The 144,179-nt window shown below is 38.6% G+C and overlaps 3 protein-coding genes across 12 annotated transcripts in view; all 3 read right to left on the bottom strand.

The window, feature by feature from the left end:
* Window positions 1-45,567: 45,567 nt before the first annotated feature.
* On the bottom strand, window positions 45,568-84,785 carry LOC133652576 (E1A-binding protein p400-like). Of its 7 annotated transcripts, XM_062051490.1 has the most exons (53): window positions 84,599-84,785; window positions 78,347-79,682; window positions 78,125-78,232; window positions 77,959-78,043; window positions 75,726-76,120; window positions 75,360-75,650; window positions 74,990-75,175; window positions 74,740-74,880; window positions 74,230-74,308; window positions 74,124-74,155; window positions 73,984-74,041; window positions 73,481-73,564; window positions 71,781-71,885; window positions 71,488-71,678; window positions 71,226-71,403; window positions 70,993-71,129; window positions 70,726-70,895; window positions 70,453-70,627; window positions 70,239-70,375; window positions 68,775-68,961; window positions 68,507-68,676; window positions 67,779-67,966; window positions 67,375-67,539; window positions 65,653-65,805; window positions 65,485-65,540; window positions 65,082-65,371; window positions 64,612-64,811; window positions 64,298-64,467; window positions 62,611-62,807; window positions 62,432-62,543; window positions 60,010-60,303; window positions 59,847-59,921; window positions 59,562-59,696; window positions 59,439-59,483; window positions 59,172-59,325; window positions 58,745-58,980; window positions 58,436-58,609; window positions 58,322-58,369; window positions 58,104-58,240; window positions 57,105-57,161; window positions 56,939-57,017; window positions 55,714-55,884; window positions 55,592-55,637; window positions 55,405-55,511; window positions 55,060-55,264; window positions 54,858-54,985; window positions 52,313-52,525; window positions 52,025-52,175; window positions 51,741-51,898; window positions 46,877-47,038; window positions 46,731-46,808; window positions 46,539-46,598; window positions 45,568-46,445 (listed from the first exon to the last, which is right to left on the bottom strand). In XM_062051490.1, the coding sequence occupies exons 2-53, from the start codon at window positions 79,646-79,648 to the stop codon at window positions 46,278-46,280; spliced, it is 8,823 nt and encodes a 2,940-aa protein (XP_061907474.1). In that variant the 5' UTR covers window positions 79,649-79,682; window positions 84,599-84,785; the 3' UTR covers window positions 45,568-46,277. The 7 variants fall into 7 exon arrangements, with proteins under 7 accessions (XP_061907474.1, XP_061907467.1, XP_061907470.1 ...); XM_062051483.1 differs by having other exon boundaries at window positions 45,568-46,598; XM_062051486.1 differs by having other exon boundaries at window positions 45,568-46,598; window positions 51,747-51,898.
* Window positions 84,786-86,300: 1,515 nt separating this feature from the next.
* Window positions 86,301-119,675, bottom strand: LOC133652575 (serine/threonine-protein kinase ULK1-like). 3 transcript variants are annotated; one of them, XM_062051480.1, is made up of 28 exons: window positions 119,599-119,675; window positions 119,148-119,379; window positions 115,245-115,337; window positions 114,780-114,821; window positions 113,876-113,908; window positions 113,760-113,796; window positions 108,966-109,139; window positions 108,782-108,855; window positions 108,601-108,702; window positions 103,812-103,870; window positions 101,381-101,463; window positions 101,030-101,080; window positions 100,857-100,945; window positions 100,602-100,761; window positions 100,452-100,512; window positions 97,571-97,663; window positions 95,705-95,821; window positions 95,457-95,593; window positions 95,236-95,336; window positions 92,776-92,867; window positions 92,545-92,660; window positions 92,286-92,411; window positions 91,896-92,050; window positions 90,497-90,672; window positions 90,276-90,394; window positions 87,747-87,904; window positions 87,523-87,658; window positions 86,302-87,434 (listed from the first exon to the last, which is right to left on the bottom strand). In XM_062051480.1, exons 2-28 carry the CDS (start codon window positions 119,235-119,237, stop codon window positions 87,391-87,393), a joined length of 2,718 nt encoding a protein of 905 aa, XP_061907464.1. In that variant the 5' UTR covers window positions 119,238-119,379; window positions 119,599-119,675; the 3' UTR covers window positions 86,302-87,390. The 3 variants fall into 3 exon arrangements, with proteins under 3 accessions (XP_061907466.1, XP_061907464.1, XP_061907465.1); XM_062051482.1 differs by lacking the exon at window positions 119,599-119,675 and having other exon boundaries at window positions 86,301-87,434; window positions 119,148-119,314; XM_062051481.1 differs by lacking the exon at window positions 119,599-119,675 and having other exon boundaries at window positions 97,571-97,660; window positions 119,148-119,592.
* A 6,538-nt stretch (window positions 119,676-126,213) lies between these two features.
* LOC133652579 (adhesion G-protein coupled receptor D1-like) overlaps window positions 126,214-144,179 on the bottom strand; it is a 105,248-nt gene continuing 87,282 nt past the window's right edge. For both annotated transcript variants that reach the window (XM_062051497.1, XM_062051498.1), the window contains exons 16-25: window positions 143,632-143,735; window positions 141,101-141,212; window positions 140,874-141,027; window positions 135,926-135,992; window positions 135,668-135,734; window positions 135,453-135,544; window positions 135,249-135,375; window positions 130,466-130,507; window positions 127,291-127,383; window positions 126,214-127,222 (exon numbers count right to left, since the gene is read on the bottom strand). In XM_062051497.1, coding sequence (XP_061907481.1) covers window positions 127,127-127,222; window positions 127,291-127,383; window positions 130,466-130,507; window positions 135,249-135,375; window positions 135,453-135,544; window positions 135,668-135,734; window positions 135,926-135,992; window positions 140,874-141,027; window positions 141,101-141,212; window positions 143,632-143,735 — 954 coding nt within the window. In that variant the 3' untranslated portion in view covers window positions 126,214-127,126. The remainder of the gene's footprint in view (window positions 127,223-127,290; window positions 127,384-130,465; window positions 130,508-135,248; window positions 135,376-135,452; window positions 135,545-135,667; window positions 135,735-135,925; window positions 135,993-140,873; window positions 141,028-141,100; window positions 141,213-143,631; window positions 143,736-144,179) is intronic.

The raw sequence follows: 144,179 nt of genomic DNA, 5'->3' as shown, positions 1-144,179 counted from the left end.
TTCTGATTCTAATTCTGATTCTGGAACACCTTTGGGATGAATTAGAACGGAGACTGAGAGCCAGGCCTTCTCGACCAACGTCAGCGTGTGACCTCACCAATGCACTTTTGGAAGAATGGTGGAAAACTCCTATAAACACACTCTGCAACCTTGTGGACAGCCTTCCCAGAAGAGTTGAAGCTGTAAAAGCTGCAAAAGGTGGACCGACATTATATTGAACCCTATGGGTTAGGAATGGGATGGCACTTGAAGTTCATATGTGAGTCAAGGCAGGTGGCCAAATACTTTCGGCAATATAGTGTATTTAGTAAAAGAAGGTGAAGGGAGCAGTGAGCAGCAGTGGTGGCTGCGCCCGGGAATCATTTTTTGTGATTTAACCCCCAATTCCAACCCTTGATGCTGAGTGCCAAGCAGGGAGGTAATGGGTCCCATTTTTTATCGTCTTTGGTATGACTCGGCCGGGGTTTGAACTCACAACCTACCGATCTCAGGGCGGACACTCTAACCACTAGGCCACTGAGCAGGTTGCCAGGAGAACGCTACATTTTGGACTGCATTGTGCCGAGTGTGAAATTTGGTGGAGGAGGAATTATGGTGTGGGGTTGTTTTTCCAGGAGTTGGGCTTGGCCCCTTAGTTCCAGTGAAAGGAACTTTGATTGCTCCACGATACCAAAACATGTTGGACAATTCCATGCTCCCAACCTTGTGGGAACAGTTTGGAGCGGGGCCCCTTCCTCTTCCAACATGACTGTGGACCAGTGCACAAAGCAAGGTCCATTGATTGAGACGTTTATTAGTAGATTGCACAGTACAGTACATATTCCGTACAACTGACCCACTAAATGGTAACACCCGAATACGTTTTTCAACTCGTTTAAGTCGGGGTCCACGTTTATCAATTCATGGTAAACATGGACGACAGAGTCTGGTGTGGATGAACTTGACTGGCCTGCACAGAGTCCTGACCTGAACCCGATCATTATGTAGCGGCTTACTTGGATTAATGAGACAAGATGCAGAGAGCTTCGACTTGTGCAAATTTGATTCTCTCCTCCTTTTCTCCTCACAATTTCATGAAAATGCATATACCTGTATGGGTGAGGGCCGACATCCGGGCAACTGAGCTACATACGGGTTCTTCGAGCCATAGCAACCAGACTGGCGTTGAAAACAAACCGTTGTCATTACTCTTTAACCTGTCGACCTACGCTGGTTAAACCCGTCATTCTGCCTCCAGAATGCCGAAAAACTGTGTTGTTTTTGGTTGTGCTAACCACACAACTGGAAACAGGGAAAACAAAGGTTGTATTTTGTTCTGCCAAAGCGTGATAAAAGCCCACAGAGACGAGACAAATGGCTCGCAGCTTTACACTGGGAAAACGAGGACGGTTCTCACTGGAGTCCCCCAAAGTCCCGGGTCGTGTGTTCGGATCACTTCGTTTCTGGTAAATATAAGGAACAAAAATCCACCTTCTTAACCACAACTTGGCTATACGTCCGTGCTAATGATGTACTTGTTGAATTTGTACCTTATAACGTTCGACAGCTGAAGTTGTTGTACAAAAATAATATGCGGTATATACTATATAGTCTATAGCCTAGCTAGCTATTTTCGAAAACCGGACAACGAGAGGATACCAAAGGCAGCGTTAAGATGGACACCACCGGGAAAACGTAAGCCAGGGCGGCCAAAGAACACCTGGCGAAGAACAGTTGAAGGGGAGCTGAAAGAGATGAAGCTTACATGGGGCGAGGCACAGAGACGAGCACAGCAGCGAGATGAATGGCGTCGAGTCGTCGAAGCCTTATTTCCCATCCGGGAAGAAGAGGATTAAGTTAAGTAAGTAATATACTATATAGTCTATAGCCTAGCTAGCTATTTTCGAAAACCGGTTTCGTTTAAATTTGCACTTAACAGTTGGGTTTTTAAAAACCAATAAACCCTATAATTTTCATGTTGCCATTCAATACATGTAGCCCTTAAATCTCTCAATATTTTATACACTAACACTTGATCTTGTTGTTGATAACTTCCACGTCTCTTTCTTAGTAGCGCGCAGGCTAAGCTAACTAGTAAGCTAAGCTAAGCCTGAGAAGCTTTAAAGTTCACTGAGACGAGTCTGACGCAAATCATACATTTTCGTTTTTTCACCCGATATGCGAATAAGTAAAATGCGTAAATGAAGGATTTAACGCCGACTTCCAAGCCACAACGCTCGTTAAATGCTTTTTCTGTCAATGCTGTGTTCGCTGTGAGCTGGTTTGTTTTCAACGAATTCCCGGTTGCTAGGGGATTGGTAGGCGGAAGTGACGTAGGTCCGCCCTCACCCATACTATGAAAATGGACAGAAAATACAAATGCCATCGTACCATATTACCACAAACAATGCATAAATCATGTTTACATTTTTAAACTTATAAACAAATCTTTTTTATTAGATAAAATAATGACATTTTCCCGTTTGTTTGAAATGAAATGAACCATTAGTTTTACAATAAATAAACAATTAGTCTCCTCCTACCTTCTTCCGCTTCCAAGGGCGCTAAGTTTTGCTCAGCTTGTTAGCCTAGCTTCCACACACAGCTCGTAGTGACGCTCCTTAAATGTGACATATAAACAACACCAACACAAGTCACAATAAAATAACCTCTCACAAATGTTCACACAGAATATGAGAAATATATCTTTGTCAGCATGTTTTACCAGTCCTGGAGTAACTTGAGTATGCTGTTGAAGTCAGACGGAACGGCAGCAGGAAGTCAAGCATCAGCAATAAAGGAAGTAACAGAATAAGAGTAGGCTCTTCAAAATAAAGGCACAAAAAAAAAAAAACGTAACATGACAGAACTGCATTTTTCTCATGAACAAAATTTGCTGCCATTTACACATTATTGAGTAAAAGTAGCGGTTCGCATAGGCACTACAGTACTTTCTGCTGTTTTTGCAGGTGCTTTTAAATAGCAATTGTTTTGACTATGTACCGTATTTTTCGGACTATAAGTCGCAGGTTTTTTCATAGTTTGGCCGGGGGTGCGACTTATGTCACATTACCGTAAAATATCAAATAATATTATTTAGCTAATTCACGTAAGAGACTAGACGTATAAGATTTCATCGAATTTAGCGATTAGGAGTGACAGATTGTTTGGTAAACGTATAGCATGTTCTATATGTTATAGTTATTTGAATGACTCTTACCATAATATGTTACACTGTAAAAAAAAAAAATTCTGTAAAAAAAATGGTCAAAACCATAAAATTAAAGTAAAAAATTGTAAACCAAATAATGTTCAAAAACATTATAATTACAGAAATTTTCATGAAACGTTTTACGGAAAAAATATCGTAATATTACATGAATTTGAAAGTAATTTAAGAAAACAGAAAATGCTATGTATAATTAATTTGGTATTTTTCTGTAAAAAAAATTTGAAATATACATAGTTTGTCATTAATGGCATATTACTTAAAATAACAGGCGGATTGTTTATTTGCAGAAAATGTCTTCAATTCTACAGTTTTATAAACTATTTAAAAAAAATAGAAAAATTACAGTAGTAATTTAGAGTAAATTAACCATTTTATATTTTTTAACAGTGTACGTTAACATACCAGGCACGTTCTCAGTTGGTGATTTATGCGTCATATAACGTACACTTATTCAGCCTGTTGTTCACTATTCTTTATTTATTTTAAATTGCCTTTCAAATGTCTATTCTTGGTGTTGGGTTTTATCAAATAAATGTCCCCAAAAAATGCGACTTATACTCCAGTGCGACTTATATATGTTTTTTTCCTTCTTTATTATGCATTTTCGGCAGGTGCGACTTATAGTCTGAAAAATACGGTAGTCATCCACTTAAAAAACTTTTACGGAAACGTTGTCTTCTGATGTAAGATGAGCAATGACTAAACACACACACACACATGCACACACACACACACGTACACACCATCATTACTGTAGTTCTTCTGGAGCCAATCTCACACATTTATCCGAGCCAGACTAGTTGCACGGCTGCAATCCTCCAAGACATCTCATGTTGCGTATCAACACTTCCATGTGGGCAGAGTGAGCCTTAAGTAGGTTGGAGGAATGGCCTGCACTCTTCACTTTGGTCTCCAAGCCCTCCAGGCGGGAAAGGCATGTGTCAGAGAGGCCGCTGCTCGTTATCGACGTGCTCGCAGGCACGAAGTCGCGAGCCGGCCCGGTAACTCGGCAGCCGCATCGCAACAGCCGTGTGTGTGATGGAGGATGGTATGGCTCAGCCGTCACAGCAACACAGTGTGCAGCACGATGCATCACTTTGCATTGATCCCAGCACACGGGGCCATTTACATGTTGTTTCATGTGGTGCGCTGTAATGAACGCTTGCAGATTAAACACGGCTGTCACTCAAGATTACTGCCGTGCTGCAATATATTGAATAATATTGGCATCTAATCATTTCATTTGATCATGTGTGTGGGGGCAGGACGGTGGTACAGGGGTTAGTGCATGTGCCTCACAATACGAAGGTCCTGAGTAGTCTTGGTTCAATCCCGAGTTTGCATGTTCTCCCCCGTGACTGCGTGGGTACTCCGGCTTCCTCCCACCTCCAAAGACATGCACCTGGGGATAGGCCCCTCCCACTTCCAAAGACATGCACCTGGGGATAGGCCCCTCCCATCCCCAAAGACATGCACCTGGGGATAGGCCCCTCCCATCCCCAAAGACATGCACCTGGGGATAGGCCCCTCCCACCCCCAAAGACATGCACCTGGGGATAGGCCCCTCCCACCCCCAAAGACATGCACCTGGGGATAGGCCCCTCCCACCCCCAAAGACATGCACCTGGGGATAGGTTGATTGGCAACACTAAAATGGTCCCGAGTGTGTGAATGTGAGTGTGAATGTTGTCTGTCTATCCGTGTTGGCCCTGCGATGAGGTGGCGACTTGTCCAGGGTGCACACCGCCTTCCGCCCGAATGCAGCTGAGATAGACTCCAGCACCCCCCGCGACCCCAAAAGGGACAAGCGGTAGAAAATGGATGAACGGATGGATGATCATGTGTGCAGATGTGTGTAAAGTGACAATGCTGTCACTTTATTGCTTCAATGGAAAGTAAGCGTGTGGAGGACTCGCTCTTCCGGGTTCCTCGGACCACCAATGACGGACATGACAGGCTTGACGGTTTGGAGATTTTGTCACTTTTCAGCACTCGCCTCTTCTCCCCGTCTCGCTCTTCCGGTCGCTTTTCAGCCTTCCGCGTCTTCGTCTGCGTCTCGCTCTCGCTTCCGCTCGGGTTCGTTCTCGGCCCATCCACTCCGACTTTCACCAACACCCTCCTTCCCGGCTGCTGCCCCTTTTATACAGTGACAGGTGATGAGACAACTGCGCTCGGGTGGGCCATCGACGCACCTGTCGCCCATCTCGGAGCCGGCCCCCGGCGTGCCCCGCCTCGCTGCAGGTCCGCAGGCCACGCCTCCTCACAAAGCGTTAACATGATTTTTCCTTTCTTTAATAAGGAATTGTGTGTCGAGGAGTGAGGCACGGAGGGGGATGTGTTTGCACAGAGGAAATACCGTATTTTTCGGACTATAAGTCGCAGTTTTTTTCATAGTTTGGCCGGGGGTGCGACTTATACTCAGGAGCGACTTATGTATAGTAAGTATAAATGTATAATGTAATATATGACAATATATTTATCTGTACAGTAACCTATTTATTTATTTATATATGCACCTTATTGCTTTTTTATCCTGCACTACCATGAGCTAATGTAACAACATTTCGTTCTTATCTGTACTGTAAAGTTGAATTTTGAATGACAATAAAAAGGAAGTCTAAGTCTAAAGTGTGAAATTATTAACACATTAGCGTAAAATATCAAATAATATTATTTAGCTCATTCACGTAAGAGACTAGATGTATAAGATTTCATGGGATTTAGTGATTAGGAGTGACAGATTGTTTGGTAAACGTATAGCATGTTCTATATGTTATAGTTATTTGAATGACTCTTACCATAATATGTTACGTTAACATACCAGGCACGTTCTCAGTTGGTTATTTATGCGTCATATAACATACACTTATTCAGCCTGTTGTTCACTATTCTTTATTTATTTTAAATTGCCTTTCAAATGTCTATTCTTGGTGTTGGGTTTTAGCAAATAAATTTCCCCCAAAAATGCGACTTATATATGTTTTTTTCCTTCTTTATTATGCATTTTCGGCAGGTGCGACTTATACTCCGGAGCGACTTATACTCCGAAAAATACGGTACTTGTTGGAATTGGACCCGTTGTTAGCATGAAATTGGCAATAAAAAATAAAAAGAGAGTCAGACTTTGTGTGTCTTCTTTTGGACGCTACAATACATTATATTACTTAGTTTTTTTTAAGGTGTGGCGGTAAATATATTGCTGTGGCTCACCGCCACAGTCAAACACATTAAGGGGACCCCCTGTGCAGCAGGGAAGTGCCCTGGAAGCATGAGGAAAGCGATGCATGTTTAGGTACAAATAGGGTTGTACGGTATACCGGTACTAGTATATTACTGCGATACTAATTAATCATATTCGGTACTATACCGCCTCTAAAAAGTACCGGTCTCCACCCCCCCTTTTTTTTTTTAAACGTACATGACGGCGCGTCATTGTTGCGTCGTGGCATTGCTGGTTTATGAGCAGACGAGCATGTTCGGCAGCGCACAATCCCGGAGTACTTACAAGCAGACACAGTGTGTAGACAGAAAAGGGAGAACGGACGCATTTTGGTGTAAAAACTAAAGATAAAGGTGAAGTTATAACACTGAAACGCCCTCAGGAAGAGGTGCTTTAAGACATGGCTAGCGTCCAGGCGCAGTCGGCAGTGTTGTAGCTACTTCTAAATCACTAATCCTCGTCTCCATGGCGACAAATAAAAATAATTTTCTTACAAGTAACAGTATCACTGCAGGACGAGGAATAGCTAAACATGCTTCACTACACACCGTAGCTCACCGGCATCACAATGTAAACAAACGCCATGGGTGGATCTACAGCTGACATCCACTGTAATGATACTAAGTACAGGAGCGTATCTAGTCGATACTACTATAATTACATCGATATTTTTTATCGTCACACAATCTTTTTTCCTTTTTAAAATTCTTATTATGTTTATAAACTCAGGGATTTACGTCCCTGGACACATGAGGACTTTGAATATGACCATTTATGATTGATACCTAAATTGGTGGTATCATCCAAAACTAATGTAAAGTATCAAACAACAGAAGAATAAGTGATTATTACATTTTAACAGAAGTGTAAATAGAACATGTTAAAAGAGAAAATAAGCAGATATTAACAAGCATTTTTTACAGTTTGTCCCTCATAATTTTGACAAAATAATAGAATGATAAATGACACAATATGTTACTGCATATGTCAGCAGACTAAATTAGGAGCCTTTGTTTGTTTACTTACTACTAAAAGACAAGTTGTCTTGTATGTTCACTATTTTATTTCAGGACAAACTTGCAATAATAAACATATGTTTCATGTTGTTCAAATAAAGCCAATAATGCCATTTTTTTGTGGTCCCCTTTATTTAGAAAAGTACCGAAAAGTATCGAAATACATTTTGGTACCAGTACCAAAATATTGGTACCGGGACAACCCTAGGTACAAAGCAAAGCAACAAAAAGTGTGGGGAATGCAATGCAACATAGACAGGTGGCGGAGGCAAACAGGAAGTGGAAAGCAAAAATAACTCAGGACGGGAAATAATACAGAAACTAATAATAACATTCAAACTGTTATGTGAAATCATGACAGCTGTGGTGTTTGTATTGATAGTTATCATCTTTATATTGTGCCTTTTTGCTTAATGTTTCCCTATTTTTGGAGTTTCGAACAGCCTTGGTGTGGCATTTAAATGTTGTAAGCAACATGACACATATACAGGTCATGAAGGTCATTTGTTGGATAAGTCCACCATATTTGTTGTTATTTGTGTTATCCTAATATAGCGGTGTTGTACTGTCGTAGGGTTTTTAATCTCGAATTTGTCTGCGCTAGGGTTGTACGATATACCGGTATTAGTATAGTACAGTGATACTAATGAATCATATTCGGTACTATACCGCCTCTAAAAAGTACCGGTCCCCCACCCCACCCCCGCACCCCTGTTGTCGTCACGTTGTGTCATTGATGGTTTTACAAGCAGACGAGCATGTTCGGCAGCACACAATCACAGAGTACTTACAAGCAGACACAGTGAGTAGACAGAAAAGGGAGAACGGACGCATTTTGGTGTAAAAACTAAAGAGAAAGGTGAAGATTTTACACTGAAACGCCCTCAGGAAGAGGTGCTGTGTGAGTCTGCAGTGTTTTAGCTACTTCTAAATCACTAATCCTCGCCTCCATGACGACAAATAAAGTAAGTTTCTTACAAGTATCATTATCACTGCAGGACGAGGAATAGCTAAACATGTTTCACTACACACCGTAGCTCACCGGCGTCAAAATGTAAACAAACGCCATGGGTGGATCTACACCTAACATCCACTGTAATGATATCAAGTACAACAGCATATCAAGTCGATACTACTATGATTACAGCGATATTTTTCAGCAACACAAAATCTTTTTTTATTTTTTTAATTCATATTATGTTTATAAAGTCAGGAAATATGTCCCTGGACACATGAGGACTTTGAATATGACCAATGTATGATCCTCTAACTACTTGGTATCGGATTGATGCCCAAATTTGTGGTATTATTCAAAACTAATGTAAAGTATCAAACAACAGAAGAAAAAGTGATTATTACATTTTAACAGAAGTGTAGATAGAACATGTTAAAAGACAAAATGAGCAGATATAAACAATAAATAAACAAGTAGATTAATAAGCATTTTTTACAGTTTGTCCCTCATAATTTTGACAAAATAATAAAATGGAAAATGACACAATATGTTACTGGATATGTCAGCAGACTAAATTAGGAGCCTTTGTTTGTTTAATTACTACTAAAAGACAATGTGGAAGGGGGGCGTGGCCTGCGGACCTGCAGCGAAACGGGGTGTGCCAGGACCGGCTTTGAGATCAGCGATACGTGCGTAGATGGCCCACCTGGGCCTGGTTATTTAATCACCTGTCGCTCTGTTAAAAGGCAGCAGCCGGGGGAGGAGAGAGGTGGTGGAGCTGGAGCGGAGCTAGAGCGAGACAGAGACACTTGCATCACAGTGTTGTAACCCTGATCCGGGCTCGCGTGGAAGATGTTTGGGGGAAACCTACACAGACAAGTTCAAGTAGTATGTTCACTATTTTATTTAAGGACAATCTTGCAATAAGAAACATATGTTTAATGTACCCTAAGATTTTTTGTTAAATCAAAGCCCTTTGTGGTCTCCTTTATTTAGAAAAGTACCTAAATAATTTTGGTGCCGGTACCAAAATATTGGTATCGGGACAACACTAGTCTGCACATACATTTATTAATATAAATGCCTGGTTCATGTATCAACACAAACGTGTGGGAATCATGCTTCAAATAAGAAATCTTGTGCACTGCAAAAACTGAAATCTAAGTAAGATGAAATATGATATTTGCTTATTTTCTGTCCAATAAGATAATTCTTCTCACTAAGCAGATTTTATGATAGAGTGTTTTACTTGTTTTAAGGGTTTTGGTCCTAAATGATCTCAGTAAGATATTACAGCTTGTTGCTGAGATTTGATGACCTATATTGAGTAAAACATGCTTGAAACTAGAATATCAACTGTTGCAAAGCTGTGTCATCAACACTCACAAGTATAAAACTACTTTTTTAAAGTAATATTTTTTTATTTCAAGCCAAGCATGAAAAAAAAAATCATGATTTTGACACAATTGTATCTCATAATTAAAACAGATGACAGCCAAATGGACTTTGCTGTTTTATTTTCAATGAAACAATAGAAAATACGTACTCTTATAGTAGTACAGTTGGCACAGTACAGTAAACTGACAGTTAATATTTAAACATTTAACATTTCAAACTATTTTGAACAGAAATAGTTCATGCACATTCAGATAAATTCTTCAAAATTACACTTAAAGATTTTTTGGCCCTGGGCCGGGCTGTATATATGCGCACTAATTGACTGAAAGAGCACGCACTTGGCGCGATGATGTCATGTTATCCATGGAAAAATGCATCTTTAGACAATATGATTTGCCTGAGCGGCTAGGAGACCCCGAGAGTAAGCCTTGTTGCCTTTCCATTAAGAACAATAAATTAGTTTTTAGTATAAGTTTGCCGGTTTCAAGAAATGTAATGCCGAGCGCATATCATTATGTCAAGATAATGGCACTAGCATTTACTTAATTTAAAAATATTTTTCAACATATTGAGCAAAAAGGTCTCATTTTTTTTCTACCAAGAAAAGTGCACTTGTTATTAGTGAGAATATACTTATTTTAAGCTATTTTTGGGTTCATTGAGGTTAGTTCATTTTGTTTGTTTTGGAAAGTCTTGACAAGCCGAATTTTCTTGTTCTATTGGCAGATAATTTTACTTAGTTCAAATAAAATACCCCTCATTTTTGTATTTTTTTTTTCTTGTTTTTGAACACTGACTTTTTGCAGTGTAGCTGCAGAGCACCCACAGAAAAGACCCTGGGGAGCCAGAAATCCAGCCTGGCTAGACCCATAAAAGAATAAGTGATTCTTAACGGTGCAGCAGTAAAACGTGCACCTCCTACCTAACCCGGAGCATTTTTTTCACTGTGACCGCATGCCTTTTTTTTGTTGCAACGTGCAGCAGGTAAAGGCCATTAGATGGTCGGTCTGCACGTCGGACCCCACAGCTATTTAGAAAGGTCGGGTGGGATTTTGGAGGATGAGATTCGACCTTGAATAACAACGGTGAAGAATGAGGTCCTGCGTGCAACACACAGTTGAGGAGAAAGTATGCACGCCGCATCAGGGAAGGTGTAAGTGAGCACCCCTCACATACCAAGTGATATTTACACAGAGGGGATGGGTGAGCATGTGCAAAGCGACAACACATGCTCCATGTTGCATGCACCTGAGTCGTCCGACTGGAGGTCGCCCACGTTGTGACACTGCGATCCACTATCTCGCGCAGGTCCAGCTCCTCGTCCGACACGTGTCTTCCATTACGCTCGCACCGTTCCAGGCGTTGCCCGGAATTCTGTGAGAAAAAGGAAAATAAATAAAAAACCCCAGCTATCACGTACCAGGCGCACAGAGAAAATGAACCGAGTAAGTCGACTGCACCGACGCATCCGACCGGGATGTTTGTGTGCGGCAAATACGGCAAATGGACCAATGAGGAATGCACAGCTGTTTCATGTCAAGGTCGTTTGTCAAGTGAACGCATGTAAAAATGTCAACAATGCTCAGGAGAGGAGCTTTGACTTGAGTTTGGGTTGATTTGGAACATGCATGCATGCAACATGTTGCATCACACGTGCACCCATGCAACATGATGCATCACACGTGCATGCGTGCAACATGATGCATCACACGTGCATGCGTGCAACATGATGCATCACACGTGCATGTGTGCAACATGATGCATCACACGTGCATGCGTGCAACATGATGCATCACACGTGCATGCATACAACATGATGCAGCACACGTGCATGCGTGCAACATGATGCAGCACAAGTGCATGCGTGCAACATGATGCATCACACATGCATGCATACAACATGATGCATCACACGTGCATGCGTGCAACATGATGCATCACACGTGCATGCGTGCAACATGATGCATCACACATGCATGCGTGCAACATGATGCATCACACATGCATGCATACAACATGATGCATCACACGTGCATGCGTGCAACATGATGCAGCACACGTGCATGCGTGCAACATGATGCATCACACATGCATGCGTGCAACATGATGCATCACACGTGCATGCGTGCAACATGATGCATCACACGTGCATGCGTGCAACATGATGCATCACACGTGCATGCGTGAAACATGATGCATCACACGTGCATGCATGCAACATGATGCATCACACGTGCATGCGTGCAACATGATGCATCACACGTGCATGCGTGCAACATGATGCATCACACGTGCATGCATGCAACATGATGCATCACATGTGCATGCGTGCAACATGATGCATCACACGTGCATGCGTGCAACATGATGCATCACACATGCATGCAACATGTTGCATCACACATGCATGCATGCAACATGATGCATCACACATGCATGCAACATGTTGCATCACACGTGCATGCAACATGTTGCATCACACGTGCATGCATGCAACATGATGCATCACACATGCATGCAACATGTTGCATCACACGTGCATGCATGTGTGATGCAACATGATGCATCACACATGCATGCATGCAACATGTTGCATCACACATACATGCACGTGTGATGCAACATGTTGCATCACATGTGCATGCATGCAACATGATGCATCACACGTGCATGCATGCAACATGATGCATCACACGTGCATGCGTGCAACATGATGCATCACATGTGCATGCATGCAACATGATGCATCACATGTGCATGCATGCAACATGATGCATCACACGTGCATGCATGCAACATGTTGCATCACATGTGCATGCATGCAACATGATGCATCACACGTGCATGCATGCAACATGATGCATCACACGTGCATGCATGCAACATGATGCATCACACGTGCATGCATGCAACATGATGCATCACACATGCATGCATGCAACATTATGCATCACACGTGCATGCATGCAACATGATGCATCACACATGCATGCATGCAACATGATGCATCACACGTGCATGCGTGCAACATGATGCATCACATGTGCATGCGTGCAACATGATGCATCACACGTGCATGCATACAACATGATGCATCACATTTTCCAGTTTCTCTATTCAACAGGTTCGAAAATGAGTAGGAAGAAGCCGAGCTTACATTTTATTGCGTGTATATATATGTGTGTATATATGTATATATGCGTGTACACGTGTATATATGTGTGTATATATGTATATATGTGTGTTTTTTGAACTGGGAAAATTCCCGGTTTTCGCGAAATTCCAGGAATTGGTAATACCATTTTTCAATTTAACATGTTACTACTTTAACATTTCTCAACCGATTTGAAAAATTTCAACACCAACCATTTCAACTCATTCAGACCATTCAAGTTTTTTCTTACCATTTTCAAAAAAAATCCCACTTTTCCCGAAATTTCCCGAAGTCAGATGGAAGCGTGAGAAGAAAACTGTAGCTGTTGTCTGCTTTGTCATTTCTGTGTTCGAGGACCGGTACCGGTCGGTGACGCATTTGCCACCAGGCCGCACAAAAACATTTAATCATTTATAAACTACGACATTTTCTCTGACTTAACTTTCACCTGTCCTACTAGACACGCCAATTAGCTTGTTTATAGGTGTATGATAAAACTCCTGATGTGAAGTCGCTATTTGTTATATGTGTTATGTTGTTTATGTCACATGGGACAATGCACAATAATAAACAAATAAAATGTAAATGTACAAGATTGTAGGCAAAGGCTAATTTCCATCCACAGTCCCAGACAGGTTTATAGTACAGAGTATAAACCAGAAGTTCTTAACCTTTTTGACCTAGGGCCTAACTTTTCCATTGCAGAGGGGCCCACTTAAATATTAACACTGAGTAAGTCATTTTACTCTTGATTTTGATCGTATTTATTAATTATTTCTAAACGACTTACAGCCTTCTCAAATGATATGAAACCCTTGGTTAATCACCAAGATTATTATCAAGGCTTAGGTCAGGCTGATTACGGCAATAAATACAAATATATTGAAAAAGAAGGGACACATAAAAACGGATGAAAAATAAATGTACATACATGAGGAGGGGGGGCGTGGTCTGCGGGCCTGCCACGGAGCGGGGTGTGTAAGGACCGGCCTCAAAAGCCAGCGGCAGGTGAGTAGATTGCCCAGCTGGGGTGAGTTATGTAATCACCTGTCGCCCTTATTAGCAGCAGCCGGACCGAGACAGGTGGTTGGAGTTGGAGAGAGAGAGACACACGCTGGAGAGTAGAACAGGGCAGCAAGAGAGACTGAAGCTGAAAAGTCGAGTGCGTTTGCCGCAGAGTGGACTTAATAAAACATTATTGAATCCAGAATACCGGGCTCTCGTGCCAGTGTGTGGTGGTCAGGAGAACCCACTAGAGGGCAAACTCTACAATACATTTAAAAGACATACATTCTAATTACATTAATAATAAATATTAATAGTGTATATGTTACTTAAATAAACTGTGTGCAAATTAAATGACAGCTTTGCCACTTTAGTCATAATTTTTGCGCTTAAGACATGTCTCTATGCTTCTTCTGTTTGTTTAATATTTTTCATTACCGCCACAAGTGGTGGAAAAGTGCACTACAACCGAGTACCGCTGCAGCATGTACGGACCACAGCTGAGGAACTTATACTTTTCGGCAGCCTCTATAGTTACGAAACACTAATATAAACTATCAACCTTCCATCTCATCGCAAAGAAACAGGCCCAGAGCTCCCTCTTGTCAGGACGTGGACTGTGAGGGCTTCGTTTTCCCGAGATGCGAGTAAAGCTGGAACGGACATGGCTTGGAGGTGAATACATGATTTATTAAAACACTAACAAACTACAAAAAAAAGGAAGCAAACAAAAGGCGCGCACAATGGCGGACAACAAACTTGACTAATGAAACAAAACTTGCACAAAGGCAGAAACTATGAACAATAAACAAAAAGTTACTTGGCATGGAACTATGGTAGCAGGAATATCATGGGTAGCGTGGATGGATAGACAGATAATGTCACCAGGACGAACAACAGAAACAGACAGGCTTAAATAGTGACATGATCAGTGAAAACAGGTGCGTGACTCAAAACGTGAAACAGGTGCGTGACACGACAGGTGAAAAAAAACTAATGGGTTGCTATGGTGACAAAACAAACAAAAGTGCACAAAGAGTCGAAAAACAAAACCGAACATGACTAAAACAAAACATGATCACACAGACATGACACCTCTAATTCAGCATTATGGAGAGTTGTATTTTTCATGCACTTATTTTTGTCGTATTTTTCTGACACACGTTGGAAGGCCAATACTAAAACGGTCCCTGGTGCAAACCCCTGCTTTACAGGGCCAGGGCCTGTTATTTTACCTATTTGGCAATTGTTGGCACAATCGCAACGATGCATCACATGGACAAAGATGAGACCTTCTGGAGTAAAGTTCTGTGGTCAGATGAAACAAAAATTAAGTTGTTTGGCCACAATACCCAGCAATATGTTTGGAGGAGAAAAGGTGAGGCCTTTAATCCCAGGAACACCATGCCTACCGCCAAGCATGGTGGTGGTAGTATTATGCTCTGGTCCTGTTTTGCTGCCAATGGAACTGCTGCTTTACAGCGAGTAAATGGGACAATGAAAAAGGAGGATTACCTCCAAATTCTTCAGGACAACCTAAAATCATCACCCCGGAGGTTGGGTCTTGGGCGCAGTTGGGTGTTCCAACAGGACAATGACCCCAAACACACGTCAAAAGTGGTAAAGGAATGGCTAAATCAGGCTAGAATGAAGGTTTTAGAATGGCCTTCCCAAAGTCCTGACTTAAACGTGTGGACAATGCTGAAGAAACAAGTCCATGTCATAAAACCAACACATTTAGCTGAACTGCACAAGTTTTTGTTAAGAGGAGCGGTCAAAAATTCAAGCAGAAGCTTGTGGATGGCTACCAAAAGTGCCTTATTGCAGTGAAACTTGCCAAGGGACATGTAAGCAAATATTAACATTGCTGTATGTATACTTTTGACCCTGCAGATTTGCTCACATTTTCAGTAGACCCATAATAAATTCATAAAATAAATAAATAATAACCAAACTTCATGAATGTTTTTTGTGACAGACAAGTATGTGCTCCAATCACTCTATCACAAAAAAATCAGAGTTGTAGAAATGATTGGAAACTCAAAACCTCATCTTTTTCCATTTCCATACATTTTAAAAAAAGCTCTAAGGAGCCACTAGGGCGGAGCTAAAGAGCCACTTGTGGCTCGAGAGCCGCGCGTTGCCGACCCCCCGCTTTAGTTGAATGTCTGTTCTGCGGTCTCAGTATGAAGCGGGAGGAAGAAGAGAAGGTCAGGGTGCAGCCCCGTCGTAGGGGGCGGACCAGGACAAGATCAATGGGTGTGACCAGGAGTGCAGGAGCCTCCAAGTAGGCCAATAAATAACATCCAAGTGAGACAGGCGCCGCCTCCCCCTTCGCCTCCCTTGCCCCCCCCCCCCCCCCGCCCCCCCCTCTCAAACCCCAAGGCCCCGTCAACTGGGCCCCTTTAGATGGCCGGCCTGCAAGTGTGGACACACACTCACGCACACACACACACACACACAAACACACACACACACACACTCTTGTATTTCTTACCTTCTTGAGACCTCCGAAAAATGCCTACCTCTTTAGAACCACCCTTTCTAGATATATAAAGATTTGTATTTACAACGTTAATAATATATACATACTATGCCAATATAAAAAAGCTTGTTGTGAAAAATGAGTTGGAATTTCACAAGAAAAAGGTCACAATTTCACAAGAAAAACTTAGAATTTTGGCAGCGTTATAATAAAAGTCGTCATTTTACTCAACGCAAGTCAAAATTTTACAAGAAAAAATGAACATGTGTGCAATATTATGATAAAAGTTGGAATTTTACTCAATAACAGTCGGGATTTTACAAGAAAAGCTTCAAATTTGGGCAATTTTATGAAAATTTTAATTTTACTCGACAAAAGTCACAATTTCATAAGAAAACTTTAAAATGTTTGCAACATTATAATAATAATCAGAATTTTACTTGGCAAAATTATAACAAAAATTCACAATTTTACTCAAAAAATGTCACTGTTTTACAAGAACAAAAACATTGGCAATATGGTGATAAAAGTCAGAATTGTATTTGACAAAGGTCACCATTTTGCATGAAGAAAAATAATTTTACATAAAAAAGTAATGCTTTTACGAGAAAATGTTGCAATATTACAGAAACAGAAAGAATATGAGAAATTGTTCCCAATTTTATATTAAAAAAAAAAGTCGACACATTGTGAGAAATTATTTAGTTATTTATTTATTTTTAATTTTTTGTTGGTAATAGGTTTTTAATCTTCCTTATTTACTTCAAGTTATTACAGTATGTCTCTATATAAATATATATTTTTTTTTTTTGCTCTGACTTTGGAGCAATGTTCACAGACTCTAGCATTTGGCTCTCTATTAGATGCAATGGTTTTCCTTATTGGGACCACGATTTCGGTCCTAACTTGTTCACCGGTCCTCATATGGACGGTACTTTTCCTTGGTGATGTCTCAAGAAGGGTAGAAATACAAGAACACACACACACACACACACACACACACACACACACACACACACACACACACACACACACACACACACACACACACACAGACACACACACAAACACACACACAAACACACTCTTGTATTTCTTACCTTCTTGAGACCTCCGAAAAATGCCTACCTCTACCCTTTCTAGATATATAAAGATTTGTGTTTACAACGTTAATAATATACACATACTATGCCAATATAAAAAAGCTTGTTGTGAAAAATGAGTTGGAATTTCACAAGAAAAAGGTCACAATTTCACAAGAAAAACTTAGAATTTTGGCAGCGTTATAATAAAAGTCGTCATTTTACTCAACGCAAGTCAAAATTTTACAAGAAAAAATGAACATGTGTGCAATATTATGATAAAAGTTGGAATTTTACTCAATAACAGTCGGGATTTTACAAGAAAAGCTTCAAATTTGGGCAATTTTATGAAAATTGTAATTTTACTCGACAAAAGTCACAATTTCATGAGAAAACTTTAAAATGTTTGCAACATTATAATAATAATCAGAATTTTACTTGGCAAAATTATGACAAAAATTCACAATTTTACTGAAAAAATTTCACTGTTTTACAAGAACAAAAACATTGGCGATATTGTGATAAAAGTCAGAATTTTATATGACAAATGTCACCATTTTGCATTAAAAAATTTTTTTTACATAATAAAGTAATACTTTTACGAGAAAATCTTGCAATATTACAGAAACAGAAAGAATATGAGAAATTGTTCCCAATTTTGTAAAAAAAAAAAAAAAAGTCGACACATTGTGAGAAAAAGACTGCTTTTAGTTATTTATTTATTTTGAATTTTTTGTTGGTAATAGGTTTTTAATCTTCATTATTTACTTCAAGTTATAACAGTATGTCTCTATATAAGTTTTTTATTTTTTTTTCTCTCTGACTTTGGAGCAATGTTCACGGACTCTAGCATTTGGCTCTCTATCAGATGCAATGGTTTTCTGTATTGAGACCACGATTTCGGTCCTAACTTGTTCACCGGTCCTCATATGGACGGTACTTTTCCTTGGTGATGTCTCAAGAAGGGTAGAAATACAAGAACACACACACACACACACACACACACACACACACTCACTCTTGTATTTGTTACCTTCTTGAGACCTCAGAAAAATACCTACCTCTTTAGAACCACCCTTTCTAGATATATAAAGATTTGTATTTACAACATTAATAATATATACATACTATGTAAATATAAAAAAGCTTGTTGTGAAAAATTAGTTGGACTTTCACAAGAAAAAGGTCACAATTTCACAAGAAAAACTTAGAATTTTGGCAGTATTATAATAAAAGTCGTCATTTTACTCAACGCAAGTCAAAATTTTACAAGAAAAACTGAACATGTGTGCAATATTATGATAAAAGTTGGAATTTTACTCAATAACAGTCGCGATTTTACAAGAAAAGCTTAAAATTTGGGCAATTTTATGAAAAGAGTCGTAATTTTACTCGACAAAAGTCACAATTTCATTAGAAAACTTTAAAATGTTTGCAACATTATAATAATAATCAGAATTTTACTTGGCAAAATTATGACAAAATTCACAATTTTACTCAAAAAATTTCACTGTTTTACAAGAACAAAAACATTCCAATATTGTGATAAAAGTCAGAATTTTATATGACAAATGTCACCATTTTGCATGAAAAAAAAAAGTTTTACATAAAAAAGTAATGCTTTTACGAGAAAATGTTGCAATATTACAGAAACAGAAAGAATATGAGAAATTGTTCCCAATTTTGCACAAAAAAAAAGTCGACACATTGTGAGAAATTATTTAGTTATTTATTTATTTTTATTTTTTTGTTGGTAATAGGTTTTTAATCTTCCTTATTTACTTCAAGTTATTACAGTATGTCTCTATATAAATATATAATTTTTTTTTTGCTCTGACTTTGGAGCAATGTTCACAGACTCTAGCATTTGGCTCTCTATTAGATGCAATGGTTTTCCTTATTGGGACCACGATTTCGGTCCTAACTTGTTCACCGGTCCTCATATGGACGGTACTTTTCCTTGGTGATGTCTCAAGAAGGGTAGAAATACAAGAACACACACACACACACACACACACACACACACACACACACACACACACACACACACACACACACACACACACACACACACACACTCTTGTATTTGTTACCTTCTTGAGACCCCCGAAAAATACCTACCTCTTTAGAACCACCCCTTCTACATATATAAAGATTTGTATTTACAACATTAATAATATATACATACAATGTAAATATAAAAAAGCTTGTTGTGAAAAATTAGTTGGACTTTCACAAGAAAAAGGTCACAATTTCACAAGAAAAACTTAGAATTTTGGCAGTGTTATAATAAAAGTCATCATTTTACTCAACGCAAGTCAAAATTTTACAAGAAAAACTGAACATGTGTGCATTATTATGATAAAAGTTGGAATTTTACTCAATAACAGTCGCGAATTTACAAGAAAAGCTTAAAATTTGGGCAATTTTATGAAAAGAGTCGTAATTTTACTCGACAAAAGTCACAATTTCATTAGAAAACTTTAAAATGTTTGCAACATTATAATAATAATCAGAATTTTACTTGGTAAAATTATGACAAAATTCACAATTTTACTCAAAAAATGTCACTGTTTTACAAGAACAAAAACATTGCAATATTGTGATAAAAGTCAGAATTTTATGACAAATGTCACCATTTTGCATGAAAAAAATAATTTTACATAAAAAAGTAATGCTTTTACGAGAAAATGTTGCAATATTACAGAAACAGAAAGAATATGAGAAATTGTTCCCAATTTTGTAAAAAAAAAAAAAGTCGACACATTGTGAGAAATTATTTATTTATTTTTAATTTTTTGTTCGTAATAGGTTTTTAATCTTTCTTATTTACTTGAAGTTATTACAGTATGTCTCTATATAAATATATATTTTTTTTTTGCTCTGACTTTGGAGCAATGTTCACAGACTCTAGCATTTGGCTCTCTATTAGATGCAATGGTTTTCCTTATTGGGACCACGATTTCGGTCCTAACTTGTTCACCGGTCCTCATATGGACGGTACTTTTCCTTGGTGATGTCTCAAGAAGGGTAGAAATACAAGAACACACACACACACACACACACACACACACTCTTGTATTTGTTACCTTCTTGAGACCTCCGAAAAATACCTACCTCTTTAGAACCACCCTTTCTAGATATATAAAGATTTGTATTTACAACATTAATAATATATACATACTATGTAAATATAAAAAAGCTTGTTGTGAAAAATTAGTTGGACTTTCACAAGAAAAAGGTCACAATTTCACAAGAAAAACTTAGAATTTTGGCAGTATTATAATAAAAGTCATCATTTTACTCAACGCAAGTCAAAATTTTACAAGAAAAACTGAACATGTGTACAATGTTATGATAAAAGTTGGAATTTTACTCAATAACAGTCGGGATTTTCCAAGAAAAGCTTACAATTTGGGCAATTTTATGAAAAGAGTCGTAATTTTACTCGACAAAAGTCACAATTTCATAAGAAAACTTTAAAATGTTTGCAACACTATAATAATAATAATCAGAATTTTTACTTGGCAAAATTATGACAAAAGTCATAATTTTACTCAAAAAATGTCACTCTTTTACAAGAACAACAAAAACATTGTGATAACGGTCAGAATTTGATATGACAAATGTCACCATTTTGCATGAAAAAAAATAATTTTACATAAAAAAGTAATGCTTTTACGAGAAAATGTTGCAATATTACAGAAACAGAAAGAATATGAGAAATTGTTCCCAATTTTGTAAAAAAAAAAAAAAAGTCGACACATTGTGAGAAATTATTTAGTTATTTATTTTTAATTTTTTGTTGGTAATAGATTTTTAATCTTCCTTATTTACTTCAAGTTATTACAGTATGTCTCTATATAAATATATAATTATTTTTTTTGCTTTGACTTTGGAGCAATGTTCACAGACTCTAGCATTTGGCTCTCTATTAGATGCAATGGTTTTCCTTATTGGGACCACGATTTCGGTCCTAACTTGTTCACCGGTCCTCATATGGACGGTACTTTTCCTTGGTGATGTCTCAAGAAGGGTATACATACAAGAACACACACACACACACACACACACACACACACACACACACACACACACACACAAACACACACCCTGGTGCACAATACCCCTCTCATACGGGATCCTCTCTCACCTCCTGCCTCCATTTGTTGGACATTCATCTTTCAACATGTGTGTGAGTTTATTTAGGGGGTGTGGGGGCGCCGCGTATGTGGGGGTAGCACGGACTTGCAAAAAGAGAATGAGTGTGTCTGCCATGGATCCTCTGTGGAGTTTTTTTTATTTTATTTTATTTATATCCTCACCCTTTGAAACACTACTTTATATTCTGTCAGGCCACTAAGCTGCCGGCTTAAACATTAGCCACTTTGGCTTTGACGCCACGGCTGCTTCAGAAGAAGAAAACATTCTTTCTTCCAGTCTGTGGCAACAACAGCTCTCTGCCTTAACACTGTCTGCCTACGCATCGCGTCAGCTGTGATGTTTATTAGCATATATGAATGATGCACGCTCACATCTCTTCCCTCTGCAGAGTAACAGCAGTCAGTGCAAGGAATGGTACTACTATTAAAAAGATGTTGCTGACATTGCTTCTTTTCCACCGTATGGTGCATTGTCTACAAAACCCAAAACCAGTGAAGTTGGCACGTCGTGTAAATGGTAAATAAAAACAGAATACAATGATTTGCTAATCCTTTTCCAACCTATATTCAATTGAATAGACCGCAAAGACAAGATATTTAATGTTCGAACTGGAAAACGTTGTTATTTTTGGCAAATATTAGCTCATTTGGAATTTGATGCCTGCAACATGTTTGAAAAAAGTTGGCACAAGTGGCAAAAAAAGACAAGAGAAAGTCGAGGAATGCTCATCAAAACCCTCATTTGGAACATCCCAAAGGTGAACAGGCTAATTGGGAACAGGTGGGTGCCATGATTGGGTATAAATGTCACGCATTCATCTGTGCGCGCGCCAGACCGGCGGCAGCAAGCAGCCGCAATCGATCGCCGGCAATCAGCGCACCTGGAGCTGATGATCAGACCCGCCTTGATAAGCCTGCTCAACCTGCTATCCCGGGCCGGAACGTAATTATCTGTTACCGTAGTAAGCATCCTGTCATTTATTTTTATCATGTTTTTGTTTGGCCATGTGCTGTTTGGTTTTTGGACTCTTTTTGGGTCCTGCTTTTTCACTCCCTTGTTTTGTCACCATAGCAACCATTAGTTTCACCTGTTCCACGGTTGGACTCCAGTGTTTCCCACACATTCATTCATTTGTGGTGGCCCGCCAGGAAAGAATTACGTCCGCCACAAATAAAAAAATAAAAATAAAAAAATAAATACAATTTTTTGTTGTTTTTTTGTTGTTGTTTTTTGTCCTGTCCAGCTTCTCAGGCAAATCATATAGTTGATGTAGATGCCCATATAGGCTGTTCAGATTTACTTTACAAAAGAAAAGTGTTGGATACTTCTCTTGTTGCCTTTTTTTTTCACTCAACACCCACGGTAAAACACAACAGTTAATTCTACACATAGTCTCACACCATACACACTCTTGAATAGGGATGATGTTTGATAAGAAATTATCGAGTTCGAGCCCATTATCGAATCCTCTTATCGAACCGATTCCTTATCGATTCTCCTATCGAATCCAGATAGTTTGTTGTATATGGAAAAAAACACAATACTTGGTTTAACAAAAGCTCACTTTTATTTATGAGAAAAAACCAAAATAAAATAAATAAATAAATATTACTGTTACCCCCCTAAAAAAATAAAATAAATAAATATTGACTGTTGTTACCCAAAGTATATTAAGTGGGATTTTTCAGAAAAACAAATATATACAGTAACACAAAAACAACCTGTCTCTGTGATCCCTATAGGTGTATAAATAATAATATAGTGTTAAATAAAATCAGTCCATTGGGCACAAAACTGAAAATAATACAGCTCTCCAAAAAGTGCACTTCTGTTGCTATTGGAACATACTAACTACACACACAGGCAGACAGAAGTGTCCAAACTATTGACGCATAGTATTTTCATATCGCCACAAGGTGTCAGTAAGAGTCTACAATCAAATGGGCATAACATTGCCCATTTGGGATTCGTTCCCAGGGATTCGAATAAAGAAGCAATTCTTTTTCTTTACTTTAGTGGCCTCGATAACGGGAACCGGTTCTCAAAAAGGGATTTGAGTCCATGGAATCTGTTCTTTCCTTATCGAACAACCGGGAGAATCGGTTTCGAACATCATCCCTACTCTTGAATTTAGTCACACTCCATACCTTTGTTGATTAATATTATTATTGTTTGATTATCATATATATAATAAATCATAGAGATTTACTGCCCCCTTGTGTCTGTGTCATCCCATTCCCCCTGCAAACATAACAATAATAGCAGCTTCCACTAAATGCTCAGTCATTCACAAACAAGGATGAGGCGAGCGTCACCACTTTGTGAACAAATGCGTGAGCAAATTGTTGAACAGTTTAAGAACAACATTTCTCAACCAGCCATTGCAAGGAATTTAGGGATTTCACAATCTACGGTCTGTAATATCATCAAAAGGTTCGGAGAATCTGGAGAAATCACCATAAACCAACATTGAATGCCCATGACCTTGAATCTCTCAGGTGGTACTGCATCAATAAGTGACATCAGTGTGTAAAGGATATCACCACATGGACTCAGAAACTACAGTTGGTCGCTACATCTGCAAGTGCAAGTTAAAACTCTACCAATGATTAAAAAACAAACATTAAATAACAAACTGGACAATTTCATACCCAAATATAAAAATACTCACAGAACAATATGGGTACAGAGCTAATATTTCAACATCGATGGCTTTAATCAAAATAAAAGAGGAAACTACCAACACAATAGATAATAAACAGTGTGCAAGAGCAGCGTTTCAGGATCTAACTTAATAAAGCCTTTGACACAATTATTTATAACATTTTAATCCAAAAATTACGACGACATAGCATCAGAGGGTTGGTCTTAAACTGGATTAGAAGTTACTTAACCAGCAGGAAGCGAGGCAAACACATGTCTACATCGCTAAATATATCCTCAATACTCAGGTTAATAATGGGACCAAAATTGTTCAATCTTTATATAAATGACATTGGTAAAGTTACAAAGGACTTAAAGTTAGTATTATTTGCAGATGATGCAACTTATTTCTGTTCAGGAGAGAACACACAGAAGCGAATACAAATAATAACAGAAGAAATGAACAAATTATTGCCTACCTTCGCAAACATGTGACCAGAACATGATATTACTTTGACACATACAGTCGTGGTCAAAAGTTTACATACACTTGTAAAGAACATAATGTCATGGCTGTCTTGAGTTTACAGCTACATTTTTGTTTCATCTGACCACAGAAATGTCCTCCAGAAGGTCGTATCTTTGTCCATGTCAAATAAACAAAAATGTAGCTGTTTGGCCACGATACCCAGTAATATGTTTGGAGGAGAAAGGGTGAGGCCTTTAATCCCAGGAACACCATTCCTACCGTCAAACATGGTGGTGGTAGTATTATGCTCTGGGCCTGTTTTACTGCCAATGGAACTGGTGCTTTACAGAGAGTAAATGGGACAATGAAAAAGGAGGATTACCTCCAAATTCTTCAGGACAACCTAAAATCATCAGCCTGGAGGTTGGGTCTTGGGCGCAGTTGGGTGTTCCGACAGGAAAATGACCCCAAACACACGTCAAAAGTGGTGTAGGAGCCTAAATGCTGTTTAAGTTAATTTACATTTTATTGAAGGTGCTTTATGTTTATTCAGCCAAACGGGGAAATAATACGAAAATTTATATATTGCATGCTTAGAATAATTATAAGGTACACTTTATTTGTAATTATTACATTTGTCTGAATAATTTGATGACGTACTATTTTATACTGCTTTAATACAGTGAAGATTACGTAACTGTTTAATTGCATATATGGCGAAAGGATAATAATAATAATAATAATAGATTTTATTTGTAAAAAGCACTTTACATGGAGTAAACAACCTCAAAGTGCTACAGTGTATTAAATAAATAAATAAATAAAAAGCTAATAAAAAAATTTAAAAAATAAATACTAGAACAGCCTAATAGCTATAACTAGTATGCATATATCTAAAAAAAGGCTTTTTTAAAAAAAAAATTTTAAGAAGGGTTTTTAAGCCTTTTTTAAAAGCATCCACAGTCTGTGGTCCCCTCAGGTGGTCAGGGATAGCGTTCGACAGACTGGGAGAGGCGGAGCAGAAAGCCCGGTTTCCCATTTTTCGTAGGTTTGTCCTCGGAGGCTGGAGGAGGTTAGCCTGTCCGGAGGGGAGGCGTCGTGTGGAGGATTTGGGGGTGAGTAGTTCTTTGAGGTAGAGTGGGGGCATTTTCATGGAGGCACATCTGTGTGGTAATATAGTTTGGACACAATGTATTATGGGTAATGGCAGTCAGGTACGGTGGAATCGAGCCACACAGTTTTGTTGACCTTACTCTTACTTTTTCTAACTCTTTGTCACTGTAACAAACTAGCTTTATTTTGACATTCATTTGTTCCCACGTCGTTATTGTTTTACGTTTTTTTGAAGGATTAAGTTGACAAGTAAACGACACAAAACGAAGAGGAGCGTCTGGAGTTTTGTTTGTTGTTGCCGCAGCAAGCGAGAGCAGGAGAAAGTAGAGGAGCGTCAAGCTAAGGCTTCATTAGGAAACTACAAGTGGTAAAGGAATGGCTAAATCAGGCTAGAACAGTGGTTCTTAACCTGGGTTCGATCGAACCCTTGGGGTTCGGTGAGTCGGCCTCAGGGGTTCGGCGGAGGTGAAGACACACGCGACCCATCGTGTGAATAAAAAGCGGATTATGGATACCCCCCAAATAATGTTCTTACAGTGACAATAACAAAAAATATTGTTTTTCATGAGCTGTGTACTAGTATTGTATGTCTGGGTGGGGTATTTGCTTTGGAAATAATTTGTACCCCTTTCAGATATCGCATTTAGTTCCCACTAAAACATTCACATGTTGCACAATGAGATGTAAACATGGGATCATGTGTACATTCCTGTAACTTTCTGCTTGTGAAATATATCTTTATTAGTATTTACTTAATATACCGTAATAACATAATTTCATGATTAATATCTATAAATTAAGATTAAATGAAGAAAAAAATATTTTATTTTTCACTAAAGAAGGGTTCGGTGAATGCGCATATAAAACTGGTGTGGTTCGGTACCTCCAACAAGGTTAAGAACCACTAGGCTAGAGTGAAGGTTTTAGAATGGCCTTCCCAAAGTCTTGACTTAAACGTGTGGACAATGCTGAAGAAACAAGTCCATGTCAGAAAACCAAAACATTTAGCTGAACTGCATCAATTTTGTCAAGAGGAGTGGTCAAAAATTCAACCGGAAGCTTGTGGATGGCTACCAAAAGTGCCTTATTGCAGTGAAAGCTTCTCAAAGCACTCAAAACCCTTTCACCCTCTTCATGTATGCTACATGTAGTGCCAAAGTAAATATGAACGTGACCTCTGGCAGGTTGCTGAGATGCTATCTGGTGAGTCCGTGGCGTACAAATGACTGGCAGGTGTTGATGTGTGATCAGACTGGACTTTGCCAGCCATAACTGCATCAAGTTGTGACCTGCATGGCCAGAAGCCAGCAAGAGTGTCCACACGTGTCTTGCAGGCGTCATCAGTAGTTTGATCATGAAAGAAGTAACTTGGCATTACATTCTATGGGTGTGGATGAGTGGCTGCAGTTTTTTTTGTGTAAATGAAGAACACATCTGCTGACAAGGACCACTGGTGTAGGTTCACTTCATGACACGAGCACATGGAGGAAAAAAGTAAAAAAAATTACTCAAATCTCACCTTTTTGACACATTTTGCATGTTGTGCCAACTAGGGTTATACGGTATACTGCAAAAACTGAAATCTAAGTAAGATGAAATATCTCAAATAAGGGTGATATTTGCTTATTTTCTGTCTGATAAGATAATTCTTCTCACTAAGCAGATTTTATGTTAGAGTGTTTTACGGGTTTTGGTCCTAAATGATCTCAGATTTGATGACCTATATTGAGTAAAACATGCTTGAAACTAGAATATCAAGTGTTGCAAAGCGGTGTCATCAACACTCACAAGTATAAAACTACTTTTTTAAAGTAATCATTTCAATCATGAAAAAAAAAAAAAAATCATGATTTTGACACAATTGTGTCTCATATTTAAAACGGATGACAGCCAAATGGACTTTGCTGTTTTATTTTCAATGAAAATGCGTACTCATATAGTAGTACAGTTGGCACAGTACAGTAAACTGACAGTTAATATTTAAACATTTGACATTTCTAACAGAAATAGTTCATGCACATTCAGATAAATTCTTCAAAATTACACTTAAAAATTTTTTGGCCCGGGGCCAGGCTGTATATATGCACACTAATTGACTGAAAGAGCACGCACTTGGCGCGATGATGTCATGTTATCGATGGAAAAATGCATTTTTAGACAATATGATTTGCCTGAGCGGCTAGGAGACCCCGAGAGTAACAAGCGGTTGCCTTGTTGCCTTTCCATTAAGAACAATAAATTACTTTTTAGTGTAAGTTCGCTGGTTTCAAGAAATGTAATGCCGAGCGCATATCATTATGTCAAGATAATGGCACTAGCATTTATTTAATTTAAGAATATTTTTCAACATATTGAGCAAAAAGGTCTCTTTTTTTTTTTTCTACCCAGAAAAGTGCACTTGTTATTAGTGAGAATATACTTATTTTAAGGTATTTTTGGGTTCATTGAAGTTAGCTAATTTTACTTGTTTTGGAAAGTCTTGACAAGCCAAATTTTCTCGTTCTATTGGCAGAGAATTTTGCTTAGTTCAAATTAGGGATGTCCGATAATATCGGCCTGCCGATATTATCGGCCAATAAATGCGTTAAAATGTAATATCGGAAATTATCGGTATCGGTTTTTTATTATCTGTATCGTTTTTTTAATTTAATTTTATTTATTTTTTATTAAATCAACATAAAAAACACAAGATACACTTACAATTAGTGCACCAACCCAAAAAACCTCCCTCCCCCCATTTCTTTCTGTTATCAATATTCTGGTTCCTACATTATATATCAATATATATCAATACAGTCTGCAAGGGATACAGTCCGTAAGCACACATTATTGTGCGTGCTGCTGGTCCACTAATAGTACTAACCTTTAACAGTTAATTCTACTCATTTTCATTAATTACTAGTTTCTATGTAACTGTTTTTATATTGTTTTACTTTCTTTTTTATTCAAGAAAATGTTTTTAATTTAGTTATCTTATTTTATTATTATTTTTAAAAAGTACCTTATCTTCACCATACATGGTTGTCCAAATTAGGCATAATAATGTGTTAATTCCACGACTACATATATCGGTTGATATCGGTACCGGTTGATATCGGTATCGGTAATTAAAGAGTTGGACAATATCGGAATATCGGATATCGGTAAAAAGCCATTATCGGACATCCCTAGTTCAAATAAAATACTTCTAATTTTTGTATTTTTTTTTTTTCTTGTTTTTGAACACTGACTTTTTGCAGTGTATTAGTATAGTACCACGATACTAATGAATCATATTCGGTACTATACCGCCTCTAAAAAGTACCGGTTCACCACCCTCTGCCCCTCTGTTGTCGTCACGTCATGACATTGCTGGTTTACGAGCAGACGAGCATGTTCGGCGGCACACAATCACTGAGTACTTACAAGCAGACACAGTGTGTAGACAGTAAAGGGAAAACGGGCGGATTTTGGCTTGAAAACTAAAAATAAAGGTGAAGCTATAACACTGAAGAGGTACTTTAGGACATGGCTAGCTAGCGGCTAACGTCCATCCCCGGCCGGCAGTGTTTTAGCTACTTCTAAATCACTAATCCTCGCCTCCATGGCGACAAATATAGTGAGTTTCTTACAAGTATCATCCCTGCAGGATGAGGAATAGCTAAACATGCTTCACTGTGACAATGTAAACAAACACCATTGGTGGATCTACACCTGACATCCACTGTAATGATACCAAGTACAAGAGCGTATAGTCAATACTACTATGATTACATCGATATTTTTTAGCATCACAAAATCTTATTTTATCTTTTTAAAATGTATGTTATGTTTATAAACTCAGGAAATATGTCCTGAGGAAAAAATAATAATTAAAAAAAAAAAAAAAGGTTAAAAAAAAAAAAAAAAAAAATTTTAAAAAAAAGGAAATATTTCCCTGGGCAGGCGATACAGGTGCATCAGAGCCAGAACAAACAGGCTCAGAGACAGCTTCTTTCCCAGAGCTGTCACCATCTTGAACTCAGACTTGTAATAAATAATTCACCCCTATACAACATCCTAATACCCTACTGTGCAATATTACCCTTCGAGTGCAATACGTCCGACACTGATTGCTATTACTTTATTACTCTGGTACTCTTGTTTTGTTCTGTATATTGGACAGTATTTTATATATTGTTTTGTATATTATACAGGATTGCTTATTGTTTTTATTGGATAGTAGTCTGTTTATTTCAATTCTTATTTTTTATCTTTATTACTACTTGTGTGATTTATTTTTATTCCATATTGGAGTCCTTAATCTCGTTATATGCAAATATAATGACAATAAAGTCCATTCTATTCTATTCTATTCTATTCTATTCTATTCTATTCTATGTATGATCCTGTAACTACTTGGTGTCGGATTGATACCTACATTTGTGGTATCATCCAAAACTAAGTTAAAGTATCCAACAACAGAAGAATAAGTGATTATTGCATTTTAACAGAAGTGTAGATAGAACATGTTAAAAGAGAAAGTAAGCAGATATTAACAGTAAATGAACAAGTGGATTAATCAATTTTTACAGTTTGTCCCTCATAATTTTTTACAAAATAATAGAATGATAAATGACACAATATGTTACTGCATAAGTCAGCAGCTAAATTAGGAGCCTTTGTTTGTTTACTTACTAATAAAAGACAAGTTGTCTTGTATGTTCACTATTTTATTTAAGGACTAACTTGCAATAATAAACATATGTTTAATGTACCCTAAGATTTTTTTGTTAAAATAAGGCCAATAATGCAATTTTTTGTGGTCCCCTTTATTTAGAAAAGTACCGAAAAGTACCGATAAATATCGAAATACATTTTGGTACCTGTACCTGTACCAAAATATTGGTATCGGGACAACTCTAGTGCCAACTAAGACAAGTCTACTTTTTCACAAGACTCACAGCCGTGCAAGTTTTAACATCCTCATGACAGCACGTCAAATATTTTCTCTGTATTGTCCACAGAAAAAACTGTATTTCTCCACCAGCCACCAAGAAATACAGTAACATATAATTAAAATACTGCTCTCGTGCGACAAAATACTACGGGTGGGCAATTGAGAAAAATTGTTGCACGGCAGCTAAATGAACACTTAGCGACTAACAACCTCTGTGAACCCTTTCAGTCTGGTTTCAGGGCAAATTACTCCACGGAGACAAGCCCTGGCAAAAGTGACTAATGATCTGTTGCCAACAATGGATGCTGATGCGTCATCCGTGTTGCTGCTACTTGATCTCAGCACGGCTTTCGATACCGTCGATCATAAACTTCTATTAGAACGTACCAAAACACGTATTATTGGTATGTCAGAGTTACCTTTTCTTGGTTTAACTCCTATCTTACTGACAGGATGCATAACTACGTGACCTCGGACTATGTTAAGGTAATGTGCGGAGTTCCACAGGGTTAAGTTCTTGGGCCTGCACCTGTCTGAACATACAATTGTATTAATTGGTGTATTTAGTGGTATTTGTAGCTTCAATTGCACCCTTTCCATATGCATATGTTGTTTTATCCACTAGCGATGTGCTAGATACTACTGAATTTTCTTGCCGATCCGATACCGGGTAAAATTCAGGTAGGTATTGGTGATACCGATCCGATACTGATACTTTGTGCAAATGTACCTAATGTCTGCTATTATTTGAAAAAGTTGTGTATTTCAAATACTAACATGTCTCGTAGCATAAAGAATACAAGACCGACTTAGTTATTTATTTCAAACTGAAGTATATTGCGGTAGTGGCGTGAATAACAACATGGCCAAGCTAGTACAAAAGTAAAAACAGGACAAAATTCTACAAAGTACACTAATATGTGTAAATTGTCACGGCCATCATCTTTGCGTCATGACGAGCGCACCGTGTGCCACGCCCACAGGCGCTGTCTTGCCGCTGTGGGCGTGCCTCCTCACGCCTGCAGACAATCTACAATCTGCACACCTGTCCGTGATGAGCGAGCTGCCTTCATAAGCCGGCACAACCTGCCATCCCGGGCCAGAATATAGTCTTCTGTAAGCTTTATGCTCCATTTTGCTCCCTCCGTCTTTCTTCCCCGTGCTTGATTTGTCCCCTGTCTTCTCCCTTGTGCCTACAGTGTTTTCCTTCCGTTGCCTTGGTTTCGAGCTGTGCGTCTCGCTCCCTTGCCCCCCCCCCCCCCCGGATCGCGACTGCCTTCCCGGATCTCGACCCCCCCTCGCTCTCATCAACACTTGGTAACACACCTCAGCTAATCTACACACATAGTCACACACATACGCTCTTGGATTTTGTCATACACCATTCTATAGTTTATTATTATATATATATATATATATATATATATATATATATATATATATTAACTATATATATATATATAATAAATTATTGTACATACCTCTCCCTGGTGTCTGTTGCCGTCATCTCCTTTAGTCAAATCATAACAGAAATGAGAAAAATAAATTATTAATCAATTCACAATTCAGTTACATGAACGTGTTATGGTGAAAATACTGAACATGTAAATAACACTCAACCAAAGCATCCAACATTGACACATGGCCTCATTCACACGTTAAGTTACTTTTTTACAGTGTTCCTGTTAATGATATACATTTTTTAAATAACTTATTTATCAAAAAGTATCGCTATTTTGATTTGAGAATTGATATCCCAGCACAAATATCTGGTATGGGCGGTATCAATATTTCAATATCGAGCCGCACTTCACCACCATCACCTCCATGTGAGCAGTATGGAGGATACTGGTATCTATAACATGATCCAACAAACATATCCTCGCCTGATGAACAGAATTAAATATAAATAAATGTCCCCCCTCATCCTTGGGGCGCCCCTAGAGAATGCCTGTAGAGAATAAGCTGAAAACCGCCTTTGATTGTTTCATGCAGTGACAAAATATGCCTGATTAACACTCCACACGTCAATAACATCAATAAAGCTCAGCTTTGTGCATTCCCGCACAGCATAAAAAGTTTGGTGGACAAAATGAGACAAAAAAAGGAGTGGCATAGAACGCGTCTTAGAAAGTCGGAGAAAGTTGTACAAGTAAACAAACTACGGTGAGTTCAAGGATTGCCAAAATTAGTAGGACAAAACGGCGCTCGCCAAATAGTCTCTAATCACGGACGCATGTTTAATATAATCAGTGGGATTTTTTACAATTAGGAAGGTTTGTGTCCTCCTATAGAAGCCATATTAAAACAAAACATTTATTTTTTCCCTCATTTTTTTCCATTTTTCATACATTTTTTAAAAAGCTCAGAGAGCCACTAGTCCGGCGCTAAAGAGCCGCAGGTTGCCGACCCCCAACCTATCCAGACGACATGATTTACTACGCAATGTATCGAGGAGTGTTGGGAAAAAAATTGATCAAATTTCACTTTCCTCCACCACTGGTTCACTTCCAGTGGTGAATGGAAATGTGCTTGAAAGAATCCCAATAAGAGAAATGCAGTCAGAGAAATCCCTGCAGTGCGTTTGCTCTCAAACAACCTTTAAGAAGCAGCTGCTGCTTATTCTCACACTTGTTATTTCTGCAAGCACACGTGCAAAAGGTCCATTTTCATGATGGAAAACACAGATGAAGTTTGGATCTGTATATTTATCCGTCCCTCGGAAAAAAAAAGAAGTGTGTTTCTAAAAGGAAAAGATGTGTCACACAACACAGTGCAGATGTTTGAAGCGCCCCCCCCCCCCCCCCCCCCCTTCAAACGTGACGCACTGGAAATCATTTGTTTATCTTCCTGCACAATTACATGCCGTCTTCTTGCTGAAGATGACGCTTTCTACCGATGAAAATGAGCTTGGAGCTACATCTGCTCTCAGCAATATCTGTATTGTGCAATGTCCCTATCAAAGGAACATATAGCCAAAAAACTCGGAATTTTTTCTAAGTGTCACAAAGTCTGGATTTTTTCTAAGTGTCTAAAGTCTGGATTTTTTCTAAGTGTCAAAAAGTTTGGATTTTTTCGGTCAAAAAGGCTTGATTTTTTTCGGTCAAAAAGTGAATTTTTTCTAAGTGTCAAAAAGTAGATTTTTTCTAAATGTCAAAAAGTCTGGATTTTTTCTAAATGTCAAAAAGTCTGGATTTTTTCTAAATGTCAAAAAGTCTGGATTATTTTCGGTCAAAAAGTCTGCATTTTTTCTAAGTGTGAAAAAGTCTGGATTTTTTCTAAATGTCAAAATGTCTGGATTTTTTTCGGTCAAAAAGTCTGGATTTTTTTCGGTCAAAAAGTCTGCATTTTTTCTAAGTGTGAAAAAGTCTGGATTTTTTTTAAGTGTTAAAAAGTCTGGATTTTTTCTAAGTGTCTAAAGTCTGGATTTTTTCTAAGTGTCAAAAAGTCTGGATTTTTTCGGTCAAAAAGTCTGGATTTTTTTCGGTCAAAAAGTGAATTTTTTCTAAGTGTCTAAAGTCTGGATTTTTTCGAAGTGTCAAAAAGTCTGGATTTTTTTCGGTCAAAAAGTGAATTTTTTCCACGTGTCAAAAAGTCTGGATTTTTTCTAAATGTCAAAAAGTCTGCATTTTTTCTAAGTGTAAAAAAGTCTGGATTTTTTCTAAGTGTAAAAAAGTCTGGATTTTTTCTAAGTGTCAAAAAGTCTGGATTTTTTCCAAGTGTCAAAAAGTCTGGATTTTTTTCGGTCAAAAAGTCTGCATTTTTTCTAAGTGTGAAAAAGTCTGGATTTTTTCTAAGTGTCACAAAGTCTGGATTTTTTTTTACAAGTGTCTAAAGTCCGGATTTTTTCCAAGTCTCAAAAAGTCTGGATTTTTTCGGTCAAAAAGTCTGGATTTTTTTCGGTCAAAAAGTCTGCATTTTTTTCTAAGTGTCAAAAAGTCTGGATTTTTTTCTAAGTGTCTAAAAGTCTGGATTTTTTCTAAGTGTCAAAAAGTCGGCATTTTTTCTAAGTTTCACAAAGTCTGGATTTTTTTCTAAGTGTCAAAAAGTCTGCATTTTTTCTAAGTGTCAAAAAATCTGCATTTTTTCTAAATTTCACAAAATCTGGATTTTCTCTAAGTGTCAAAAAGTCTAGATTTTTTCCGAGTGTCAAAAAGTCGGGATTTCTGTCAAAAAGTTGGGATTTTCTGTAAAAAAAATCAGGATTTTTTCTAAGTGTCAAAAAATCAGGATTTTTTTCAGTCAAAAAGTCTGGATTTTTTCTAAGTGTCAAAAACTCTGGATTTGTTATTAGTGTGAAATAGTCAGGATTTTTTCTGTCAAAAAATCTGGATTTTTTTCCAAGTGTCAAAAAATCGGGATTTTTACCAAGTGTCATAAATTCTAAATTTTTTTCTGTCAAAAAGTCTGGATTTTTTTCTAAGAGTCACAAAGTCTGGATTTTTTCTAAATGTCTAAAGTCTGGATTTTTTCTAAGTGTCAAAAAGTCTGGATTTTTTCGGTCAAAAAGTCTGCAATTTTTCGGTCAAAAAGTCTGCATTTTTTCCAAGTGTCAAAAAGTCTGGATATTTTCTAAGTGTCACAAAATCGGGATTTTTTCTAAGTGTCTAAAGTCTGGATTTTTTCTAAGTGTCAAAAAGTCTGAAATTTTTCAGTCAAAAAGTCTGAATTTTTTTCAGTCAAAAAGTCTGGATTTTTTCTAAGTGTCAAAAACTCTGGATTTTTTATTAGTGTCAAATAGTCAGGATTTTTTCTGTCAAAAAATCTGGATTTTTTCCAAGTGTCAAAAAATCGTGATTTTTACCAAGTGTCATAAATTCTAAAAAAAATTCTGTCAAAAAGTCTGGATTTTTTTCTAAGAGTCACAAAGTCTGGATTTTTTCTAAATGTCTAAAGTCTGGATTTTTTCTAAGTGTCAAAAAGTCTGGATTTTTTCGGTCAAAAAGTCTGCAATTTTTCGGTCAAAAAGTCTGGATATTTTCTAAGTGTCACAAAATCGGGATTGTCTGGATATTTTCTAAGTGTCACAAAATCGGGATTTTTTCTAAATGTCTAGAGTCTGGATTTTTTCCAAGTGTCAAAAAGTCTGGATTTTTTCGGTTAAAAAGTCTGGATTTTTTTTCTAAGTGTCAAAAAGTCTGGATTTTTTCGGTTAAAAAGTCTGGATTGTTTTTCGGTCAAAAGTCTGGATTTTTTCTGCAAGTAAAAATAATATTTTACTTGCAGTGTAAACAGTAAGATGGAAAAAAACATGTCAAAAAAATCCTATTTGGGCCACTTTGGCCTGCAGTGTAACCATAGTGATATTCAGTTGGCAACAAGCTCCACCTTTTAAAGGCACACACACTCACACACTCTGCTCTCATGAAACGTCTCTCAACTGAAAAAGCCAGATATTTGAAGGTTTTATTCTTAAGTAACACGTTAATTAATTTCTAAATCCTGTTAGTTGTTTGTTATTAAATTACTTGTTTGGAAAGTAACAAGTAACTATAATTGGTTACTTATTTTAAAGTAATTTTTCGAACTACGAATAAGCTCAGAAAATGTTCTTGGATAAAAGCAAAAATAAGGCCGTGGTGCAAAACTGGGTGACTAAAAACGTGAACAAAATCTAACAGCTGAGGTCAAATAAGAAAATTGTTGAGAGGGAAGAGCAAGGCAATGCAGAAAGATGCACGGAAAGTCATTGGAGGAATATCAAGCATGAAAAAGCTTGGCCACGAGGGACAGGAAGTGGACGCTCACAGCGAGGTAGTCAGCAAAGTGAAGGATCCGGCGTCTTCCTGCCGCAGCCGCCGTGCTCAAGGCAACATGTCTTGTAGACTCGGTTGCTTATGAGGGAGAATAAGTCCTCTTTTATGGTTTACAGTCAGTCAGTCACTTGCATGGCATGAGCAGAGGGAGGTGTGGAAGATGAGAAGTGGCGTAGTACACACACAGCGCTGGCAAGGAGAAGACCTGAGTCACAGAAGAAAAGCGGAGGTGGAGATTTCACGAGTGCTGAATGACACTCGCTATCACGGTGATGAGAGGAGTGGAGCGTGGCAGCTCTCCTTTTGCAGGCTGAGCTTTTACCTGTGACACACACACGTTCTTGTATTTGTTGCCTTCTGGAGACCTCTGAAAAATGCCTACCTCTTTACGACCACCCTTTCTAGATATATAAATATTTGTATTTACAACATTAATATTAAATACATACTATGCAAATATGAAAAAGGTAAGCTTTTAGTTATTTTTTGGTGTGTGAATTTTTGGTTTGTAATTGGTTTTTAATCTTCATTATTTACTTCAAGTTATTACAGTATGACTATTTACACATTTATTTTATTTTCAAATTTTTACACACACTTGTTATTTCATATGTTGACCAGAGGAGGAGCACTTTTAAAACCGACACACAGTCAATTTAAAAAAAGCCCTCCTTTTTGGGACCACCAGGGGTGAAAATGAGACATTCTCTATTAGATGCAGTGGTTTTCCATATTGGGACCATGACTTTGGTCCTAACTTGTTCACCGGTCCTCATATGGAAGGTACTTTTCCTTGTTGATGTCTCAAGAAGGGTAGAAATACAAGAACACACACACACACACAGAACACACACACACACAAACACACACACACTTTTCTTGTATTTGTCACCTTCTTGAGACCTCTGAAAAATGGCTACCTCTTTAGGACCACCTTTTCTAGGATATATAAAGATTTGTAGTTACAACATTAATAATATATACATACTATGCAAATATAAAAAAGGTAAGCTTTTAGTTATTTTTTTGTAAGTGGTTTTTAATCTTCATTATTTACTTCAAGTTTTTACAGTATGTCTCTATATACACATTTCTTAATTTTTTTAAAAATAATTTTGGCCAAACGGGGCACATTTCAATTTCTTACACACACTTGTTATTACATATGTTGGCCAGAGGGGGAGCACCTCAAATTTTTACACACACTGGTTATTTCATATGTTGACCAGAGGGGGAGCACTTTTAAAACAGACACACAGTCAATTAGAAAAATCCCTCCTTTTTGGGACCACCAGGGGTGCAAATGAGACATTCTCTATTAGATGCAATGGTTTTCCGTATTAGGACCATGACTTCGGTCCTAACTTGTGCACCGGTCCTCATATGGAAGGTAGAAGTACAAAAACACACAAACACACACTTTTCTTGTATTTGTCACCTTCTTGAGACCTCCAAAAAATGCCTACCTCTTTAGGACCACCTTTTCTAGATATATAAAGATTTGTAATTACAACATTAATAATATATACATACTACGCAAATATAAAAAAGGTAAGCTTTAATTATTTTAAAAAATGTTTTTTTTTTGTAAGTGGTTTTTAATCTTCATTATTTACTTCAAGTTATTACAGTATGTCTCTATATACATATTTATAAAAAAATGTTGAATTAATTTTGGCCAAAGGGGGTGCATTTCAATTTCTTACACACACTGGTTATTTCATATGTTGACCAGAGGGGGAGCACTTTTAAAACCGACAAAGTCAATTTGAAAAATCCCTCCTTTTTGAGACCACCCTCATTTTGATAGATTTCACCACCAATGAGACATTCTCTATTAGATGCAATGGTTTTCCGTATTGGGACCATGATTTATGTCCTAACTTGTTCACCGGTCCTCATATGGAAAGTACTTTTCCTTGTTGATGTCTCAAGAAGGGTAGAAATACAAGAACACACACACACACATATAAGCACACAGACACACACACATACATGTCTTGCCTACTTTGTTTGGACCCACGTTTGGTTAGTAGGTTGTGAGGGCCCCCCTTTCCACTATAGATAGAATGATGGGAAAAAATATATCTAGCACTAGATGGGAGTAGAGAGTTGCAACCTCACTTCAGAATGCAAAACACACAAAGTAAAACAAATATTGTACTTCTGTAGTTGTGAGGACCAGGCAAATGTCCTCACAAGTCAAAAGGTCCTCAGAGAAAGGGTGGTTTGTCAAGTGTTATGTCCACACAAGAATGGTGAGACAAGTGCGTGCACACACACTCACACACACTCTGTCAAATAGGCCAGCAGAACTCAACATTTTGAGTAACAGTCAGTCCCACACTGTACTTCAGCAAGTACTTTTTGTACGGTTTGTTTTTTTTGATGACATTTCATACCAAAGTACTATTGTAACATGCGTTCCTTATCACACACACCATCTCGGTTGTCGTACGGCCAAACATCGCATGTAACAAACCAGTTGGTTTGCCCGCGTATGATTATGGAGAATCAAGTGCTGTGCTTTTTTTTTTTTTCCATCGAGTACGACTGCAAAATAAGCCAAAAGGGGGCCAAAGAAAGTGGCGAGTGCCAGCACTTTGATTAAAAAAAGGTGAGAAATGTGTTTGAATTCAACTAAAGAATTTGAAGCAAAGTACACATGTAGCTCTTTTCCTCACAAAACTCCACAAAAGTAATGTTAAATGTTAATTTGTACATTTTATATTGTATGCCATTCATCATCTATTAGTGTTTTATAATGTCTGTATGTTAATTATAATTGTTCTGTGTAAAATGAATTTTGTGTTAATAGTTTTGTGGATTAATGCATTAATCACTTAATCAATTAGGCATCTACAGGAGTACCTCAATTTACAAGCTTAATTGGTTCTGTGACTCAAAAACACTTGTATCTCAAATCAACATCGCCATTGAAATACATTTAATCCGTGCCCCCCAACGAACCATTTTAACATGTAACATGCCATATCAAAAGAAAAAAAACAATTGTAGATAAGAAATATTGCTAAAAACAATACAATATAATGCACTAACAACTTGAGTAGTTTTATGAAGTAATAGGATAACAAAGTACAATATTTACTAGAGGTGGGAATATTTGGCACCTCACGATTCGATCCGATTGAGATTCTTGATGACAACAAGATTCATGTAATTTATTATTTGGTATAATTGTAATAAAACCTTTTAAAACCCGGTGACAGGTTACAAAACCTCCTTTTGGTTGCTGACGTATAAGCATGGAGATAGCCGGAAAACATATTTAGAAAAATGGATTCTTTTAAAAAAAAATGTTTTTAAAAAGGCATCGATTTTTGAAAATTATGAATCCATTTGGAATCGGAATAGTAAGAATCACTTTTTTTTTTTTTGCGCAGCCCTAGTGTCTACCTTGGAGAGAGGACTTCACAGGAATCTTCTTCCAGCAGCGTCCCCATATTGTCATGAATGATGTCATGCCCTCTGTTTAGATATCATTTTAAAGACCCTCGGCCTGTGTTGGACTCGTTCTGCTTCGCAACGGTGCAGATTAGCAGTGACACGCTCAAATTGCTTCGCCAAGTTGAGGATTTCTTTCTTGAATTCAAAGAAAGAATCCACTTCTTCTTTTCAACACTGTCCTTCCTTCTCTTGTTTGGAAAACAAAGTCGTGTCCATCTCTAGCTATAAGGTAATTTAAAAAAAATATATATATATATATATATTTTTTAGTAAGCCCACATTTGATTCCTGCAACTGTCATAATAAATGACATAGTAGTTCAATAATTAAATTTTTCATTAAATGCAGCTGTTGTTTGTGAAAAGGTTTAAAGGGGGGGGGGGGGGGGACACAGTCAAAGTATATTTGCGTCCATTTCACACCAACATACCCTTCCAGCCATGTGTTCTGCACTGAAGAAGGGGGTCACAGGTGGTTGCCATGGTAACCTTTCAGCCTATACAAAAGCTGCAGAAAACACATCTTCAGTACCGTCCACCCGCGGGGGAGCCCCCATCCCATAAGTGTGATCTGGAGGTGGCGGACCATTATTACCATTACGATCATGAAGCGCCATCATACCTGGATCACCCCACTCTCCCCCCCTGGCCTGATTACTTCCTTTCTGCATCTGCTGCCTGCGTGTTTCTAAGGCAACGTGTTGTCATGTCAACCGGCATAATGAGAACATCAGCACTGTTTCCAAGAGCTGTCAATCACTGCCTTGTTTGCAGCTTCCTGTAAATGCATCATCTGTGACAGACTAAACACACACACACACACAGGTTATCATTTGGAATGGGGACCAAGTGTTTGATCATCATTTGTGGGGACCACCCTTTCTACAGGTTGTGAAGGCATAAAATTTTTTTTTAAAAAAGAGGTAAAATGGCCACTGCCCAGTTAGCTCATACATGTCTTTAAATCTTTGGATTGATGAAGTAATGTGCTGATCATTCTTACTGGGGACCCTGGGGGAAAATAGTTAATATGGTTCATGGGGACCAAATTTAAATAATTTTGTATAATTCACACAAATGTGTACGTGTTAGGGTTAGGGTTAACCGGTGTTGGGAGTAACGCGTTACTGTAACGCCGTTAGTTTCGGCGGTAACTAGTAATCTAACACGTTATTTTTTTATATACAGTAACTCAGTTACCGTTACTGCATGATGCGTTACTGCGTTATTTTACGTTATTTGTATGTAGTATCGGTCTAACAACCTTCACTTTACCCGGAAGAGGGTCTTTACAGCTGAGGGTGAATGACGAGCCCGGCGGTTTGTTGCAACTTTGTGACTTTATTGGACGCAGCCATCCACCAAGCTAGAGCACCTACACGCCCTCACTGTCGCCGCTCCCTCACCTCTCTCGCCCACTCACTCACTGACGTCACTCACCTCTCATGCTGTCATATCTTAAAGGGCCACACACACACACACACACACACACACACACACACACACACACACACACACACACACACACACACACACACACACACACACACACACACACACACACACACACACACACACACACACACACACACACACACACACACACATACGCTACTCTCATAACAACTAACAAGACATCATGGCGAAGCCAGAAGTCGAGTGTCTTAACATGGAGACATTCTCAATACTTTTCTTTTGTCGAGCACAAAGAAAATAACATTTTAGTTAAATGTAAGTTGTGTCTTGGATCAAAGATCCTATCTACTTAGAGTTAAAGTTAAAGTGCCATTATGTTGCAGCTATTTAAAATAGTTTTGTCAATTTTTTCTGGCCTGAAATAAATTGGCCCTTTGAAACATATCTTTGTCTTTGTGTGTTGTATGTAGACCACATTGCTTGTGTGTTGTATGTAGACCACATTGCTTGTGTGTTGTATGTAGACCACATTGCTTTCTGAGTTCAGTGATGCAAATGCATGTCAAGTTGATCAACAGATTGTATTATTCTCCAGTGCAATAACAGTACTGAAATAAAGGCTAAAAGGGCATTAATGGGAGCCTTAAAAAAGGGGGGGGGAAAAGAAGTAACTAAATAGTTACTTTTCACAGTAACGCATTACTTTTTGGTGTAAGTAACTGAGTTACTTTTGAAATAAAGTAACTAGTGATTGTAACTAGTTACTGGTTTTCAGTAACTAACCCAACACTGGGGTTAACCCTAACCCAGTGGTTCTTAACCTGGGTTCTATCGAACCCTAGGGGTTTGGTGAGTCGGCCTCAGGGGTTCGGCAGAGGTCAAGACACACCCAACTCATTGTGTAAATACAAACGTCTCCCTATCGGTGTATTACGGATACGGCAACAGCTGACTGGTTTGCAGGTGTGTAATTTGTTGTGAGTTTATGCACTGTGTTGGTTTTGTTGTTTGAACAAGGTGATGTTCATGCACGGTTCATTTTGTGCACCAGTAAAAAAAAACATGGTAACACTTTAGTATGGGGAACATATTCACCATTAATTAGTTGTTTGTTAACATGCAAATTAGTAACATATTGGCTCTTAACTAGTCATTATTAAGTACTTATTAATGCCTTATTCGGCATGGCCTTCTTATAACCCTAACCCTGACCCTAACCCTAACCAAATAACTCTAAATTAAGTCTTTATTACTTAGAATATGTTCCCCTACTGTCCAAATAACTCTAAATTAAGTCTTTATTACTTAGAATATGTTCCCCTATTGTCCAAAAAACTCTAAATTAAGTCTTTGTTACTTATATGTTCCCCTAATGTCCAAATAACTCTAAATTAAGTCTTTGTTACTTAGAATATGTTCCCCATACTAAAGTGTTACCAAAAACATATAACTTTGTCTTGAATTTGAAAAAAAACAAAACATTTTATTTTTCACTAAAGAAGGGTTCGGTGAATGCGCATATGAAACTGGTGGGGTTCGGTACCTCCAACAAGGTTAAGAACCCTAACCCTACATGTTTTATGGGCCAAAGCTTAAAAATCCCTTAGGCATCTTCAGAATGGATCTGACTATCATTTAAAAACCTGTTTTTTTGTCACCATACCGTCAGAGGTCCCCTAAATGTGACTGTGTAAACAGAGCGATGCATACTTGCCAACCCTCCCGATTTTCCCGGGAGACTCCCGAATTTCAGTGACCCTCCCGAAAATCTCCCGGGGCATCCATTCTCCCGATTTCCACCCAGACAACAATATTGGGGCGTGCCTTAAAGGCACTGCCTTTAGCGTCCTCTACAACCTGTCGTCACGTCCTCCATACAAACAACGTGCCGGCCCAGTCACATAAAATAAGCGGGTTTTACACACACATAAGTGAATGCAATGCATACTTGATCAACAGCCATACAGGTCACACTGAGGGTGACCGTATAAACAACTTAAACACTGTTACAAATATGCGCCACACTGTGAACCCACACCAAACAAGAATGACAAACACATTTCGGGAGAACATCCGCAACATAACAACATAAAGACAACAGAACAAATACCCAGAACCCCTTGCAGCACTAACTCTTCCGGGACGCTACAATATACACCCCCGCTACCACCAAACCCCGCCCCCCCTCCATCGCCTGAATTCGGAGGTCTCAAGTATGGAGCGATGTCCCCATTAAGTAAGCATTGCCAGAACACACACACACACACACACACACACACACACACACACACGCAAAATAAAAATAAAAACATTTCACAACCACTTAAGACTTCCTGGCTGTGATCCATGTTTGCTCGTGTAAAGACACTTTCATATAAGGCTAATGGCAGGAAAAAGAAGTTTACTCAAGTGTTTCCATACTTCCTACCATATTGATCAGATGAAAGGAAGGCTTGTATAATTTTGCTGACATTGTCCTATACTGTTTATATATCGTTAAATCAACCACAAATAGGATTATTGATGAAAAAAAATGTATTTTTATTTTCTAAAATCTTTATGTGTATTCTGAGTCTAATCAAAATGATTGGCAAAATCTTCAAGTAAAAACGTATCGATATCATTATCGGTATCGCCAATACTGGCCCTGAATTTACTTGGTATCCAAGCGATACCAAAGATTTGTACAGTAATTTCAACCACCTCTAAACTATTGCAGCACGGGTGGGTTGCAGCTGTGTTACCCAGCATGCCTTGAGGCACCTTATGAATAATTACCTCACTGTAACAGTGACTGCTGTTTTGTATGATAATACTGGTCCAGTCTGTTTATATCTTCTTTGACCATTTCCTGTTCAACTCAAGATGTACACTGACTACTTTAAGGGGAACCCACATTTCTTTGCCATTGTTTTGTCACACAAGAGTGGCTCCTATATGTTACTCTGTGTGTGTTTCAAAACATTTGTTCCCATCAATCTGTTACAGGGTCAAACAGTTCCCCCATAAAGAATGTTTTTTAGATATTTGTCTGCCAGAAGCTTTGACCATCTGTTTATATTCGGGCATCCTCTTCCGGCTCACCTCCTATTTCTCAGTCAGTGGGAAGTGTGACCCGAATGTGTGTGTGAAGCAGATGGAAAATTTCAATGAGCTGGAAAATCCACATCACCAGAAGGCTTTCCTGGCAGTGCAGAGGTTGGTACAACGGCGCCCCCGTGTGGACGCGTCTTACACAGCCAATACTGCTTGCTCGATGAGGAAAATACTGAAATTAACTTTGCCACGCGACAGAACGTCAAGTTTGTTGTTCATCGAAGAAAAAAAAAGAAAAAATTGGATTAGTTTTTTGGTATATTTGTTTGGGTTGGTTGTTGAATTAGTCACTTACTAATTAGTTCCACTTTTAAATTGAGGGAGGAGTACAAGAGCGAAAACAGCTATGAGCAACACTAACATTTATAATACCATATTTTTCGGACTATAAGTCGCAGTTTTTTTTCATAGTTTGGCCGGGGGTGCCACTTATACTCAGGAGCGACTTATGTGTGAAATTATTAACACATTACCGTAAAATATCAAATATTATTATTTAGCTCATTCACGTAAGAGACTAGACGTATAAGATTTCATGGGATTTAGCGATTAGGAGTGACAGATTGTTTGGTAAACGTATAGCATGTTCTATATGTTATAGTTATTTGAATGACTCTTACCATAATATGTTACGTTAACATACCAGGCACGTTCTCAGTTGGTTATTTATGCCTCATATAACGTACACTTATTCTGCCTGTTGTTCAATATTCTTTATTTATTTTAAATTGCCTTTCAAATGTCTATTCTTGGTGTTGGGTTTTAGCAAATAAATTTCCCCAAAAAATCCAACTTATATATGTTTTTTTCCTTCTTTATTATGCATTTTCGGCCGGTGCGATATATACCCCGGAGCGACTTACAGTCCGGAAAATACGGTACTGAAAAAAGGAAAATAATCACACGGCTCCCCTTTAATAAAAATACAAATTACCTGTCATTTCCCACCAAGCAAAGCTAATTAATACGTTGCCGTGGTGGTCACGGCGTGTGTAAAAACTCCATAAGACTTCCTGGCACTCACAAGGGATTTAATGGAAAACCCAAAAAAAGATGTTTGTGTATAAAAACCAATCACTTTATTACAATTAGGCTGAAAAAAACCCCCAATGAAAACACGACTACTTTACAAGTACAAATGGTCTTTTTCACTTATATTTACATTTTTTTCTTTGACATTAATTAAAAAATAAACAAAACGAAATACGAACATGTTTACAGTGTACTTTCTGGAATAAAAAAACAAAGGACTAAAGTAACTATATTAACGTGCACTATTCTCCATTCATGATCTCAAGACAACAAAGGAATTTGACATGCGACTATTTAAGAATACAGCTCGAAATCAACACACCTCAGATTTGCGCCATGTTCTCTCGCGTCATGTTGGGGACTCGCCGAGGGGTCGTGCTTAGTTTTTTAACATTGAACATTTCAACAATTGAATAGCAAAATTAGAATCTCACCAGGGTGGACTTCCTGTCGGCATGACGTTGAAGCATCAGGATGCGTCTGATGAACGCCATCACGTTGAGTGTTGGATTAGAGGGAGGAAGAGAAGCCTTTGATAGATTCTGTATTGACGGTTGTTGACGTTGGGATCCAAAACAGTACAGTACGCTACAATCATAATTTACAATATTAATAATCGTGTGTACGTGTGCGTACTGCAGGAAAATACTTATTTAACTCGCTTTAGTGTGTTCCTCCTAACTGCTCCCCCCACTGGGTTTGGCAGGGTTTTTTGTTCTTATGCCGCCCTGGCGAGCTTGGCTCTTGTTGGGCTGCTGCTGCTGAACGGGCTGCGGCGCCGAGGAATCTGTGGCCGCCGAAGATGGAAGTTTCTGGGCTGGACTGTGGCTGGGTGGAGTCTGAATCTGCGGAGAGGAGGCTGCAGTCACCACCTGCTGCTGGATGATCTTCTGCTGGACAACCTGAACCGTCGTGGTGCCGGCGGGAATCATCTGCACCTGAGCAGGAGCCGACGTGGCCGTCTGGGTCAGGGTCACCGTCTGAGGTTGTGATTGGATCTGATGGAGGGGGGGAGAGACTAACATGATTATTGTGATTCTTTCCACTGCATTGTTGTGTGATGACACATTCATTCATGGATTCAGTAGAATGCAGGCCACGCCTTCCAGACACTTAATTGAAGGCCCTACCTGCTGCGGAGAAGACACAATTTGCTGAATGTTAGTCACAGTGGGCTGCTGCTGCACTATTTGGGGGACTTTTGCCACCTGACAAGAATAATAAATACTTAAAAAATGCCGCACAGTATTCCAAACAGTTTGTTCAAACAAACCACCTGAATTTGCTGAGCTCCTGTGGGTTTCTGAGTCTGGGCGATGGACGTAGTGAAGAACTGGGTCTTGATCCCTGGCTGAAGTTGGGTTGTGGTAGCGTAGGTCACCTTCTGTTGCTGCTGACTGGGCTGGGCTGCCTGCACGGTCACCTGCTGGGTGCCCATCTGAAGACATTGGGAAAAGAAAGCGAATGCACATATTCACACCAATGTTTGACAACCTTCATTTTCAAGACCCCTTTTTAGGTAAGATACAAATATTTTTCTGCCACCTATTCAATACCAATGAAATAACGAGTAGATTACACTACAAAGGATATCATATTTCGTAACTGATCGACAGTAGTTGGATGAATCTGCTTCATTGATCACTCATAAAATTTGCATTAGAACTTCCCTGTTGTTTGCTGGCTCGCCGAACCTATGAGATTTTTTTTTGGAGCGGGTTTGTGTTGCAAGTGCATTTGTCCAAGTCACAATGGGTGTGTGTGTATTACATAAAAAACTGAGATTAAAGATGCGCCATTTTGTGAGCGGTCTTATTTACGAGCTATGCTATGCCCATGCGCTGAGGCTACGTATATATATATTTTTTTTTTTAACCTTTATTTATAAACTGCAACATTTACAAACAGCTGAGAAACAATAATCAAAATACCGTATTTTCCGCACTATAAGGCGCACCTAAAAACCTTCAATTTTCTCAAAAGCTGACAGTGCGCTTTATAATTCGCCTTTTATACGGACCAATATTGAGCCACAATAGGTCTCGCAACTACAGGATGCATAAAGTAACCCCCGCCTCTACTGTAGAGTCTATTCTATGAACAAAGTTTTAAAATAGGCCATTCATTGAAGGTGCGCCTTTTAGTGTGGAAAATACGGTAATAGGGGTGTAACGGTACATGTATTTGTATCGAACCGTTTCGGTACGGGGGTTTCAGTTCGGTGCAGAGGTGTACCGAACGAGTTTCCACACGGACATATTAAGTAGCCTACTGCACGTTGTGTAAACAATACTCAAAATGCCGGACATTTGAGGCATTTAAGAAACTCCGCCCAGACAGCTCCGCAAAAGAGGACATGTCCGGTGAAAAGAGGACATATGGTCAGTCTATCATAGCCCGTTAGCTGCTAGCATGCTAGCAAAAGAGGACATGTCCGGTGAAACCCATGCTAGCAGCGATTGGGCTAGGTCCTGACCATAGGTCCTCTTTTCGCCGGACATGTCCTCTTTTGCGGGACTGTCCGGGCGGTGTTTCTTAAATGCCTCAAATGTCCGGCATTTTGAGTTAGGGTTGCGTGTATTTCCAATGTACGTTCAGGGTTAAGAAGGTTAAAAACAAAACAAATTGTGCATGCAGCAGCATTCGTGAGGGAGGGGGAGAGACAGAGAGAGCGAGAGAGTTGTGATAAACGCGCATGCGTCGTCAGGCTCAGATTTTATCGATAGATTTATCAGATTTAATTTTTTATTATCTATAGCAGGGGTGTCAAAAGTGTGCATTTTTGTAACATTTTCCTTGTTTTATTAGGCAAGTTGAAAGAACATGGCACCAGTATGCTGTTTTTTTTCAATAAAATACTGGAAAGGATAGAAATGTAGTTTGTCTCTTTTATCCAATTATTAATCGAAGTAATAATAGACAGATTAATCGATTATCAAATTAATCGTTAGTTGCAGCCCTAATGGAGTCCACTAACAAATATACATTTGAACAATTTTTTTATAATACTTTGTATCAGAAATAGCAACATTGGAGAATGCATGTGCATGTACAGTCTGACCCACAACTAGAGGATAGCGAAAAAGAAGAAACTTATTGACTACAGCTACGGACCGGCGCAAAAATCTTTGGGTAAAACTTTACCATGTATGGAGATATTCACACACATTACACTTGGGGAAAAATGTCACTAGTTGTACAAATGTCATTTCTTTGGAGGAAGTATGAAGGAAGGCAAGATTGTCTATAAAATATGTCTGCCATGCCTCCATGGTTTGATTTCAAATTTTTCGGGACTTATGCAGATACGAAATAAAACAAGTACCAATAGGTAAAAAAGTGGGTTTTGCATAATAAGTAACCTTTAATCTACTTGCCAGTTACTTTCTGTTGTAACATGTTCAATCTACACTTCTGTTAAAATGCACTAAGTAATTATTCTTCTGTTGTTTGGATACTTTACATTGGTTCTGGGCTATACAGTACATCCGGGAAGTATTCACAGCATTTCACTTTTTCCCCATTATGTAATGTTACAGCCTTATTCCAAAATGGAATAAATATATTTTTGTCCTCGATATTCTACAGACAATACCCCATGAAGACTATGTGAAACTTTTTATTTTTATTTCAAATGTATTAAAACTAAAAAAATCACATGTACATAAGTAGTCGTAGCATTTGCTCAATACTTTGTTGATGCACCTTTGGCAGCAATTACATTCATCTTAGTCTAGTCAGAGAGGTGACCAAGAGCCCAAAGGTCACTCTGTCGGAGCTACAACATTCCTCTGTGGAGAGAGGAGAACCTCCCAGAAGGACAACACTCTCTGCAGCAATCCACCAATCAGGCCTGTATGGTATGGTGGCCAGACGGAAGCTATTTCTAAATACAATTTTGCCAAAACACACCAGAAAGATTCTCAGATCATGAGAAACTAAATTCTCTGATTGAAGTCTTTGGCGTGAATGCCAGGTGTAATGTTCGGAGGAAACCAGTTTGTGAAGTAAATAACACAATAATGACAATGAACATTAAAATAGGAATATTTATAATAAAGTCAATAGTGCAAAATAACTAATAACAACTAATAAATAACTTGTTGCTCTTTTTTCCTGAGTATGTAAAATCAATAAAAAAATATTTAGCGGTAATGAAAAACAGAGATCTAATCATTGTTTGTGTCAACCATATATTTATACCACATCATTTACACCACATATCTATATCCATCTGTGCACCCGTTTACATTCAAGAGCTCTAGCTTAACAGATTAGCTATGCTTTTTTTGTATCCTCCTACGATGTGTAGTAGCATGCTTAACTATTCCTTGTCCTTCGATCCTCCAGTGACAATGATACTTGTAAGAAACAGTTGTTTGCTGCCATGAAAGCAAGGATACGTTTTTAGAAGCTGCAATGTGGAGGAACATAAGCCGCTAGCTCACTAGTGGTGACAATACATTACGTTGTGGACACCTTTGTTCGTTTGTCTCTGTAAAATTTGCAGGACACAGCTAGAATGTGTCATCATCATGCATTATCACTAGAGATGTCCGATAATGGCTTTTTTGCGGATATCCGATTTTACGATATTGTCCAACTCTTAATTACCGATTCCGATATCAAACGATACCGATATATACAGTCGTGGAATTAACACATTATTATGGTTAATTTTGTTGTGATGCCTCGCTGGATGCATTAAACAATGTAACAAAGTTTTCCAAAATAAATCAACTCAAGTTATGGAAAAAAATGCCAACATGGCACTGCCATATTTATTATTGAAGTCACAAAGTGCATTATTTTTTTTAACATGCCTCAAAACAGCAGCTTGGAATTTGGGACATGCTCTCCCTGAGAGATTGAGGTGGGCGGGGTTGGGGGTGGGTAGCGGGGGGTGTATATTGTAGCGTCCTGGAAGAGTTAGTGCTGCAAGGGGTTCTGGGTATTTGTTCTGTTGTGTTATGTTGTCATTCTTGTTTGGTGTGGGTTCACAGTGTGGCGCATATTTGTTACAATGTTAAAGTTGTTTATACGGTCACCCTCAGTGTGAGCTGTATGGCTGTTGACCAAGTATGCCTTGCATTCACTTGTGTGTGTGAAAAGCCGTAGATATTATGTGATTGGGCCGGCACGCCCCCAATATTGTTGTCTGGGTGGAAATCGGGAGAATGGTTGCCCCGGGAGATTTTCGGAAGTCTCCCGGGAAAATCGGGAGGGTTGGCAAGTATGACTGGGAGACGCAACTGCTCTGTACTTCTCCCTACGTCCGTGTACTACTCCGTACAACGGCGTTTTAAAAAGTCATAAATTTTACTTTTTGAAACCGATACCGATAATTTCCGATATTACATTTTAAAGCATTTATCGGCCGATAATATCGGCAGTCCGATCTTATCGGACATCTCTAATTATCACAATATAACGGTAGTGTTAAAAGCTCTATCGTTGGCCAAATGTACACTACCGTTCAAAAGTTTGGGGTCACATTGAAATGTCCTTATTTTTGAAGGAAAAGCACTGTACTTTTTAATGAAGATAACTTTAAACTAGTCTTAACTTTAAATAAATACACTCTATACATTGCTAATGTGGTAAATGACTATTCTAGCTGCAAATGTCTGGTTTTTGGTGCAATATCTACATAGGTGTATAGAGGCCCATTTCCAGCAACTATCACTCCAGTGTTCTAATGGTACAATGTGTTTGCTCATTGGCTCAGAAGGCTAATTGATGATTAGAAAACCCTTGTGCAATCATGTTCACACATCTGAAAACAGTTTAGCTCGTTACAGAAGCTACAAAACTGACCTTCCTTTGAGCAGATTGAGTTTCTGGAGCATCACATTTGTGGGGTCAATTAAACGCTCAAAATGGCCAGAAAAAGAGAACTTTCATCTGAAACTCGACAGTCTATTCTTGTTCTTAGAAATGAAGGCTATTCCACAAAATTGTTTGGGTGACCCCAAACTTTTGAACGGTAGTGTATATTGTTTATATGGTCTACATCGCGCAACCCTAGTGAGAAGTCGTTTGGTGCCACCTGCATGTATAACTTCTAGCTCTGATATAAGAGTGAAAAAAACATTCTATCTGGGCCAATACATTATTCATGAAAAATAATGATTTTCTACCTTTACCTTCTGCTGCACTGTGGCCTGTCCTTGTTGCGATTGTCCTGCCTTCTGTTGGGCTGCAGCTGCCGCCTGAACGGCCGCCTGCTGCTGCTTCTTCATCTGAAGCAGCTGCTGCACTTGCATTTGGGGAAAGGACGGGGTCAGCACAGGACCACCTGAAAAGAGAAGACAAAATGATGATTTGGAAATGATGGGACATATGTAAGCATGTACAGCATGTAATGCAAGCATGTAAGATGATGGGAGTTACAATCATTTTGAAAGAGGCTTTAGTAACACACCTGTTTTCTGGGCCTGGCCAATAGCCACACTAATGCCAGCTACAGTGACGGGCAGTGTGGTGACACCAGAGACCACAGGAGGCTTGGTGAGGGTCACCTGGGCCGTCTGACCTGCCTGTGCCTGAATCTGGCCTTGGGTGGGTACTCGAGTCTGCAACAATGAATTAAATATACCAATTTAGTCACATGATCATACAAAGAGGACGCTTTGCAAGAAAAGTTGGAATAGACTGAAAGTTTACAGAAGCAAAAATGTATAGAATTAAAAAGTCTACATTTGTGTCATACCAGTCTGGCCACTGTTGTACCCGTCAAGACAGTTCCAGGTCTCGGCGCTGCCACGGCTGCTAGCTGAGGATTAGTTTGGACCGCTTGTGACGGCTGCACTTGGACTGCCTGCTGGGCTCCTGCAGCCTGCTGGCCCTGAGCAGCAGCCACAGCTGCAGCTACCTGCTGCTGCTGCTGTTGCTGCAATTTATGTTTGTGCATCTTTAACAACTCCTGCAAACACAAATCACCCTGATTACCAGACTCGTATTTTATGCAAAATAGAATGATACATCAGTTTACAAGAACCTCACCTAACACATTTTTTGAGATACGAGCCGTCTCTCGGCTAATTTCTTACTTTAAGTTGTAAGCAAAAATTGGAGTTACGAGCCAGCTTCAGATACCTTCCCACCACTAGTTGGTGGATAGTAAATGTGAACGCTGTAAGATCCAACCAACTTCCAGTGTCTGGTATTTATTTAGCTAACAGCTAGCAAGATATAACTTTGTTTTTCCAACAATAGAAGTAAATAAAGGGAGCGTCACAAACAGTGCTGTGAAAAAGGGGATGATATTCATTGAATTAAAGAAATAAATCATAAATTTGATCAAGGTGTGTGTGTGTAACAGAGTTGGCAAAGCAGTGTAGCATTCCTACAATCTGCACGTACTGAAGGACAGTTAATCAGAGGACGTGTATTCATGCAAATATGGAGAAGCAGCTGGCAACTTGTTTTACCATGTAATAATAACGTACAGCATTTACAGAGGAGTACGGTATCTACTAGCTTCTCCGTCAAACACACCAACAGTTTCTCCATATTTTCATGATTTGTCACCCCTGTTTAGAAAATATTTTAACATCCTTGGTTGGCATTATAGCCTCTATTGACTCATTTGTAAGATGGACTCGCAATGCTACATTCAAACTGCTTTGCCAAATCTGGTACATGTAATACCTCGTCATGTTTTTTGATGATTTCTTTAATTCAATGAATATAATCCACTACTTATTCTTTACAGCAATGCCATTCACACTCACTCTTTGTTCCCATGGTTGGAAAAAACTAAGTTATGTCTTGCTAGCTATGAGCTAATGCTAAGGAGTGTGACACTGGATGTTTTGGCTGGATCTTACAGGGATCGCTGTGAAATTCACTACACCAACTAGTGTAGTAAAAGGCTTGTCATCCAAATTGTTGCTCAAAGCCTAAAGAATAAGCTGAGAGACAACTTGTGTCCCAAAAACGTAAGCTTGTGAGCCGAGGTACAACTACCTGTATTTTGTAGTTGTTTTGGTACATTCCATAGTAATGTTTTTGATACAATATTTAATATCTACAAGTGTTTTTTTCTTATTAAAAGCATGTTACATGTTAAAATTGTGGTGTTTGGGGCACCCAGCATGGAAGAATGGAATTTCAATCAATTTCATTGGGGAACATTGATTTGGCATACAAGTGCCGTATTTTTCGGATTATAAATCGCAGTTTTTTTCATAGTTTGGCCGGGGGTGCAATTTATACTCTGGAGCGACTTATGTGTGAAATTATTAACACATTACCGTAAAATATCAAATAATATTATTTATCTCATTCACGTAAGAGACTAGGCGTATATCAGCAATCGTCACACACACACACGTCAACCAATAAAAATTCGGCGGAGGCGGGTCATGGCAGAAGTGCATTTTGAAAAAAAAGATGCTACCTGCTACTACTTCCGTACCTATGAAAATTGATCATTTCAACATTGGCGGTAACTTATAAAAACTGAGAAGGGCTTTAAGGCAGTCCTGCGCAACCTGTGGGAGCAGTGGATGATGGATAGAGAGCACAGCTTCACGGCAACCGGGAGAATGCGCCATGCAACTTTTCTGGATGTCATTGGATGGATCGACAAAGCATGGGCTTCAGTGACAACCGAAACCATCCTGTCCGGATTCAGAAAGGCTGGAGTAATTGGAACTCCAACTGACGATGACTCTGACGTAAGCGACGTACCGATAGAAGAGGAAGCGGCGCATTGTCTACCTAAGGAGTTGGCAAAGTTGTTTCGAAGAGACACCGACGAAGAAGATTTCAGTGGATCTAGAGATTAGGAGTGACAGATTTTTTGGTAAACGTATAGCATGTTCTATATGTTATAGCTATTTGAATGACTCTTACCATAATATGTTATGTTAACATACCAGGCACGTTCTCAGTTGGTTATTTATGCGTCATATAACGTACACTTATTCAGCCTGTTGTTCACTATTCTTTATTTATTTGAAATTGCCTTTCAAATGTCTATTCTTGGTGTTGGATTTTATCAAATAAATTTCCCCAAAAAATGTGACTTATACTCGAGTGCGACGTATATATGTTTTTTTCCTTCTTTATTATGCATTTTCGGCCGATGCGATTTATGCTCCGGAGCGATTTATAACCCGAAAAATACGGTATTTTGAGTAAGGAGCGCCGTCACATGGGTCAAGGTACCCATTTACATGTTACTTTATTAAAAGCATCTCCATTTATCGGCTTACCCCATTAGCTTGTGTTAGGATGTTAGTTTTTACCTGGGGTTTGCTTACAGCTTTGATCTGAGGAGAAGCCGCCTGCTGCTGCTGTTGTAGTTGCTGTTGCCGAAGCATCTGCAGGTGGGCTGGGGTGAGGGCTTTTCCTTGTGCCAGCTGCATTCCTGTAGCTTGACAGAGTATAGCACATTCAGACTACAGAATACTTACAGGATCAAACCAATGCCAATATTCACTTTATTACCTGATGTTACTTGACTGACAAGTGGTCGAGTCTGAGCTTGGACTGGGCTCAGAGTGGTTGAAACGACTGCTGATGCGGTCACTGGGGTAACCGATCGTACGCCCTGCCCTGTAGCTATGGCAACCACTTCGGCAGGGGTAGCAGAAGCCGTAACGGCTCTTTGTTGTGCATGGACCACCTGTGCTCCAGCAGCAGGACCAGCGGACTGATGAAACAACAGACATTGCTAGTTAAAATCCCTCTAGTCCACAGGTTGTCTGCATGCTGTTTAAAGGTGATTATGTGCGTCACAATTTCTCTTAGCCAGTGGGAGGATGAGCTAAGTGACATATGAACATGACTTACAGGCAGGGAGCCTGGTATGACTGGAGATGCCAGACGTTTGTTGGCCTGGAAGGGGCTTGGAGGCACTCCAGCCACTGTGTTCACAATCACATTCCCCCCGACAGCGGCTGTTAGACCACACCAAGGGAAATAAATCAATTACAGGAAAAGGCACAAATACTTTAATATAAAACACGTGTCTACACACCAGCCTGGATGGTTGTGCCCACAGTAGCATTTTTGATGGCTCCAGCCTGAAAAACAGGAGGCGTGTGTAAAGGCAGCTGCATGTTTTGGATGGCCAAATGCATATGGTGGTTCGATTCTCACCAGGACAGCTGCATTAGGGACAGCTGTGGCTCCAGCCACTGCAGCAGCCTGAGGGACCTGAGCCTGGGCAGCAGCAGGGGTCTGGGACTGGTTAGACGCAGTTTGGGCCTGGGGAGCACCAGCCTGCTGCTGCTGTGCCAACTGCTGAGCTTTCTGCTGCTCCGCCAAGGCCTACATGCCAACACAGACATACGCAATGGCTAAAAATTAAATACGACCAAACCAACTGTACTTTGATACAGTACTAGTACTAAATGATGATTCTGTACACACCTAATGTTTAACATCAATGAAATTAGGTTGAATAGCATCTATACTTTGAAGCAATGTAGGCATGATGGACCAGTAAGCAAAGGGGAAAATGTATTCATGCCCAATAGGTTTGTTGTACATGAGTGGCTAGAGCGGGGGTCGGCAACCCGCGGCTCTAGAGCCGCATGCGGCTCTTTAGCGCCGCCCTAGTGGCTCTCTGGAGATTTTTCAAAAACGTATGAAGAATGGAAAAAGATGAGGGGGAAAAAAAATCAATTTTTTTGTTTTAGTATGGTTTCTGTATGAGGACAAACATGACACAAACCTCTCTAATTGTTATAAAGCACACTGTTTATATTAAACATGCTTCACTGATTCGAGTATTTGGCGAGCGCCGTTTTGTCCTACTTATTTTGGCGGTCCTTGAACTCACCGTATAGTTTGTTTGCATGTATAACTTTCTCCGACTTTCTAGGACGTGTTTTATGCCACTTTTTCTGTCTCATTTCGTCCACCACACTTTTAACGTTGTGCGTGAGTGCACAAAGGTGAGTTTTGTTGATGTTATTGACTTGTGTGGAGTGCTAATCAGACATATTTGGTCACTGCATGACTGCAAGCTAATCGATGCTAACATGCTATTTAGGCTAGCGATATGTACATATTGCATCATTATGCCTCATCTGTAGCTATATTTGAGCTCATTTAGTTTCCTTTAAGTCCTCTTAATTAAATGTATATCTCATGACACATGTAATATGGCTTTTAATTTTTTGCGGCTCCAGACAGATTTGTTTTTGTATTTTTGGTCCAATATGGCTCTTTCAACATTTTGGGTTGCCGACCCCTGGGCTAGAGGAAGTAAGTAAGATGATAAATAACTTGTATTAAAAGGTGAAAAAAAGCAAATACATTTTCCGAACAATTGATCAAGGAAATTTGTTGGACTGTCCATCATTATCATCACAATCACCTTTTTCTCTTTGGCAATCCTCTCAGCACGCTGAGAAGCTACCTGAATTGGGGGGAGGGGCTTGTCGTAGCTTATCCCACTGTGGACAACAGACACTTCTTAGATTTTTGTTCAGTGTTAGATTGTACACAACAAGGGGGAAAATACAATATAACATTCAGTGTACCTTTCTGCCAACACAGAGGCATGTTTGGGATTCTTCTGGAATGGATTCATGCCTAGCCTGTAAGAAGTGCAAATTTGAAGACGTTCAAAGATACACAGAAAATGATATAATTTTTTTTGTTGATAGAACCAAGTGCAGCGTTCCCTCGATTTTTAAAAATTCCTCCCGTGGTAAGTGAATTTCCGCGAAATAGAGACGCTATTTTTTTATAATTATAATATGCATTTAAAGTCTTTATAAGCCAATGTCGACGAATGGTGCGACCAGACCGGCTGGCGCTGTGTCGCCTTGGAAACTCAAAACGAAAGTGTCACGCTTTGCAGAACGCAGACTTTCTTACCTTCGCCAAAGAGGTTATGTTTTGGCCTGGGCTTATTTGTCGGTTTGTTAGCAACATAACTCAACCAGTTATGGACAGATTTAATGTCCAAAAAACCATAATTTTTTTCTACGATGGGTACAATCATACTTTACTTCCTGCTTACGGCGTTCAACGCCCCCATCTTGCCATTCCCGGGCTGTGCAGAGGATTCTGGGAGTGTTAGTTTATTTACAGACCTGACTAACGCTGAAGGACCAGAAGAAAACTAAACTCACTAAGGTTTTGTTTGATAACATTACACGTCACTGTATTATTGAGAAGACTTTGAAACCGAAAACCTGCTGTATTTATAACACTGTTACATCCCTGGACTTACACAAAAATACAGGTAACAAAAAGTAAGGAAAGTTGTTTTTGCATCATAATAATCCCCTTTAAAACACTTTATACAATCTATAAGACCTACGTAATTTTAACATTAAAACTTAAATGGACATTCAAATCTCAATACTGAATAAAAACCGCAATGAATTGAGACCGAGTAAGTGAACTGCAAAGTGGCGAGGAAACACTGTAGTTAATTGATCAAAATCAGTTTTACCACAATAATTACATTTCAGATTGAACTACAATTATGTTATTTGAAATAAATTATGTTTTAAGGAAGTTTTACTCACAGTGGCTTGATGGGTGGGCTCCTCTTACTGGCTATAATTTTCATGAGCTCAAAACGACTGTTGTAGAGCTGAATCTGAGTGGCATTGTCGTCTTGCGTGTAGATCTGACATGTCCTTAGAGGACGGCTATTCTTAGACTGTGTGAAGAGACAGGCACATGAGATCAATAATTAAACAGTAGAAGAAATAAATACAAACAAAACAAGAGGAAAATGCACCTTGTAGATGCTCTTTGTTTTCTTCTTGGGGTTTGCTTCATACAACAACTACAAACAGTTTGAAAAATGTTAGGAAACAAAAAACAATTGTCATTTTGACAGAAGCAGCACTACCTTGCCCTCCTCTCTGGGAATGATGACATTCTCGTAGCGGGTACGACACTGTTTGGGAGAGCGGTAGATGCGGCTGCAGGAGTTCACCACATCACTCACCAGATCCCAATTGGGAGTGTGAGCAGGAGACACAATTGTCAGATTCAGAGGCAGCTCCAGAAGTTGTTTAACAGCCTGTAACAAACATACAATTACTCTTTGAATAGACGTACAAAATTGATAACATGTGTTTTGCTGAGATGTATTCATTTCTAAAAACGATGCTTGCACAGCACATATGTTCATGGGAAAGGTTAATGGTGTCAGCACCTGAAGCAGAGCCCAGTCTTCACTGATGAGCCACTCTGGGTTGTCCTGACCGACCTCCATAGCAGGTTTAACCAGCGAGGGCAGGGGCTTGGCAAAGGGTGCCTGCTGCTTGAGGGAGAAGTTCTTTTTCTGATCCTTTCCTTCTCTGCGAACCTTCAGCATGCTGGCCTTTTCGAAAAGGGAACGTGGAGGAATAACTGTTTCCCCGTGGCCCTTTTTCTTCTTCCTGGCTGCTGCTGGACCAATATTTGAGTGAAAAGAAAGGTGAACGTGGGAGTTATTTTCAATAATTAATTTCTTGTGAACTATAAGCTGTGTCCCCTATTCACCAAAATTGGCCAGCAACAAATACTGCAGATGTGCACGTACTTCTACATATAATCAAATTATATGAAGACAAATAAATGGCAATTGAAGGGACAATTACCAGAGGGGTCCAGTTTGAGTCTCTTTTGCTCCTTGCGGATGTAGATAGGAGGCAGTTTGGACTCAGGGATAGGGGTTGTGTCATACATGAGGCACATTACAGAGTCTATGTAAATGTCATTGTCATCCTGTGGTGGCGTAGGTGGAGTCCAAACCTATTTTGGGAAATGTTGAATAAAAATGTCACAAAGATAAAATCCAAAGGAAGAATGTGATCTCTAAGAAAACTGGAAAGTGTGTGTCTGTTATCTTTTAAATCAGCTCTTACCGGCATGATTTCTGTGTGTCCATCCTCAGCATCAAATACATACTCCTGTTAAAATGCAGACATATGCTCCAATCAGACAACAGTTTTAAACAAACCAGATAAACGACCAAAACGACCACCCACCATGTTGTAAGCATCCTCTCTGGTGTAGGTGAAGAGCTCTTCATCTCCCTCCATCATCTGCCGCTCTTGTTGCTCCTCTTTCAGTTTCTGCAGCTGCTGCAGCTCCCAGCCTCTCTTAGAGCACTCCAGTTGCTCCTTAGTATAATCACCAATGAGTCAATGCAAAGTCTCAACATCTGACATCACCATCACCACTACAACAATTACTCAAATATGCCATTTTTATATTCACAGACCACTTAGCTATACATCTTAGTTTGTATTCTTCATAGTTCTTTACAGTACCTTGAGGACAGTTTCATCTTTGCTGATGTGGAGGTACTCCAGGTAGTGTAGGGCGTACCTTTCAATTGGTGTGAGCTGTTTGAAGGATGCAGAAACAAAAATAAAAACATAAACAAAAATTAACTTGTCTTTTGTTACAACTACAAGCAAAAAACGAGGTTACCTGTTCCATAATTGCATTAAGCTCCTCAATCTCAGCAGGCTCTTCTTTATTCTGGCCCTCTGACTCCACATCAAACTTTTCAGAATGCTTGCCTGGTATCTCTACCTGCTCCATTTTCTCATCTTGTGTTTCTGGTAAATCATCCAAATTTATGCTATGTAGAGCTTGGATGTAGGGCCTAGCCACCTTAGGGGATATGGTCTCGGAGGCTGAGGGCTCCTGATGAAGGACCACAAACTCCTCCACTTTCTCCCCCGAGCCGGCCTCTACCTCAAACAAATCCTGGATCGTCCTCTAGAATTAGATCAGAACACGGTGTGTTACCTTAAGTAAAAAGATGGGTATGGTTTCTTTTGACTTGGGTTGTGCGCAATGACAGTATTAAATAATGGAGGTAGGCAGGGCCGTAACTAAGATTTAACAAATACCGAAGTCAACAATCGGTTGTCCAAGAGAAGCTTTGAAAGGCTAAAATCATGGGTATTCCAGCACCATATAAATAATGTCCTTGGACCAATCATGTTTTAAGTGCACATCCTGCCCATTAAACACATAAAAACAAAATATTGTATCATCTTTATGCTGATGATACACAAATCTATGTCCCTCTAAAAAGGGAAAGTGACATGTTTAAAATCCCTTTTAAATAGTCAGGATGACGTAAAAGCATGGTTGGCAGTAAACATCTTAAATTTAAATGAGAATAAGACGGAAGTAATTTTGACTCAAAAGTTAACCAGAATGCTCACCCCAATGACCTGGTCCCCGATGCCTTATTTTAAACCCACAGTCACAAATCTTGGTTTTAAGTTCGACAATGATTTTAAATTGGAACAGCCGATTAACTCTGTTGTACGCTCCAGTTTTTATCACACCAAGACTTTTAGCAAAAATGTTATCAGTTTTATCTTTTAACGACTTTGAGCAGGTAATTATTGCTTTTATTTCATCACGTTTGGACAACTGCAATTCCTTCTCTGCTGGTATGAACCAGGCCTCAATCGCTCTATTGCAATTAGTCCAAAATGCTGCTGCTCGCCTTTTGACTGGCACTAAAAAACATGAGCACATTAACCCCATTTTAGCATCCTTTCACTGGCCAGTTCATTTTAGAATACATTTTAAAATGTTATTGGGTTTTTTTTAATCTCTTAACGGATTAGCGCCACAATATATGCCAGACCTGCCAGACCTTTTAAAAATCTACACCACCACAAGGTCTCTGAGGTCAGCTGATCAATTTCTTCTTGTCGTCCCAAAGACACGATTAAAACCCAGGGAGGAATCGTGCATTATATGCTGTGGCTCCAAAACTATGGAACGATATCTCTCTTGCTATTTGGACAGCTCCCTCTTTAATGACTTTTAAATCACATCTTAAAACATATTTTTATTCCTTGGCTATTAAATCAGCAAGAGAGTTGTGATTTTACTCTCTTAATTTATTTTATGTATTTATTTTTAGTTAAATGTTTTTTAGAATTGACTCACCTTAGTTTTATCCTGCTTCTAAATGTGTGTTTTTACTCCTGTGCAGCACTTTGTGAGACTATTATTGTTTTTTTAAAATGTGCTATATAAATAAAGTAAATTGGATTGGATTGGAACAAAAGCTTATTTTGGAGGTATAACTATCATGTGTTGTATTATCCAACATCTTTGACAATCTGCATGATTTTGTAATAGTCCACTTTTTCTATTAATATGACGAAGTTTAGCGTATTAACCAATGTTGACAAATTTAAAAACCCTACCAAAATTTCCATCACGGCCGGGATTCGAACCAAAGACATTCTGCTTTGCAAAGCAAGAACTAATTACGCCCGCCACGGGAAGTGTATGCGGAACATTTGTGTTTATATTCTAATCAGTAACAGAGCATGTTGCTGCCAGGAATACGTTTGGGGTAAAAATGGGATATTAAGCACCTTGTCATTCAAAAATTTACATTTTAATGCGCTTCTTCACGCAAGACTGGCCACCCCACTGATCACACAGCACGTGTTCTGCATTTAGGGCGGAGTGGCACCTGATTGACACAACAAAGGTATTATCCCGACAGAGTTTCACATCAATTTCATTCAGGTGAAACCAACATTAGTTACGTCAGTATCAATTATTGTTAACGTTATGTTGACAGCAGATTTCGGAACGGATAATGTCTAAAGTAAAAGTGGACTTCATTGCGTTAAGTTGTTAGAGTGACCAAAGATTGTATATCGAGAGAGGATGATCGACCCCATGGTGTTGTACAGCGCACACAATGTCCTACAAAAAGTATATTTGCAGTCAGTTATATCATCTTCTTTTTGTCACTTAAAAAAAATGACAAGGGACATGACCTCGGTGTCCTCAATGGTAGTTACGGCCATGGAGGTAGGCACTGTCATTGAAGGATCAAACAAGGATGAGCTGAACTTACTTGTGTAAGGAAAGCCAGGGTGAAGTCAGTGCCCTGTGCAGCCACCTCTCTGATCAAGTCCTTGGTTCCGTTCTTTAATAGTTTCTCTTCAATGGAGTTCCCACTCTCCAATCTAGGAAAACATACACAAAAATGCTTGGAAAACGTCCAGCTACTATACTTATAATATTATTTATTACCTGTAAATGTGTATATCCTTAGAGCGCCCAATTTTGTCACACCATTCCTGAGTGTGGGCATCTATACTGGGATTGAGGTCTGTGTCATAGAAAATGATGGCGTCTGCATCAAACACAGTTCCAACTGCCGTGCAGCAGTGGTTTGTCAAGATGCTACAGAAAATCTGCCTGTTCCTGTTAAAGCTCTTTATAGTCTCCTGCAAAAACATTACGTATAAGCAGAGTGGGACAAAGAGCAAAGTTATTAAAAAAAACATTTTAGAATTCACAAAAACCACACTACCATGTAGTATTATAAAAAAAAGACAGAAAGTTAGAGTGTGGTGTCATTGTCTTACTGTGTGCAACTATTCAGGGCACAGAAAAATATAAATATGTTCAATGTCTTGTAGAGCCAGAACACTACATTATAATAATAAATGATAAATGGGTTATACTTGTATAGCGCTTTTCTACCTTCAAGGTACTCAAAGTGCTTTGACAGTATTTCCACTTTCACCCATTCACACACACATTCACACACTGATGGAGGGAGCTGCCATGCAAGGCGCTAACCAGCACCCATCAGGAGCAAGGGTGAAGTGTCTTGCCCATGGACACAACGGACGTGACTAGGATGGTAGAAGGTGGGGATTGAACCCCAGTAACCAGCAACCCTCCGATTGCTGGCATGGCCACTCTACCAACTTCGCCACGCCATCGACATCAGGAGGTCCTTGTGTTAGACAAGGAGGCAATAATGTCTCTGAATGCATATTAAACTGCACATTACAAAGTTGTTTGGCTACGGTAGAGGTGGCCCTGAAAAAAAACAACCTATTGGCTCCCATTTAAATTGGGTTTTGCCCTTCAAAGCCTTCCTGCATCCAGAGACTTACACCCTGCGTTAACAAAAACAAAAATAACAATAACAAAAACGTTAAAAAAAAAAAATTGTAATAAGAACAATAAAAATAAAAATAGAGTTAATCACTTTAGTATTGTTTATATACTATGTTAGATATCAATAACATCGATATCTGAATCAATCATCCCTTCTTTGTATTGAAGACTTAGCAGTTGGCTTCTTGTGTCGTCCTACAGCACTGACTACAATGGCGTACTGTGCAAAGCACTTTGGGTAAATTTCTACCATAAATGGAGAGATCAGCTGACGTCACAATTGGGAAAAACGTGACTATTGGGGTAAATTCCAAACGGCTTGTTTGAAGGAATTATGAAGGAAGGTAAGATTGTTTTATAAATATCTCCGCTATGCCTCCATGTTTTGATTTAAAATTTTCGTTACTTAAGCAGATCCCAAATATATAAAGACAGGTACCAAAAAGTAATAAAAGTTGGTTTTGCATAATTTTTAAGTAGAAATCTTTGGGAACTGTACACACTAGGACACAGCTGCGGTAACGATCGACTGGGCTCAGCAGCTTATCAGACAATCAGTTACCGGTACTTAAGGCAATCATCACCGTTATCCCATGATCAGATTGGGACATATCTAATCCTTATAAATGTTGACATGAAGTAAGCTCTATGTGAATGGGCAGTGTTGGCCTGTCCTGGGCTACAGTCTACCAAACTCCTGATTTCATAGTGGTCTATGACAGCATGTATTATGTCATAAGGCTACATTTCTGATATGAGAAAATACACTTCACTACATAAGACTGTTAAATTAGTTTTTTTGTACCTGTTGTTCATCTGGAGTGTAGCTTTCATCCACCCGCACGTAAGTGAGTTGCCTATAATCAAGAAATGCCTCCAGGATGTCAAGCATCTTCACCATTTGAGTGGTGATGAGGACGCGGCGATTGTCCGACCTAAGCTTCTGCAGTAGAATGGCCAGAGCTTCTAATTTACCTTTAGAATAAGAAAAGATATATAGTTAACATTGTTTTGTAGAATGTCTTTCCATGTGGAAAAAGTGCACATCATTGGAACAGAGAAAACTGACCCTGATGATTTTGCAGAGGTAGTAACATGTAAGTCGAGAATCCATCTTACCTGAGTCCATCTGCATTAGATGAAGGTCAAGGGAAAAGCGATCATTCCCAGTCACCAAGCGGTGTATTTCAGAAGTATGGGGCGCAAAAGCTTCCTGCAGTTGGCGATGAAGTAACTTTTGTTCACAGGTGTAGGCGACTGGAGGATTGGCTGCATACAAGTCAAGAGGCGGAGCTACAGCTGGAGGCACCACACATAATCTTGAAAGAGACAAAGAGGTATATTTTTTGTCAGACTTGGAAAAGTATGCCCACTAAACACAAAGTTGGTTTACTTAACCATAAAGAATATCAACTATGATGATCTGACTTCATGTTTTAATGTGCTTTAATCTAATACTGTAATAGCCCAAATAACGACGGATAATTCATATGTCCAAAATGCCCTCAAATTATACAGTATACTATATACACAATAGTGTTAAGAGTATTGGCTGATCACGTCTAATTGTGAGCAACTGCAGTACGCACCTCTTTACAAGGCTACTAGTGGCTTGCATGCGGTCCTCAGTAGAGAACAGAGTAGACTGTAGTGTAGAAGTGGTTGCCACACAGTTTTTCTGGGCCCTGATGCAGCTCTCTCTGCCCACCCACATCCATCCTCCAGCAGTCAAAGCAGAGTGACCAGGCTCGGAGGTCACAGTGCACACCTCCAACAAGTCAGACCCATACAAAACTCTGCGGCTGCAGCGTCGCTCATTTGCTTCAAAAAGGAGGCTCAAACGTCGCTTTGCTTGACGACTCTTCTCTTCTGAGGACTCCTGTTAATCAAGGCCACAATAGGTTGAGATTACTTACAAAGCTACCATCTTAAAATGTTCCTCTCTCTTCAATGTCATTTTTCAAAACAAAATCTTGAATGTAATGTGCAAACCTGTGTGGAAGCAGTGCACAGCCTAGTAGGGCCTGCTGTAGCATTTGTAGTCAAACCTAATAGAAACACACAATGTGAGCTGAAACACATTCTGGCAAGTTGCATGCTATTGTAAAACCTGCTTTACAGGACAAGATGTATGATATGAAATGATAATGGATGAGTCACCTTGCTGGACTGTGGGCAGAGTTGGATGAGGTGCGCTGGGGGAAGCTGAGGCATTGGCGTTAGGGACAGCTTGTGCCATTGTTTGCATTACCATAGACCCCTGAGGCCTGATGATTTGTTGCCCAGGAGCTGACACCATTTGCAGAATGTTTCCTAAAACCATCATATATTGAGAATTACAATGGGTGCTAATTTGAAAGCCAACTTCCATTTATTTTTATTATAAATACCATTTACAAACTACAATTAGGGGAAAAAATAGTTGATTTTTTTAACATGAACCTAAGCAGTAGCACGCACAATTATGATGTTTAAAATGATAACGGTTAAGAATGCCAGAGAATATTAGTTAGTGATGATTGTGATTAACACTGTTAATATGTTGAAAGCCTCTCACCCCACACACTTTTGGCTACAACACGTCAGAAAGCAATAAACGCGTAATAATATATATGTAAATATACATATATACATACATATACACACATATACAGGGCTCAAATTTTACCATGGCAAGTGCCGCAACCCCTTTGTGACTTGCCGTAATGCCCTAAAAAATTGACCAGCATTGACGGCAAGAACATGTCATGATCGCCCTTGACTTTTTACTTGTTAATGGACTAGGGATGTAACAATAAACGGTATAATGATAAACTGTGGTAAAATTCCAGACGGTTAGTAATACTGTTTAAATGTTTTATTTTTACATCAATACTAGCTAAATGTTTTGTCATTTCATTGAATTGAACACTGGCTAAGTTGTCGGTGAGGCACAAAGATTGTATGTTGGATGTGAGAGGTATCACTCCTCTTTATTTCTGTTGGCCAAACTGTTGCACTGAAGTACATGGTTGTTGTTGAAGAACAAAGCTTGTTTGACTTTATTCATTAGCCAAACTGCTTTGTGTTTTATTTTGATATTAAAAAGTAAACACCATGTTTTTTTCATTCTACAAAGTAATTACTTGAATAACCATTCATGTGACGTAGCATTTTGTTAATGTTTTATGGTGTATATTTAATTCCTATACGACCGGTTTCTGCTCAAAACTCTCAATGGATCTGTCCAGTACAACATGTACACACATTAGTACATGTAGTATTTATTTATAGTATTATTTTGTTTCTGCCATATTACTTTGTTTATAATTCTTGTGTTGCATTCATATTCACATTCAACTTTCTACTTGAGGTACATATATACATTTTGAATGTGTTTGTGTTTTAAAAAAAATACAACTTGCTTAAAAGATTTCAGTATAAGTAGTTTTTGAAAATTTTGAGCACATTTAAAATTACCGCGATAATAATGATAACCGTGATAGGAAATGTTCACACCGTAACATCCTATAATGGACAATTCTAGCGTAATTGCTTCGTCGAATAAATTGATAAAAACACCCTTTTTTCCGACATTTTCTACTGTTTAAGACATTGCATAATTAACGTTAATTGGTATAAACAACACGGGCGCAGCCATTTAGGAAGCGTGTGTCAAAGGTTAACCAACTACGAGAACAGCCGAGTTGTTCTGGGATTTTCCGAGAGATACACGAGTTCCATCAGGGTCTGGAAGTATGTCAGGTGTTCGGCCCATTTTTTTTCATGTGTGTACATATGTATCTGTGTATATACGGTATATATATATATATATATATATATACACACACACAGTATATTATATATATATATATATATATATATTTTTTTTACCAAATGTACCTTGGAGTTGCAAAGGCTGCCCAGTGGTGAGCTGGCGGAGCTGGCTGGGGGACAGCGTAAACTTGTTACCCTGAAATTGCAGAGTGACGGGAGTTTCTGGTTGGGAGATCCGATTTGGATTCCCAGCTATGTTGGCAAGCTGGGCAATTTTGACTGCATCCCCTCCTGAAAAGGAAGAAAAACACTTACTTTCAAATACCCAGCAAATATACAAATACACGCACGCACGCACCCACCCTCCTAAAATTTGGCTGTGTTACTAAAGGTTTTCATTTAGTACCACTGGTGCACTAATGAAAAGACCAAGCATAAGATACAAGTAAATAATTGGAATAGAGAGAATTTGGGAATGTTGAAGAACTTGAAGCTGCTGATAAGCATAATGACATCCAATGATACCTTACCTTGAGAAGCTGCTGTAGTAGCTGCAGCGCTAACAGGGGACTTTCCCCTGTTCTGGGCTAATTGGCCGGTGGTGGAAACAGAGTTGATTGTAGCAGAAGAGTTTGTTGGAGGATTTGGATTTGTTGCACTTGTGAAGGTGAAAAGGCGACCTTCTGGCTTTGTCCCATACTGTACTGGTTGGAACAATCTAATTAAGAAAAACATTGCATATTTAGAAAAAATTGTTGCAATATTTGCCTCCTATTTTATTATATATACTGTATATATATATATATATATATATATATATATATATATACATACACACACATACATAAATACATATACACATTCATATATATGCATACATTATTGTGTATGTGTGTATGTATACACATACATACACACACACACACATATATACACAAAGACAAGTACATATGTATATACACACACATACATATGTATATACACACACACATTATATATATATATATGTGTATACACACACATATCTATACACATACATATACACACAAGCAAACACATGTACATACATATATACACATTCACATACATATATACACAGACATTTACATACACATACATACATATATACATACAGTATGTATACACATATTCACACCCACATTTATACATATACACACACACATATATTTATATGTGTGTGTGTGTGTGTGTATATACATAATCGTAGCAAATAATATTCAAAAATTAAATTTTGAACCTTGTGGGTTTTATTGGGCATGGCTTGGGTCGTGGTGATGGTTCTGGACCGCTGTAGATCTCCTCTATAAGCTGTTGCGTGATCTTTAGTTTGGGTACGGCCTCCTCAGTCTGATACCGAGTCAGTCGATTCTCGTTATTGATCAAATCAAACAAGGACATGTTTGTATCCTGATAAGATGAGGTCAAAGACATCAAGAGGAATAAAAAAGTCAATATGACATACAATATTAACAGATAACTGATGTATAAATAAAACAAATGTATACTTTGCTTGAAGCATCCTGCAGTGCTCCCAGTACAAGTGACGGGCTATTGTATTGCAGCGGAGAGCAGAAGTAGGAGTTGCTTTTTTCTCGGGGGGCAACCAAGTCAGGGTGGTTACACACCCGCTGCAACTGCATCAAGACTTGAAGCACGCTGACAAAATGGCCGGTCTTTAGTGCCTCCTGAGCGCTAAAACACAAACAAAAAAAAGATGCAAGCGTTTACGAACAAACATGTTGAAATATTTTATTCTCTGGTTGCTGTAAGCCTGACTAATGTTACTCGTACTGAACACATACAGTACACTCATTGTCTTGGTTTCCATTAGCTTTTTTTATTATGTCTGTGTTTTTTTATCTAGTCCAGTGGTGTCAAACTCATTTGAGCTCAGGGGCCACAGAAGAAAATCTATTACCAAGTTGGCCTGACTGGTAAAATCATGGCATGATAATTTAAAAATAAAGACAACTTAAGATTGTTTTCTGTGTTTTAAAAAAAAAAAAAAAAAAAAAAAAAAGCACATTCTGAATATGTACAAATCATAATATATATATATATATATTTTTTACACTTACATGTTGCGATTAATAGTACCGGTATTGTATCTTCATTTGTCATTATTTATACTTTCTGAATAAATGATGTGACCATGGTCATGTTCAACGGTCAAATAGGTGGAATTGAGTCTGGCAGTTTTAAAAATGTTCCCATTGGTGTAAATGTTTAATTTATCAGAAGATGAAATTAATAATAATATCAAGATCAAATTACAGGATACTATGTGATTTACTCATTTTTTCTGAACTGGTGTACTAACATGTGGTTTATTCTGTACATATGTAGCATCATCTACAACAAAACTTGTGAATTTGGACTCATTTCATTAATCACAATTGAACTTAGAAGGGGATACATATTATTTCAGCATATTGATGTACGCCCAGATAATGTGTGAGATTATCAATATCATTTATTTTGGTATTAATGTCACAGGTTACATTATAAACAACATCTTCGACAATCAAAGCATGAACGTAACTATCCCTAATAAGCAGCCTAAGTATGTTTTGTCCAAACACGGAAGTGTTCCCTTTATCTTAACACGGCACATAGCTCCGCCCCCTCTGAAGTCATGCCCACTCTTGCTGCAGGGGATACAATTAATTACTATTTCAACATCCAGTGGACACATTTAGAAGAGCAGTTTATTTCATTCAAAAATGTCATCTTATTTTTATATTTGGCAAAATCATATCTCAGGACAGATAAAACGTGTTCGCGAGCCGTACGTTTGACACCCCTGATCTAGTCGCTTAAAGTTATCAAAGGAGATGCTCAATGTGCCAAACTTTGAAAACCCTTGATTTAATAAATACACTTCAACCAATGAAACTGTCATCAGAGTGTGCAAATGAGTTGTATGGAGCAAAAATATAAATTTTCCTAAATATAATAAAAAGTCTCACCCCGGTTGAGTGAGAATATCCTCGTAAAAGCTCTTCTGCCTGCTGGAAAGGCGGCACTTCAGGATGTGTTCATACTTCTTTGGCAACTGCTTTTCCACTTCCCTTTTGGAGCGTCTCAAAATGAAAGGCTGAATCATCTACCGGTAAGATCAAATGGATTTTATGTTATACAAATATACATGTTTGCTCTACCACTAATTAGTAGAATACCCACCCTGTGCAGGCGAATGACGAGTTTGTGGCAGTAGTCCTGATTCTGGTCTGTGGCTGCCTTCACAGGGAAGTCAGAGTAGGGCCTAGTGATACCTGGCATGAGGAAGTGGATCATAGTCCACAGCTCCTTGAGGGTATTTTGCAGTGGGGTATTTATGAGGAGGATCCGCTGTTCACTTAACATTGATTAAAAAAAAAACTTTATTACTGCAGCGGACTAAATAGATTGAGTTATTGTGAAATAATTAATTTGACAGTATTTATCTTAGCTCACCATTTTAGAGCAAATATGCTTTCCCAGTGTTTTTCAGTCATATTTTTGATGAGCTGCACCTCATCCAGAATCAGGTGCCTCCATTTTTGCTTCCGAAAATGGCTGTGGTCCTTCATCAGCAGCTTGTACGATGTTACACACACATGGAAGCTGTTTGTTTCCTGCCACCTCTGTCAGATCACATCATATAAAAAAAAAACAAATTTCTGCATTTCTTCAGGAAGTGGGTGTTGATAATATATTTTTTGGTACTTTAAAAACATCTACCGTTCTTTGAAATCTGCGCTCCTTCTTGGTTCCCAAATAGAGGAGGATTTTAAGGCCAGGACACCAACGTTTGAACTCAACCTCCCAATTTAACAATTTACATGTCCTGACCACAATCAGGTGGGGTCCCCAGACACCTTGGAAAGAAGAATGACATTTATTGCACCCGAAGAATGACATTTATTGCATCCAAGGCTAGAACATATTTAAAATAATATCAATGGGGCACATACCCATTTGGCCAGCTAGGTGGGCCATGTAAGCAACGGTCTGTACAGTCTTGCCAAGACCCGTTTCATCAGCGAGGATACCATTGAGGTGCTTTTTATATAACTTTACCAGCCAGTCAACACCAATTTGCTGATATTCTCTCAGTGAGCCATGCAGTAGAAAGGGTGCTGGATTGCAATTCTAACAAAACAATGTAAAAAAGTTAGATTTTATTTTTTAAACAATGGTGTACAATTTGTTGTTTTGTACATGTGTAGGTCTTACCAATGAAGTGGTCTTGAAAGGACCCTTGGGCAAAAGGACTTCTGTTGCGGCAGCCACTTGTGATATGTCTCTGGCAGATCTCTTATCAGACTCGCAAGAAGATCCTTTGTCAGGACTACGATACTGGTCCACGTTGAGCAGAGAGTCTATCAGCACGGCCTCAGGCAGACTGCTCACAGGACACGTAGGTTCTGAAAATTTGAATACAATGCAATTAGAAAGAATAACATGACACAAACATGTAAAAAGGTGTGTGTCAAAACACTGCATTTCTTCAGGGAGAACACTGGCACCTTCAGTCTCTTCATCATCATCATCATGGTCACTTTGAGGCCACATGAAGCCCTCAGCATAGGCACCGGCATATTGCTTCTTCAAAGCATCTAGAGGCAACTCAGCTAAGAGCAAACAATACAAAAAATAATTCAGAAAACAGCTTTGATGACACATTAGAAAACAAAAGTTTACATGCACAAGAAGACTCAACTGAATGTAGAAATAAATACAGTATAACCTTGAAAATAACAGTTTACCACCTTACATTCATGTGTACACTGAACTGTAGCAGCTACAAAGTTTTAAGTTTGTTTTTTGTATGCCCCTCTTTTCGTATGATTAAATTTGATGAAAATTTGCGCCAGCAATTTGTGGTGGTTTTAGTATACCTTCTTGGTAATTGTACGGCCAAACATTCTGCGGAATGAAGTGCCCAAACAAGGAAACCCATGAATTGGTGACTCAGTCCCTATGCTTATTTTTTTTTAAGTAGAACCGCAAAATAAACCACCATGGGGCCAAAGACCTTTGCAAGTACCAGCACTTTGATAAAGGGGAAAAACACCATTGTACTAAAAAAAAGGAAGAAGATCTCGTAGCAAAGTTGAACCATGGCATCCGCGTGGCTCTCCCATTCTGATCCCTTTCTTCACAAACAAACACAAAAGTGATGTTTAAATGTATTAATTTAAGGTGTCATTTGCATTATTTTCCTACATGTATAACTACAATTATCAACATGTTTAATAGCAATTAAGTAGAACCAGGACGAAAAAATATTCAGGGAGTTAAGGGTGTATAAAACATTTTAGGATTTTTTTTTTTTGCTCAAATCTCAAACTTTAGTCCTAAATACTTTTTTGGCAGATTAGTATTTTGTACATTCAGGCTTTATCTATACCCCAGCACCCCTCTTTTTACATTTACTATATGGATGATAACTCATTTTATGCAATTTTTCAAAATAAAAAAAAATGACAAAATTAAATCAAATGGGCATTGAAAATGTTACTTATAATTTTTTTTTAAAAAATGACATGTTCCGTATTTGTATTTCGGACTGTAGTTGAATTAAGAGTAGAAAAAATATGGATCCAATTTTTTTTAATATACTCTAAACCCCCTGATGACTATTTTCACCCTGGAACTACTTAAATTGTCTAAAAGGATTTCCCAGTGTATCTTGATATATGAACATTTTTTAAATACAAATATAAAAATTGAATATGAGAAATTCACCTTCGGGAAAAAAAATGTTCCATTTGGGGTAATCAAACCAAAGTTATGTCCAAAAAGAGCAAACGTTTACCCGAAAGGACAAATATGTATCCAATAATACTCTTGAGGTTAATTGGATTTACAGTACATTATTTTTTAAGAGAAAATTGCATACATTTTTGTCTGACATTTTGGAATGTATAACTAATGAAAACTAAGGTATTACTGTATGTACTTAGTCACAGAATATTGTATATCAAAGAATACTGACATTTCCACCCAATATGACTTAAAGAGAGTGATATGAACTGTGGGGAGAAAAGATAATGCCCAATGCCCATATACAGTAAATGTAAAATCTAAATCATGACTTGTAGGAAAAAAATACTCTCAAAAATAAATAGATATGCTTCCAATAATCCATCCTCTTAATATTTTGTACACAAGCAAACAGGGTAAGGCCAAAAATGGACATGCAAAGTCACACAGTGAGTAATACCATCTTTGGCGAGTTCAGCCAACTCAGCTTTGTAATCTGCTTCTCCCTCCACAAGCTCTTGCTCCGCTATCGTGCTCTCTTCATCTAAAACACACACACAAAAAAAATCACTCAAAATTCAAGTGAAACTCAAACATTTAGAATTTAATAATAAAGTTCATTCATGTCAGCAATTCAACTTCAAAATTGGAACTAATATGTGATTAAAACTCATTGCATGCAAAGTGAGATATGTCAAGCATTTATTTGTTATAATTTTGATGCTCATGGATTACAGTTTTGGAAAACCCCAAATTTTCTGAGATTTTCAAGTGGAGATTTTTAGAAGCCGTCCGCCATAATCATCAAAATTATATCAAAAGAAGGCTTAAAATATATCGAGCTGCATGTTATGAGCCGATGTCATATGTTCGTTTCACCTTATAAATCTAATTGCTGGAATAAACAAACTTTTGCACGTTATTCAAATTGTTTTTAACTAAACGTAATGGTTTCAAGCATACCTGTTTTCTCACTTAAAGATGAACTTAATTTTCTCTTTCTGGATTGAGTGAGAACTACCTAAAAATTGTGGACAAAAGAAGATATTATGTAAGACATGCTTTTAAATTGACATTTATTTGAGACTGATCACACAACATACCTCCTTGTCACCTCTCTCCCCTATGGAATGGCCTAGAACAGAATAACAGTTAAAATATGCATAGTGTTACTTCATAATACAGAAAACACACAAACTTAAGAATTACCTTTGATTGAGGCTTTTTGCAAGCCAAGTGCGCGAATCCTTTTTTCATTCATTTGAAATAGAAGTTTAATTTCCACAACCTGACAAAAAAAATGCAGTCCAAGGTCAAAGTTCTGGTTGAATTATGAAAAAAATATTTTCCTGAATTTGATCTCAAAACAGTTCAAAGGACTGATCACACCTTGCCAGCTACTGTATATATAATACATTTTACCTTTTATAAATTACATTAGCACAAAGACTCCAAAATAGTTCAAAAAGTAAAGATCCATGGCACGCTCGCTATATTATTAAGGCTATTAAGTTTGTTTAATACAATATACTATTTGTTCAGTACATTGCTCTGGGAAACACTGATTCATATTGTCATAATACAGGTTTCGTAAACATGTAGAACTTTAAGCATGACCATTAACAATACATGTAATAATATACAAAAGCATGCTTTCACACTACCAACATCAACGGATTGCTTTATTGAATTTCATGCATACAAATTCAGCAACCATACCTGCTCAATGTTAGACCAAAAAAAATCCACTTCTCTGGCAATTGTGCGGGCAATTTGGCGAAGGTGAAGTTCCTTTTCTTTCTTTGACCGCTCTTGACTTTTCTTCTGCTCTTGGTGGTAACGGGCGCAGGTTCGAACAAGCTGAAATAAAGTCAGACGGCATTTTGACACTAAATATCAAGTTCAATAAAGTCTCTGAAAATACTTTTTTGTCAAATTTTATTTTCTGAAATATAATATCACTTAGTACCTTCTTAGCAGCAGCCTCTTTCCATCTCCTCTCCTGGGCAAAGTCAGCTGCCATCCACTGCATCTCCTCAAGGAGGTAGTCCCAATGGGACTTTGGACGAGAGGACTCCGCAAGTTTAGGGAGCCTACTGGCTGACCACTGGCCGTCTTTTCTAAGCTCAGAGATGCGTTGATGCACTTGATTCTCCTAAGGATATGAAGCAAGGAAAAAGTGTCAGATATATTAATGAAGTTTCAAAGCAGTATTTACATCAAAAGGCCTTAAAAGAGCTTGAGAAAAGCTGTTATTAGATATAAAGATAATCCATTATGATGTAACAAAATCAATTAAATTAAATGTTTTTAAATCATATTGCAGATTAAGAATTTACCAGTTTAGCTTGCTCGACTTGCTTATCTTGAGAAGTCTCCTGCATGGTTGCACTTTGACCAAAGCCACTCATTTTGATTCCAGAGAAACCATTGGTACCGGTCAGTTTGGACTGTGTGCTCAAGTTTGTATTGGCACCAAGAGTGCGCAGAGGACTTGTCGGTTGTAAGGTTGGAACAGAGTTGCAAGTAGGGAGGGAAGGAGTAGACATGGAGGTGACTGGTATTGAGTTGGTCATTATTCTCTGAACTGGTTGGGTAGCTTCAGCTACAGGACGACCAAGAGTCACCGTCTGCGTGAAAGAAAAACTAAGCTTAACATTGCAACACAATTTCAGATAAATGTAAATGGTTTCTGTTTGACTGACCGCTTGCCCTGAATGTAGCATTGGCTGGGTTTGTTGCTGCTGAGGAGGCAACTGAATATGAAGACCTGGTTGCATCTGCTGCTGCAGCTGTGCCTGGAGTTGTGCATGGGGATTTACTGACGCCATGATTGGGCCCCCGGTCTGTACTTTCACATGCGCTTGGAACTGACTTCCAGGTTGGACTGTACTCTCGACAATCTGAGACTGCTGGGAGAGTGTGACTGGCAGGCCAGCCATTGGGGGGGCACCCTGTGGCAACCTGCCTGGCAGTTGCGGCGGTGGAGTATGTAAGCTAGCTGCATTCTGCACCGGAGGTCCTTTAGATGGGTCATACTGTTGCTGGTTTTGCTTCTGTCCGGCAATCTGGACTGCTTGTGGAGTTGGCGGCATCCCGCCTGTGCACATGGAAACCAAATTATAGGACAAATAAACTGGTTAAATGCATAGATAATACCATTTTTTAACATACATTCTGTAGTCTGTCTTTTATTTGAAAGTAATTGTTTTGTAGCTTTCCCTGTAAATGTGACGCTAAAAGCAAGTAGTGGTGGTTGAAGTAGATATATTTTAAATTGAATATCAGCAATTAGCGCTCTTGAAAAATTTGCCTAATGAAATAGATGAACTTGATTCAACAGAAGTGTACTACTTCCTGATGATTGGAGCAGAAACCTATACAGAAAAATGATTACAGAAGAAATGAAATTAATATGATCATCTACATGTCTCTCAAACAAAACACTACATCATTTAATGCAAAATCAAAATGTTGCAATTTATGTTAAATATGATTCAAATGTTAAAAACTTACATGCACTTAGGTTTTGACAGATTAAAATGACTTAAATAAAAGGACAAGTGGAAACAAACTCAAAGACAGGGAGAGGAAACAGAAAATAAAAAAACAAAGCGTACACACAATAACACTATGTTTCGCATGCATGAAAGGGATGTAAGATTTAGCAGTAATCAAGGCATATGAATGCCTGAAACAGCAGCAAAGCACAGAAGTGAGCAAAAGGACAAACGTGGGGTGTTGCCGACAGCAGGTCTGAGCACACTAAAGCAGCGCCTGCCTTACCTCCCTGCACGTCACACCACCAACACCTGGCCCTGACACACCATCACAATTGCAAAAACTTCCTCCACATGATTCACCTCCTACTAAGACTGAGGGAAAGAAGCCAAGTCAGAACAAAATGCCATGAAATAACATGAATGGAGGTCCAAACTGAATGTGATCATGGGATGTACAAAGACACATTAAGAAGTATCGTGATGATGACTCTTAAATCCCTGATGATGATACATGGGCGACCGCAGAAGAACACACTTGATCAATAAATGTCAATGGAGAATGAAAAAGAAGAATTACGAATGGTGTCAAAACGAGGGATGGCAAGCAAAACCCATGAGAAAGTGTGTTCCCACTTTCTGTGATCCAACTCCAGTAGATGTTTTTTTAAATCCATCATCACAGGAAGTTCAGTCAAAACAGAGATGACTGATAAATGAAAGAAACTTCGTCGGAGATGGACAACAAAGAATGTTAACAAAAAGCACACAAAAGAAGAAAAATCATAAGACAAGGCATCTTCCCAGTGTGTGACTATGCTTCTTCAGACTTGGATAGTCTTCTTCCCCTTTCATCCTGACAAAGAAAGGTGGTGCTGGTAGAACTAAGACTGAATTTCCTGAGGACTGCTGACAACGCCAGTATATGAAGATCAGCTTATAGATGCAGCCTGGAGTTATTTGACAGAGATGAATGTTTTGCCTCAGATATTTACATCTTTTTAATGTGAAGACTGGGAACCGTCCAGCAGCATGAGAAGAAAGGAGGGCCTGGTTGTAGCACTCCTACCTTGCGCAGTTGGCATTAGCTGCTGGAGTGGCACGCCAGTTGATCCTAAAGGACCTATACCAGGATGCTGGAAAATCAGCCCATGGCGACCAACGTCAATCCGGCATCTTTTAGCCTGATCTGGGATTCAAAACACACAATACCCTCATAACGGAAAAAAGTACTCCGCACACGGCAATGGCCTTCGGAAGACCTTACAGGTCACCTCTCCTTCCTCGAGTTAAGACTTACACATAGAGCGCTAGTAGAGGATGCCAAATATATAAAAGCAGAAGCGATTAAAGGGAGAAAAGCAAAAGAACAAAAAACAAAGCAAACGGGGAGGAAAAAAGCAACATAAGAGAGACAAGTTATTGATCCTCGCTCTACCTGCTTGCACCATTGCCTGTTGCCTCTTAAAGGCATCCATGTCTCCTGGGTTGGCAAGGGTGCCAGAAACTGCCACTTGGTGTCCCTGTCACACAGGAAATATAGGGATATTGGTCTTCTTGCTATGGATATTTATTTGATTTCAGGCAATGACTGCATCTCTTACCTGAAACTGCTGCTGGGTGGAGAAAGCTGCAGAAACATTAGGGGGAAGCTGTGTTGCTATGGCAACAGGTGTCACTGCTTGACCGTCCTTTCCTGTCACAACTTTTACCTTAAAAAACAAAAAACAGGGCAACATTTTTTATGAAAGGAAGTGACTGAAAATGGCGTAAAAGACAACATTTACAGTAAAACACACAACACTAAATGACAGCTGATGCTATACCTCGTCATTAATAACCTCAGACTGTTCCTCTTCTTCTTCTTCATCGTCAAGGTCCAAGTCATTCTGTCTTAAATAGGTATACAATGGAACACATGGCTTCTTTTTAAAGGCTAAGTAGTCCATCATGTTTCCTTGGAGATGCTGCAGAAAAAATAGTTCTATAAGATATTCTTTGAACACCTCCTTTAAACTATCCATCTTCTTGATATGGTGCTCTAAACACTGTTTCCGAAGCTGAGCAATCTCTGGAGTAGAAGGAGCAATCTCCTCTAACCGCTTGGGAAGTTGTTTCTTAACAGTGCCAACTGCAGTGTTGGTTGGTGCAAGAAGATTGTTGCTGTGTCCTTGGGGTGGACTCGTGAAGGAGGGACTGGAAGGTGGAATACAGGAAGGTATACTAAAAGATGCAGTGGCTGTCGTTCCAACAACACCCGTCTTCTCAAATATCACAGGGCGTGCAAGCTGTCCTTGTATGATGCTGCTGATCTGTGGAGGTAGGTTAGAAGTGGTAATGTGGCCAGGACTGCCCAAAGTGGGGAGAACAGTACAGGTAGTCACAGGACTTTGAGGTCCAAGGTGATGAATGGTGCCTCCCGTCTGTGAGTGAGGCTGAGAAAGACGACGTTCCCGAACAGAACCTGGTGCTCCTGGAGATGACAGTTGTATTTGGCCCGGAGTGCCTGGTGCAATCTGTGCAAGCCCTGTCCCCTCCTGGTATACAAAATGCCCACTTCCCGATGGACTGCTTAAACCGATTTGCCGTACTAACATACCGGCCTCGACGAACCTTGTCGGGCTCTGTCCGCACACACCAAGTGCAGGAGCCCCTGGCCTTGTGACACCTTGCAGTGGGACTGGACTATGCTGGGTGGGACTTTGGGGCTGCATGGGCTGGGGTAGAGGAGATGTGACCTGGATGTAGGAAGATGGAGCATGCTCAAACCTCCATTGTGGTGCCGTATGCTGGAAACCAGGGGATGCTGGGTTTTGGAGTGGGAGTGGGGTTAGGGTGATCTGCTGGTTTCCAGTCACCATCTGCCCCACGTTTTGTAAAGTGATGTTCATGTTCTGACCGGTGACCGGACTGCGACTCATGATTATCTGATAATTGGGAGACTGTGGAGCTGATGGGCTGGCAGCAGAAGAAAACGTGGTTACGGGAGACTGAGGGTGGGTAACTGTAGTTTGTTGTTGTGGAGCTGCCATGGTCGCTTGCTGCTGATCTTCGACTTCTGATCCACTGACCGACTTAGACCTCTGGAGTTGTCGTTGAAGGTTTTGTGAACCGCTTCCATGGTGCATCGCGTGGCACTGTTACAATGGTTGCCTCAATAATCTGCGCAAAGGAAAAGAAAGATTTACTCACAGATGTACATTATAATACATTATCCTGCTCTAGCTATCTGATCAGGTTAATCTAGCACCAAAAAGACTGACCGATGTAAAGAGATGCTTGACAGGAGTCGCGTGGACATCAATATCTACAAATATGTTAGTTATCCATCAAAGAATGGTACCCGAGCACCTCCAAAACCCTCAAATCTAGACTCCAAACATCCCAGACAAGCTAGTCAGGTTACTTCTAGACCTCCACCCCAGATCACACCTCACTCCTACCTAAGGCTGCAGCTAACGATTATTTTTCTATCGATTAATCTATAGATTATTTTTTTTCGATTAATCGGTTAATCTATAGATTATTTTTTCGATTAATCTATAGATTATTTTTCCTTTTACCGATTATTTTTTTATTCAAAATGAAGATGAAAAAATAAATGTAAGCCCGTTTTTTCAAAAGGCATGGCTTTTATTTACAAAAAAAAGAAGTATGGCCACTCAGTCAACATTGACAACAACATGACTAAATATTCTGTAACAATGTAAACATTTAAAACTTTTAACATTTAACAAAATTAAAAGTAGCTTATATGCTTTTTAATGTGCAAATATAAAAGTCAACATCCAGTGCAAATCTTAATATTCTGCAATAGTATAAGCATTTCAAAAGTAAAAGTATTGCTTATTTTGCTTTAAAATGTGCAAAAATAAAGATAAACATCCAATACAAAAAAGTGCAAAACGAAATATTCTGTAACAACAGTGTAAACATTTCAACAAAAGTGAAAGTATTGCTTATTTGCTAAAATGTGCAAAAATAAAGATAAACATCCAATACAAAAAAGTGCCAATCTAAATATTCTGGAGCACTGTAAACATTAAGTATTGCTTTTAAAATGTGCAAAATAAACATCCAGTCCAACACAGTACACAATAACCAATTCTACTCATTCCAGTGAGTGACTAACAGTTGTAATGAAGAAAGGTTAGCATGTCTACTTGCTTTGGTTCTTTTCTTGTTTACAATATTCCCAGCAGCTGAAAATAGGCGCTCAGAAGGGGTCGATGTGGCTGGAACTGAGAGCTAATTAGCCTTCACCTCAAGCCAGGATTGCGAGTGAGCTGAGCTGCAGTTTAAGTTTCTAGAAGGTCAACGGGCTCATAGTGATGTTACTAGTAGTTGACTGGGAGGTGTTTATTATCATTTGGGGACAGTCCGCTGCCTGATGCTCACCTGCTAAACACCTATCTGCTCCACCCTGAAGCGCTGACTACATGCGCTCTGAATACGCACTGCTGATTGGCTGGTAATGCTTCGTGTGTACCAATCAGATGGTTGTGTGGGTGGGACAATGCTGCGTGTGTACCAATCAGATGGTTGTGTGGGTGGGACAATGCTGCGTGTGTACCAATCAGATGGTTGTGTGGGTGGGACAATGCTGCGTGCTGAGACAGAGGCAGACGGAGCAAAGCAGCTTGTTAAGACTTTTGCTTTAGCTTAGAAACTCGTTCGGTACACCCCCGTACCGAACCGAAAGCCCCGTACCGAAACGGTTCAATACAAAACACGTACCGTTACACCCCTAGCAGATACAAATGACACATTCATGTTTTTGTGTAATGATGACAACGTATACTCGCGCGGACGATTGACTAGTTGATGGTTTTCTTTTCAAATGTTCGTTCATAGCCGTTGTGCTGCTATGATAGGCCATTTCCGCTCGACACAGTGTGCATACAACAACATTATTAGGCCGTTTATTGAAATACTCCCACACTTTTGACCCCTTTTGGAATGCTTTTCCCCCCTCGCTCGCACCGCTCGCATCGTCTTCTTTGATCGTCTGCTTTGCGCTTCGCCATGACGGTAGTGTGACGTCATTATGCGACGCGTCGACGCACAAAAACGGCGTCGACGTATTTACGTAACCGATGACGTCGACTACGTCGACGCGTCGTTTCAGCCTTACTCCTACCCACTTCTCCAAAGAGGGCTGGCTCAGGGTGGAGGACAGAGTAAAACAACTTGCACTGAGCCTAGTCTATAAAATTCGCTACACCTCCCTGATACCGTAGTACATGTCAAACTACTTCCATAACGTAAATGACCGCCATAACCACAACACCAGGGGGCGCTCCACTAACCACATTAAAACCAGATAAATAAATGATAAATGGGTTATACATGTATAGCGCTTTTCTACCTTCAAGGTACTCAAAGCGCTTTGACAGTATTTCCACATTCACCCAGACAAGCTAGTCAGGTTACTTCTAGACCTCCACCCCAGATCACACCTCACTCCTACCCACTTCTCCAAAGTGGGCTGGCTCAGGGTGGAGGACAGAGTAAAACAACTTGCACTGAGCCTAGTCTATAAAATTCGCTACACCTCCCTGATACCGTAGTACATGTCAAACTACTTCCATAACGTAAATGACCGCCATAACCACAACACCAGGGGGCGCTCCACCAACCACATTAAAACCAGATAAATAAATGATAAATGGGTTATACTTGTATAGCGCTTTTCTACCTTCAAGGTACTCAAAGCGCTTTGACAGTATTTCCACATTCACCCATTCACACACACATTCACACACTGATGGAGATTCCGATCTAACAAAGGTCTTTACTCATTCTCCTTCTATGCCACATCAATATGGAATGCACTCCCAACAGGTGTAAAAGAACGTGCATCTCTATCATCCTTCAAAACCTCACTAAAAGAACACCTCCAGGCAACTACAACCCTAAACTAACACCCTCCCCCCACCACATCCCACCTCCCCGGATTGTAAATAATCAAATGTATATACTTGTTCTTATGCTTTCTGAGCTCACTATGTTCACTTCTCGCTGTACATATCCTACGACGTCAGACCTACACTGTTACAATGTCCATAATAAAGAAGGAAAAAACATATAAGTCGCACTGGAGTATAAGTCGCATTTGTGGGGGAAATGTATTTGATAAAACCCAACACCAAGAATAGACATTTGAAAGGCAATTTAAAATAAATAAAGAATAGTGAACAACAGGCTGAATAAGTGTACATTATATGACGCGTAAATAACCAACTGAGAACGTGCCTGGTATGTTAACGTAACATATTATGGTAAGAGTCATTCAAATAACTATAACATATAGAACATGCTATACGTTTACCAAACAATCTGTCACTCCTAATCGCTAAATCCCATGAAATCTTATACGTCTAGTCTCTTACGTGAATGAGCTAAATAACATTATTTGATATTTTACGGTAATGTGTTAATAATTTAACACATAAGTCGTTCCTGAGTATAAGTCGCACCCCCGGCCAAACTATGAAACAAACTGCGACTTATAGTCCGAAAAATACGGTACCCTGATGATTAACTTGTGTGATGACTGTATTATGCTGATAGTATATATTTGTACCATGAATTGATTAACGTGGACCCCGACTTAAACAAGTTGAAAAAGTTATTCGGGTGTTACCATTTAGTGGTCAATTGTACGGAATATGTACTGTACTGTGCAATCTACTAATAAACGTTTCAATCAATCAATCAAAAAACACAAACAGCAAAACCTAATGAACACAATGCTGTGCTACATGAACTCATTAACACTAATCAAATACATTATTCCAACACAGAACATTTGTCTAGTTTAAAAGTGTATAAATTATGCACCGAATGTGAAAGGTTTCACAAGAGAAATTAGTATAGTCCCTATTTATGTCATCAAGGTTCAAGGTTCAATGTTTTATTCATCACATGCAGAGTACACCACAGTGAAATGCTTTTTTCCATGCTCTTCAGATATTGCGTACAGTGGGATCCAAACACTAGTTGCTGAATCTAATACACTAAATACAAAAATTTGAATAGCTCTGATGTACATTAATTACAAGACAATAAGTGGCACAATAAGTCCCAGTAGTTATGGTAGAAGTATCAGTACAAGTAAAAGTGCAGTAGTCACATACAGTACCAGTGCAATGTCATATAGTATAACAGTACATACAGTATAGGAAGTAATAAATATTAAGGTGTCTACAGTTCTTTGGCAGTTGAGTAGTGACAGTAGTATGAACAAAGGTAATGGAACAGTATGACTTCTCTATACTCTTGTTTTTACATTATTCCATTACCTTTGTTCATACTACTGTCACTACTCAACTGCCAAAGAACTGTAGACACCTTACAAGTTGAAAAACGTATTCGGGTGTTACCATTTAGTGGTCAATTGTACAGAATATGTACTGTACTGTGCAATCTACTAATAAAAGTTTCAATCAATCAATCAAAAAACACAAAACAGCGCTACATGAACTCATTCATTAACACTAATCGAATACATTATTCCAACACAGAACATTTGTCTAGTTTAAAAAGTGTGTAAATTATGCACCGAATGTGAAAGGTTTCACAAGAGAAATTAGTATAGTCCCTATTTATGTCACCATGCAATACTGTCACTGGTATGAGATGTTATATGATTACGGTAGGTAGTTTTTTTACAAGGCACCTACAACATATATTCGTATGTATAGTCAAGACTAAACAGGCTTTAAGCGTTAATGATTTCAGGACAGTGACAATTTCTCTGTGGGATGTTTACTCTGGTTCTTACGGTAAGGACGTCGCTAGGAGCGTAACGTTAGCAATAGCAACCAGGGGTGAGCACAACGATACTTCAATTCATAAACAATCATAAACTGACCTACTTTGGTGTTAAGCGTTTGATAAAAAGAAACCCAGACTACCTACTATTCGCGGCTAGAGCTATATATGTCATTCCATCCCACACAATAACCATTGCGACCGTGCGCCTGCTAGCTGATGCTAGCCAGCATTAGCTTGTTATTGCTAAAAGGCCAGTATTTACGAGCAATACATTTAAACACAGGTGAGGTATTACTTACAAGATACAGGGCTCCTTTCGTAGTTTAATAGTACCTAAGGCATTTTAGAGTATGACCAAAGCCGTAACAATGTCTGGAAAGCGAACGTTAACATAACAATATTGCTAGCGGATATTTTAATGTTTGAAGCTAATTTCATTGAGCAACATGGCGACCAACGGTACCATGGCTTGACCCGGATGTGGTCTCCCCCAACCGGAAGCTAAGGACAAGCTAAAGACAGACATATATATATATCAATCAATCAATCAATCAATGTTTATTTATATAGCCCTAAATCACAAGTGTCTCAAAGGGCTGTACATATATATATATATATATATATATATATATATATATATATATATATATATATATATATATATATATATATATATATATATATATATATATATATATATATATATACACATATACATATATACATACATATATATATATACATACATATATATACATACGAATATATATATATATATATATATATATATATATATATATATATATATATATATATATATATATATATATATATATATATAGCGTTGTTCTATAAGACTGCACTTTAATAATAATAAAAAAGTAGAATTACACTGTATGAAAAAAAATTGAAAATGAATTTTAACTTTGCAACCTCGTTATACTATTGGCTAAGTTTTATATTCATAAATAAATTACCTGTTTTTTGTGCCTTTAAAAAAGAATTAGAACTCTACGTTAAAACAGTCTCTTCCTCTAACGACCAAAAAGCTGTGAAAACGATGATGCTGTGTTCCAAATTTAAGTTATTTACTGAAATTGAGTGAGCCTATGGCTTTATATATATATATATATATATATATATATATATATATATATATATATATATATATATATATATATATATATATATATATATACATACATACATACATACATACATATATATATATATAGAGCTCGGTTGGTCGAGTGGCCGTGCCAGCAACTTGAGGGTTCCTGGTTCGATCCCCGCTTCTGCCATCCAAGCCACTGCCATTGTGTCCTTGGGCAAGACACTTTACCCACCTGCTCCCAGTGCCACCCACACTGGTTTAAATGTAACTTAGGTATTGGGTTTCACTATGTAAAGCGCTTTGAGTCACTAGAGAAAAGCGCTATATAAATATAATTCACTTCACTATTTTAGTTACTTTGAATTTACAACCCCCTGGCGCTGTTTTGTACTTACTTTGATTATTATTTCTCAACTGTTTGTAAATGTTTACATTTATAAATAAAGGTTTATAAAAAAATTTTTAAATAAATAAAAATAATAAAAAAGTAAACACGAAACACCATTTATAACAAATTGAACATGTCATCCAATCCAATCCAAACCACTTTATTTATATAGCACATTTAAACAACAAAAATGTTTCCAAAGTCCTGCACAACAATATTAAAAACAATATTAAAATATTATCCTTAGCTCCACCAATGACTGAATAAAAACAAAAAATAAATAGATATAAAACCAATATAAAAATAGATATGATTAAAAACGATTTTAAAGGGTAAAACCAATTAAAACAGTAAATAGAAATCAACATTTAATAAAAAAACACAGAGGACAAAGGACCACACAACTCACGTAGTGTTCAAAGCCAAAGAATAAAAGTGGGTCATGATCGTGTTTTTAGACTGTTCTAGATTGTTTTTTTTTCCCTGTACCGTAATTTTGTTTTAGTAGACTTTTAAGACTATTACGTTAGTTAAACAGTTTACCATGAATTGATTAACGTGGACCCCGACTTAAAGAAGTTGAAAAACTTAATCGGATGTTACCATTTAGTGGTCAATTGTACGGAATAGGTACCGTACTGTGCAATCTACTAATAAAAGTTTCCATCAATCAATCAAAAAGAGTACAATTTAAAGCACACAAATAAAAAAAGTGGGCAGCTGAGATAGGCTCCAGCACCCCCCGCCACCCCGAGAGGGACAAGCGGTAGAAAATGGATGGATGGATGGACAAAAAGAAAAGTGGTTTCAATAATAAATATTTATTTTCATTACAATGTGATCAACCCGCTCCAACAACATGCCTTAGGTAACACTGGCCATCACAAACATGTAGAAAATGCAAATTGATGGCTTGAAGAAAAATGCTACCCACAAATGATATATCAAAGTTTATAGCCCGCACACGCACACAAAGCATAGAACAGTAAGGTCAAAAGAAAGCAATGTACACAGTACACACACGCATACATAAAAAACATGTGTCGTGCAATAAATATAATAAATTACATCGGTTGGGTCATTATAAAAGATACATGTCATTAAAACTGTCCTAAATAAATTCATACATAAAAATACAAGGCACTAATATGGCTACATAATCGCAATAATTGGTCATATTCAGCATCTTTTGATGTCGGTTGACATTAGTGTAATAACTCTTGTTTCAAGTATCAACTATGTTTTGAACTATTATATCTGCAAAACACAAACACAATGAACTTTCGTAACAAAAACAGGCGCAGATCAAAACATCTGTCTAGTCAAATAAAAACTCTCACTTCATAATCAAGCCCATGGAAGTCCAGTCTTCCTTGTGCATGTCAGGATTTCTGACCGTGCGCTGGATGGACTATGTTCTCGAAAGAGGCGCTCCAATGGTTATTCCCTTGAGAAATATAAAAGTGCTGGTGTATATCGATAGTCTTGGAGCATATACCTTCTATTCTTACAGTATATCATTGCAAGGAAGTGGATGAGGAATGAGGAACATTTTCTTTAGGAGGCAGTAGTATGGCTCTTTGGCACTGTCAGGTTTGCAGGACAGAGAGATGTCGCTCAATACACTGCTTGTCTGGAAAAGCAAAGACAGACAATGTCACATTCATATTGTGATGGAAGAGACACGGTTTTAAAGAATGTTATTTTCAGTTCCAACATACATTTTTCTATATTGTCAATGTCCTTTTGTTCTGTCATGAATCGAGACAGACCCTCCATCAGCAGGAGAGCTTTATGGTAGCGCTGTACTACTTCCGTACCACGGTGGAACATCTCATCTAAAGCCGCAGACTGTACCTGGATGCAATTACAAAAACACACAACAAGGTTAAGACAAAGATGCAATGTGAGTAGTTAATCATTGGAGAGCGACAGGGGAGCCCACCATCTGCACGGAGTGGCAATAGATGAGCTTCTCTGCTGTGAGTCCATTAAAGCGATCCATAAGCTTCTGCTTGTCCAAAAGGAAACTCTGCAGCCGATCGCTGAGGGAGCGACAGCATGTAACACAGCTCTTGTACAACTCGTTCAGCTTCTTAATCACTGCACAAATGAGACAGAACACAAATCTATCAGTACCGTTATAAGCAATATTCTCACCTGACTACAAATAAATATGTCTATTAAATTCTTCTTTATAAAAACTTTATTTTCTGAGATGTTTACAATTCACACTGCAAAAACTGAATTCTAAATAAGATTAAATATCTCAAATAAGGGTGATATTTGCTTCTTTTCTGTCTGATAAGATAATTCTTCTCACTAAGCAGATTTTATGTTAGAGTGTTTTACTTGTTTTAAGGGTTTTGGTCCTAAATGATCTCAGTAAGATATTACAGCTTGTTGCTGAGATTTGATGACCTATATTGAGTAAAACATGCTTGAAACTAAAACATCAACTGTTGCAAAGCTGTGTCATCAACACTCACAAGTATAAAACTACTTTTTAAAAGTAATAATTTCTTATAGCAAGCATGAAAAAAAAATCATGACTGACACAATTGTGTCTCATAATTAAAACAGATGACAGCCAAATGGACTTTGCTGTTTTATTTTCAATGAAACAATAGAAAACACGTACTCATATAGTAGTACAGTTGTTATTAGTGAGAATATACTTATTTTCAGGTATTTTTGGGTTCATTGAGGTTAGCTAATTTTACTTGTTTTGGAAAGTCTTGACTAGCCACATTTTCTTGTTCTATTGGCAGATAATTTTGCTTAGTTCAAATAAAATACCCCTTATTTTTGCATTTTTTTTTCTTGTTTTTGAACACTGACTTTTTGCAGTGCAGTGGTACCTTGGTTTCCGTTACTTCTCTGTTGAAAACCGTAAACAATGTATAAATCCAATGAATCCATGCCAAGAAACTAAAAATGTTTTTTGTTCCACTTTATTTCAAAACAACAAACATGACACGAACACCAGTGGTTACCTTATGTTACCATTAGTGGTTTAAAAGGACACATTTGTTTGACAATTTTTCAATATTTTTCACCTCACATAGTTTATGCAAAAACATTTTTTACCGGCCTGAATAAAATTATTGGTGTTTACGGCGGTCTTGTTACCAGGACGCACATGGAGTGCGTACACATACAATAGCAGTCCAAGAGAAGCAACAATTAATTTACAGTCACGTTGTTGTTGTTGTTATGAAAGCTGTTATTGAATGTATATTTTAACGCCAGTTATCCAAGTTGCTATTAATAGCACCTAAAGCTAATGCGCGGGAATTTGTTACGTACATACAGTACGTAATTACGTCACTACGCTGTAAGAGGGCAGGATATGTGTAAAATACATTGGAACATTGGCAACATCTAGGCATCTGTGTAACAGTCGCAAGCAGTCCATTTAAGCTATGTAGAGCAGTGTTTTTCAACCACTGTTTTTCAAACTAGTGTGCTGTGAGATACAGTCTGGTGTGCCGTGGGAAATTATCTAATTTCACCTATTTGGGTTAAAAATATTTTTTGCAAACCAGTAATTATAGTCTGCAAATGATGTGTTGTTGTTGAGTGTCGGTGCTGTCTAGAGCTCGGAAGAGTAACCGTGTAATACTCTTCCATATCAGTAGGTGGCAGCCGGTAGCTAATTGCTTTGTAGATGTCGAAAAAGCGGGAGGCAGAGTGCAGGTAAAAAGGTGTCTAATGCTTTAACCAAAAATAAACAAAAGTTGAGTGCCCCTAAGAAAAGGCATTGAAGCTTAGGGAAGGCTATGCAGAACGAAACTAAAACTGAACTGGCTACAAAGTCAACAAAAACAGAATGCTGGACGACAGCAAAGACTTACTGTGGAGCAAAGACGGCTTCACTAAGTACATCCGAACATGACATGACAATCAAGAAGGATAAAAACAACTGAAATATTCTTGATTGCTAAAACAAAGTAGATGCGGGAAATATCGCTTAAAGGAGGACATGAAACTGCTACAGGAAAATACTAACAAAAGAGAGAAAGCCACCAAAATAGGAGCGCATGACAAGAACTAAAACAGCAAAAAACTCCAAATAAGTCACGGCGTGATGTGACAGGTCGTGACAGTACACCTACTTTGAGACAAGCGCTATATATGTTGGTTATGGTTTAAAGTCATATCCAACAATTGCGACAACGAATTTTTACTGTCAACTGAGTTTGGTTTTTTAATGATTTCTGCTGGTGGTGTGCCTCTGGATTTTTTAATCGCAAAAAATGTGCCTTGGCTCAAAAAAGGTTGAAAAACACTGACGTAGAGGATTATTTTGCAGCCATACAAAGAAAAAAAGCTGAGACTGTCACCAACGTGTGTTTAATCGTACTAAAACTGATAAAATGTAAGAAAACGGGGACATATTTTCGCCTAAAACCAAATCACACTAAAACTGGGCCGTACAAAAACTGAGGTACCACTGTATCAGTAGTCTCACCTTGCTTGACTGCAGATGAAGGGAGCAGTCGGCATTGCTGGATATTTTCTTTTGAATTGTGCAGGGCTGCAGACAAACACTCTACCGCCTTCATGTACAACACTAATTGTTCTGCATAGCTGCAAAAAAATAAAAATAATGTAAACCACAAGGAATTCCCAAAGATTTGTCACACGTCTGGAGCATCCTGAGCAGTAAATGTTAAAAATCCTAGTACTGACCTCCATTCTCGATTTAAGAGGCTAATCTGATCCGTTAGCAAACTGTGTTCTAAAAAAGAAACTTCAGGGCAGCTGACGGGATCCAGCACCGGGTCTTTCGAAGAAGCCAACTCCATGATGCAGTGTACAAAAGCCAATGTGAACTGAAGTTCACTCAGAGCATCTGTATGGGCCTGCTGTGGAAAAATACAACACTAAAGCAATGTCTACACAAAAGTTTTATTACGTCATGTTGGTATTAGAGATGTCCGATATTATCGGCCGATAAATGCTTTAAAATGTAATATCTGAAATAATCTGTATCAGTTTCAACCTCCCGATATTCCCGAAAATCTCCCGGGGCAACCATTGTCCCGATTTCCACCCGGACAACACTATTGGGGGCGTGTCTTAAAGGCACTGCCTTTGGCGTCCTCTACAACCTGTCGTCACGTCCGCTTTTCCTCCATACAAACAGCGTGCCGGCCCAGTCACATAATATATGCGGCTTTTCCATCACACATAAGTGAATGCAATGCATACTTGATCAACAGCCATACAGGTCACACTAAGGGTAGCCGTATAAACAACTTTAACACTGTTACAAATATGCACCACACTGTGAACCCACACCAAACAAGAATGACAAACACATTTCGGGAGAACATCCGCAACGTAACACAACATAAACACAACAGAACAAATACCCAGAACCCCTTGCAGCACTAACTCTTCCGGGACGCTACAATATACACCCCCCGCTACCACCAAACCCCGCCCCCCACACCTCAACCCCGCCGCCCACCGCCCCATCTCCCGAATTCGGCGGTCTCAAGGTTGGCAAGTACGCTCTAGTATACTCTGGACTGAAGCTGTGTGCCTTCATTGTTTTTGTAGCTGTTGTTTGGAGGCATGTTTAAAAAAAATTAAAAACAATGCACTTTGTGAAAGTAAAAGCATAGTATTTCCCATAGTTGGGTATCAGGATTATCTCAGGGAGAGCATGTCCCAAATTCCAAGCTGCTGTTTTGAGGCATGTTAAAAAAAATAATGCACTTTGTGACTTCAATAATAAATATGGCAGTGCCATGTTGGCATTTTTTTCCATAACTGGAGTTGAAGTTGCTCTCTTATTTTGGAAAACCTTGTTTTTGATTGACTGATTGAAACTTGTATTAGTAGATTGCACAGTACAGTACATATTCCGTACAATTGACCACTAAATGGTAACACCCAAATAAGTTTTTCAAAATTCAAAATTAGGCATAATAATGTGTTAATTCCACGACTGTATATATCGGTATCGGTTGATATCGGAATCGGTAATTAAGATTTGGACAATATCGGAATATCGGCAAAAAAGCCATTATCGGACATCTCTAGTTGGTATGGAAGTCTACGTAGCAGTTTTTTTTTATACCTCCATTAGTGTGTCTTCCGGGAGCTCGGGAGGATAAAAGACCAGACTACTCTGTAGAGTAGCATCCATGGATTCAGTGTCACTGTTTCGACGACTTCTTTGAAGGCCAGGGTGAGCATTGAGTAGCCAGGCGGCGCTAAAACCGTTGGGGGAGCCTGCATTAAAAAAAAAACAATTGAATCTTACAGAGAAAAAACAGCTTAGTTGGAAAATGTAGAGTTGTAGTTGCAAATATATAAAGTTTGATTTAATTACATAAATACTAAATCAAATGACATTTGATTAACTGTGCAAAATCAAAAATAATGTCAAAATTTGATCCCCCCCCCATCATCTAGGACATTAACACCAGCACTATCTTCTGTAAGCCAAAACATTTAGCTAAACTACCTGTTAACATCCTTTGTAGCACAATATCAGGAGGAGTGGTTCCACTGGCCGGGGAACCAATGCTGAAAACAGGAGTTAGTGGGCGTTCTGATGAAGGAAGTCTGGTCGGACAGCCAGTAGGTGGAGCTAGAAGTTTGTAAGAAATAGGGTGGAGGTGACACGCTAGCTCTACTAAAGTCACACTGTACAGTTTAGATAATGGTTGTCTGTGCATACAGCGATCAAATACATATTTTTTTATTGTAATGAAAGCTAGTACCTGCAATGTCCATGCTTTTTTCACAGCAGAGGCTTTCATTACTTCTCCGTTCAAGAAGTTGAGCACCGAATGCAGCTTTAAGCAGCATGTCTGACAGTCGGCCAATGCTCTGTGATCTGACCATTCAAAACACAGCAAGAGAGGCAAGCGAGGTGAACATTTCATTTCATCATTTCTCAAATGGCATTTTTGTTATCTGTCCTTACTACTGGCACTACAATTTGTTCTGACCTTTTAAATGGCCCCTTTTTGTTGGTGGGTTTCCTGCCGTAGTTGGAGTGGGAGGCAGGTGTCAGGCTAGGACTATGTAGAAATGAATTGTCCTGCAAAAATTGCAAGTAATGAAAACAACAGACATTAGAAGTATATACACCACATTATCATTGTGGGCCTTTAAGCGATTTATTTCTGTTTTGGTAGGCAATTTAAATGATCATTACATATGTTATTACTATAATCAGGGCATTTCATTTCCTCCAAGGCAGGGGTCGGCAACCCGCGGCTCCGGAGCCGCATGCGGCTCTTTGACCACTCTGATGCGGCTCAGCTGCATACTTGCCGACCCTTGCGATTTTCCCAGGAGACTTACGGATCTTAGAAATCTCCCGGGGCAAATATTTTCCAATTTTCACCCTAACTACTAAATTAAGGGCGTGCCGTGATGGCACTGCATTTATTAACCTGTACAAACAGTATGCCAGTCCAGCCACATGTTGTATGAAGCTTTTACTTGCACACATAGTAGACAGCAAGGCATACTTGGTCAACAGCCACACAGCTTACACGGACGGTGCTCGTATAAAACAACTTTAACATTGTTACGTTACAAATATGCGCCACACTGTGAACCCACACCAAAAAAGAATGACAAACACATTTCTGGAGAACATCCGCACCGTAACACAACATAAACACAACAGAACCAATACCCAGAATCCCATGCAGCACTAACTCTCCTGGTCTACACTATACACCCCCGCTACCACCAAACCCCCCCACACATCAACCCCCTCCCCACCCCCCTCCGTGCATCGGTTGAGGTGGGCGGGGTTTGGTGGTAGCGGGGGTGTATAATGTAGACCGGAAGAGTTAGGGCTGCATGGAATTCTGGGTATTCGTGCTGTTGTGTTTATGTTGTGTTACGGTCCAGAAATGTGTTTGTCATTCTTTTTTGGTGTGGGTTCACAGTGTGGCGCATATTTGTAACGTAACAGTGTTAAAGTTGTTTTATACGTCTACCCTCAGTGTAAGCTGTGTGGCTGTTGAGCCAAGTATGCCTTGCTGTCACTTTTGTGTGCAAGCAGAAGTTGCATTCAATATGTGGCCGAGCAGGTACGCTGTTTGAGCAGGCTATAGAGGGCGCTAAAGGCAGTGCCAACACCCCCTAAATTCCGGGTGTCTCCCGGAAAAATTGGGAGGGTTGGCAAGTATGACACTGTTAAGTGCCATTCATGTAAAACTAACATTAAATTGTCATATTAAGGTGCAGACCGGGGTGTGTGTCTGAGACGCCTGGTTTAAACAGCACAAAGCAAAAAAAGCTTTGTATGCAGTGTTATTTCATTATAAATTTCAAAAGAGTTTTGTGGCTCCCATTGTTTTCTTTAATTTGTGAAACTCGTCAAAATGGCTCTTAAGTGATAAAGGTTGCCGACCCCTGCTCCAAGGGAATAATACTAGGGGTGTAACGGTACGTGTATTTGTATTGAACCGTTTCGGTACGGGGGTTCCGGCTCGGTTCGGAGGTGTACCGAACGAGTTTCCACACGGACATATTAAGTAGCGTGACGCACGTTGTGTAAACAATGTACACTGAGGCACAACACACAGCATGCTAGCAGCTAACAGGCTACGATAGACTGACCATACGTCCTCTTTTCACCGGACATGTCCTCTTTTGCGGAGCTGTCAGGGCGGAGTTTCTTAAATGCCTCAAATGTCCGGCATTTTGAGTTAGGGTTGCGTGTATTTTCAATGTACGTTCAGGGTTAAGAACAAAACAAATTGTGCGCGCAGCAGCATTCGTGAGGGAGGGGAAGAGACAGAGAGAGCGAGAGAGTTATGATAAACGCGCATGCGTCGCCAGGCTCTGCTTTTTATCCATAGATTTATCAGATTCAATTTTTTATTATCTATAGCAGGGGTGTCAAAAGTGTGCCCCGGAGGCCATTTGCGGCCCACAGCTAATGTTTTAAAGGCCCACGGCACAGTCAAAAAATACTATTAAAATAAACAAAAACATAACAAAAGTGAAATAAAAAAGCTTAAAGGTTAAATCTAATTTAGAAAAAGTTGCAATGTTGATTAATAAAACAAAGCTGTTTTTTTTTCTTTCAAACTGTCATTGCTTATAACATAATATTGAATCAAAATCAATGTTATTATGAATTATTGACCTATCCAAGGTTCCGATTACTTCACATCAAGTATTCCACTAAGAAAAATATTTTTGGTGGAAGATTTTGCAAATTTGGTAAATAAATAACCCCAAAATGCATTTTTTGTTGTTTTCTTACTGTACCGAAAATTAACCGAACCGTGACCTCTAAACCGAGGTACGTACCGAACCGAAATTTTTGTGTACCGTTACACCCCTAAATAATACATGATGCAATTACATCCTTTTTTTTTTTTTTTTGGGCGGGGTGGGGATTTTTTCTTTGTGTAACGCAGTTATTGTGAGAGTCTGACCTTTTGACACACACTGTCCCTCTCGTCAGGTGACCCTGTGCGCCATCCAGTTCTCGTGCTTAGAGGTAGAGTCTGCTCTACTGCCTTTGGAATAGTTCCAACTGTAAAGTAGAATATTACAGGAATGAACAGATTGCATATGGGCACTTTTGTTTAAACAATAATTGAAATGTCACTAACAGAGAATGAAAACAGCATGTCAAAAGTATGACGATGCCTACCAAGTGGGGAGTGCTGCTGTGCCTGGGCTCCTCTACTAGTTGGCCTTGAGAAGTAGGGGGCAGGACATGAATCAGGAGATGCATATTCTCCACGCGGTGAGGAACTTGTACTGCAGCCAGCATAGCACAGCCGGATCCTGGAGAAAATGTGGAACCGTCAGACAGAGAAAAAAACTGGTAGTAGTAGTAAAGAGGCACTGCAATATGAGCAGCTTTTATTTAAATGACATTTGAGCCCTTCTACAAACCCAGTGGAGCCATTTGATCCTGAAGGTTGAACGTTCTGCTCCATGCGCTGGTAGTTTTGGATCTGCGTTGGCACGGGAATAGGCTCTGAATGGCTGCCATCACACAGAGCAGACTTGCTATAAGGATAAAGAGCAAGACAGAAATGCACATGATGAGAAGGTTTCTTAATACTGACGCGTTGTGAATAGATTTTGGTTGGTTGAAGTTTATCTTGAACATGTATAAAGTTTCAATGTGATACATCTCATATGTTGGTGTTAAAATAAGACTTCTAAAATAAGGATATGCTGAAGCGTCATGTCGTGTAATAAAACTGACTTCTTCTAAAACAGACCTGGGCAAATTAAGGCCCGGGGGCCGCATGCGGCCCGTTGAGCTTTTCAATCTGGCCCGCCGGACATTCCCAAATAATTGTTTTAGATGTTTAAGATGGAAAGTGTAGCTGCCATTACGATGTGCAGTGATGTTTTCTAATGACCGTAAGTCTTCAACTATACTAAGTCTTTCAATGCTTGGAATCTGCATGATATACTAGTTACTATGGTCATCTGATTAGTTATTATAGTCATCTAATTAGTTACTTTGGTCACTATGAGATATCTCAGATTGTAGGTGTTTTGTTTTTTTTACCCTTCGCGTTCATATTTCATTATGTTTGTTGCATTTTGGTTGTGTTTCGCTTGATTGTAAAATATGTTGTCAATATTCAGTGTTTTATCCTTCATAGTTAATATTGTAAATCCCACATTCTTTATATTCATGTACATTCTGGGTGTCTCATTCAGTAAAAAAATTTCAAATTCTATTCCGTTTTTTAAGGGGGTCTGTCATAATGTTTTTAGCTTTCAATCATTATTGTGAGGTTTTGTATTAGTGTTCCTAAAAATAGATATACCAGCCCCCAGACACACTTTTTATCTAAATCTGGCCCCCCGAGTCAAATAATTGCCCAGGCCTGTTCTAGAATGTCCATTCCACTTATTAAACAGGTATTTTTTTATTGTATGCATACACATTAAAAAAACTGACTTATTTCAGCTTCTGCAATGTGAATTTGTTTCCTTGTTGGTGGAAACATGCCCCCCTTCCACCGCCTTCTTCTACTGTGAATTAAATGTTGGTAATGCTGCACAATAAACCCTCACAGCGTACAATCGTACTTTGTGAAAGCCCACGATTGATGGAAGTGTAAACATGCAAGGGGTCTGGTTTCCAGTCGCATAGTCTCCATGCGTTGATCTGATTCTTAAACAGTAAAACACAATCTAATTGAAGTGTTTACATGTACTTTTTTTATTTTATTTTTTTAAAGTGGGTTTTAACTGAATTTATACAATAAATTACTTTTGATAGTGCATGCAAAGTGTTTCGGGCAAGTTCCTTAAATAATGTAATATATTTAATCTTACATGCTACAGGTAATTTGAAAGCAATTAGTAAACCATTGTAATGTTCCACTACTTCTGCATTACTTTTGTGTTACTTTGGCCAAAACAACATTTCACATGTTGGTATTAAAATGTAAGAAATCGATGCCAACAATGCCGAAATAACATAACACAAATTATGTTTATCTTAAGAGGGCTATCTTACAGTTTTTTTTATTCACAACATCAAACATGACCTACTTGGTTCATTTGAGCCAGTGGGTATAAATAAAAATCTAATGCTTTGCCATGGCCTACTTGTGCAGTCTAACTAGTGTCCCTGAGACTGTAACAGGTACTGTATAATATTATGTTAATACTAATACCTTACATGACTGTGTTAGCCTGTCGTACACTAATAATTACTGCAATAGTGTTAGACCACTGCTCAAAACACTTTTCAACTTTAAAATGCAGACTAGACTGGCTTGTTCTTACCCAGAAAGCTTGGAACAACCATGCAGCACAGGAGAGGAAGGAGGTGTTTTGCCAACAGCGCCGATAACTCTCTCAGTAACCAGTGAGCTTCTGCTGAGGGAATAGGAAACAACATTTTCTAAGCATATTTTGTTCTTTAAATGATTATTATTTCAAGCATGTGTATTCTTTTTAGCAAAAACTAAATAATGATATCCACTGATAAAAGAATGTGGCTTACTGGATGGGGGAGAAAGAAAGTGTGTGAGCCGTAGCGGTTTTTGGCATGTACATTATGTATGAGCGTAAAGCGCAGCATTGATGAAGGGGCATTATGCACTCCTGCCAAAAAAAATAATGTTTGTGTCTTACTAATCAGTGGTGGCATATCATTGAACTACGTGGGGAATCAAAGTTCCCTTATGTTGTGTGGACACCCCTGCGTCTGCGCTGACTGTGTGTGGGGGTAGAGAGTGCTGTGATGGATCATAAATAAACATGGCAAAGAGAAGCCAAAAGGCATCAGATGCCTGATTTTACAAGAAAGTAAGAGGAGTATGGAGGTTAATTTGTGTCTTTTTTTTAACCAAAGCTTTTTTTGACACTGAATTTATGTAACCAATTTTTTTGTGCGTGAATTTTGTAAACTGAATTTACTTTGCAAGACTGCAAATGTGACACCTCATTAGGTGATTAGGAAACACCATCCATTGTGCCAGTCTTCATCGGAAGTGAGTTTTGAACAAATATTTCTGCAATGAATGTTTTTGCACTGAATTTTAATGTCCTGAATTTTTATAAACATAATTTTAAAACACTGCATGTTTAAACACGCATTTTGCTCACACATTTTAATCTAATGAAATTGAATTCAAGTGTCCAATTTTTAGAATGCAAGTGCCATCTAGAAAAAGGAAAGAAGGCAAAAACAATGTCATCAACATTGTTTTTGTTTTCATTAATATTAACGCACGCCCCATTTTTCATAATTTTCGGTGACAAACTAGTCCGTTTGCCCGATGAAGCCAGTGCCCAAACAAAGAATAACACAACGTTTGGGCTTTTGTTATTAGAGTATGTCTGCAAAATAAGCTACCATTGGGCCAAAGAAAGTTGGAAGAGAAAGCACTTAGATATAGAAGGTGAGAACAGTGTTTCCCATAAACTGCCAAGATACCTGTGGAGGTGGGGGCGTGGCTATGGGCGTGGCTATGGGCGTGGTCACCATGACATCATCGAGTAATTTGCATAATTTACTACAATGATTTGATTTTCTCTAAAAAGGTTCAAAAAATGTATACTTACTAATTAATAATAACAGTTTTGTTTTAAACGTCCATCCATCCATTTTACAATATAATTACAACACTTTATGTACATATTTATATACAGATTTGAACAATAAGTTATTCACTGAAATATATTTATTAATTGTGGTTCTTACAAAAAATATATCTTATAAAATATAAAAGCTAAAATGTCTCAAAGCTCTGCCCCTTTAATTAGTGCATACTAAATAATTTAACTTTAGCCTACTACTACAACCATATTATTTACCAGCAACATAAAGTGAAACATAGGCAGAGGTGTCCTGCCACAGTCAGTAACAAATAAACAGAAAACAGTAGTGGTGGTAGATAGACACAGAGCTTCATCAAACATCTGATCCACTGAACAAAAAGCTCCAAAAATCTTGAACTTTAGACTGCCATCAGTTTTACTCCCGACACTTAACCATGTGTTTCCTACTGCCTGCAGACTTTGCACCCTTTGTTATATACACATGTTGTGTTTCTAATATAAATACATTTAATAAAGTCAAATACAAATAAGGCAACAATCAATCAATCAATCAATCAATGTTTATTTATATAGCCCTAAATCACAAGTGTCTCAAAGGGCTGCACAAGCCACAACGACATCCTCGGTACAGAGCCCACATACAAGAGAAGTATCCTACACTTGTCTTTTGTAAAGTAAATCTGAACAGCCGATATGGGCATCTACATCAACTATATGATTTGCCTTAGAAGCTGGAGAGGACAAAAAAACAAAAAAAACAACATTTTTTTTAAATTTATTTAAATTTTTATTTTTAATTTTTTTTATTTGTGGCGGACGTAATTCTTTCGTGGCGGGCTGCCACAAATAAATGAATGTGTGGGAAACCCTGGAGAAACATTGCTGAATTCAACAAAGAACTCAGTAAAGTATGAAGGTGGCGCCCGCATGGCTCTTCTCTCCCCGCTCACTATCTTGGCCAACAAGTGAATATTAACTTTCTCAGCGTTGCTACGCAACCTTATGTATAAGTTTATGTGTAGGGCATCTGAGTCTGAAAATGACATAATCTCTGTGATAACGAACCCTGGCCGCAGTTCTGTTATTTACTCATCTGGACTGTGGAACCATTGGCACACATGTTTGTATGTCACAAACTGACATTTGGGCTTTATGTTTTATTGTTTTGTTTTTAATGTTTTGTAATCTGTTTTTATATGTTTAATGGAGCTTAAGGTCTGCAATAAAGATTGATGATGATGATGATTAAATGTTAATTTTCTCCATTTCATTCATTATTTATCTTTTCTGCATGTAAAACTAATTACTTTCAATGAAATATGTTTTGTGTTAACATTTTTAGGTGTCTGGAATGGGTTAATCGGATTTACATTATTTCCTATGGAAACCAATGCTTTGGCTTTCGCACATATATAATATCGTTGGACCCTTTGGAACGGGCAACTCACAAAAACCGAGACACCACTGTACACATTTGTACTAATCAAGGCTGCGTCCCTTATAAAAGTTTGGTACTCTCTGCAGTTGAGTAAATAACGCCACTACATAAGGCAACAGGGTTTGTAAAACAATAATAAGCAATTTTAAAAGCCCAACTCACCCACTGTACAGGAGGCAAGTCTCAATGGGTGACCCGACTTCTTCCTCACATGTATACTCACCTGCAAGGCAGTGAAACAGTAAAAATAATGTGACGTATTGTACAATTATCAGTTCCTGACAGCATTATGAGGTGAGAGCAGGCTCTTACAGGGAGACTCAGGATGTACCATGACATATTCTTCTGTGTAAGATGAACACTTCCTGCTGTCTTGATTGGATACTTCTTTCAAACGGAAGCCAGCAGTGTTCTGCACAGGAGAGTTTGTCAACTTGGTCTGAAGGTGATGACGCCTCTCTCCATTGGAAAGCTAAGAAATTATTTATGACAATTGAAATAATTTGCATTGCTTTAGGGACATTTTTGAAAGTAGATCCTTGTCTGGAAAGAGAGATGTGCACTCACTTGAGGGGAGGCTGAATGGGATGTGGAAGAGCTGCTAGAGGAGCTGGCCGAAGCAGAACTGGGATAGAAGCACATTGGAGCTGGAGAGCCTGTCCAAAAACAAGTATATGTATGCCTTGGGATGGTGAATATCAATTTAGACTGTATTAAATCTAACAAGGTAAAGTACATACACTTCCTTGAGGCTGAGCTTGTCTCCAAGAAAGAATGATGGAAGAACTCATCTGAAAATGCAAAGATATGAGGTGTCCATATAAGATTACAATTGTGGCATATGTGAAATTGCCAACAGCTGGCCAATTGCAAGAGATTTTGGTATTCGGTTATTATAAACGTGAGTGGTTGATGACAGAAATAATAATATTGCTGACCCAAATATTTTTTTTACAGCGAATTAGAAGCTTTAAAGAAAGAAACTGGAGCAAAGCTGTGGACAAAAATGGTATGATGAGACAAAAGCAGCAAAGCGGTGTCATGTAATGATGAGAAAATGTCACTGTTTGAAAAAAAAAAAGTAAATTTACCAAAGCTGAGCCGGTCCTTGTGGTTTCTCTGAAGAAGTCCCAACAGCAGCTGCCTTAGGTTACTAGAAGTTTCTTTGGGGATGCTTGGGAAATTGCAAATATTGATATACATTAGAAACAAAAATACTAACTGTGTATCTTGTACAAAACCAAACAAAACTTAAATAGACAAATGAAAGAAAGCATGAATTGAATCAGACTGTGAAACAGACATAACAACAATTATCTTGTTTTTTCAGAAATTAATGTGAGCAATCGTAAGAACCTGTCAAATGCTTTCTGCCTTTTTTTTTTTTTGCTGCAGCGTGTTCACAGCGTGTGTTAACGTGATGTTTTATTGAAGAACACAATTATTAGGCCACATCTGTTCAAACACAAAGTGAGCCGTAAAATATACAAATGCTTATCCAGACTCACAACTTTGGAAAAAAACAACTGGGCACTAAAATACCAGTAAGTAACTCTAGTCAGCGCAGGCTGTGTTTATATCTCAGTGGAACTTTGTGGGTCACATGGAAAATGGTAGCAGCGCAGACGACTGGCTGGCAGCTAAGAGCAAGTTATATTTAGAACCCCTCCCAAAGAAAACAAAACCATGCCCACTCACACACAAATGTGGCTTAATCACAAAAGTAGATAAGGGAGGCCAAAAGTCTAACAAAATGTTTTCTGTCCGCCATGCCAAAAAACAGATAATTTCAGTTTAACAAGAGCAGGGTTCTCCAAACTATCGCTAGATTGCTCATCATTCTCTAATAACATCTCCATTTTTTAAAAAAGATTTCTGTTTAACATTTAACACTGAGTGGATACCGTATATTTCGGAGTATAAGTCGCTCCGGAGTATAAGTCGCACCGGCTGAGAATGCATAAGAAAGAAGGAAAAAAAAACATATATAAGTCGCACTGGAGTATAAATCACATTTTTTGGGGAAATGTATTTGATAAAACCCAACACCAAGAATAGACATTTGAAAGGCAATTTAAAATAAATAAAGAATAGTGAACAACAGGCTGAATAAGTGTACGTTATATGACGCATAAATAACCAACTGAGAACGTGCCTGGTATGTTAATGTAACATATTATGGTAAGAGTCATTCAAATAACTATAACATATAGAACATGCTATACGTTTACCAAACAATCTGTCACTCCTAATCGCTAAATCCCATGAAATCTTATACGTCTAGTCTCTTACGTGAATGAGCTAAATAATATTATTTGATATTTTACGGTAATGTGTTAATAATTTCACACATAAGTCGCTCCTAAGTATAAGTCGCACCCCCGGCCAAACTATGAAAAAAACTGCGACTTATAGTCCGAAAAATACGGTATATCAAACACACAGAAGTCTGGTTCTGAAGTCGTAGAAGTTTTTTTAAGTGCAAAAAATATGACTGAAGTGTTGAAGCTATATTTTCATTTGCACTTTACTTTCATTGATAGTTTATTTAAGAAACATATTCATTATTAATTTAGTATATTTTAGCACAACATAATTGTATGTAAATTCATTTTTGTCAGTTATTTATTAGTCTCTTCTTATGCAGTATATTTGGTTAGCACTAGAGATGTCCGATAATATCGGACTGCCAATATTATTGGCCGATAAATGCTTTAGAATGTAAGATCGGAAATTATCGGTATGGGTTTCAAAATTATCGGTATCGGTTTCAAAAAGTAAAATTTATGACTTTTTAAAACGCCGCAGTGTACACGGACGTAGGGAGAAGTACAGAGCGGCAATAAACCTTAAAGGCACTGCCTTTGCGTGCCGGCCCAGTCACATAATATCTACGGCTTTTCACACACACAAGTGAATGCAAGGCCTACTTGGTCAACAGCCATACAGGTCACACTGAGGGTGACCGTATAAACAACTTTAACACTGTTACAAATATGTGCCACACTGTGAACCCACACTAAACAAGAATGACAAACACATTTCGGGAGAACAGCCGCACCGTAGCACAACAAACACAACAGAACAAATACCCAGAATCCCTTGCAACACTAACTCTTCCGGGACGCTACAATATACACCCCCCCGCTACCCCCTACCCCCCCACACCTCAACCCCCAATTCAAATTCAAATAACATTTTGTTAATCTTCATGCCGAAAAAGCTCCGTTTGTTTGGCTTGAAATAATACATTTTTACTTTGTTAAAGTAGTTCTTGTAAGAAAAAATGTAAAGAGAGCCCAGAACTCGAGAAACGCCTAAATATTTTTGTACTACTTTTGCAGTAACTCACATGCCGTCAGTTGTTCTGTGTTTGCACCAGTGACAATTGTGCATCCACACATTTAACTTGCCTCAACATGAATAGAAATGTATTTGATCTTACTGCTAAAAAGTGTGTGTATGAATGTGTGTGTGTGTGTATACAGTAGATAGCGTCAGTTGTGTAAAGGGTGCACCAACCTCGGTACGAGGGTCCTGTTACACTCATAAAAGAGGCGGAGCTCCTGTGGTGTGTTCGCCTATAGAAAATGTATTTTAAGACAAGAAAAATATTATACACCAGCACTCAAAATCAGGGTTATATGAAAACACCACCCAATAAATCCTCAGCGTTTTCCAATATCTCTCACTGTAACAAAATAGGTTTGTCTCTGTGGACTGTAAAAACATTGCATTGCATTTAAACATGAATAATTTGATCATTCACCTAGGCCAGGGGTCGGCAACCCGCGGCTCCGGAGCCGCACGTGGCTCCTTGACCACTCTGATGCGGCTCAGCTACATACATGCCGACCCCCCGATTTTCCCAGGAGATTTATGGATCTCAGTGTCTCTCATAGATTACTCCCAGGGAAAAATAATCCCATTTACACTCTAATTACTAAATAAAGGGCATGCCCTAATTGCACTGCAGTAATTGCCCTCTATGGCATTTACATACAGCATGCCAGTCCAGCCACATGTTGCATACTTACTCATCAGCCACACAGCTTACACTGACGGTAGCCGTATCAAACAGCTTTAACATTGTTACGTTACAAATATGCGCCACACTGTGAACCCACACCAAAAAAGAATGAAAAACACATTTCTGGAGAACATCCCACCGTAACACAACATAAACACAACACCACCATTACCCAGAATCCCATGCAGCCCTAACTCTTCCGGTCTACATTATACACCCCCGCTACCACCAAATCCCCCCACACATCAACCCCCCCCCCCCCCCCCCCCCCTCCGTGCGTTGGTTGAGCGGAAGAGTTAGGGCTGCATGGGATTCTGGGTATTGGTACCGTCAGTGTAAGATGTGTGGCTGCTGAGTTAGTAGCCTTGCTGTCTCCTACGTGACCAAGCCAAAGCTGTATCCCACTTGTGGTCGAGCAGGTACACTGTTTGGGCAGACTGTAGAGGGCGTCAAATGCAGTGTCATCACGCTCTGATGTTCGGGAGTCTCCCGGGAATAATGAGAGGGTTGGCAAGTATGACGCCAACAAGCGACATTCATTCAAAACTCGCGGCCGGCACTAACATCAAATTTCCACATTGAAGTGCGTGCCGGTGCGTGTGTCGGAGACCCCTGGTTAACATAGCACAAAGCATGTAAGCTTTGTATGCGGTGTTTTTCATTTTAAATTTAAATTTTTTTTTTTGTGGCTCCCATTACTTTCTTTAATTTGTGAAACTTGCCAAAATGGCTCTTTGAGTGGTAAAGGTTGCTGACCCCTGACCTAGGATGAAAGTAGAATGTTTGGAACTGCCAGTTAAACAAACAACATGATATCAATCATTACATAATCCTAAGTAATGCTTCTCAATTCTTTTCAGTGGCCTAGTGGTTAGAGTGTCCGCCCTGACATCGGTAGGTTGTGAGTTCAAACCCCGGCCGAGTCATACCAAAGACTATAAAAGTGGGACCCATTACCTCCCTGCTTGGCACTCAGCATCAAGGGTTGGAATTGGGGGTTAAATCACCAAAAATGATTCCCGGGCACGGCATCGCCGCTGCCCACCGCTCCCCTCACCTCCCAGGGGGTGAACAAGGGTATGGGTCAAATGCAGAGGACAAATTTCACCACACCTACTAGTGTGTGTGTGACAATCATTGGTACTTTAACTTAACTTAATTATTTTCTGTCATGATCCCCCCCACCCCCTACCCCTGCATGAGGGGCATACATTCTCCAGCGAATTGAATTACTATAGAAAACTTGATATTTATCTGTTCAATGCACTGTGTGAGTTACATTCTTTATATAATAACCTTATTATCAAAAGTATATGAACATCTGCAACAACTAAAACCAATCTCCATGTTGACGTCCCACTGGGGTGAGTTTTCCTTGCCCGTATGTGGGCTCTGTACCGAGGATGTCGTTGTGGCTTGTACAGCCCTTTGAGACACTTGTGATTTAGGGCTATATAAATAAACATTGATTGATTGATTGATGTTAAGTTTACAGTATTAACTCAATTTGTGTCATTTAAACAAGACTGTTTAGTCTGGTGATTTTCAATAGACAGAAACACGTAAAAATGGCTTAATAGGTTGTGCATTTTTATAAAACCAACAGTAACACTGAAAATGTTTTAAAACTGTAAACATTGGTCACTATCAATTTATCAGCTTATGCCCTTTCAAAAAGAACAAGTACTTTTTCTTTGTTTTGTGCAAAATGTGCAACAATATTGCTATCAAAAAGGATGAAAAGTTAATATTTGCATTTACAGTATTTTTTCTGAACATACATTCTAACCAGAAGATGCTAAAAAAAGCCTTGAACATTCCAAAAACTGTTTGAGAATGTATTTATTAAACACAATTAACCGTTACTAATTACTTCAAACTTATTTCACGGCATTTGTCGGTTTTATATGGACACATTCAACTTCAATGCAATTTGCCATCATCAAATAGGAGATTATTCTGTTCATATTTAGTGGTTGCAGTAAGCCCTTAATGCACTGCACATCCTTTCAAATCTGGTCTTCAAACTTGATATTACTACTCACAACTCGTGCTCAATTTTCAACTGGGATGTGTACTTTGTGTTTATTGCAGCAACAGTATAAACATGCATCTCACAGAGATAGAATGTGTCAAAGTGTAGTAGAATGGCATAAAACACACACTGGTCTTTCCTCATTTCCTACTGTAGTTAGGGTAAAGCCAAAGGCTATGTATTCTTTGTCTTACTCTTATCTTTTCATTCCTGTCCTAATTCCTCCATTTGTCTGCCTCAGTTAGCTCTGTACACGTGTTCCTGTGTACTTACTACTTCTCCTGTGTATAACAGGTAGCCTGTTGATTTGATTAAAGGCCTACTGAAACCCACTACTACCGACCACGCAGTCTGATAGTTTATGTATCAATGATGAAATCTTAACATTGCAACACATGCCAATACGGCCGGATTAACTTATAAAGTGCAATTTTAAATTTCCCGCTAAACTTCCGGTTGAAAACGTCTATGTATCATGACGTATGCGCGTGACGTCAATCGTTGAACCGGAAGTATTGGTACCCCATTGAATCCAATACAAAAAAGCTCTGTTTTCATCTCAAAATTCCACAGTATTCTGGACATCTGTGTTGGTGAATCTTTTGCAATTTGTTTAATGAACAATGAAGACTGCAAAGAAGAAAGTTGTAGGTGGGATCGGTGTATTAGCGGCTGGCTGTAGCAACACAACCAGGAGGACTTTGACTTGGATAGCAGACGCGCTAGCCGACGCTAGCCGCCGACCGCACGGATGATCGGGTGAAGTCCTTCGTCCTTCCGTCGATCGCTGGAACGCAGGTGAGCACGGGTGTGGATGAGCAGATGAGGGCTGGCGTAGGTGGAGCGCTAATGTTTTTATCATAGCTCTGTGAGGTCCCGTTGCTAAGTTAGCTTCAATGGCGTCGTTAGCAACAGCATTGTTAAGCTTTGCCAAGCTGGGAATTATTAACCGTGTAGTTACATGTACATGGTTTATTAGTATTGTTGATCTTCTGTCTATCCTTCCAGTCAGGGATTTATTTATTTTGTTTCTATCTGCATTTGAGCCCGATGCTATCACGTTAGCTCAGTAGCTAAAGAGCTTCGCCGATGTACTGTCGTGGAGATAAAAGTCACTGTGGATGTCCATTTCGCGTTCTCGACTCCCATTTTCAAGAGGATATAGTATCCGAGGTGGTTTAAAATACAAATCCGTGATCCACAATAGAAAAAGGAGAAAGTGTGGAATCCAATGAACCCTTGTACCTAAGTTACGGTCAGAGCGAAAAAAGATACGTCCTGCACTGCACTGTAGTCCTTCACTCTCACTTTCCTCATCCACGAATCTTTCATCCTGGCTCAAATTAATGGGGTAATCGTCGCTTTCTCGGTCCGAATCTCTCTCGCTGCATTGCAAACAATGGGAAAATGTGAGGAGTCCTTCCTCTGGTGACGTCACGCTACTTCCGGTATAGGCAAGGCTTTTTTTTTATCAGCGACCAAAAGTTGCGACCTTTATCGTCGTTGTTCTCTACTAAATCCTTTCAGCAAAAATATGGCAATATCGCGAAATGATCAAGTATGACACATAGAATGGATCTGCTATCCCCGTTTAAATAAAAACATTTCATTTCAGTAGGCCTTTAAGAACTGCTGCCACCTAACGGCAGGCTTGTGGATCGTTCTTATATGAATACTGGAGTGTAGACAATAATGAAAATATCCCCTTAAAGTGTTTCCTCTGGACATTTCCAAAATTGCTGATCTGCCAAAAAACTTAATCTCTAGGAAAATTACCTTCATAAATGAGGAATGTTGCTTCCTCAACTAAAAATGTACTGCAATGTACGGCAATCTAAAAAAGATTTCATCTGAGCAGCCATGTAGACGTCACAAACTAATAAGAAACGTTGTGTAACGATATTTACTCGAGGTTCTGAGAAATGGCTGACAGCCATTCGTTCACCTCCCACCCAGTAAACAAAGATCTTTCCGAATTAACATGCAGAAATTTCCACACAGCACTTGGAGACCAGGGAGGGTGTCAGCCAGCTGCTCAGTCATAGCTCATGTTTCTGTGTTTCGAAAAAGGATGCATCATGTTCAGTGTTATGTTGACAATAATGAGAACACCCTTTCTAGGAAACCAGGACCTCTAAAAGCAGATTCGCTGAGGGATTATGAAATAAGAGACCTAAACAAGCACTTTTGTGACGTACAGTATGCACGTTTGTGCAGGCTAACGTGCATGCTTTTAGGTTACTCACATGAAATGGGGCTTTTCCAGTGAGACACTGGTAGATAATGGTACCAATGCTCCACAGATCAGCTTTGGCATCATAATTCTGGGACATGATAACCTCGGGAGCCTGTGTCCACACACAGTTTAGAAGTTGAGTGCAATGGCAACACTTAAACACAGGGAATATTAAGAGACCTTCAACTCACCATGTACATGGGAGAGCCGCACAGTGTTGCTGCCATCATGTTTGTCTGAAGATGACGTGCAAAGCCAAAGTCTGCTGCAGGAGGTGAGAGAATTTATGGAATTTGCAGCACATTAAAGAGAAAATATGGTGTACTGTAGACAACATAAGAAGTCATATGCAATATTATATACATAAGTCTTTACCAATCTTCACACAGGTGTTGATGGAACTGGATCTTCTTCCCTTTGGTTGGCAAAGTAAGATGTTCTGGGGTTTCAGGTCTCTGTGAAGGATGCCCTTGCTTTGCAGAACCTTCATGGCCTGAGCAATCTGTTGAAAGAACACTCGGATTGTGTCTTCACTTAACGTCCTCTTGCCTGAGGAAAAAAAAACCACGCACTGAATTAATACCGTATCTTAGGAACAAAATTCCATGAAAAATACGGAATGTCAATAAACATGCCAGAAGGGTTCATAAACCTCCAAGGAAGTTTGTAAGGACTTTTGTTTGCTTTACACCATGTTCAAAACAAAGGTTTTAAAAACTTCCATTAGGGATGCTAAAAAAAATTCGATTTACATATGAATTGCATTTTGAATGTGATCCGATTCATAATCTTCATAATCTTTTTTTTTTCAACCACAATCTATTTATGAAAATATGTTTTACCTTAGCACCAAGAGGAGCTTTTGTAACCTATAACCTGTTTTGAAAAGGTTTTATTATACATTTTTATACAAACCAACACTGCAAGAATCGGTGGAAACCGAAACAAGAAAACACAACAATATTGGTTTTGTGCCTACCACTTTGAGCTGAACTCAACAATCTAAAACATTATCTATGTACTCAAAGGCCTATTTCACTCAAAATATTGTTCAAATCTGTGTTAGTGAGCGTTTCTCCTTTGCTGATGTAATTCGTTCACCTCACCGGTGTGGCACAATAAGATGCTGATAAGGCAGCATGATTCTTATTATTACATACAGTATGTGACCCTTAGTCTGACCACTGTAAAAGGCCACTCAAAATGTGCAATGTTACACAGAACCATGCCACAGCTATCGATTAGTTTAGTAATCGATTAATCTATCAATTACTTTGTTCGATTGATCGAGTAACCGGATAAAACACACTTGATAACCTCAATGTGTATTTTAGGAAAAATAGTCAAAATATACACCCTTTTTTCTGATGGTTATAGCCTTCATTGTTTCTAATAAATGCACAGCTTCCACATTGAAATTGCATTTTTACATGTGTCCATTAATTAAATAAAAAAAATACAACTCTGCTGTTCCCTGCCACAGATCACGGCACTCACACACCACCGCTCTAATCTGCGCTCCGTCTATTATAGTGGCCGTGCGGCAACTACAGTATGTCCACGAATGTAAAGTTTCGGGCACTCCATGTAGTCCGGATTTTTATAAATGTTTATTAGTTACACTCATTTAACGATGAATCGAAGCAACAGAATATAAATCAAAGCTTTTTAAATCGACTTAATCGATTGATCGTTGCAGCCCTACCCACAGATGTCTCAATTTTTAAGTGAGTGTGCAATAGGCATGTCCACCAAAGCTAAACAAATCCCATGAAACTGAACATTTTGTAGTGAAAGTGCTCACTAACACATATTTAGACAGATTTGTCAACAATTTTCAGAGTATAAGGCCTTTTGTAAAAAGAGAAAACACGTTTTAGATCTTTGAGTAGAGCTAGCAAAAAGAAAAGTGTTACTTTAGATTAACTTTGAGTGCATTACCGTCATAACATATTTGAGCCATACTTTGTTGAAGAGAATTTGTTTATCCTCTTTTGGATATTATTGCAAAGGCTGCTGTGTTTTTCCATTAGAGGACAAGGGTAAGTGTGACAGATGGGTGAGGTCATGTGCGTGCTCTGTGAGCCAGTGTGCTTCTGTGGCGTCCTGCAAATAGCTGGCCGTGCCTCCTGGCAGGCACACAAAACAGTCAAGTCTACAAAATAAGACACACCGACATAATTACACCAGCACTTTACATCAGCATTCAAACGGCCAAGCTGACCGGCCAGATTTAGCCAATGAAAAATAAACTGTGTCAAGAGCAGTATCATCATCATCATCATCATCATACTTGCTTCTAACCTGAATCAGAAAACACATTTAGTAAGAAATGTTGATCAGTGGTGGAATCACATGGCACTTTCAAAGCAAGAAGAAAAAATCTGGTAATAATTAAATAGCCATGCGGTGTATTATGGTTTCTAATAAAAATGACTTCATCACAAGCCAATTTATATAGCTTAGTGTAATCTTGGTCAAGGGTATTAGTGATAATTTACTTAAGAACTTGTGGGGACATTTAAATCCCACCACCCCCAAACCACAGAGAACAGCAAGCCTCTTAAAAGCCACACTGACCCGCTGGCATTGCTGCTCTCAACATGTTTCCAAACAACTATGTTTGACCCGGTCTTGAAGCAAAACCAACTTGATATGAAAAAATAAATCGTGATAATTTTTTTTCTATATCGCCGAGCCCTAGTCCGATGTTGTAGTCAAAAAGTTCCTTCTTTTTTTAAATAATTTTGTTGTGGGGCAGACTGGCTCATACATGCACATGCATGCCAAATCCTGCACTGTTGCCATTCTGATTAAAAAGTAGCATATGGTTCCAACTTATATCGGTCAGTAAACTCGATATGAAAGCTCTAAAAACTACAACATGGCTGACAAGGTGGAGACGCATTCTAAGGGGGCATGGCCTGGAGGAGGGCTTTGGCATGTAAATAAGACTGCCCACAAAACGGCACATTCTGAGGATGATCTGTAAATGGAATCTATGCAAGATCGTGACCAAAGCACCCCCATCACATGTTATGTAGAGTACAAGGAAGTGTTTTAAATTTAAAAACAAAAAATCATAATATAACCCCATGGAAGCATGCTGGACATGGTGTACAGCAATATTAAACACACATTTAAAGCTGCTGCTCAGAAAATCTGCAGAGACTCCTCCCACCCCCACCAAAGACTGTTTTCACTGCTGGACTCTAGAAAGAGGTTCCGCAGCCTCCGTAGCAGAACCTCCAGGTTCTGTAACAGCTTCCCTCAGGCCGTAAGACTCTTGCATTCCCCCCAAAAATGGATTAACTCGCTGGAATATAAAGACAATATAATATACATCCATAAACCTGGATGCATATGCAAAAGTGCAATATATTTATCTGTACAGTAATCTATTTATTTATATCTGCACCTTATTGCTTTTTTCATCCTGCACTAGCATGAGCTAATGCAACAAAATGTTGTTGTTATCTGTACTGTAAAGTTCAAATTTGAATGACAATAAAAAGGAAGTCTAAGTCTAAGTCTTAAGTTGTGACAGGTATCGAGAATGCCCAATTGCTGGGATGTGACTGATGTCACTTCCGGCTCACGTCCCGCCCAATGAATACTGGTGGTGGTCAAGCTAGCTCTGTTTTCAAAGGGTACTAGGCACCTTTAGCCTTTCTCAAAGAAAAAATTCCCTATACTTGTGTTGTTTTCGGCTGTACGAATCGTTCAAATCACGAAAAGGATAAACGTTTCTTCAGAGTTCCTCGAGAGGTTATCAAAAAGGGCGGAAAAGTGCAAGATTTGTGGAAACGACGACGAGAAAAGCATGCACACTCCAGTCCAAGGGAGACAAGTCGAAGAAAGCATGAGTTTGCAGTGATCACTTCGTTAAAAGGTTTTTTCTCCTCAACGACACCTGGAGTATAACTTTTTCTTGCATGTAGATCGGCCTCAGTCTATGAACATTACATCATCACACCCAAGACAATGGGCACATACACACCCTCCCTCCCCCACCCCAAGCCTTCACCACCGCTTGTTTCCCCTCGGGGTGATGGACGGCTGGCCACGCTTCATAGCAGCAGTCGCCCTCCAGGGCCCCAACTCCCCGCCCCTCTGTTGCGAGTTGTCGTGATAAAATGTAACGTGTTTGTGTGCATTGCATGGAGGTTTTTTCCCACTCCAGACTAGGCCCCCTTAGGAGCCCAGTGTAGATTGTATTTTTTTTACTCAACTTCTTCCCCAGCGTTTGACCTTTTTCTTATCTTTTACGGGGCGCCTTTAGCGACCCATCAGCATTCCTGTTCTGTAACCCTGTACACTGTTTGTTTGTCTAATCTTGAACGGGTTTGTGCTGAAAACATAGTTTCGTTGTACTTGTGCAATGACAATAAAGTCCTATCCTATCCTATATACTTTTGACGGTTATTATTTCCCATTTAAGTATTATCTTGATATTAGTTAGTATTTCTTAAACACATTTGCTACGAGTATTTCGAAAAGCACCAACTTGGCGTGTCTAAATAAAAGAAAGCAAATGTCAGCAAAACCTAAAAGAGTTAAGGTTTTACCAAAGACAACGTTAATATATGAAGCGTTTAGCACATACACAATGTTGACATCTATAGCTATATTTGGATAAAAACGGAGATAAACACGCTACTCATAAACGGCGCGTGCAACAGCAACAAACAAGGCAACTTAGACGCAAAATTTAATCATGAAACGCAACCTTACCCGAGCAAAAACCATGCATATTTATCAGAGTCTTGACAATTTCCTTGATCCAGCCACACAAAAAGAAGTGTAAACATCCAGGCTTTTCCAAGTTTCCATCTGTTTTGTCGTGTAAAATAGCATCTGGAGCACAATCGTTCGATATGTCTGGGAACCCAACCGACGTAATCTTTGATATCCCTCAACAAATCTTTTTTCGATAAAGTATAGGGATCTATTCCATTGTAAAGGTTGGATTTTTTTGGCTGTTATCTGCTTTTTGTAGGAAGGTTTAGGTCTCTTTTGTACTCAGATAGTTCGCGCGCAGCTTTCTGTACAACAGCCATCTTAGCTTGGTCGACCACCTCTGGTTTTCACTACAGAGAAGAAGTCACGTGTCGGAATACCAGCAATTTGAAAAGCAAAGCGTGACGCAAGGTACATTAAGATACTTACACTGAAGGTATTCAGCCAGGTCACCTCCATTGCAGTACTGTCAAGATAAGGGACATGTCATCAGGAATTGTATTATTTTCCCAATATGTGAAAAATATCCTTGGAACATATTGTACCTCCATGACAAGATATATACATCCTCCCATTTCCTGAGGATAAAAACAAAAACAATTGTCACAAAAATGCACGGAACCCAGTTGTACATTATAGTAAATATCTGATGCTTGGAAGGAGCCAGCAATATCATCAACAAGGCCCAAGCAGACACACTTTTGGATCAACAGCAGCCTAAAACTGTGTAAGCGTCACACGTGAGGCGAAGTGGAGAGATGGAGGGTGCAAAGTGTAAGGTTTCTGTCCTTGACACCTTAGGCGAGAGTAGTGGGGAGGATACAGGCCGACACTTCTTTGTCATTAGTACCACAGAAAAGCGCCCTGCCACAGATCATACTTAGCAAATTACTTAGTATAAGAGAGTGCAGGTTAACAGGTGATCAGAAAAGTCTCTTGCAGCCTGACCTAGTCTCGTTGAATAATCTTAAATCATCAGTGCATCTGGTGTGAGCGGATACTTCATAAGCCTTTGTTTAACTGTATGCACCCTGCCATCTGTCAGAAATAAAGCGATTAGCTCAAACATGTCTGCTTGTCTGGCAAAGTGTGAAGCTCTTCATTCACACAAACTCACATGTGAGCAAATGGTTTATGTCCTGTCCCAGTAGTAAAATGCGTTGAAGGATTAGCTGTGTCTTATGTATACTGTAAAATGTAAAAACAAATACGATACGTAGCAATATATTGAGCACGGTATTCTTCAGATGATATTTAAAGTTTGACAGAATGTGAGTGTGAATGTTGTCTATCTGTGTTGGCCTTGCCATGAGGTGGTGACTTGTCTAGGGTGCAGCTGGTTTAGGCTCCAGCAAACCCCCGCTACCCCGAAAGGAACAAGCGGTAGAAAAATGCATGGTTGGATGGATGACAACATGTTCTGGAAGAAAGATGGACGATCACACCTACCTGATAGTCCAGTAGACTGACTATATTTTCGTGTTTGAGTTCCTGGAGAGATGAATAAACAAAACATGGCTTAAAGAAGAAATTGTAGAAGAAATTGTCCTTGCAGGATCAAAAGATGAGCTCACAGACATAAACAGCAATGATGCACTATCATTTGATCCCTCGAACCTTGACCATTCTCCAAATAGATCATTCCCATATTGCTCACAGACTCGGGCAGTGGTATCTTAAATCCAACCAAGTGTGGAAAATTAAGGCATAAAGTAACAAGAAAAAGTCGATTACTAATAATTGAGGATTTTTACAATGAATACAAAATAGTTGTTAATAATATATAAACAAAATTGCATCATTTGGACACCCCTCTCCTTGCACGTCATTAGGAGATTGCTATGATATGCTGTCATGCATTACTCATATCTGCATGCATACACATCTTCTAAATAAAATCCAAGTATTAGTTACCTTTAATATCTTTATTTCTTTTCCAAGTAGGGATTGAGATTTGGCCAGGTTTTTCTTGTTGATGCACTTCACAGCTACTTCCCACTCATGTTTCTTGACAAACATAGGAATACAACATATTAGACACAATGTTTCTTGACAAACATAAATAGAACATATAAGACACAATGTTTCTTGACAAATATAGGAATAGAACATATAAGACGCAATGTTTCTTGACAAACATACAGGACTGTCTCAGAATATTGTATTGCATGTAGTGCTCTAAAATATCTTGGTACACAGCTGCATTGACTCTGGACTTGATGAACCACAGTGGACCAACACCAGCAGCTGACATGGCTCCCCAAACCATTGCTGACCATGGGAACTTCACACTGGATATCAAGCAACTTGGATTTTGTTCCTCTCCAGCCTTCCTCCAGACTCTAGCGCCTTGCTTTCGTCTGAAAACAGGACTCTGGACCACTCTGCAACTGTCCAGTGCTTCTTTTCCATAGCCCAAGTGAGACGCTTCTAGAGATTTTAGAGCACTACATGCTTCCATCTGTTGAAAAGCTCTATGGAGATGATGATTTTGTTTTCCAGCATGATCTGGCACCTGCCCACAGTGCCAAAACCACCAGTAACTGGTGTACTGACCATGCCATTACTGTCCTCGATTGGCCTGCCAACTCCCCTGACCTGAACCCAATAGAGAATTTGTGGGGTATTGTGAAGAAGAAGCTGTAAGACGCCAGACCCAATGATGCAAATGAGCTAAAGGCCGCTATTGAACCATCCTGGGCATCCATAAAACCTCAGCAATGCCACAGGCTGATTGCCTCCATACCACGCCGCATTGATGCAGTAATCCGTGCAAAAGGATTCCCAACCAAGTACTGAGTGCATTAATTGACATTTTCAAATATTTGATTTTGTTTTGCTGTTATAAATCTTTTTTTTTACTTGGTCTGAGGAAATATTCTAATTTTTTGAGATAGGATTTTTGAGTTTTCTTAAGCTGTATGCCATAATCAGCAATATTAAAATAATAAAAGGCTTGCAATATTGCAGTTGACGTGTAATGAATCCAGAATGTATGCCATCTTTGTTTTTAAAAAAAAAATTGCATTACAGAAAATAAAGAACTTTATCACAATATTCTAATTTTCTGAGACAGTCCTGTAGGAATAGCACATATTAGACGCAATGTTTCTTGACAAACATAGGGATAGAACATGTTAGACGCAATGTTTCTTGACAAACATAGGAATAGTACATATTAGACGCAATGTTTCTTGACAAACATAGGGATAGAACATATTAGACACAATGTTTCTTGACAAACAGGAATAGAACATATTAGACGCAATGTTTCTTGACAGACATAGGAACAACATGTTCGACACAATGTTTCTTGACAAACAGGAATAGAAAATATTAGACGCAATGTTTCTTGACAAACATAGGAACAGAACATGTTCGACACAAAGTTTCTTGACAAACATAGGAATAGAACATATTAGACTCAATGTTTCTTGACAAACATAAATAGAACATATAAGACGCAATGTTTCTTGACAAACAGAAATAGAACATGTTCGACGCAATGTTTCTTGACAAACATAAGAATAGAACATGTTCGACGCAATGTTTCTTGACAAACATAAGAATAGAACATGTTCGACGCAATGTTTCTTGACAAACATAAGAATAGAACATGTTCGACGCAATGTTTCTTGACAAACATAAGAATAGAACATGTTAGACCCCATGTTTCTTGACAAACATAGGAACAGAACATGTTAGACACAATGTTTCTTGACAAACAGGAATAGAACATATTAGACACAATGTTTCTTGACAAACATAGGAATAGAACATGTAAGACACAATGTTACTTGACAAACATAGGAATAGAACATATTAGACGGAATGTTTCTTGATAAACAGGGATAGAACACGTTAGACACAACGTTTCTTGACAAACATAGGAATACAACATATTAGACACAATGATCCTTGACAAACATAGGAATAGAACATGTTAAGACGCACTGTTTCTTGACAAACATAGGAATAGAACACATTACACACAATGCTTCTTGAAAAACATAGGAACACAACATATTAGACACAATGTTTCTTGACAAACATAGGAATAGAACATGTAAGAAACAATGTTTTTAGACAAACATAGGAATAGAACATGTTAGACACAATGTTTCTTGACAAACAGAAATAGAACATGTTAGACACAATGCTTCTTGAAAAACATAGGAACACAACATATTAGACACAATGTTTCTTGACAAACATAGGAATAGAACATGTAAGACACAATGTTTTTAGACAAACATAGGAATAGAACATATTAGACACAATGTTTCTTGACAATATAGGAATAGCTTGACAAACATAGGAATAGAACATACAGTATAAGACACAATGTTTCTTGACAAACAGGAATAGAACATGTTAGACGCAATGTTTCTTGACAAACATAGTAATAGAACATATTAGACACAATGTTTCTTGACAAACATAGGAATAGAACATATTAGACACAATGTTTCTTGACAAACATAGGAATAGAACATATTAGACACAATGTTTCTTGACAAACATAGGAATAGCTTGACAAACATAGGAATAGAACATGTTAGACACAATGTTTCTTGACAAACATAGGAATAGAACACATTAGACACAATGTTTCTTGACAAACATAGGAATACAACATATTAGACACATTGTTTGTTGACAAACAGGAATACAACATGTTCGACACAATGTTTCTTGACAAACATAGGAATACAACCTATTAGACACAATGTTTCTTGACAAACATAGGAATACAACATATTAGACACAATGATCCTTGACAAACATAGGAATAGAACATGTTAAGACGCACTGTTTCTTGACAAACATAGGAATAGAACACATTACACACAATGCTTCTTGAAAAATATAGGAACACAACATATTAGACACAATGTTTCTTGACAAACATAGGAATAGAACATGTAAGAAACAATGTTTTTAGACAAACATAGGAATAGAACATGTTAGACACAATGTTTCTTGACAAACAGAAATAGAACATGTTAGACACAATGCTTCTTGAAAAACATAGGAACACAACATATTAGACACAATGCTTCTTGACAAACATAGGAATAGAACATGTAAGACACAATGTTTTTAGACAAACATAGGAATAGAACATATTAGACACAATGTTTCTTGACAATATAGGAATAGCTTGACAAACATAGGAATAGAACATACAGTATAAGACACAATGTTTCTTGACAAACAGGAATAGAACATGTTAGACGCAATGTTTCTTGACAAACATAGTAATAGAACATATTAGACACAATGTTTCTTGACAAACATAGGAATAGAACATATTAGACACAATGTTTCTTGACAAACATAGGAATAGCTTGACAAACATAGGAATAGAACATGTTAGACACAATGTTTCTTGACAAACATAGGAATAGAACATATTAGACACAATGTTTCTTGACAAACATAGGAATACAACATATTAGACACATTGTTTGTTGACAAACAGGAATACATGTTCGACACAATGTTCCTTGACAAACATAGGAATACAACCTATTAGACACAATGTTTCTTGACAAACATAGGAATAGAACATATTAGACACAATGTTTCTTGACAAACATAGGAATACAACATATTAGACACATTGTTTGTTGACAAACATAGGAATACAACATATTAGACACATTGTTTGTTGACAAACAGGAATACAACATGTTCGACACAATGTTTCTTGACAAACATAGGAATAGAACATGTTAGACACAATGTTTCTTTAGAAACAGGAATACAACATATTGGATGCCACAACCACACACATAATGTCGTGCAAGTTACCTCTTTATGACGTCCTTTGAACACCACCGCAAAGGCGCCGTGGCCAATCAGGTCTTTCCTGCTGAACTCAAACTTGCCAACAGACTCCATGAGGAAAAGCCAGCGAGTATCCGAGCAGGTTGAGGAAGACTCTCTGTTAGTCACCACCGAATGAGACACAGGTACAGACCCGAAGAGCCTCCTTCAAAGGTGGGGGATCCCATTTTCAATGGACGCCGGTAGTGTCTTCACACTGGAATTCGGATTAAAGACGACGTCGTACAAAGTTTGTCAGTCAGTGGCCATGAAAAGTTCGAACACGTGCGACCGGATGTCAACAATAACTAACGACCGAGTGCTATTTTAATGTTTCAAAAAGATCGCACACACGCGTTGTAGAGACGCGGTACAAGAGTTAGTGTCTATCCGGTCGGAGCTCATTTATTACCGGTAACTTGTTTCTCCTCCTCACCTTATATCGCTCCCCTACCCCTTGGGCATTCCATGTTGCCATTGGGCATGCGCGAACCCAGGAGCAGCAGCTGTCTGACGACGGTGCCTTCAATGACACCTTGTAAATTATTTATTCGAGCTCATCCATAGTAAACAACATAATGTTGGAACTGCGGCTCCGCCTGCCTTTTGCCATCTGGTTTTTTTAACATATGACGAATAAGTATATTAGTATATGAATCAAGCAAAGAAGTCAAACAATTTTAACTAGGGATGTCCGATAATGGCTTTTTTGCAGATATCCGATATTCCGATATTGTCCAACTCTTTAATTACCTATACCGATATCAACCGATACCGATATATACAGTCGTGGAATTAACACATTATTATGCCTAATTTGGACAACCAGGTATGGTGAAGATAAGGTCCTTTTTTTAAAAATTAATAAAATAAAACAAGATAAATAAATTAAAAAAATGTTCTTGAATAAAAAAGAAAGTAAAACAATATAAAAACAGTTACATAGAAACTAGCAATTAATGAAAATGAGTAAAATTAACTGTTAAAGGTTAGTACTCTTAGTGGACCAGCAGCACGTGCTTACGGACTGTATCCCTTGCAGACTGTATTGATATATATTGATATATAATGTAGGAACCAGAATATTAATAACAGAAAGAAACAACCCTTTTGTGTGAATGAGTGCAAATGGGGGAGGGAGGTTTTTTGGGTTGGTGCACTAATTGTTAGTGTATCTTGTGTTTTTTATGTTGATTTAATTAAAAAAAACAAAAAAAACATAACGATACCGATAAAAAAACAACCCGATACCGATAATTTCCGATATTACATTTTAAAGCATTTATCGGCCGATAATATCGGACATCTCTAATTTTAACCCTTGTGTGGTGTGCGGGTGTGTGGGACCCGTTTTCATTTTTTATTAAAAGAAAAATTATACAATTAATTTTTCAAACTAAGACTCACTGACTTTGGCTAATTTTCTGTGAAGAACATACATCAGAATACATATTTAATGACCACACACTAGGCATGTCAGATAATGGCTTTTTTGCTGACATCTGACATTCCGATATTGTCCAACTCTTAATTACCGATACCGATATCAACCGATACTGATATACAGGTATACAGTCGTGGAATTAACACATTATTATGCCTAATTTGGACAACCATGTATGGTGAAGATAAGGTCCTTTAAAAAAATAAAATAAAATAAAATAAGATAAATAAATCAAAAACATTTTCTTGAATAAAAAAGACAGTAAAACAATATAAAAACAGTTACATAGAAACTAGTAATTAATGAAAATGAGTAAAATTAACTGTTAAAGGTTAGTACTATTAGTGGACCAGCAGCACGCACAATCATGTGTGCTTACGGACTGTATCCCTTGCAGACTGTATTGATATATATTGATATATAATGTAGGAACCAGAATATTAATAACAGAAAGAAACAACCCTTTTGTGTGAATGAGTGCAAATGGGGGAGGGAGGTTTTTTGGGTTGGTGCACTAATTGTAAGTGTATCTTGTGTTTTTTATGTTGATTTAATAAAAAAACCAAAACGATACCGATAATTTCCGATATTACATTTTAAATATATATACATCTCTGATTTTAACCCTTGTGTGGTGTTCGGGTCTGTGGGACCCGTTTTCATTTTTTATTAAAAGAAAAATGATACAATTAATTTTTCAAACTAAGACTCACTGACTTTGGCTCATTTTCTGTGAAGAACATATATCAGAATACATATTTAATGACCACACACCATACCCCCCCCCCCCCCCCCTACACATTTCTATTACATATAAGATTTCCGGGTCCACTGGACACACACACACACACACACACACACACACACACACACACACACACACACACACAGAGCAGGCCTAGACAGGAGGAGGACAGAGTGTAGGTACACAGAACATCAGTGGGTCAAATGTGCGAGAAAATGAGATCAGACAGTGTTGGCAAACAATGTTGCAACCTTGTGTGGGAACCGCAGGTGCAGAAACACAAAAGAAGAATCCCTGTGGGATGCAGAAACTGGCAGATAAATTTTCCGTGCAACAGATGTTTATTGGGATAAGGTAAACATCTGTTCAGTATTTTAACATAAAAGTGTTTGATTGTGAGGCATTAAAAGCCACAAAATGCAACGGGTCCATCAGACCCACAAACGCTGGCTGAGTAACAACAATATGAACATTACACAAGGGTTAAGAAACTGCTTAAACTCAAGTGAAGAAGAATGCTGATAAACATCAATCCATCCATCCATCCATTTTCTACCGCTTGTCCTTTTTGGGGTCGCTGGAGCCTATCTCAGCTGCATTCGGGCGGAAGGCGGGGTACACCCTGGACAAGTCGCCAAACATCTCGAACCATATTGAGAAATTAAATTTATTTTATTCATTTCGTTATGTGGATTACATTTTATTCAACTTAATAACTTTATTATTTATGGATTAAAAGTGTGTACAAATTGAGAAGTAAACAAATGTGTTCGTAATTACTATGAAATGGGAAAAGACATGTAACGAGAAACTGGAAACATGTAATGCGGGGGTCCCCAAACTACGGCCCTAGTAAAAAAAAAAAAAGTTTTAATTTTTAAATTATTATTATTTTAATCTGTCCTTTCTAGCCCATCCATCAGTCCATTTTCTACCGTTCCGCAGGTGGTGTAAACTGACACATTGACGTGAATAAAAACCGGAAAGAGTCCACTGTCGTGGAAATACAGGGTTAGCCAGGAAGTAGTCTATGCCATTAAGTTGAATGTTCCAGTCTTTTCTTTTGTTGAGCCTACAATATGTTTCACCTGTAAGTATCACACTTGTACGTGTTGTTTAATTGTAACATGCATCTTAGTTGTCGTTTTCATTACTTAATTTGTAGGTGTTGAAATTGCCATGCAAAATCACTAATGCTATTTAGTAGCATATCTATGGCAAATCCAATGTAAATTAGCATGGAGCTTGCATATTTTGAAAAGTGGAGCCTTACTGTACCTTTGAGTGTCTTTATCTTGCTTTGTTGGCATGACAAATTGTAACATTACCTAGAAGCAGTTTGACCGAGTCCGCTGAGGGCCGCTTGACTGCTTGTTTCTGTGCCAAGGTTTTGAGCCGTGTCGAGTTTGCAACCGGACGTCAGGTGCAACAAAAGTATTGAAATATGGCACCGTTTGATTTGACGTGAATCGGTATCTGGTAGTACGGACGGACTTCCATCGGTACCTGTATGTACTTAATTCGGTACCTATCCATATGTTTGTCACATATACAGTAACACAAAGCTGGAATGCAGGCTGTTTTTTCTATTAAAATTCTACTTAAATAAACAAAATTACCAATGCATTATTTTATTCTTTAGTCTGCAGCCTTCAGTAAAAAAGGTTTGGACATCCCTGACATAATGGACATATCAATATACAAACCCCAAAACCAGTGAAGTTGGCACGTTGAGCAAATCGTTAATAAAAACAGAATACAATGATTTGCAAATCCTTTTCAACCTATATTTAATTGAATAGACTGCAAAGACAAGATATTTAACGTTCAAACTGGAAAACGTTGTTATTTTTTGCAAATATTAGCTCATTTGGAATTTAATGCCTGCAACATGTTTCAAAAAAGCTGGCACAAGTGGCAAAAAAGACTAAAAAAGTTCTTACTTCAGAAAACCACCGTCAGTAACTACAGTTTGTCGCTACATCTGTAAGTGCAAGTTAAAACTCTTAATATGCAAAGCGAAAGCCATTTATCAACAACACCCAGAAACGCTGCCGGCTTCGCTGAGCCCGAGCTCACCTAAGATGGACTGATGCAAAGTGGAAAAGTGTTCTGTGGTCTGAAGAGTCCACATTTGAAATAGTTTTTGGAAACTGTGGACGTCGTGTCCTCCGGACCAAAGAGGAAAAGAACCATCCGGACTGTTCTAGGCACAAAGTTGAAAAGCCAGCATCTGTGATGGTATGGGGGTGTATTAGTACCCAAGACATGGGTAACTTACACATCTGTGAAGGCGCCATTAATGCTGAAAGGTACATACAGGTTTTGGAGCAACATATGTTGCCATCCAAGCAACGTTACCATGGACGCCCCTGCTTATTTCAGCAAGACAATGCCAAGCCACGTGTTACATCAACGTGGCTTCATAGTAAAAGAGTGTGGGTACTAGACTGGCCTGCCTGTAGCCCAGACCTGTCTCCCATTGAAAATGTGTGGCACATTATGAAGCCTAAAATACCACAACGGAGACCCCCGGACTGTTGAACAACTTAAGCTGTACATCAAGCAAGAATGGGAAAGAATTCCACTTGAAAAGCTTCAAAAATGTGTCTCCTCAGTTCCCAAACATTTACTGAGTGTTGTTAAAAGGAAAAGCCATGTAACACAGTGGTAAAAATGCCCTTGTGCCAACTTTTTTTGCAATGTGTTGCTGCCATTAAATTCTAAGTTAATGATTATTTGCAAAAAAAAACAAGTGTCTTTGCAGTCTATTCAATTGAATATAAGTTGAAAAGGATTTGCAAATCATTGTATTCCGTTTTTATTTATGATTTACACAACGTGCCAACTTCACTGTATTTGGGTTTTATAAATGCACTTGTCAGGTCAGGTGAGTTTCCAGCATAGCCACATACATTTGTAAAACTACGGTACTAAAAACAGCATCTACGCACAGCTCAAGGGTACCAATGCTAAAGCCTCAATAATAGTTTCTATCAGTAACACTTCATCAATGGCTCAATTTAAATGCCTAATCAAAAACCTGAACACATCCAAACATGTCTCAACAGGAGACGATGATGTAGACTTGTTTTTGCAGACACGTTGCTTAACTGGCCTGAAGCTACGCAGGGTTTCAGGCATTGGTTGCCAGGGATTTAAATGTTCATAATCAAAATACAAACAAAACATTAGTATCATAGAAACCACCTCCTTCATTGTGTTTTAGCTGTCTCCATATGAACCACATTGAGTTTTAGACACATGCATTTAGAAAAGCATAACACGTCTAAATCACATGAACATGTACAAAATACAGTCGTGGTCAAAAGTTTACATACACTTGTGAAGGACATAATGTCATGGCTGTTTTGAGTTTCCAATCATTTCTACAACTCTTATTTTTTTGTGATAGAGTGATTGTTTGTCACAAAAAAAATTCATGAAGTTTGGTTCTTTTATGAATTTATTATGGGTCTACTGAAAATGTGACCAAATCTGCTGGGTCAAAAGTATACATACAGCAATGTTAATATTTGCTTACATGTCCCTTGGCAAGTTTCACTGCAATAAGGCACTTTTGGTAGCCATCCACAAGCTTCTGCTTGAATTTCTGACCACTCCCCTTGACAAAATTGGTGCTGTTCAGCTAAATTTGTTGGTTTTCTGACATGGACTTGTTTCTTCAGCATTGTCCACACGTTTTAAGTCAGGACTTTGGGAAGGCCATTCTAAAACCTTAATTTTAGCCTGATTTAGCCATTCCTTTACCACTTTTGACGTGCGTTTGGGGTCATTGTCCTGTTGGAGCACCCAACTGCGCCCAAAACTCAACCTCCAGGTAGATGATTTTAGGTTGTCCTGAAGAATTTGGAGGTAATTCTCCTTTTTCATTGCCCCATTTAGTCTCTGTAAAGCACACAGAACTTGACCACTGAACTTTCCTCCAGAAGATCTTATCTTTGTCCATGTTACGTCAGATTAAACAAAAATTTAAGACCAAAGATAAGACCTCGAGGAAAGTTCTGTGGTCAGATGAAACAAACATTGAGCTGTTTGGTCACAATACCCAGCAATATGTTTGGAGGAGAAAAGGTGAGGCCTTTAATCCCAGGAACACCATTCCCACCGTCAAGCATGGTGGTGGTAGTATTATGCTCTGGGGCTATTTTGCTGCCAATGGAACTGCTGCTTCACAGAGAGTAAATGGGACAATGAAAAAGGAGGATTACCTCCAAATTCTTCAGGATAACCTAAAATCTTCAGCCCGGAGGTTGAGTTTTGGGCGCAGTTGGGTGTTCCAACAGGACAATGACCCCAAACACACGTCAAAAGTGGTAAAGGAATGGCTAAATCAGGCTAAAATTAAGGTTTTAGAAAGGCCTTCCCAAAGTCCTGACTTAAAACGTGTGGACAATGCTGAAGAAACAAGTCCATGTCAGAAAACCAACAAATTTAGATGAACTGCACCAATTTTGTCAAGAGGAGTGGTCAAAAATTCAACCAGAAGCTTGTGGATGGCTACCAAAAGCGCCTTATTGCAGTGAAACTTGCCAAGGGAGCAAATATTAACATTGCTGTATGTATACTTTTGACCCAGCAGATTTGCTCACATTTTCAGTAGACCCATAAAAAAATCATAAAAGAAACAAACTTTATGAATGTTTTTTTGTATGTGCTCCAATCACTCTATCACAAAAAATAAGAGTTGTAGAAATTATTGGAAACTCAAGACAGCCATGACATTATGTTCTTTACAAGTGTACGTACACTTTTGACCACGACTGTATAAGTGCAGTATGAGGAAAAGGTTTGAACACTCCTGTAAAAGGCAAACGCATTTACAAGGTACTTGTCTCAAAAGCAATTTATTAAAGACAATTGGAAGCACAAACCATGGTACCATAAGAAAAGAGCCAATACAAGTGTTGAAATTCTGCCATGTTTAACTTAAAAACCGTCATCAAATGTAAATGCACAGAGACTTACAGTAAATCCTGTTTTTCTTCTGAATCCTGCTGTTGGTACAGTGTTAGATCAACGACACGCAGATGCCATCTTCTTTCATTCTCACAGTCATCCAAACAAATATCTCATTATGACCTTCTGTTGTAGATAGAACATTTCAATATACAAAAGTAGGAGATGTAGCTCTAGAAAAAGCCAGAGACACAATAAAACTTCACAGAACTGTGTCCAAAACACACAATTATTCACTACCCCTAAGAGAACATACCATACTGCATCTTGCCAAGATGTGAGGTACTGCTCAGAAACAAAACACACATAAAACAGAAGAATTGCTAAACATAGAATCACAAAATAAATACATCATATTAGAATAACATATTGTCCGATTTACTAGGTCATCGTGGTGCCTTATTCTGCGGTTTACTGTGCTGTGATGCTTCAAAAGACTGTGACTAGGGTTACTGGAGTGAGTTTACTCTGCAGTGCAAAACATATCTATTTGTGTGTTAAAACAAACCCCAAACAACGCTAAAACACTGCAATTTAAATAAAGCAGATGCTGCGAACCAATGCTTCAGCTCTGCACAGAGCATCTCAGTCAGGTGGAATGACGCTCTTACGCTCTCTGTGACCTCACTGCCGTCAGAACTCAACCTGGTATTTAACGAGATGCTAGTAAAGCACAGTAAAAGTCTGTTTGTCATCAATGGTGGAACCGCACGTCGCCTCTTTTGGCGATCCCTTTCACTTGAGACTAGGATTGGCCATGTGGAATAGTGTGGAGATACTCTGGCCAACGTTTGTCTATACTGCCGAGAGGTCAATACGATTGCCGGAGTTGGTGCTTTTGTCCCATGTGTTCATCTTAGTCGGGGATACGCCCTCTTTGTGTCCGTTCATCTGCAAGATAGGAAAGTGGGAGATTATTTAGCTCAGGCGGTTAAGAGTCAGCAACACGAGGCTCTCACGATGTCAGAGTTGAATGGCTTCACGTTGATGTTCCGCATGGAGCTGCTGGTTAGGGACCACACCTTGGTCTTGTGTTTGAACGCAGCTCTGACCTGCCGACAGTGGAAACAACATTACATTATTGCTGGAGTGTGTGTGGACATTTGCCTCCCACATCGCTTAAACCAGGGGTGTCAAACTCATTTTAGCTCAGGAGTCACATTGGAGGAAAATCTATTCCCAAGTGGGCCGTAATGGTAAAATCATGGCATGATAACTTAAAAATAAAGACAACTCCAGGTTGTTTTCTTAGTTTTACTTTGGCAAAAAATAGGACTAGCACATTATGAAAACGTACAAATCACAAATAATCCTCCAGACCAGGGGTCGGGAACCTTTTTGGCTGAGAGAGCCATGAAAGCCAAATATTTTAAAATATATATCCGTGAGAGCCATATCATATTTTTTTTAACAATGAATACAACTAAATGCATGCATTTTTAAGTAAGACCAACATTTTTAGAGTATAATAAGTCTCTTATTCTTTTTAATAGCATTGTTATTCTGAAGCTAACCAATAATAAATAAAATACTTCTTACCTTTAATGCGACTTCTTGAACAGGTGCGGTAGAAAACGGATGGATGGATTAGAATGCATGAGAATGTTTTATATTTTGAACGTTATTTTGAACACTGTGATTACCAGCGGGATTATTCGTTACTTATCGTGTTAAGCAATGCCAGCTAAGATTTATCTGAGAGCCAGATGCAGTCATCAAAAGAGCCACATCTGGCTCAAGAGCCATAGGTTCCCTACCCCTGCTCTAGACAAAACACTTCAAGTTTGTGGAAAATTCTGAGGAAATTGATGCAGCTTCAAAAACACAATGGGCCCCATTCAGCAATAAGTTCCTAACTTTTCCTCTTATCTTTCTTTCTAAGTGATTTCCTAAGAGGAGTCCATTCAAATTCATGACGTGTTCTTAAACGCCCAAATTGTTCCTACCTGCTGTTCTTAAGTTGCTGAATGCCAAATGGTTAGCGCGTTTATCATAATTTGTAGAGCTGTGAATCTTTGGGTGTCCCACAATTCGATTCAATATCGATTCTTGGGGTCACGATTCGATTCAAAATCGATTTTTTTTTCAATTCAACACGATTCTCGGTTCAAAAACGATTTTTTCCCGATTCAAAAGGATTCTCTATTCATTCAATACATAGGATTTCAGCAGGATCTACCCCAGTCTGCTGACATGCAAGGAGAGTAGTAGATTTTTACAAAAAGCTTTTATAATTGTCAAGGACAATGTTTTATCAACTGATTGCAATAATGTAAATTTGTTTTAACTATTCAATGAACCAAAAATATGACTTATTTTATCTTTGTGAAAATATTGGACACAGTGTGTTGTCAAGCTTATGAGATGTGATGCAAGTGTAAGCCACTGTGACACTATTGTTCATTTTTCTTTTTTTTATATAAATGTCTTAATGATAATGTCGATGAGGGATTTTTATTTACTGCTATGTTGAAATTGTAACTAATATTGATACTGTTGTTGAAAATATAAATTTTTGTTTCACTCATTTTGGTTTGTTCTGTGTCGTGTTTGTGTCTCCTCTCAATTGCTCTGTTTATTGCAGTGTTGCTGGGTCGGGTTTGGTTTTGGAATTGGATTGCATTGTTATGGTATTGCTGTGTATTGTTTTGTTGGATTGATACATTAAAAAAAAAAAAAAAAAATTGTTTAAAAAAAATGAGAATCGATTCTGAATCGCACAACGTGAGAATCGCGATTCGAATTCAAATAGATTTTTCCCCACAACCCTAATAATTTGCATATAAACACGCCCTTATTTCCCCAATATGCATATGTCAACACCCTTAATTCTGTAATTTGCATAGGTAAACACGCTTAATTCCCCATATAAGGGCACAATTCCGGTGGAAAAGCCGAACATCAGACACACGGAGAAAACACAAACGGATTACAGAACAGAAATTCGTATTATCCCGCAGAGGGGAATACATAATGTCAAATCGTAAGTTTACGAAAGGGGGGACTGCTGAGGTAGCCCCGAAGCGGTCAAATAAATATTCGTCTCTTCGGGCGTGGTCATGGTCGTGAAATATGCGCTCCTTCCCCAGGGCACGATCTGCGGCATCTTGCAGTAGCAGCAAGAGTCTGTGCGTGTGTGTGTGTGTGTGCACGCTAACTGTATTTTGAAATGTCTACAGTATATATATTGCTCATTTTGCTATATGTCTGTCTGTTTGTTTGTCTTGTCTATATCTATCTATCTATCTATCTATCTATCTATCTATCTATCTATCTATCTATCTATCTATCTATCTATCTATCTATCTATCTATCTATCTATCTATCTATCTATCTATCTATCTATCTATCTATCTATCTATCTATCTATGATATTAATGTAACATTAGACAATAGAAGTAAGGGAACTTGTCACACTTAAGAACAAATAGGCCACCCTAAGAGTGCTCTGGAGAACTCGTAGATTTTGTTCTTACCTATGAACAAATCCCAGCAAAGAAAACATTGGTGAATACAAAAATCTCCTTAAAAACTTCGTAAGTGGGCCAAAGAACAAAATTTGTTCTTAAGAACGGTTGCTGAATGGGGCCCAATGAGCTTAGACTTCGTCTCAGTGTATCTACAAAGCCAGGATTAAACTTTAAGTCACAGTCTTTCTGGGATTGACTCCAGTGCTAACTCAACAAACTGTAAAAAATGCAGGTAAAAACTATTCAAAAGGGTTAAGGTTACTTTTCTTGTGTTTGACAGAGACATTTTGGGGCAACGAGGGTGCCAAATGACGACGTGTTCAAAGCAGAAGGCATAAAACGGCAGGTTTTAAGTTTCATGTGGGTCGAGGAGGAGGAGCCACAGTCACCCTTTACTGTGTACCTCTTGCTTGGCCACGGTATAAACCGTTTGCTTGCCTAACAGAATTGCTATTGTGACATCCAGTGGACACATTTATAACAGCAGTTTCTTACGTAAAAAAAAAAAAAAAAAAAAAAAAGCAGCTAATTTTTATAATTGGCAAACTCATCACGCGGGCCAGAAAAATCCTGTTCGCAGGCCTGATCCAGCCCGCAGGCTGTACGTTTGACACTCCTGGCTTAAACAAAAGAAAACACACATCCTACATGTGAGCAAGCGTACCTCTGAGTTAAGAAGGCAATGGAACAGGAAGACAAAGAAACCCTAAGAAAAAAGAAAAAATAACAAACTTTAGGAGTACTTTCAACTGCATGACATATTGGGAAAGTGCAATTGGGATTAGGGTTATTTGAGGGCAGTGGTTCTCAACTGGTACGGCTGCAGGACCCACAATCACCCATTAATGATGATTGACGACCCAAATTGATCATCACTACACACAGAGACAAATATTTCAAAAATATATTTATTTCGTCTATAGTTTAGTTAAGTGTTTCTTAACAATAGGGCCCATTGGTGTTCCGCGATCGCCCCCTGGTGGTTGCCCAAAAATATCTGTTTCTCAGCTGTGCTTTGTATAGACCAGGATTACTCAGTTGAAATACACTTTTCCACCACTTTTGGCAGTAATGGCAATATCAAATAAATAGAAGAAGTAGCTAAATTCATAGAAAAGTTTCTTAAGCGCAGAAATTATGACTAAAGTGGGGAAACTGTATTTTCTTTTGCATTTTTAATTTTATTGACAATTTAGTTAAGAAACATATTTAATATCCATTTAGTCTATTTAATTTAGTACAACATAATTGTAGATACATTTATATTTCGTCAGTTATTTATGTCCCTTCTTATGCAGTAAATTTGGTTAGTACTTGATTTCCTAATAAGCTTAAGGTTTATGTGTTAAATAAATAATGGTGTTTGTAATTAACAAATACTTTCATATCATTTGACAAGGTTGTAAACTGTAAGTAGATTAGTTATTATCATTGAATACGATTGAAATGAAGAGTAAGATTACTAATTTAGTGTTAATATTTGAGTGGGCCACAGGCCCCTCTGTTGTGGAAAAAATGGGCCTCAATGTCAGAAAAGTTGAGAACCCCTGGTTTTGTTAATAAAAACACCCAAATTTGAAAATTGTCAAAAAGTTTAATATTGTTACTACACTGAACAAAAATATAAATACAACACTTTTGTTTTTGCTCCAATTTTTCACGAGTTGAACTCAAAGTTCTAAAACCTTTACTATATACACAAAATACGTATTCCTCTCAAATATTGTTTCCACATTTGTCTAAACCTGTGTTAGTGAGCATTTATTTGTTGCCAAGATAATCCATCCCACCTCTCGGGTGTGGCATATCAAGATGCTGATTAAACAACATGATTATTGCACAGGTGTACCTTAGGCTGCCCTCGATAAAAGGCCACTCTAAATGTGCAGTTTTATCAAACAGCACAAAGCCACCGATGTCGTAAATTCGCATGCTGACTGCAGGAGTGTCCACCAGAGCTTTTGCCCGTGAATTGAATGTTCAATATTTCTACCATAAATCGTTTCCAAAAACGTTTCAGACAATTTGGCAGTACATCCAACCGGCCTCACAACCGCAGACGACGTGTAACCACACCAGCCCAGGACCTTCACATCCAGCAGGTGCACCTCCATGATCGTCTAAGACCAGCCACCCGGACAGCTGCTGCAACAATTGGTTTGTATAACCAAATAACTTCTGCAAAAACTGTGACAAACCATCTCAGGGAAGCTCATCTGCTTGCTCATCATACTCATCGGGATCTTGACCTGACTGCAGTTTGTAACCGACTTGAGTGGGCAAATGCTCACATTCGATGGCGCCTGGCCGATGGAGAGGTGTTCTCTTCACGGATGAATCCCGGTTTTCACTGTGTAGGGCAGATGGCAGACAGCGTGTGTGGAAGAGTGGTTTGCTGATGTCAATGTTGTGAATCGAGTGACCCATGGTGGGGGTGGGGTTATGGTATGGGCAGGCGTATGTTATGGACAATGAACGCAAGTGCATTTTATTGATGGCATTTGGAATGCACAGAGATACTATGACGAGATCCTGAGGCCCATTGTTGTGCCATTCACCTGAGACCATCACCTCATCCCAGTTCTTGCATGACCAGCATACGGACGTGTCACCCATTGAGCATGTTTAAGATGCTGGGGATCGGCGTATACGACAGCGTGTTCCAGTTCCTACCAAAATCCAGCAACTTCGCACAAACATTGAAAAGAAGTGGACCAACACTCCACAGGCCAAAATCAACAACCTGATTGACTCGATGGAAAGGAGATGTGTTACGCTGCATGAGGCAAATGGTGGTCACACCAGATACTGACTGCTTTTCTGACCCCACAGGCCCCCAATAAAGCAAAACTGCACATTTCAGAGTGGCCTTTTATTGTGGGCAGACTAAGGCACACCCGTGCAATAATCATGCTGTTAAATCAGCATCTTGATATGCCACACCTGTGAGGTGGGATGGATTATCTTGGCAAAGAAGAAATGCTCACTAACACAGATTTGTGAACAACATTTGAGAGGACTAAGTCTTGGGAAAAATGGGAGCAAAAACAAGTGTTGCGTTTAGATTTTTGTTCAGTATACTCGTTGACGCTCTCACAACAAAATATCCGTACAAAGTCCTGTGAAACACTAAAAACGGGTCTGCTACCCCCACCAGTTTAAGAATCACTGTCTTAAAGGGGAACTGCACTTTTTTTGAAATTTTGCCCATCATTCACAATCATTATGAAAGACATGACAGTTGTATTTTTTTTTAATGCATTCTAACTCGTAAATAAAAGTCTGCTTACAGCGGAGCCAATGGGAGATCCTCTACACCGCCAATAAACATCCAAAAAGCGCCAACAATACTCCATTTGCATTTCGTGACTTAAATATTAACCAAATATGAGTGATAGTGTTATCATAAGCGCTAACGCAGACAAACTATTCACAGCGGCAACGTGATCACTAGCTTGTGTGCCAATGTTGACATGATCGACTGATGAGCTGCTTCCTCGTTTCCTTGCTCGTCAAAAACTTTATTGTAGATCATAAATTATGGCTCTCATCTGGATAGTAGAAGGACGAGGACGCATTCCGACAAGTTGGTACACTTTGACAGCCAATTTAAAAAAAGACGCTTGGTTCACCCCCTTTTTCTTCGCGAGGATTATGAGACATCTTTAATCTAAATGGGAATATACACTATATTGCCAAAAGTATTTGGCCACCCATCCAAATAATGAGTATCAGGAGTCCTAATCACTTGGCCCGGTGTATAAAATCAAGCACTTAGGCATGGAGACTGTTTCTACAAACATTTGTGAAAGAATGGGCCTCTCTCAGTGATTTCCAGCGTGGAACTGTATAAGATGCAACCTGTGCAACAAATTCAGTCGTGAAATTTCCTCACTCCTAAATATTCCAAAGTCAACTTTATTATAAGAAAAGTGAAGAGTTTGGGAACAACAGCAAGTCAGCCACCAAGTGGTAGGCCACGTAAACTGACAGAGAGGGGTCAGCGGATGCTGAAGCGCATAGTGCAAAGACTTTCTGCACTGTCAGTTGCTACAGAGCTCCAAACTTCATGTGACCTTCCAATTGGCCCACGTACAGTACGCAGAGAGCTTAATAGAATGGGTTTCCATGGCCGAGCAACTGCATCTAAGCCATACATCACCAAGCCCAATGCAAAGCGTCGGATGTAGTGGTGTAAAGCACGTCGCCACTGGACTGGAATCAGGCTTTTCTATCTGGCAATCTGATGGACGAGTCTGGGTTTGGAGGTTGCCAGGAGAACGCTACATTTCGGACCGCATTGTGCCGAGTGTGAAATTTGGTGGAGGAGGACTTATGGTGTGGGGTTGGTTTTTCAGGAGTTGGGCTTGGCCCCCTTAGTTCCAGTGAAAGGAACTTTGAATGCTCCAGGATACCAAAACATTTTGGACAATTCCATGGGATGGCACTTCAAGTTCATATGTGAGTAAAGGCAGGTGGACAAATACTTTTGGCAATATAGTGTATCAACATCGTAGCAGTCGGCATCCAGCAGACCATGTACAGTAAGTGATGTTTTATTATGTTTGTTGGCTTTCAGGAAGTCTGCATTGAGTAGTAATCAGCGATGTAGTTGAACGTTTTTGAAATTAATGCGCCGCCTATGCTTAAAATGATCAAAATACGCACGGTATTTTTCGGACTATAAGTCGCAGTTTTTTTCATAGTTTGGCCGGGGGTGCGACTTATACTCAGGAGCGACTTATGTGTGAAATTATTAACACATTACCGTAAAATATCAAATAATATTATTTAGCTCATTCACGTAAGAGACTAGACGTATAAGATTTCATGGGATTTAGCGATTAGGAGTGACAGATTGTTTGGTAAACGTATAGCATGTTCTATATGTTATAGTTATTTGAATGACTCTTACCATAATATGTTACGTTAACATACCAGGCATGTTCTCAGTTGGTTATTTATGCCTCATATAACGTACACTTATTCAGCCTGTTGTTCACTATTCTTTATTTATTTTAAATTGCCTTTCAAATGTCTATTCTTGGTGTTGGGTTTTATCAAATAAATTTCCCCCAAAAATGCGACTTATATATGTTTTTTTCCTTCTTTATTATGCATTTTCGGCCGGTGCGACTTATACTCCGGAGCGACTTATACTCCAAAAAATACGGTAAATATATTTTTTTTAATTATAAATGTGCCCGTTACTACATTACATATATACTTACATTATGTATATAAAACCCTAATGGAGGTGTTTGGATGTTTTTTTAAGGACTTTATCGGCAAAATAGAGCGGCTCCCATAGGCTCCATTGTAAGCAAACCTTTGATGGCATTTATTTACTATTTAGAATGCATTAAAAAAATGACATCCGTCGTCATATCTTTCAAAATGGTTGTGAACGATAGGCAAAATGTTCCCTTTAAGGTACTGTATCTTACCTGCAAAGAGTTAAAGACTGCAAAGATATAAAGGAATGGCAGGGAGTGTGTGTTGACAGCTAAAACGCCAAAGATCCAGGAAATGCCGAGTATGGGCAGGAGCACTGCTACAGCCTTTGCAGTGAGCCTGAAGAGTTAAACCACATTTACAGAATCAGTACTAAATAGTTGACTATTGTTAATAAAAAGGGAAAACAGACTCACTTGACTGCATTGGCATCCCCATGAACTTTGTAATTCTCTCCGCTGATACGAGAAATGATTCTGGTCACCGATATCAAAATGCCAATGTTTACCTGGTGATCAGAAAGGAAACTTGAAAAACGACATCTGGTTTCAGCTGAAAATGAAATCAAGCGTTGAGGTATTAAAGTGCAAGAAAATGAGGAATGTAAATAGAAAACATGTAACTTTCTGACCACAATGACACACAGAGCTGGAGCCACAAATGCCCAAATGGCGCCATTCTTCAAGGACAGCCAGCAGCTGACAACACAGACATGATATGTTAATTATTATTTTAGTGCGTTCCAGTGGAAAACAATAGACCGCTTCCACTCTAATAGCCTTCCATAGGTGATGATGCAATGCTACTATAAACTGGAATGGAGTACATTTTGATGAAGAACACATTCTCGGTCATTTATTTTTCCGTCCAACAAGCAGATTACACATACTTGTCAACCGCGCCGTAACTGTCCAAAGCTGATGTCATGGACACCACGCAGATCACCAGGGGAGAGCCTGATTCAAAAATACAAATAAATATACTGTTGCAAAATCATCAGGGAAAAAAAAAACATTCTTTAACTGGAATATAGTGAAAAAGAAAAAATACATTTTTCACATTTTCAACACTGACCAAAAATAAAACTTGCATTGATTTCAACACATAATCAAACTGCTCTTTAAGTACAACATAAGAAGGCAAGTGTGCATTTGCCAAGGAACTATTTCCAGATGCTGATAATTCACTTTTTCGGTGCTGAGAAACACATTAAGTCACGGTAGATGACACGAAAAGTGCAAAATCTATACTGAGGGTCAGCAACCCGCGTCTCTAGAGCCACAAGCGGCTCTTTAGCGGCGCCCTGGTGGCTCCATGGAGCTTTTTCAAAAAATGTATGGAAATGGAAAAAAAATTGGGGGAAAAATATATGTTGTGTTGTAATATGGTTTCTGTAGGAGGACAAACACGACACAAACCTTCCTAATTGTTAGAAAGCCCACTGTTTAATATGTTTGTGTTTATGCTTCACTGATGAGATTATTTGGCCAGCAGCGTTTTGTCCTACTAATTTCAGCGGCCCTTGAACTCACCGTTGTGTGGACTGTGACTCAACAGTTTGTTTACATGTATAACTTTCTCCGACGCTGCCACAGAAAGACGTGTTTTACGCCACTCCTTCTTTGTCTCATTTTGTCCACCAAACGTTTTTTGCTGTGCGTGAATGCACAAAGGTGAGCTTTGTTGATGTTATTGACTTGTCGGAGGGCTAATCAGGCATATTTGGTCACTGCATGACTGCAAGCTAATCAATGCTAATATGCTATTTAGACTAGCTGTATGTACATATTGCATCATTATGCCTCATTTGTAGGTATATTTGAGCTCATTTAATTTCCTTTACTTATGTCCTCTGTGTATTTAATTTAATTTTCCATGTTTCATGACACATTATCTGTATGTAATATTGGCTGCATCTCTGATAGTTGTTAGTGTGCCATGTTGTTCCAGACCACAGCAAACGTTACCCAGCTTGCAAAGATTGTAATACGTCCACTAGAAGAAGACAGCCTGACGTTTCCTTTAACTTTGACACACACATATATACCTTAGGCCATTCTAAGAAAGGTCATTTCCAGGAGTTATCTCACCCTCTGAGAAGTTTTACTAATGTTTTCCAATGTTGTAAAAATGTGTAGAATAAATATTACATTTCCACATTTCTGTCAACGAAGATATGCGTCAGCCTGCAACACATAGTAATTTTGATAGTAGGCTGATATAGCTACGGACTTTCGGACTATAATGTGCAGTAATGTTATATGTGTATATGTATATATATGCATATGTATGGGTATGTGCATGTGTGTGGATATATACATATATATAGATACATATCTTCTTTTTTATCTTTTTTTACTATTTATATTACTAAATTATTGTGTATGCACCTTAGGGGATCTGCTCCAATTTCGTTGTTCTTTGAACCTGTTCACTGTAATAATGACAATAAATCTCTATTCTATAATAGACACTTACATCATGTGTTGTCTTCATTATAACACTTATATAAGACTTTTAAAGTCATTTTGATAGTAGGCTAATATAGCTAATTAGCCACTTATATCATGTGTTGTCTTCATTATAACACTTATATAAGACTTTTAAAGTCATTTTGATAGTAGGCTAATATAGCTAATTAGCCACTTACATCATGTGTTGTCTTCATTATAACACTTATATAAGACTTTTAAAGTCATTTTGATAGTAGGCTAATATAGCTAATTAGCCACTTACATCATGTGTTGCCATCATTATAACACTTATATAAGTCTTTAGATTTTTTGCGGCTCCAGACCGATTACTTTTTTTGTATTTGTGGTCCAATATGGCTCTTTCAACATTTTGGGTTGCCGACACCTGATCTGTACAATCAGATCACTGTGTCACTATTGGATGTTATGTCACAGTTGATATTGCCCAACATTGTACTGTACGTTGGTACTCATTGTCAAGCTCAAAGGTTCCTTGTACAGTGAGAGTGAGATAAACACTCTGCAGCCTCAATCAAAGATCCTTGTTATTTACTTGGAACGTTTACAGTGGGCATACATACAGTATGTCCCTCTCAAACCACTATAATTTACATTTCGACCACAAAAAACGACTTAAGGAAGTTGTAAAAAAAAGGGATAATTTTGCCACTAATGGGTTCCGCATGTGGAGGAATGGTATACAAATATCCAATAGTCCTTTTAGTTCCTCTAAGATTCAAGGCAAGGCAATTGGATTGGAATTTAACGCAGATGTAGTTATTTCCCTTTTTTACGAATAATGTTTGACCAGAGAGGTATAAAACAAAGAAGGACAAAGGGTCATATGTGCTTTAGAGTGTAGCTAGTAACTGATGGGGCCCTTCCACTGGAAGAGGAATACAGTAGATCCTTCCCCATTCGTGGCTTGGCATTTATTTGACCTCGTGAGAGCAGAAAAAGCAAGCGCAGTATAAAAAGTAGCGTAGCATGAGCTACAAGCGCCCCCGTTTAACTCGCGGAAAAAGTGCAGAACTGCCTACAAGTCTGTAAATGGTGGAAATCGGTAAAAAAAATGTTTATTCATGATCAATAATGTTAATCCTGATTTTGTCATTGTGTTGATTAAGGGTGATGGGTGTTGATTAAGGGTGATGGGTCAAATGCAGAGAATAATTTTGCCACACCTAGTGTGTGTGTGAGACAATCATTGGTACTTAAACTTTAAATTTAACTTTAATGAATATGATTACAACATTTAAGTATTATATTTGTTCAATTACTCTAAGTGTGTTTTTTTTTGTGGACATATACCCCAATAATATCTTGCCGTGGCCTTGATACAGTGATAATATCATATCGTGAGATTCTGACACCGTTACATCCCTTATAACCATCTATTAATAGTAAATTAGCAAGTATATTAATAATAGCTTTGAAAAAATAATAAGTAATACATGGAAATGATGCAATATGTTACCGCATACGTCAGCAGCCAAATTAGGGGGATTTGTATACCGTTTTGAATTGCTTTTAAGATTCATAATTATTTATATGCCAAATAATATATTGTGATGTATATCGTCGTTGCAAGAAGCTTTGATATATATCACAATATAGATTAAAGGCCACATCACCCATCCCCAAGTAGGGATGCATGATAATTATTGGACCAATACCTCGATATAAGGAATTATGACGTCACTCCGATAATCTGATAAAAATAAAAAAAATAGCTCAGATAACCGATTAAAGAAATCAAAACTTTCCAATGAGACGAATTTACCCATGCTGTGCTGTAGGTGGGTTAGGGTGAACAAATCAAGTGCTCCTACCTTGTAGGAGGTTCCAAACTTCCCCTAAGATCACTACATTCAAATCTACTCTTAAAAAATAATGAATAAATATTAAATAAAAAATAATAAATAAGTTATCTGTTTTGAGAAGCAGGACGTTATATTGAAGAACAAAATATTGTGCATCCCTCGATGCAATCAATGAAACATGCCACCATCGTTATCGATCGATCAAAACATGTGGAAAAGTAAGCCAACAGTGTTATCAATTGATGCGAAGACGCCGATCGTGGTTTTGAAAAGCCAACACAGGACTGAGGATGTTGTTATTATTCAGCTTTCTTGAGGTGGGAAACATGTTTGTGGAAATAGGACAAACTAACCAACTTAGTCAGTAAATAATAACTACTTTGAAAGTAAATAACTCCTCTAGCTACTATTTCACTACATTTATCTTTGTTGTGTACACAGCTTTTTGATTTAAACATATAATATTTGCGTTTTAATGTATAAGAATGGTTATTTACACTCATTAGATATTTTTACACACAAAAAGAGCCACCATTTTCCCTACTCTGATCCTAGGTTATGGGATAATTATCAGCACGACGTGTGTTACTATGTCACAATGAAAAGAAAAAGTACAGTCCATTCAACTTTAAGGTAAGACAGAAAGTACCGTATTTTTCAGACTATAAGTCGCTCCGGAGTATAAGTCGCATCGGCCGAAAATGCATAATAAAGAAGGAAAAAACCATATATAAGTCGCACTGGAGTATAAGTCGCATTTTTGGGGGAAATTTATTTGATAAAACCCAACACCAAGAATAGACATTTGAAAGGCAATTTAAAATAAATAAAGAATAGTGAACAACAGGCTTTTGTACGTTATATGAGGCATAAATAACCAACTGAGAACGTGCCTGGTATGTTAACGTAACATATTATGGTAAGTCATTCAAATAACTATAATATATAGAACATGCTATACGTTTACCAAACAATCTGTCACTCCTAATCGCTAAATCCCATGAAATCTTATACGTCTAGTCTCTTACGTGAATGAGCTAGATAATATTATTTGATATTTTACGGTAATGTGTTAATAATTTCACACATAAGTTGCTCCTGAGTATAAGTCGCACCCCCGGCCAAACTATGAAAAAAACTGCGACTTATAGTCCGAAAAATACGGTAAACCTAAAAGTACTAAATTCTAAAAACTACACAGAAAGTGGTTTAAATGGGGAAACGATGCTTTAGCAACAAATCCAGCAGTGGACGCCCTCTCACAAGTCCATCCACTCAACATTTTCCAGCTGGAAGATGCTTTAAAAATTGTGATGTTGTGTAACTCCAGTTTTAATAGGTACAAAACGTCATACGTCATGTGTAAAACTGAATTTTAAATGGGTTTAACGACTGTGAGAGGCATATTATTGGGTACAGAATATCAAAAGTTGGCATTTTTTTGTGCTTTTTATTGGTGCTGGGCGTACCGGAAAGGTAAACCCCGCAAATTATTGTATAGGCAAAAAATAATATAGCACCCACTTCTGGGTACACTTACCCCAACCGATGCCATAATAGTAGATGTGTTTGCTGCCCTCCGAGCCAAACACCTTGACCACCATGCTGTAGAGGTGAAGACCCTCCACGAGCATCCAGGCGAATGCGCTCAGAAAGAAGAAGTGAAGCAGGACAGCCATGATCTTGCAAGGCAGCTGGCACAGGGGATAGAAGCACCGGTCAAAATCGTTATCGTTGTCGTTGCTATCACCCTCGTGATGTAATCACCGTGCCCGGGTCGAAGCTGGCGCTAATGAGCAGCAGGATCTCAGCCACCAGGATGGCAAAAGACAAGTTGGCATGGATGTGGTAGCGCTGGTTGCGGATGGTACTAACAGACCTGCAGAACAACACGGAATAACATCATGCATGTTTGCATTTATGGGATACACTGTAGCACTGAACGTGTAGTACTATAAACATAATAGTACACCATTTGTTATTACGTCTGCTCTTCATGTTATATTGCTTGCACAATTGACCTTGATTGTTCAAAACATTCACTTGCTTCCGGAATTGACTGTGCAATTGCGTCACATGTGCATAGTTGTTTATCTTGTAAGGGAACAGGAGTAACAAATGAAATGTACACCTCACAAACAGCAATAAATGTGTTATTTATCATAAGCCAGTGGTACGGGTAAAGAAGTACTGTACATGGAGTATCATGAGTTGTTGTTGCATTGTGTGTAATGTTACAGTGGTCAAAAATATTAAAAAATGTTTGTTCAATAAAACCTATGTCTTGTTTTTAATGGATACTATGGTAGTAACTAGATCCACTCGACGTCCACCACATCTGCGGTGCCCTCCAAGGTTTCTAGTTGTATCCCATTGGGTTGAGTTTTTTCTTGCCCTGATGTGGGATCTGAGCCGAGGATGTCGTTGTGGCTTGTGCAGCCCTTTGAGACGCTTGTGATTTCGGGCTATATAAATAAACTTTGATTGATTGATTGATGTTTTTAATGTTGGTCATTGTGGTGGTACTTGGAGAGCCAAGTGTTTTCTGGGGGGGTATTTAATGAAAAAGGTTTGAGAACCACTGTCATAAGCAAAACAAACAAACAAAAATATTTTAATAAATATAGCAAAATAGAATTGCTATAGTTCAATTATAAATATAATATATTTAAAATATTTCAAAAGTGCACCTGATAGAATTAATTGTAGTACTAAATGCATAACATAACCAGAAATCATGATAATAATTAAAGATACAATTATTTTTTAATTTACTATCCCTAAATATCTAAAAGTATTCATATTCTCTTCATGTCATATTATGCGCCTTCCAGTGCTGTTGTTTTTAGTTATACTTTGTATCCAATCAGAATTCAGCTAGTTTATGTTGCCATGCTGTACGAAATCTGCAAGAGGTCTTCAGAATCAACAATGCGGGCGTCCGAGCACTGTAAGCAATCTGGGACATACAGTTGATAGATAATTACGATAGTTAATCAGATCAAGAGTTGTTGTCAGTAAGGCCTTCTAGCTGGCCTCACGTTGAACGTGACATTTACGCGTCCTGTGATTGGATACTCTTCGGGACAGTTAGCGGATGAATTTGAGAACATAGAGTTGAGAGACAGTTGCGATAGCCAATCAGATCACAAGTTTTTGACAGTAGCCTATCTAAGTAGCCTGATGTTAACGAGACTGTGATTGGATACTCACTTGTCATTCCAAAGTGAGTATCCAATCACAAGTTTCAATTTAGCATGAACCAGGAAGTGTTGCGCCGTAGCCAGACCGGGATAGCAGAGAAGGAGAGCAAAACGTAGATTAGGTGGCAGATATTTATTTGCAAGGCCATTTTCAAGAAGGATATATAAAGAGAAACTACATCTCGTGAGACGATGTCGGCCAACCCCGGAAGCTAGCTCAGCTGTTCTGGCGATGAAATGCTCGCCGTTTCCACTCGAATAAGTCGACGACGAGGTGGCGTCGAATAGGTCCCACTAATTGTGAGCTAAAATATTAATTTTTTTCACTTTTAATATGTTTTTTGCAATTTTAATTTTGACAGTACCACATGAGATATGTTTTAATTGCTGATGCGTTTTAATTGATTTTTAAATGCGCCAGAAAATAACACGTTTTGTACACTGTTGATGTGATGTACCATGAATTGATTTACGTGGACCCCGACTTAAACAAGTTGAAAAACTTATTCGGGTGTTACCATTTAGTGGTCAATTGTACGGAATATGTACTGTACTGTGCAATCTACTAATAAAAGTTTCAATCAATAAATCAAAATTCAATGCCCAGTAGGGCGTAAATGTGTTCCTGCATAGTATTTCTCCTGCAATGGTCATGTGGTGACATCAACTATGGTATTTTGAGAGGTAATCTTTGAAGTCGGACATCACTGAAGGCCTAGGTGGGAAATGACGGCCCGCCACTAACTAAATGTCCCCTGGCATTAAAAAGGAATTCTGATATGGTTAGAATAAGATATACTGTTTAAAAAAAATGCTAAAAAGTAAAGTACTAAAGTAATGCACAATCCTCCGGTAATGATCAAATATTACAATGTTCAACTGAAACATACCGAAAGCTATATACTTCCTTGTCCTGTACTGTATGTACAGTACTGTCAACAACTGACTTCATTGCCAGGTTATATAAGTCATGTGACTCAGCTGATTCAAAGCAGGGTGTTTTTGCTTAACATACAACTAGAGGAATATTTAGAGTTAATAAATAACAACTGATAAAGCGGTCAAAAAAAAAAAAAAATATATATATATACTCACGACAGGACTGCAAAAGTAACAAGAGTGATGGCCAGACAGAAGATGGAAATGGAGCAGCCGACATAGCCAATGGTTGACAGTGCCACCTGATGGCCTGTTGTGAGCTGTGCACATAGACAAACCACAGAAAATGAACGTCAATACTGTATTTCGTTCTTGAGTTAGTTCAGATGGCACAAACAATACTGTTTTTCTGTACTAGCAATATTTCTTTATGTAGTCCCAAAGAGCTTACAACTTTTCGTGTCTTTGAAGCATGTGGTTTTATGACAGTTTCCCATTTGTTTACACAGTCTTTTGCATTGTCGTTGAACTCTGCGAGATCTTTTAAGCTGCACTGGTTGGGTAGCAGAGGACAGACAAGGCAGTGCTGCATCGTGTGGTCCTCTTCTCCGCATTCGCAGGTGGTTGGGCCGGTTTTGTAGCCCCATCTGGCCATAGCAGCTTTTGATTGCCCTGTTCCTGTTCTCAGGCGGTTTAGTGTCTTCCACTGGACCCATGGTGTTTCTGACCCGGGGGGCAGGTCTTCAGAAGGGGGGATTCCCATG

The sequence above is a fragment of the Entelurus aequoreus genome, linkage group LG06, assembly GCF_033978785.1.
Source record: "Entelurus aequoreus isolate RoL-2023_Sb linkage group LG06, RoL_Eaeq_v1.1, whole genome shotgun sequence".
NCBI classification, from domain to species: domain Eukaryota; kingdom Metazoa; phylum Chordata; class Actinopteri; order Syngnathiformes; family Syngnathidae; genus Entelurus; species Entelurus aequoreus.
Note: the sequence above shows the minus strand (reverse complement) of the source record. Positions and strands in the feature narration are given on the sequence as shown.

Excerpts from the sequence above, each read along its gene's own strand:
- LOC133652575 (XM_062051480.1), bottom strand. The coding sequence starts at position 119,237 with ATGGAGTCTGTTGGCAAGTTTGAGTTCAGCAGGAAAGACCTGATTGGC. Across the intron at positions 115,338-119,147 it reads TCAAAGGACGTCATAAAGAG|AAACATGAGTGGGAAGTAGC; the intron begins GTAACTTGCACG and ends ATGTTTGTCAAG. Across the intron at positions 114,822-115,244 it reads AAGAAATAAAGATATTAAAG|GAACTCAAACACGAAAATAT; the intron begins GTAACTAATACT and ends TCATCTCTCCAG.
- LOC133652576 (XM_062051483.1), bottom strand. The coding sequence starts at position 79,648 with ATGCACCATGGAAGCGGTTCACAAAACCTTCAACGACAACTCCAGAGG. Across the intron at positions 71,130-71,225 it reads CCACCTAGCTGGCCAAATGG|GTGTCTGGGGACCCCACCTG; the intron begins GTATGTGCCCCA and ends CTTCTTTCCAAG. Across the intron at positions 65,806-67,374 it reads GCAGCCTTTGCAACTCCAAG|GAAACATTCTGCAAATGGTG; the intron begins GTACATTTGGTA and ends TGATGGTTTTAG.